General features: G+C 35.3%; 15 protein-coding genes, 2 non-coding genes and 5 pseudogenes across 27 annotated transcripts; 11 read left to right on the top strand and 11 right to left on the bottom strand.

Moving 5' to 3' along the window:
• Window positions 1–4,086: 4,086 nt before the first annotated feature.
• Window positions 4,087–6,008, bottom strand: LOC104790936 (uncharacterized). Of its 2 annotated transcripts, XR_015561977.1 has the most exons (9): window positions 5,922–6,008; window positions 5,598–5,635; window positions 5,457–5,506; window positions 5,293–5,342; window positions 5,170–5,199; window positions 5,034–5,075; window positions 4,878–4,940; window positions 4,231–4,781; window positions 4,087–4,161 (listed from the first exon to the last, which is right to left on the bottom strand). XR_015561977.1 is itself a non-coding variant. In XM_087458423.1 (8 exons), exons 2-8 carry the CDS (start codon window positions 5,615–5,617, stop codon window positions 4,677–4,679), a joined length of 360 nt encoding a protein of 119 aa, XP_087314549.1. In that variant the 5' UTR covers window positions 5,618–5,635; window positions 5,922–6,008; the 3' UTR covers window positions 4,087–4,676. The 2 variants fall into 2 exon arrangements, 1 of the variants encoding a protein (XP_087314549.1); XM_087458423.1 differs by having other exon boundaries at window positions 4,087–4,781.
• A 274-nt stretch (window positions 6,009–6,282) lies between these two features.
• LOC147949889 (U1 spliceosomal RNA) lies at window positions 6,283–6,445 on the top strand. The gene has a single exon (XR_015565732.1). It is a non-coding gene; the product is annotated as a U1 spliceosomal RNA (small nuclear RNA).
• Window positions 6,446–6,625: 180 nt separating this feature from the next.
• On the top strand, window positions 6,626–6,777 carry LOC147949888 (U4 spliceosomal RNA). Its single transcript, XR_015565693.1, has one exon. It is a non-coding gene; the product is annotated as a U4 spliceosomal RNA (small nuclear RNA).
• Window positions 6,778–12,812: 6,035 nt separating this feature from the next.
• LOC104790908 (putative E3 ubiquitin-protein ligase ATL44) lies at window positions 12,813–13,683 on the bottom strand. The gene has a single exon (XM_010516709.3). The coding sequence runs from the start codon at window positions 13,549–13,551 to the stop codon at window positions 12,967–12,969; it is 585 nt and encodes a 194-aa protein (XP_010515011.1). The 5' UTR covers window positions 13,552–13,683; the 3' UTR covers window positions 12,813–12,966.
• Window positions 13,684–17,289: 3,606 nt separating this feature from the next.
• On the bottom strand, window positions 17,290–20,451 carry LOC104790892 (aluminum-activated malate transporter 6-like). The gene is made up of 6 exons (XM_010516694.3): window positions 20,033–20,451; window positions 19,461–19,598; window positions 19,098–19,367; window positions 18,594–18,730; window positions 18,369–18,515; window positions 17,290–18,252 (listed from the first exon to the last, which is right to left on the bottom strand). The coding sequence occupies exons 1-6, from the start codon at window positions 20,289–20,291 to the stop codon at window positions 17,584–17,586; spliced, it is 1,620 nt and encodes a 539-aa protein (XP_010514996.2). The 5' UTR covers window positions 20,292–20,451; the 3' UTR covers window positions 17,290–17,583.
• Window positions 20,452–21,558: 1,107 nt separating this feature from the next.
• LOC104790883 (MLO-like protein 8) lies at window positions 21,559–25,515 on the bottom strand. Its single transcript, XM_010516686.3, has 15 exons — window positions 24,805–25,515; window positions 24,558–24,615; window positions 24,154–24,383; window positions 23,946–24,062; window positions 23,803–23,863; window positions 23,596–23,684; window positions 23,387–23,461; window positions 23,213–23,301; window positions 23,087–23,136; window positions 22,971–23,011; window positions 22,706–22,879; window positions 22,584–22,619; window positions 22,427–22,494; window positions 22,267–22,327; window positions 21,559–22,194 (listed from the first exon to the last, which is right to left on the bottom strand). The coding sequence occupies exons 1-15, from the start codon at window positions 25,021–25,023 to the stop codon at window positions 21,766–21,768; spliced, it is 1,797 nt and encodes a 598-aa protein (XP_010514988.1). The 5' UTR covers window positions 25,024–25,515; the 3' UTR covers window positions 21,559–21,765.
• Window positions 25,516–32,237: 6,722 nt separating this feature from the next.
• On the top strand, window positions 32,238–37,381 carry LOC104790854 (protein PIN-LIKES 5). 5 transcript variants are annotated; one of them, XM_010516657.3, is made up of 10 exons: window positions 32,238–32,508; window positions 35,070–35,352; window positions 35,440–35,519; window positions 35,606–35,730; window positions 35,852–35,973; window positions 36,075–36,332; window positions 36,415–36,515; window positions 36,594–36,646; window positions 36,720–36,905; window positions 36,995–37,381. In XM_010516657.3, the coding sequence occupies exons 2-10, from the start codon at window positions 35,218–35,220 to the stop codon at window positions 37,117–37,119; spliced, it is 1,185 nt and encodes a 394-aa protein (XP_010514959.2). In that variant the 5' UTR covers window positions 32,238–32,508; window positions 35,070–35,217; the 3' UTR covers window positions 37,120–37,381. The 5 variants fall into 5 exon arrangements, with proteins under 5 accessions (XP_010514959.2, XP_087314537.1, XP_010514952.2 ...); XM_087458411.1 differs by having other exon boundaries at window positions 32,389–32,508; window positions 35,797–35,973; XM_010516650.3 differs by lacking the exon at window positions 32,238–32,508 and adding an exon at window positions 34,433–34,941.
• On the bottom strand, window positions 37,382–44,600 carry LOC109124529 (exosome complex exonuclease RRP44 homolog A). Its single transcript, XM_087458402.1, has 24 exons — window positions 43,865–44,600; window positions 43,626–43,757; window positions 43,367–43,524; window positions 43,146–43,201; window positions 42,925–43,047; window positions 42,679–42,809; window positions 42,336–42,576; window positions 42,079–42,238; window positions 41,547–41,787; window positions 41,229–41,385; window positions 41,046–41,114; window positions 40,670–40,795; window positions 40,542–40,594; window positions 40,349–40,455; window positions 40,022–40,076; window positions 39,829–39,928; window positions 39,558–39,669; window positions 39,059–39,179; window positions 38,817–38,876; window positions 38,619–38,724; window positions 38,448–38,543; window positions 38,132–38,213; window positions 37,970–38,035; window positions 37,382–37,737 (listed from the first exon to the last, which is right to left on the bottom strand). The coding sequence occupies exons 1-24, from the start codon at window positions 43,916–43,918 to the stop codon at window positions 37,539–37,541; spliced, it is 2,805 nt and encodes a 934-aa protein (XP_087314528.1). The 5' UTR covers window positions 43,919–44,600; the 3' UTR covers window positions 37,382–37,538.
• On the top strand, window positions 44,465–48,463 carry LOC104790826 (serine/threonine-protein kinase/endoribonuclease IRE1a). Its single transcript, XM_087458406.1, has 8 exons — window positions 44,465–44,608; window positions 44,726–44,934; window positions 45,127–45,406; window positions 45,492–46,756; window positions 46,981–47,147; window positions 47,388–47,634; window positions 47,718–48,021; window positions 48,114–48,463. The coding sequence occupies exons 2-8, from the start codon at window positions 44,783–44,785 to the stop codon at window positions 48,258–48,260; spliced, it is 2,562 nt and encodes an 853-aa protein (XP_087314532.1). The 5' UTR covers window positions 44,465–44,608; window positions 44,726–44,782; the 3' UTR covers window positions 48,261–48,463.
• Window positions 48,464–48,721: 258 nt separating this feature from the next.
• LOC104708154 (eukaryotic initiation factor 4A-6-like) lies at window positions 48,722–49,309 on the bottom strand. The gene has a single exon (XM_010424661.3). The coding sequence runs from the start codon at window positions 49,298–49,300 to the stop codon at window positions 48,722–48,724; it is 579 nt and encodes a 192-aa protein (XP_010422963.2). The 5' UTR covers window positions 49,301–49,309.
• A 237-nt stretch (window positions 49,310–49,546) lies between these two features.
• On the top strand, window positions 49,547–51,211 carry LOC104708145 (uncharacterized; the record flags this gene model as incomplete). Its single annotated transcript, XM_010424650.2, has 1 exon — window positions 49,547–51,211. A coding segment is annotated over one exon (1,665 nt), but the record flags the coding sequence as incomplete, so codon positions are not given.
• Window positions 51,212–59,510: 8,299 nt separating this feature from the next.
• LOC104790817 (eukaryotic initiation factor 4A-2-like) lies at window positions 59,511–61,280 on the bottom strand. Its single transcript, XM_010516604.3, has 2 exons — window positions 60,496–61,280; window positions 59,511–60,353 (listed from the first exon to the last, which is right to left on the bottom strand). The coding sequence occupies exons 1-2, from the start codon at window positions 61,057–61,059 to the stop codon at window positions 59,706–59,708; spliced, it is 1,212 nt and encodes a 403-aa protein (XP_010514906.1). The 5' UTR covers window positions 61,060–61,280; the 3' UTR covers window positions 59,511–59,705.
• A 3,540-nt stretch (window positions 61,281–64,820) lies between these two features.
• On the top strand, window positions 64,821–66,777 carry LOC104790794 (uncharacterized). Its single transcript, XM_010516582.2, has one exon. It carries the CDS (start codon window positions 64,940–64,942, stop codon window positions 66,647–66,649), a length of 1,710 nt encoding a protein of 569 aa, XP_010514884.1. The 5' UTR covers window positions 64,821–64,939; the 3' UTR covers window positions 66,650–66,777.
• Window positions 66,778–69,951: 3,174 nt separating this feature from the next.
• On the top strand, window positions 69,952–74,521 carry LOC104790773 (uncharacterized). The gene is made up of 4 exons (XM_010516562.3): window positions 69,952–72,356; window positions 72,974–73,765; window positions 73,862–73,909; window positions 73,989–74,521. The coding sequence occupies exons 1-4, from the start codon at window positions 72,174–72,176 to the stop codon at window positions 74,277–74,279; spliced, it is 1,314 nt and encodes a 437-aa protein (XP_010514864.1). The 5' UTR covers window positions 69,952–72,173; the 3' UTR covers window positions 74,280–74,521.
• On the top strand, window positions 69,958–71,831 carry LOC104790783 (pentatricopeptide repeat-containing protein At2g17525, mitochondrial pseudogene; annotated as a pseudogene).
• Window positions 74,522–80,364: 5,843 nt separating the features above from the next.
• Window positions 80,365–81,564, bottom strand: LOC104790764 (uncharacterized; the record flags this gene model as incomplete). Its single annotated transcript, XM_019242831.2, has 1 exon — window positions 80,365–81,564. A coding segment is annotated over one exon (891 nt), but the record flags the coding sequence as incomplete, so codon positions are not given.
• A 2,925-nt stretch (window positions 81,565–84,489) lies between these two features.
• On the bottom strand, window positions 84,490–85,365 carry LOC104708134 (uncharacterized; annotated as a pseudogene).
• A 1,154-nt stretch (window positions 85,366–86,519) lies between these two features.
• On the top strand, window positions 86,520–89,365 carry LOC147949887 (uncharacterized; annotated as a pseudogene).
• Window positions 89,366–91,248: 1,883 nt separating this feature from the next.
• LOC147949886 (uncharacterized) lies at window positions 91,249–92,637 on the bottom strand. Its single transcript, XM_087511086.1, has 3 exons — window positions 92,286–92,637; window positions 91,531–92,025; window positions 91,249–91,439 (listed from the first exon to the last, which is right to left on the bottom strand). The coding sequence occupies exons 1-3, from the start codon at window positions 92,635–92,637 to the stop codon at window positions 91,249–91,251; spliced, it is 1,038 nt and encodes a 345-aa protein (XP_087367212.1).
• Window positions 92,638–94,152: 1,515 nt separating this feature from the next.
• LOC147949885 (ammonium transporter 1 member 2 pseudogene) lies at window positions 94,153–95,718 on the top strand (annotated as a pseudogene). Its single transcript, XR_015561972.1, has one exon. The product of XR_015561972.1 is annotated as an ammonium transporter 1 member 2 pseudogene (transcript).
• On the top strand, window positions 95,268–98,714 carry LOC147949884 (uncharacterized; annotated as a pseudogene).
• Window positions 98,715–103,687: 4,973 nt separating this feature from the next.
• On the bottom strand, window positions 103,688–107,347 carry LOC104790730 (uncharacterized). Of its 5 annotated transcripts, none has more exons than XM_087458366.1 (6): window positions 106,553–107,313; window positions 106,391–106,467; window positions 104,890–106,269; window positions 104,638–104,806; window positions 104,385–104,543; window positions 103,688–104,249 (listed from the first exon to the last, which is right to left on the bottom strand). In XM_087458366.1, the coding sequence occupies exons 1-6, from the start codon at window positions 106,635–106,637 to the stop codon at window positions 103,930–103,932; spliced, it is 2,190 nt and encodes a 729-aa protein (XP_087314492.1). In that variant the 5' UTR covers window positions 106,638–107,313; the 3' UTR covers window positions 103,688–103,929. The 5 variants fall into 5 exon arrangements, with proteins under 5 accessions (XP_087314492.1, XP_087314495.1, XP_087314487.1 ...); XM_087458369.1 differs by having other exon boundaries at window positions 104,330–104,543; window positions 104,890–106,272; window positions 106,553–107,229; XM_087458361.1 differs by having other exon boundaries at window positions 104,890–106,272; window positions 106,553–107,229.
• Window positions 107,348–112,037: the final 4,690 nt, after the last annotated feature.

The raw sequence follows: 112,037 nt of genomic DNA, 5'->3' as shown, positions 1-112,037 counted from the left end.
GAAGTGTTTGGTCTTCTTATGCAGAGTTGGATTAGCAGAGAGGTAAACAGCGGATAGGTTATCGCAGTATAGCTCTGGTGCATGAGTGATAGGAGTGCCTATGTTCTCGAGTAGGTCCTTTAACCAATTGACCTCAGCAGCAGTATCAGAGAGACAACGGTATTCAGCTTCAGTAGAGCTCCAAGAGACTGAGGGTTGTCGTTTTGCAGACCATGAGATGAGATTATTACCAAGGAAGGTACAAAATCCTCCAGTTGAACGACTAGTGGTCTGACAGCCAGCATAGTCACTGTCACTGTAAGCTCTCAATGTGAAGTCTGCATCCTTTGACAGAGAAACTCCATAGTCAATAGTTCCTTTAATGTATCGAATTATCCTTTTGAGTAAACTGAAGTCAGCAACAGTGGGTGAGTGCATCCGTTAACAAACCAAGTTAACTGCAAACTGTATGTCAGGGCGTGTGAGCGTAAGATATTGCAGGTTACCAGCCAAACTGCGAAACAGAGCAGGTTGATCAAAGACGTCCTCTTGGCCTTTTACTTTTTGTAACTCCAAAGGCAATGGGGTTGTTGCTGGAGCACAATCAGCCATCCCTGCAGCTAAAAGAAGTTCCTCTGCGTATTTGTGCTGGTTAAGGAACAATCCTGTAGAATGATGGTGAGCTTGAATGCCAAGGAAGTAGGTAATCTGCCCAGATCCTTCATGCGAAACTCTTGACTCAAGGAGTGAAGCAGCTCCTTAATCAGTTTGGGATTGTTGCCTGTCAAAGCCATATCATCCACATAAAGCAAAAGGATGATGATGGTATTGTTCTTGAGGTATACGAAGAGAGAAGGATCTTTAAAACTGCACTCAAAGCCAAATTTCAGAAGAAAAGTGCTGAACTTATCAAACCAGGCACGAGGTGCCTGTTTCAACCCATAGACTGCCTTGTGAAGTTTCCAAACATGGGACGGATGATCTTTGTCTATGAATCCAGGAGGCTGTTTCATGTAAACCGTTTCAGTCAAATCTCCATGGAGAAACGCATTTTTAACGTCAAGCTGTTTAATTTCCCAACCGTAGACTGTAGCAGCATGTAGAACAAGACGAACTGTTGTTGTCCTAACAACAGGACTGTAGGTCTCAAGAAAGTCAACACCCTCTTCTTGGTCATAGCCTTTGGCGACAAGACGTGCTTTGAGCCTATCTAAACTGCCATCAGCCTTTAGTTTTGCTCGGAAGACCCACCTGCAACCGAGGACATTCATATCTGGTGAGGGTGGAGTCAAAGAGAAGGTGTTTGTTTCTACAAAAGACTCTACTTCATCTCCCATAGCAGCTGTCCAGCCAGGATGGTTTAGAGCAGATGCTATAGTTTTAGGTTCCTTGACAGAGGTGTGAGTCGCGTGAAGGGCATATTTAGGATTTGGCTTGCGAATTCCTTGTTTTCCTCTTGTGATCATACTATGATCATTAACTGTAGAAGCTGCTTGAAGTGGTGGAAAGTCATCGTCTGTAAACAAAGGATTATCATGATCCTCACTTGATTCAGCCGTATCATTACTAGCAGTCTCAGAATCTGGGCTTGAAGGATCTGTTGGTGTAGAGTCAGAGCTTGAGGATTCTGTGACAGCAGGAATCAACATAGGTTCAGGAGTAGAAGTAATCACAGGATCCTCAGATGGAACAGAGAGGTCCCCATTTGACTGAAAACTCTGTTGCCAAGCAGATAGTAGAGATGTTGTGGCTGGTGGAAGGAGATGAGCATAATCAGCTTCAAAGGGGTAGACATGTTCATCAAAAAGAACATGTCTACTGATATAAACACGACCTGTCGGTGGATAAACACAACAATAACCTTTGTATTTGTCATTATAACCCAAAAATACACACTTCGGAGATTTAGGATCAAACTTGTTAACTCCATAGGCCCGCAGTGTAGGATAACAGGTACTGCCAAACACCCGAAGAACTGAATAGTCAGGTTTCTCTGCAAATAGAACCTCATACGGACTTTTAAAGGACTGATGAGCGGAGGTTGGTAGAAGATTACTGAGATGATTAGCTGTAAAGAAGGCTTCAACCCAGAAATTTTGTGGCACTCGACTTTGAAACATCATACTTAGACCTAGTTCAGATAGATGTCGATGCTTTCTCTCGGCCAAATCGTTTTGTTGCGGTGTGTGTGGACACGAGATAAGTTGTTTAATCCCACAGTTTGCAAGATGTTTGACAAATTGATTGCTAACAAACTCTCCACCACCATCACATTGAAACATCTTGATTTTCAGATTAAACTGGTTCTCAACAAGACTTTGGAAAAGCAAGAAAACTGAGTGAAAGTCTGATTTATTCTTCAAGGGATAAAACCAACAATAACGAGAGAAGTTGTCAACAAAGATAACATAGTATCTAAAGCCTTGAGTAGATGTGACTGGAGCAGGACCCCACAGATCACAGTGTAACCTCTCAAGAGGCTTAGTAACTACAAAAGTGGAAGAAGAAAAAGGGAGCTGAGCACTCTTGCCAAGTCTGCACGACTCACAGATCTTGTTAGTGCGTTTATTGATTGAAATTGATGCAGTGGATGAGAGGTGTTGGAGAATCTCTGCACTTAAATGCCCCAACCGTTTGTGCCAGACATCATCGCTAGTAGCCAGTTGTCTCATAGAGTAGAAGGCTGTAGAAGCAGGATTTTCCAACACATAATGATCTCTATTCCTGTTTCCGGTTGTGAGGAGCTGCTTGGTATGCTTGTCCTTTACATATACACCATCAGAGTCAAATTTGATAGAGCAAGGATAGTCCTCACACAGCTTAGATACTGATAGCAATGACTTTGTGACATTGGGACAGACAAGAACATCATTAAGAGGTAGAAATTTACCTCACAAAGTTTGCAATGGAACTGAACCGATGTGAATAATAGGCAGGAACTCACCATTACCAACCATCACTGCATCATTACCTTGATAGGTTTGAGCGTGTTGCAGATTAGCAGTTGAGTTGGTGATGTGAGCAGTGGATCCACTATCTGGCAACCACTCAGTACCCGAGTGTTGATCACCATCAGAGATTCGCATTGCAGCCAAGGCAGTCGGTAGCTCAGGCTTAGTTAACGCTTCATTGTATCGATTGTAGCAGTCAAAAGCGTTGTGTCCATATTTCCCACAGATTTGACAGGTAGGTCTTGAAGCTCCATTGCCTTTGTTCTGACTGCTTTGTCCATTACCATGTTGCTGAAAGCCATGACCTCTGGTGGAGTAGTTTCCTCTGCCTCTGTAGCCTCCACCAGAACGACCTCCACGATTGTTTGAACATCCTTGATCATAGTAGGTCTTTTCAGTTTGGAAGGCGAGATGTGGTGTAACAGCAGGGACAGCAGAGTACGTTTTTAGCTTGTCATCAAAAGCAATCACCTTAAAAACAACATCTTCATAGCACGGAGGAGGAAGTGAATCCATGGAGTGCTCAATCACTGTGGCAACAATCTCATATTCTTTGCCTAGACCAAACAATAAGCCATGTATCTTTTCCAAATCGGTCATGGGGAACCCGATTGAGTCTAGTTGGTCAAAAACTTGCTTAAGCTCATTGAGATAATCTTCCATAGGTCTACCAGACTTGAGGCAAGCACGTAACTTAATTTGCAGTTCGAACTTCCTAGTGGTAGAGACCCTATTGAACTTTTTAGCAAGAGCAGACCATACCTCTTGAGAAGATTGGAGTCCATAGACAACGCGGATAGCTGTTTCAGAGAGTGAACCCAAGATCCAAGCCATAACGAGTTGGTCATGGCGAATCCACTTTAGAAACTCCGGATTAGGCTCTTCCGTAGTTCCTTCAGCACCAGTTACAGAACGAGTGGATGCTGGTCGGGGGAGAGAGCCATTAACATAACCAAGAAGCATTTGAGGCGAGAGAAAAGACTCGAATTGAGTTTTCCATTGAAGATAGTTGGACTCTGTAAGTTTAAGAGTCACAACTTGAGAAATAGAAAGAGGAGCGGAAGAAAAAGAATCATCAGGAGCCATAGATGCGTATTACTGGTGCTCTGATACCATGAAAGCAAGAGCAGAACCTTAGATAATACAGAGAAGGGGAGGCTCAAAGTGTATCTTCATTCTTGTTGATAACGATTGCATTACATTGTCTTTTTATAGTGAAAACGATGTAAACCTAATGGGTTACAAGAGTAGGTAGATCTCTGCCAAAATGTCACCATCAGTTGCACAGGACGATGTAAACCTAATGGATTACAAGAGTAGGTAGATCTCTGCCAAAATGTCACCATCAGTTGCACAGGATCGGTGATGTAAGGGCAGAGAAGCGGTTCACAGTTTGTATTGTAGTGTGAGCTGTCTTTGGAGCTTTAGTCGTACGGAACTGAGCACATGGCGACAAGGACTGTTCAATGTTACCGTTAGCAGCTAAAGCAAGATGCATATTGCAGACTGCAGTGGGCTTATTGTTGTCAAAGCCCAACTTGCTTTGTTGCTGGACTAGGTTTGAGGTGTTGAAGCTTACATTACTAACAACAAAACAAACTAGATAATGTTACTCATATTCAGGATTACCATTTCCTATTACTAACAGAACTCAAAAGTTAAGAATTAACCAAGGTCAGATCATCAAAAGCTTGAGCTACTTAGCTTTTGAAGAGTTCATATTCTGCCTTCACTCTCTGCACCAAATCAGAAAGCTTCTTCAGATCCATTTCCTCGTATGTAACTTCGCTCAGTTTCTTCTTGCAAATGTCCTTCGGCCTGTTTTATTTCTATCAACTCCTCCAACCTAGCCTAATAAACATGACAAGACATTAAAGATTCATCAACATAGCTATAGTTGTATTTCAAAATAAAACAATCAGATGCATTATAGCTTGTTTTTATTACATTAAATGGATCGAGCATAATCTTTCTCATTTTTTTCACCTCAGCGAGCTCAGACTTAGCCCTCTGAAACATAAAAAGACATTACATATGTCAACCATGAGAATGTCTTATACAAAATCAACCAACTTGAGAAGCATAACACCATTTCTTGCTTACCTTTACTATGGACTCGGCTTCAGCCACCTCAGCCTCACGCATCTGAAACATGAGAAGACATTACATATGCCAACCATGACTTATGTCTTCACAAAATCAAACAACTTGAGATGCATAACACCAAGTCTTGCTTTACCTTTACTAAGGACTTGCCTTGAGCCAAGCACTGTAAACATGGGAAAAAATCAGCTGGAGACATAAGAATTCAACAATTTCTGTATACTAACAAACAAACAAAAATTCCCATTTCTTGCTTTACCTGTTCGGCTTCTTTGATTAGTTTCTTTGCATTAGGGGTTAAAGCATCATCTGCAGGAAAGACATTGGATCAAGCTTGTTTCCGGAAAGAAAAAAAAAAAGAAAAAAGCAAAATCATAAACTTATCAACGACCAAAAACAAATATCCTTTTAAAGCCACATTACTTGTGTAGTATCCAAGAGCAAATACTGGTGCATTCTTAAACAAAAAACCCCTGCAAAAAAATTTCGCCTTTGCATCTCTCAGTTCATGGGTTTATCAAAAGAGATCAAATACAAGAAAAAAACAAACAATAAGAGTGTTACTTTGAAGAGAAGAGACCCATGATCTTCGTGACCCTCCTCTGAAACAGAAATTTTAGGGATTCTCTTAGTCGACAATACAGATGGAAATAATAATAATAATAATAATAAAGTATCAAAGAACAAAATTCACCACCACAAGTGTCATTTACAGGTAAACTTATAAACTGATTTCAAAAAGTCAGGAGCTTTCAAGCATTAGCTATATCATATGGGCCAAAAGGGCTCTGTAAAAAAACCCTAACACCAACAAAATCGAACTGAAAGAAGATAAAACAAACAGAGAAACGGCATTGACTGTAACAGATAGACAATAATGAGCAAGACCTACGCGAGATTGACGATAATGGCGACTTTTAGAAGAGCACGCAGAGCTAAAATGTTCTTCAGTACGCTCCAGGCTCCACTCACCTAAACAACGAAAGAAAAACCAAACCGGGATTTTGTGGAGACATTTTTTACTTTCGGTTTGGGTTCTCTCTTATTGGACCGTGTTTGTTAGGAAAGGCCCATTAAGCCCAAGAAGTGTTTGATAAACCCAGCAATTGTGAGAAACCAGCATGTTGTTGGAAACCAAGAGCTTCAAACGGCACGATGTGTTAATGTTAAAATGTCCCACATCGCTCAGACACTAAGTAATAACTGAGGAAGCAGGGTTATAAATAGAGAAGTGGACTGTTCGAGCAAATTACTTACCTGGACGGGGTCAACTCGTGATCAACAAGACGAGTGGCCTAGGCTAGTGACCTCCATTGCACAATAAGGAGGGGCGCTTAGCGTAAGGTCTTCCCAAGAGGAAGAGCCTACGTCATTATTTGTGGCAGGGGGGTTTGCGTTCGCGCAGCTCCCACCATCTTTAGTCATAATATTCATCTTTTCAGCGTTAAATTAATTATTTTGATGGCACACTTTGAAGTCTGGAGGACTTTATTCTTTTTTGTTAAGGTACAGAGTCCCACATCGGAAAGAAATATAGAGTTGATGGGTATTGTGTGACTATAAAAGAAAGAGGGTTTCGTTGAAAGAAAAGCATCTTTGCGCTTGGGGCAATGACGCAGCTAGTGAGGTCTTAACCGAGGCGCGTCTATTGCTGGTTGAAAACTATTTCCAAACCCCCTCCTAGGCCTAAGCTTGTCTTTGGGCCTTTGAGAATTTCTGGAAGAGCTCCCTTCGGGGTAAAGCTCTACAATTCTTAGTTTAATATTTAGTCCCATTATGTCCATATGTCAAAAGATGTTTATGATCTGTTCTACAAAACTAAACCTAAAAGTTAAACCCTGCGCAATTTTTCTAGTCCCAAATTTCATCTAACAACATACAAACTTAAAATACACGGTGCAAAGATATGATCAAATACATACACTTTAATTGGTTTCTTACTAAGACCTACAGTCTACAGACAATTTGAGTGTTCATTAAAGCAATATGTGCTCATAAGTTAAAAAAATAACTCTTTTAACATTATTCTGCTTATTCCAATACCCTTCCCCAAATCACTTGTTGCTATAACACAACAAAGCTGTTACATTTTCCAATCGCTGAATGATCTTAACCGTAGAGAAGTTACCGGTATTATTTCTCCTTTATAAGCCGTCTTTAAGAATCATAGGGCTTATAAGCTGAAGAAGAGCTGGTTCAACACTCAACAGTATTTGCTTTTTCGGCAAGTCCACCAACTAGAGAAAACAGAGCAAGATGATCATGTTCTAAACCATTCTTGACAAAATCTGACCTTTTTATAGTCATGTAGATTTATTTCTTACAACTCCACACAACACGAAAGGTCCAAGCAAAGAAGCCAATTTCATTTTCACTCTGACCTTTATTTCTCTTGATGTAATGCTTTTTTGGTGGCTGCGCCAAAAAAACTCTTGCATATTGATGCAATTAGAGACTTAAGTCCCAGAATTAAATATGTCTAATTTGAAAATCACAAGAACAACAACAAAATCGTGCAAGGACAATGATTCTAGTGTATATGTTTCCCTTGTGTTGGTATATTTGTGTTATAGTGCTAAAACATACATAAGGTTAAATATGATTTACTAACACCAGAAACCAAGTAATGCTTTACTGAAAAAGGTGATAAGATTCAAGGATTAACATAGACTAAGTTATGTATATTAAATTATTGATTAATGAATAGGAAAAATCCAAAGTTAAAAAGAGTTAACTAAAGTCAGATCATCAAAACCCTGAGCTACTTGGTTTTTAAATACTTCAATCTCTCCTACAAATCATGCATATTGTTTCTTCTGATCCATTTCCTTTTATGAAACTCTGCTCAGTTTCTTCCTGTTTTCCGCATTAGATCGTCCAACATCATTCTCATTTCTTTCAACTCAACATGAAAAAGTCATTACAGATTCATCAACCATATATAACAATTTGTCCAATTTCAAAAATCAGCAAACATTAGATGCGTTAATATATAATTAACACTATGCATTACTTGTTCTTTTTTTTACCTGCAAAAGATTTTCAAACTTCGTTTCCATTTCTCTTGTCTTAGCCATTTGAGCCTTAGCAGACTGAAACATTACAGTTACAGATACATATCAACCATCTATATATAATATATGTCCTTTGAAAATCAAATAACACTATTTATTGTTTTTTACCTCTTGCAAGGAGTTAATCTCAGCGTTACACCTCTTAAACATGAGAAAATTCGAATGGACACATTAAAAATCAACCATTAGTCTTCTATAAATGCTAATTAAGGAGCGATCAATGTGCTTACCTCTTCGTGTATGGACAAAGTCCAAGTACCAACTGTAGGAAAGACGATAAACACAAATGATAAGCTTCTTTCGAATGCAAAAAAAAAAAAAAGCACAGCTACAACCATAATCTAAATTTCCAACAACCCCAAGTTATTTAGTTTACAGCCACTTACGTATTTCGCAGAATGCTAATCCTAATATTAGACCATAACCAGTCCCTCTCATAATGATCTTTTTCTTATCCTCCTGAAAGAGAAATTTTTAGAGGTTCTTAATACAGATGGCAATGGAGTATCATAAAATAAAAACACACAGTTAACAAAGATAGAACAAATATTTTAAGATTCTAACACAAACGTACACCTGTTGATTTGCGAACTGACCTAAAAAAAAAACAAATTCGAACAACAAAATCGAAGAAAGAAACAGACATTAACCTGTAGAAAGAAAACTGAGCAGACCTACAAAATTCTCTGCGCGAGATTGATTGTCAACTTGAAACGATGGGAAATAAGAGAGGATATATAATAAGGCAACAAAAACAGTGAGAATTGAGAAATTTTGAGGGATCTTAATGGGCCGATTTAAGTATTCTACTAGGGTTTTTTTTTGCTTCCGGAGCAAGTAAGTATTCTACAACAACAAATATATATATGTAAAACTATGCGTATCTTCCGTAATATCCTCTCATACTGGAGTTGAGTCATGAATGATCTTGTGGAAGCAAGGAAAACCAAGCCCACGAAGAGTAAATTCAACAGTAATGATTGTCTGCAACTGCAAGTCTCCACCCCAACTAGAGAAAACAGAGCAATTTGGAGATCCACTAAACCACTCCTGACGAAATCTGACCTTTCAACACCAAAAGTCCAACACAAGTGATTAGGAGGACTAGGATTATATTCTTGTGTACTCTTTCTTCTTTGGCACTTGTACCATTTTGATAACCAGTTTTGCTGGATCCAATATCCGAGAATCTTTCTATATAGTATTCTCATAGCTTGGTCCAAGAATGTATCACAATTGTGTTCATCCACGTGTCAGTTATTTTTCAAGGATCGTCTTGGTTTGTTAGGAAATGTTATTCAGTTCTCGTTTCTTTTGAAATCTTAAAGAAATTACTGATCAAGTCCAGAATAACTGTTAACTTTGGAAATAACTACATAATTCCATACAAGGGTTGAATTGATAATGTTACTCAATGGTTGATACATATTTCAAGGTTTAACACTTAAAATAGTTACTATTTAGTAATTTACGAAAAAAACTTAGAAGTTAAAGAGTTAAACAAGGTGAGACTCAGATTCATCAATCTTGAGCTACTTATTTCCATATTCTGCCTTCATTATCTGCACCATATCACATTAATTTCTCTTAGCTTTTTTCAACGTGTTGCTGCTGCCTTAGATTCAGATCTCCACTTTTTTCAAATCCTATCTGTGACTGAAACAAGATGAAAAAAAAAAATCAGGTGGATACATTACATATGGAGCATAATTGTGTCTATTAACCATTTCTTTTTTACCTCTAGGATGGACTTCACTTTAGCCATAGTGGACTGAAACAAGAGAAACATCAGGTGGCCGCAGATGTTCAGATCAACCATATAAAGGTTATCTTTCTAACTTTCTAAAATAAAACAACTGCATATATAACATCATTTCTCTTGCTTACCTCATCGAACGGCTTTCTTATGTTGCCTGAACGACTTCTTATGATTGAGAGAATCTCAGCCAACTGAAACAATTGGAAAAATCAGGTTTAGGACATTTAGAAATCAGCCCATAAAGTGTGTCTTTTCAAAATAAAACAACTTGAGATGCAATAACACCGTTTCTTGTTTACCTCTAGACGGGACTTCAGTTCATACATAGACTGAAACATGAGAAAAATCAGAGGAAGAAGCATTAGAAGATATCAAACCATAACTCTGTATCCTTTCCAAATCAGAAAATTGCAGTTTTTTTTCCTTACCTCGGTGGCAGAGTCCACCCGAGCCATAAGCGTCTCCGATGACTCGCTGCAAGAGTCCACCCGAGCCATAAGCTTCTTAGTCTTGAGAAATCCGAGAGTGTACACGTTTAAAATCAACCATAACCGTCTATTTATAAAAAAAGAATAGCTAACGAACATGTTGGGATAAATGTGCTTATACCTCTTCCGCTTCATCTGAATTAGAGTATAAAGCAGCATCTGAGGGAAGAAGACAATAAAGAAGATTGATAAATCTTCACAAGCAAAACAAAAACTACAGCCATAAACTAATCAATACCCGAAAAGATCCTTTTACAGAGTCACATACGCGTGAAGAATCCAAGACCAAATATTGCATTTGTCTTAGAAGCTTGAACAAAAGCTCTCCAGAACACTCCCTTCCTCCCCTGAGAAGATAAATCTCTCCTGCCATAATACTGCAGTTTATTTCCCATTCAATTTCAGTTCATGGTTTACCAAAAGATCAAACAAAACAAAGAACAAAATAACAAAAGAGGCAAGAAAATGTTACCTTCAAGAGAATGGAGCCCAAGAATCCCATGATGCTCTTGATCCTGTGATATATATATATTTAGGTATTCTCTTAGTCTTCAACATCATATATAAAGATGGGAGCTTTAAACGAAAACCGACAGTTTAAACAAAACATAAACAAACAGAGGTCTAATGGTCTTATGGGTTCATCTCTAATGGAGAAAAAGGTGGAGCCTTTCGAGCATTGGTGGTCTTGTGGGTTCATCTCTAATGGAGAAAAGGTGGAGCCTTTGGAGAATTTATGGGTTTAATGGTCTTTGTGAAAACGATACTAAACTAAACATAAACACAAAATCTATGTGAGAACTCACCTAGAAACAAACAGAGGTCTAATGGTCTTTTATGGGTCTAAAGGGACAAAAAAAGGTGGAGCCTTTAGAGCATTGGCGATCTTATGGGTCTAAAGGTCTCTAGAAAAACCGATACTAAGACAAGCATTAACAGTTGTTGATTGATGTGCAAAAAACTTCACCTAGAATTAGAAATAAGAGTTGTACGGAAAACCCTAACAACAAAATCAGAAACAGAGAAAAGAAACAAACAGAGGAACGGCATTGAGTAGAGAAAGAAGAAGATTGATTTAACCTAGAAACCTTTACGCGAGATTGTTGATTTCTTTTTTTTGTTTCAGACGATGTTGAGAGAGAGAGAACACTGAACGCCAACAATGTCTTCTAGTAGTACCGTTAACTTGCAAAAACGCTGGAAACAAGAGCGAACGAGGCAAAACAAAACAGTGAAATGTCATTCAATAAACCGGGTTTGGTTCGGTTCGTTTTCTGGATTTTGACTTTGATGTCAGAGCGGTGAGAGTGAGAGACAGACCACGTTTTGTTGTGTTACAAAGACCCAGAACGCTCTAAAGGCTTCCCATAAGAAATGAAACTGATCCATCAAAATTCAATCAGTTTGGGCCTAAAAAGCCCTCTAAAATCAAATTTCTAATGGAATCTGATTTCAAACATATTTGCGCTAATTTAGCTCAGAGTTCAGTTGTATACAAAAAGTCAAAACTACAAACTTTGGCCAATTCATGTACAAATTTTACCTATTTTAGCTTAAAACATACACTAAATTAGTAACTACTAACACTACGACTTGTTCAATTAATGGTTGCTTTTTAGTTTGACACTTAGTAATCCTACCAATTGCCACGCCAAAATCAGTTGTCACGTTATAAAACATTTTTAAAAGCTGTTTCTTTTTTTTATTTCTTATATTTGATTTATTTATTTATTTATAGTTATATACCAGTTCACTTATTTAGTCAAAAAACGATTGGTAGATTTTTAATTTCTTAATCAACACTCTTACTAAAGAGGGAGGAGGAGAGAGGATACGATCTATTCCCTTTGTTCCATTTTACTAAATACTTTAAAAAAAATTTATTTGTTTTATTTTATTTGCATTTCTCAATTTTTATGCATTATTTATACAGTATTTAGTTACCGGTTTTGTGACTTTTTTTTTTTTTTTTGGGTGTAACGACCGGTTTTGTGACTATTTTGACTTATGTAGTATATTTTCTATTGGATTAATTTTCTAGATGAGAATTTTTTATTTTATTTTTAATGTAAGTTTTTGTGTTTCTAGTGAAGAAAAAAAAAGTTTATAAAATGGATGAGATGGAGTACAATAATGATATCCCCAATAGTAATTGTTAAAATTATGGAAGATGTCAGCATTAAAGAAACACAACTTTGTTCTTATACAATTGATTGCAAAACCCATAACAATTTTATCCAAAAGTAAGAAAAGTAGAAAACAATCAATTATTTCCCCTGAAAAGGAACTTGGTTAATTTCGGAGGGACCGAGGAGTAGTGCTTATTAGGTTTTGTTTGCCTCTCAGATAAGCTCACATGGCCGACTCCATTAGCTGTCTGATCAAATAATCTAATCTATATTAGAGTATTTCACTCTTCTTGTAAATTAGATTTTTGGAAAAAAAAAACAAACAAACATCTCGAAACTTGAACTCCATCTGAGATTTGATTAAGTACAGTGGATTAACAACAACAAGAAAAAGAGATCTCTAATCCTAATTTTAACTCACTTTACACATAATTATGCAACTAGTTATTGTTGCCATGATAAAAAAAAAAACAAAAATTAGTGTTAAGGAAGAAACGTAGGGATGGTAGTAGAAGAAGAGTGTTGGTGATGATGTTGATGTTGATGTTGATGTTGATGACGATGAGCTTGATCTTTCACCCCCGCCGTGGAAGCGTGACCACACCGGTCACATCTCAACGGCGTAAGAATCCGGCGACAAGAAGGACAAGACGACCTAGAAACCAGCCATTTGTCTATACAAGCCACGTGGAAAGAATGGCCACATAGAGGAAGCACTCTTATCTCTTCACCGTCGGCGAACTCAGTGAGACAAATAGCACATTCCGTCGTGTCTCCGTCGTCACCGCCGCCGGAGGTAGATTCCGCGGCGGTGAAAGTGGATCTTGGTAGTGACTGAAGAGCTTTCTTTTTCAAGCCTTTGTTCGGAGACGGGGAAGAATCTCCTCCACCGCCGGTGAACCTCCGTAGCCAAGCGCAACGCACGACGGCGGCGAGGCCAGCTACGCATATAAGAGCGCAAAGAAGAGCTGACAAAATCACCACCATGTCTGATTCCGCTGCGATCATCTCTTGAGACGGTTGTGGTGGCGGCGCCGCCGTCTCGAGTAATCTTGACGGCCGAGTCATCTTTTTTGAGCTTTGGAGTTTTTTTCTTTTTTTTTTTTTTCCTTTTTCTTTGTGTGAGTTTGAAGACAAGAAAATGTGTGGAGTGATGAAGATAAGAAAGAATCTTGATCCACGTTATAATAGAGACACATAAAGGATACGTACATACATATATAATAAATATGTGTATATAAAAAAAATAAAGATATTATTAATATTTAAATCAAAAACTATATTATAATATAATACATGCATGGTTTGGATGAAGAAAAACAAAATTAGTAAGTACTAATTATTTACTTGTTTTTTTTCCTTGGAATTTATTGGCTGAATTAGTGTTTGCATGCAATTTGTGTCTCCTAATTAATGAGAGTATTGTAGTTTCGTGTGGAAACAAATTCAGTTTAGAAACAAACATTTTGCTCTTAAAGGAGATACATACATCTATCTCCAACTTCTTAGATCACAAACCCTTTTTTTCTTTTTCTTCCTACACTTCCAAATTGTGTGTGTGTATGTGTGCATGTTCATTTCTCTTGCGACTAAGTCAATTGATGTTGAGAGATCATCAAGACTCTTGATTATTTTCATTATATGTATAAAAATTATTGTTTTTATATGGTTATGGTATTAAAAATCGGATAGAGAGAGAGAGGTGAAGGTGACTAATAATTATATTTATTGAAATTCGAAGGAGAATTTGGAGTAGATAGTATTCTTTCCGTTTCAAAATATAAGATATTTTAATTAAAATACGCAAATTAAGAAGTTTTTATTTTTAACAAATTCAACCAATCAGAAACAATACTGCGTAATATAAAATACTAAATTAATTTAAAAGTTGCATAGAAACTTGAAAACATTCTATATTATGAAATGGAGGGAGTAGTATATAAAAAGAAAAGATGAGTAGGTGGGTTGGCTTTATAGGTTCAGTTTTGACGAACACATTATCAAAAGGTATAAGTAAGCTCCTTTCTCACCTAAACGGCTAAACCTACCTTCGATTAGACATGTTTTATTTTATTTTTAATTTCTCTTACATGTAAATTTTTTTTCATAATATGTTCTTGTTTCTGTCATAACCCTAATTAATAAAATAGGAGGACAAAGCCAAATGAGAGATCAATGTGTGGAATAGAACATGGCATTTGTAAATAACACCGGCCACTACTGGTTGGTACTTGGTTATTTATTAACTTATTGCATTATACTTTTATTTTTGTAATAAGAATTTTAGCATCACAAACTTTTAGTAATGTTTTTGCCAACCAATTAACCGACCATTTGTTTTTGGTACACGAGATAATTTTTGAAGTTGTTGTCAAAAAAAAAAAAAAAATTTGAAGCTCGAAATTCGCATTTTGTTTCTAACATATTCCTTCTTTCTCTAAAACATTAATGTTTAGAAGTTTTTACACATTTTAAGAAAACAATAATTACTGAGTTTAAATATATTTTTTTCTTTGATTAAAGAAATATTATTTAATTTTAAACCAATAACAATTCAAAATTTTAAATATTTTCAATGATTATTTTTTTGAAGTTTATAAAATATCAATTTTTATGGGACAAAAAAAATATCTTACAACATTAATTTTTAGGAGACAGAGAGGTACTAATTTGTGTGTGTAAATTGTCTTCTACTAATAGATTTTGGATCTTGTAAGTTTTGTATAAGCCTTGGTGGGATCTGGATTTAAATCAATTATTATCGAAAACAGAATCTTTAAAAGTGGATCATCGTGTCAATAAATTTGGTAGGGATATACGTATATATAAATCGAAACAGGATACAATTTGACACGTAATGTATTGGTGAAATCTTTACACTATGAATTAATAAATAAATAACCCGCAGGTACACGTCTATATACATTTGAGGTTCGTCATTTTATATTTGAAGTTCACACCTTGACCAATGACCACAATAGATAGAGAGTCTATTGTATCCAAGTAATTTATAACTTTGTTTTTTTTCACGTCTAACAAACCTCAAACCACTTGGACTCTTTTATAGATGAATCAAGTTCCAGTTAAACCGTGTCTAAATGCTAAACCAGATATCAAATCCAGTCTCAATTAAACCTTTTATTTATCAGAAAAAAATTGATTAGTTGGGAAGCTCTCCATATCGACGCATGTTCCTTTCTAATCAAAGTGATAATGTCTTAAACTGATAATGTTTTTCTCTTCTTTTAGCATTAAGTGTAGCTCATAACACCCAATAGCGCAAAAGTAATACAACTTTAAGTCTTTAACCAACTTAAGTTTGTGACTCTAGCTTTCGATATAAAAACAGTAGAACTTGAAGTATAAAGACATCCGAAATGGAATCTCTTTAGCTAACTTGCTTTTTATTTTATTTTTTAACGTCTCTTTACATGAATGCAAGACATGTGAATCTTACTAAAATACAAAGCAAAAGACAAATATAAAATAAAAGAAAATCAATAATGTATATAGATAAAAAAAAATCTGTTTAACCAAAGTTGTTGGTTTTGGTTTTTTTTTTTTTTTTTTTTTTTTTTAAATTCCAAAGAGGATTGGATCTCTTTTACAACAGGGTTTCTCCGTACTAGATACACCTACAATACAATACAAAATAAGTAATATTACATATCGTTACTGGAATTAAAAACTTTGGTCTTGGGTTAGTAGAGTTTAGGTAATGTTGTTCCCTTTTCTTATACTTTACAATTAACCTATAATTTTATCAGATTTAATCACGAGAAACACTATATCATAATCGTTTTTTTTTTTGGGCGTAGTTTTCACCTTAAAATTAATCAAAAAAAAATCGTAAAAGTGGGACTTTCCATTTAGGTGTTGTTTCGAATTCAGAACTTCATCAGTTAAACGCCTATTTTGGGATGGATTTTGAAGTCTAATCTGATACAGTTATAAATTATATCTCAACAAAAACCCAACTGCAGTATTTGTCTGATGATCACTATAACTCCAAAAGTTATAGAAAACCTACTTATGAAAAATGGGGTGCACATGTGCTTGTCTGTCTCTTCGACTTTATCTTCTTTTATTTTTTTGTTTATCAATCTTTTGTTGTTGTTCTGTTTAAAGTGAATATGCCTTTTAAGTTTTAAGTTATCTGTGAAGTACCAATCACAGGGATTTTGTAAGGAACCCTTTTATCATATTTTAGATATGAAATGATATTTTATATCCCATGTGCTCCCCTCTGCGCATAGCTTATCCATCAACTCTCTCTATTATTTAGCATCATTATAATTGCCAGTCCAAAAACATATACAGATGATCATAAAGCAAACACAAATTTTTGTAGTCTTTTCCTATCATACCACTGGAATTTGAAGTTTCTATATATTCGATAAAGAGTTATTCTGTTTCAATATATCTTATCTTCATGTTCCATTTTCCATTTTCCTAATCAGTGAAAGAAAACAAAAAGAAAACAAAAAAAACTAACACAGTAAGAAAGAAAAAAACATACAAGGCCTGGTCGCACTTGAACTCTAATTTTGATTCTAGCGACTACTCAATCATTTGGCCCATCAACTAAACATGTGATTTTTGTCAAACTTATAAAGCTTTGTTCTTTGGTTACAACTCCTTTTCAACTCGACTTGGGTTTAGCCGGTTTGGTGGAAAACCATTGCTATAAAACAATGTGGCAAATAATGAGAGGGATTTTGAGTTTTAAACGAAGTTAGGTCTTACTATATGTGCAACATGTTCTAATTAAGCCACTTTTCTAATGAAGTATCTGGAACAAAACAATTGAACTGGCAAACACAAAACCCTATAATTAACGTACTAAATACAAGGTATTCGATAATTATTAACTTCTTCACCACGGCATCGATCTATAAAAGCATTACAGAAATAAACCCTAAGCTGAGTCTACAACTCTTTTTGTTTTGTATAGAATGGTAATGTTACTATGCACTTATCTATGAAAAAAGCTAAAGATAATCATTACCAGTCAGATGATCAAATAGAAGATGAAAACAGCAAATGAAATTATGAGAAAATTAGACAACATTTACCACATGATCCTCTCAGGATTTAGTCTTAGCTTCTGCTAAAGTATCTCCTAAGTCTCCTGAGTCTGGTCCATAATCTCTCATGATCAACCACGTTAAAAGGAACGGGGTCTTCGAAATCTGCTTTTGTGCTTAACTCCTCAAAGGCGCTTACAAGGTTCTCTAGCCTTGCAACAAACTCTATGAGAAGGGAAGCAAACGTAGCCAAAGACAAAGAACTCGCGCTTTCGTATACTTTATATACTGTATCATTCACCACAGAACCACCAATGAAGGACACGCTTGGCCATGTCTCTCGGTTCCTTAACATCATACTCTCTGTTGACATCCATGTTGGAGATCCATCATTACCACTGGCTGGATTCTGATTGTTGCTGCTGATGTTGTTAGTGTCCCAAATCTGACTTAAGGATTTGATCACTTTGGTATCGTGAGCTTCTTCTTCTTCTTCTTCTTCTCCTGCTTCAGCTTGCTCTTTAGTAGCCGCCCAGCTTTCTGAGTTGACAAGAAGGTAGGATTTACTGTCTATCTTCATCTGTAACTCCTCTGCTGCACGTTGAACGTCATTTAGAATCTCTCTCGGGCTTAGCTTCTCCATTTTCTCCACTTTGTCTCCAATCAAACGCAGAACTTTTTCTCCCTCATTGCCAACTCTTTGAAGCTCATGACGAAAAGCTTGTCGTTTCTCTGGAGCTGCCTGCCAAATCACAGAGGTAAAAAATGTTCTCATATATCATCGACTTTGTAGCAACTTGTAAGTTTTTAAACATCTTATATGGGTTTCATGAAATAGTTTAATAAGGATTAAGGAACCTGTATCTCTGAAAGTACGCAACCATGTATTGCCATGATTGTGAAAGCACAATGCCTTAATGCACCACTTAGTTTGACATAGTTTTTCCATGGATGGTTAAACGTTTTGTAAGGTCCATGTGGAGGCTCCCATATGGCAAACTCGAGCTGCATAAAAATGCAATTCTTAATGCTAAGAACATGCAATTTCTTTTTAGTTACTGTCTCAACTTCAAACATGCATACCAGTGATTCTTCTTGGCTTGTAGATTGAATAGCGGACCTGTAGCCACTATATAATGGATCATCAGATGTTTGGTACGTGAGAATCTTGGAGGGTACTCTCTCGTATTCCACACATTGCAAGTAGCCATTAACACATCCTATATATATTTAAAAATAAAACAAAATCTGAAATATCAGTTCAAAACCTGAAACTTTACAAGGAGACACTACCATAAATGATAAAATGACCAAACCCAAAAAGGCTAATTGAAAGTAAACGGTAAACTGGATTTGTCCCACCATCTACTTTTCTTAGTAGACTTCATAATTTCATATTAGTAAATAATTATCTCGTTAAATTTCAAAATCAAACTAATCATAATATTATTTTTCAATCATATCTATTTAGAATCTTCATCTCAAAAATATATGATTTACATTTTAGGAATTTGATTGGTCCATATCATCTGAAAACTTTCATATTCTTTGTTTGAAGGAAGGACCATTGAGTTTATGTTTATTTACCTTCTAGGGAATTAGCCACACTTTTGAAATTATTGGCCACCAGTTTATGGAGATCTTCTCCGGCCCATATTGGAAATATGAATATATTCACAACCAAAGAAGTGGTCGCACCGACAACAATAAACAAAAACCTGTAGTAGGCAGTGCTGAAGAAATCTCCTGAATTGTTCCCCGAAACAAGAACAATACAATATGTCAACAAGAACACCCTGAATGCATATTCATACGGCTTCATGGCCGGGTAGAGTTTCGTATAACTAGCAATGAAACCTGATAGATCAAAGGTCAAAATTAAAGAGAATGTTACTATATCAATCTTCAAAACCCTCATGTAGGAGGAGTACAAGGGAAATGCGGCAAAACCTGCAAGGAAAATGCAGATTATGATGATGGCTTCCTCGAACTCTCCTGATAAAACAGAGAGCCTTGCGATGCCAAGCGCAAGTCCTCCAGCTGATAATGTGCCTATCCCTCTGTTAAATCCTTTGACCAAAGTTGCTCCTACAAATAAATATTTGAATTATATTAGGCGTTAAGCGGATGACAACTCATCGGTTATAGCCTAGACTCCATAATCAATGTTTAGGGGCTGTTATTGGAGAGATGATTTCTAAATCCATATAGAATTGTAAATTTTAAAAATCAAAACACATGGATTTTGAAATAACATGTTTTATCCTTGGATTTGAATCTTCTTTTTTACACTTTCAAGTCTATACAAATCCATTTAAAACATACTGTGGATTTCCAAATCCATTAAAATCATAGAGCAAAAAATATTTTAATTTTATTATTTACGAATCATGATAATAACGGCTTAATCTTCCAACGACCGGCGAACATGTGCAAAAAAACTCAAAACCTAGAAGAAACACATATAAACAACAAAGCAAGCTTTCCCAAATCTAATCAAATCAAGAATGAAATTCAAATACCTACGGAGTACTCGAAAACCACGACGACAGTGAGGATGCCCCATACAGAGTATTTACTAGCACTATGCAGCGGCTCCTTGAGGAATATGACGACAGAGCAGAGACAGAGAGCCATTCCCATCTTGACGGCGAAGAAGAGCTTCCGAGGATCAGAGTGTCCCATCTCGTACAACTTGGAGACCCCGCGGAAACACCAGTTGGATTCATTATTCTGCTGCGAGAGAAGCCTCTCTCTGCTTTGCTCATGAAATGGACTCATTTTGTTTCCCTAAATTATTCCTTAAAATGAACCTTGTTGTGTAGTATATATATTGAATAGAAAGAGATTTTTGTCATTACTTTGTATGTACGTTGCAAATACTTCACCACATCATCACTAACAAAATATAAGTTTTTAAATTATGCCTTGTTTTTGTTCCATATGTGGACCTGTGAATGGACCCTATCATAAAGCGGTTATTAATTACGCGCGTATCTTATACCTAAACATAGAGATAGTTTAGGAAAATGTCAAAAACAAAAGTTTCGATCTTTTATAGAAAAAAAGAAAAGAAAAGTTTTAATGGTTTTGTGTCTCGTGAGTAATGTGACTTTGATATTGTGAAAGCGTCGCAATTTATTACATCTACCGGTCCCTCGCTCACCATTCTTCCTTCCAAGGTCAAAGTCTAGCTACCCACCCTTCTCTACTACACTTGAGATGTTTTCTACTAGTATTTTTTTTTTGTGTAATAAAAAATATATAATCATTTGGATTAATTTATTTTTCTCTTTTCTTAAATTATGTTTAGGTTTGATAGACGAGGGAATAAGTTGATGTGCTCGTTTTTGCTTGATTAGTGAAATACTTCTCTGCAAGCCTAGCTTGTTTAATAGTGATCGGTATACAAACTAGTTGCTGCCTTGTTTAATCTTTCGTCTTATTTCTCTATTCGTTCATGCTTTGGTTGCTTCCACATTAAATAAAAAATCGTCTCTAAGCAATTGAAAAAGGTTGAAATTTATAGACACTATTGAGAGAAACGAATACATCAAAGCCTTGGAAACTCACTCTTTAAGGAGATGTGAAAAAAACTCGAGCCAATGTAGTGATGTTCATTAGACCAGTAGGACGATGAAGAGGCACCTTGTAAGATAAATCATTTATGGGTTACAAAACAAAAAACAAACCGTCCTCAATCATGTGTTACCACTCATATAACTAAATTGTGGCTCAAGTGTTACCACTCATCTCAACTCGACTTTGGTTTAATCAATTAATTAGAAAACTGAAAACCAAACCAACGTTATAGTTCAATTTGGTTATTTTGTAAGAGAACATCATAACGAAGATTGACAAATCATTAGATAAATAAACCAAAACTTTCTTCTTTGTGTTGTATAGTTTTTATTTCGAATTAGCTTTGACAAAATTTGAGTAGGCTTTAATGAATTTTACTAAATTGGTTCTTAATATTTGTCCCTCATTTTCTTACGCCGAATCTCTAATGGCAGAATCTGGACTGTTATAATTGGCAATGGAAGAAGGGCAAATCCTAATTTAATTACTATTGTCAGCAGTACATTACTTTTTCACCACGGCATTTGATTTACAAAGGTATTAGATAAATAAACCAAAAACAATGCTTTGCAGTGACAGATTCTGATTCTTTTACTGCGATGGTTCTTTACTCGGGGAAGGCTTAACTTTAAAAGAACTCTTTAGAATCAGCTTTACCATCACGGCTAGTCTCTCACCGGTCTTGTGATGGTTCTTTACTCGGTGCAGGCTTGACAAAAGAGAACTCTTTAGAATCAGTTTCAGTGTCACGGCTAGTCTCACCAGTCTTTGTCTCTTTAGAATCTGGTTCAACCTTCACAACAAGCTCGAAGCTTTGAGGAGATCTAGGAGGAGTCAAAGCTTCGTTGTCTGTGTCGAGATCCGATGTTTCACGGTCAAGTCCTTCGTATCTCATCGAATGTGGTGTGGTCTTGAAACGTTGCAATGATCGTCCAGACGAAGTAGACCTAACTGTTGATGATGTAGGGCTCGTGCTTCCATCTCCACCAAGTCTCTTAGTGGTGGCTTTCACACCTTTCTTCTTCTTCACTGCCATTCTCCATTTCTTGAGTGCCTTTGATGTTTGTTCATCGAATACTGATTTTTTCATCCGCGAACCCATCTAAATCACAGAGATCTCTTAGTTTACAGACATGTCCAGTTTAAGTAACATATATGAAAAACTGAAAGTTACCTGAGTTACGAGTGCGTAGAGAGGAAGTGTGATGTAGCTGCAAAGACACAATACTGCTACACTGCAAGAGAAAGTAAAAAGGAAACAAGATTAGTGGTTTGATCATGCTGTGTAGACATGATCAATATCTTTTCACACGTCTCTGAGATTAGATACTTACGCGATGGCTACTTTTACAAGTGCAATCTTGAAATTAGGATGGTAGCATGAATTATTTCCAAATTCATACTGCATTTACATCGAGGGAACAGAGAATTACGTACTCTTGTCAAGAAAGAAATGCAGATGAAAAGCAACGAAAAAAACTAAGTTGTTACCCATATCCAGAAGAAATACGTGATCTGAAACGCGTTCTGCAAAATGTAAAAGAAACGATTCAAGAAAATAATGAAAAGGATCTGTGTTTTGTGTTTAGGGATTTGTCTGTTTCTTTAAGTACCTGAAACAAGGCAAAATGCATGAGATGAAGGATTAAATGGGGACGGCCGAACCAGAAATACTCATCGTTGCCTTGTACAAGCGGCATTCCTTGAACTACCGCATGTCTGTCAGTGATTCCGAGAGCCATCCTTGTCATTATCGCTTGAAGCTTTGTCCCTACAGCTAAAATTATCTTGAAACCAAAAAAAAAAAACAAAACTGTGAGTCCTTTGAAATATTATTATTTGGAAGATTTCACCGAATTAAAGTGAAAGATATCTTACGATAACCGGCACTGCAGTGCCAATGAACATCATCTTGAAGCCTGAGATACCGAGGAAGAAGATTATAACAAGTCCGTTGAACAAAATTTTATACACTTAGTGACTTAGATACTCACCTTCAATGTTTAGGAGGAGGAATAACACAAAAGATACCCACAAGACAGGGCTGCAATAAGACACAAGCATTAGATATAAGCTATAGGGATAAACACCAATGTTTGTAGAAAGTGTTATAAGTTTACCTGACTCCAACGACCACCTTGAAATCATCCTCCAACGATCTTTTAATGTATTTTTGGAAGTTGAATTGACTTCCCGGAGCTAGATGAACCTTCATAAACCACAATAGAGCGACTCAGCAAGATCAATATTCTCTATACTAAATCGAAATTTGGACTGTAAGTCAAAAAACTCACAGCGATGAATCCATTTCTCAATGTCAAATAGTCAGTTTTTCCAACGGATCTGAAAAACTGTCTGAAAAAACATCCCTGAAAAATGCATTGTATTCGTCTAAAGTGAGAGCCATATCAAGAATAGTACCGAATAGTAAATTTGGTATGTGTGCTACATTATCTTGAGCTGACTAAGAATAGAATAGAAGCAAGAAGACGATGGTTCTTACAATATAGAAAAAGATTGGAATCCGAGTCCAGAAACTGGTGTGCGCTCTTACAAAAGACGTTTCATGAGTTAGCCTGAATCTGGAAGTATCTATACAAAGCAAGAACAACAAACACACAGTAACTAATCAGAGCTCAGGACACCTCAAGGATTAGGACTAGAATTGAGAGAGAGTAGCCTCAAGGTCAGAGAAAGTGCATTAGCGTACCCGTTGAAAACTCGTAATTATGGGATGATGTCTCTTTCTCCCAATGCTTCCATCCGCGAATCTGAAAAGACCAACAAAAATCTTTAATACAACCCAAAAACTTTCTGTCAACGAAACTGAGATGTTGAACTCTTATTAAGTACCTTCAACCTTCCAAGCATCATAGTTAAAAAGCTGTACATAACATGGAAAATGGCTAGGAAGAATATAAGGATGTGCAACTGATGAAGTGCCTGAGCAGAGATAAGCTCTTCATGACCCTGCAACATCATTTAACATTGACACGCATTAACAATCTTCAGATTAACAAGGCAAACATGTAAATGAATGAGAAATGTAAGTAACTCTCACCTCCTTCTTGCATTTTGTGACAGATGCTTCACCTCCTGATAGGACTCTGTGCGCAACCCACAAGAGTCTCCTGTGACTTTCACCATTGTCGTCATCTTCCTCTTTTTTCAAGTGTTTAGGAGCAGGACACGGGAGCATCGTACGAGCAACATGTGAAGGGATACAAATCCTCAAAATGTAGCTTTGTCCAAACGTCAGAAGCAAAGAGATAAATCCAAGAACCATCAGCTCTGCAACAATTCATATCAACAAGTTTAACATGGATCGAATTTAGATAAAAATAACCAAGAATGTATCTAAAAATCGAAAAAAATCTTCCTTGGGATAAGACTCACATACTTGCAAATTCCAAACAGAACAGAAATTGACAAAAAGTAGTAAAAACAACATTTGCAATTTTAGACCTGATTTGATCTTCTCCAAGGCATCGAGAAGAGCTGTCTTGTGCCGATCCCATAGAACCTAAATCAAAGAACAAAGTTCACTTCAAGACAAATTTGCCAATTTTCAAACATAAACCCAAAATCTCAGACAAAGACAGTTCCTATTCACAAATCAAAGAGAACCCATCTACATTAAACCTTCAAATCCAACACAAACAAACCAAAAGTACAAAGATTTAGCATAAAACCAAAAAAAACAAGAACAGACCTTTCCAACTTTGTGAAGTACTTTTTCAAGAAGAACAGAAACAACGATGAAGAAAGTACAAACAGCAGCAACAGCCCAAGTAGGAGTCTGATTAAGCTCTCTATGTATCACTTTCTTCTCATCCTCCGCCGCAACCACCGTGACTCCTCCACCAATAAGACACCAGAGACTAAGAAGACAAATCAGCCGCCGAAGCAAAGAACCGTCGATAACTCTCATAACTCCGCGTTTTTTCTTGTTTTTTTTCAGACAAAGTATTTGGTAGTAACTGCTTCGTTAACTTTATATAACTAGTGTTAGAAGTTGAGAGAGTGATGAGCTGTCACATTTGCGGAAACGCTCGCTCGCTAGTAGGTTCACGCGGTTGCAAAGAAAGAAAAAGACTCGAGCTTTGTACCTATTTCGAGTAAACCCAAATCAATGAAAGATACAAAAGTTAAAATTATAGATTCCCCCTAGATCGAGGAAGTTTTTAGATTGACGACGGTGATGATGATTCAATCTTTTTTCTTTTTTTTTGTTTCTCTATTACTTTGTCAGAGTACGAAAAAAAAATGATAAGATATGTTTATTTATGTCATTAATGGTTTTTTCAGACAGAGAGAGAGGTAAGAGAAGAGGAATGAATAAAGCGCGTGAGATGGTTTCTTTTTAAAAAAACAAATAGGTAAGTTTGAAAGCAGTGAAAGGTGGCTTTGATTGAGAAACTGTGATTGCTCTTCTTGTCTTTGACTTAGGCAAGCAAAGATCAATTTTAGGAAATTGTAAGAAAAAAAAAGGAGAATTTTTTTGCGTTCGAATCAATATTTAAACTAAATAAGGTAACATTGGATTCTCAATAATTCGAGTAATTAATATTCTGAAAGGAAATTTAATTCACATATTTTATTTTTAAATCAAATGTAAAATTTATTTTATATACATTAATAATAGTATTAGTATTTTTTTGATTGATTTATTTAATATTTAATATATTTTTAAAAATATTGTTATTGTTTGGTCACCAGTTATTATTTTGTTACTTCTTTCCATGTTTTTCTTTCATTACTAAAAATTTATTTATTTGGTTCCACATTGTTCTTTTTATTTATTTTCCTTTTCTTCTATTAAAAAAAATTATTGTACATAGTAAATATTGAGAATAGTTAACGGCTATCATAGAAGAGGAATCATCCTCTCAGACACGGTTATCAAGACACCTTTTGCAACCAAGCTTCCTGGCGCTAGTGAGGCCTTTGTCCGCCGGCGTCGGGATCAAATCGACCAATCTCTTGCTCAGCTCTTCTCTGCCTTCTTTAATGTAGCTTTTTCTAAGTTTTTTTTTCCTCAATTTGTTCTCTTTGTTATCCAAACCCTAATAAAACCTACCTTGAATCACACCAACGAAAACCATATGTGTCCGCCGATTTGCCACTCACCGGAGAGAACCTCTTCACAAAGTTCGGGCACCAAACATACTCCCTCATCACCGTGGCTCTTTCAAGCGGAACTAGGATTTTCCCCAGTGGACCTAGGTTCCATCACCGATCCAAACCGAGGTCACCGGCTGTCCCCGCCACTCTTTCAATCACCAGAGTTGCGCTTTACAACACAAACCCCTCCGTTACTCTCGGGAAGCCGCCACATCTTTGATTCAACTTGGCAATCGGTTGCAAAGCTAGGATTTTTCCTAGTGGACCTAACTACCAATGGTGTTTCTTACCACGGTTACCGCTGCTCTCTCACTCAACAAAGAAGTCTCCTGCACCGCAAATCTCTCTGCAGTTCTCGGACGACAACCTTCCTCGACAACCTGTGCGGCTCCTCCTGCTGAAACTAGAGTTTTCCCTAGTGGACCTAGTTTTAAGCTTAGGTCCATTAAATCAAAAAAAACTCTGAGGCCATCAAATCTTATCAAATAGGCATCAATAGCATCTCAAATCCCAATTCCTCAACGCCTGTGAATAGCCATTGTCATGATCTGACCTGTTTCCCGATAACTGATGGTCGAAGACTCCATCGACGAAAGGTAACACTAGCTCTGCTTTGGCTACTCATACATCTTGTACATAACCTAGCTTTAGATGTCTTTAGGGGCTTGCGGTTTGAGTATAAATCAATATGGTTCCTTAGTTTATGCTTCTCGATCTGTTCTAGCATTAGGGATAAGCTTGGCTTTGAATTCTTTATGTTCATTGACGAGTATCACTTAAGCTGGTCACCTGATGATTCCAAGCATCCTTTTCGTCCCATTCCTACCACTCGGATCCTAGACCAACTAACTTTTAGTGTGAATCATCGATATGTTCCAATCCTTATGCTTTGGATGGTAAAGCATCATTGCCCCGACTACAAAACCATAGTCTCCCAGATCTTCGCTGCACTGTTACTGTGGATACTCTTCCTGGTGGACTCCAAAGCAGCGATTGTAATCTCAGCGTCTCAGCGTCTTTTGACCATGACCAACCAACCGTCCATCGAACTTTTTGAGGGTGGCCTATCGACTTGCCATGATCTCACATGTGCTAAGGAGCTTTCACGCCCTTTGTTCAAAGCTCTCTTGGATTTACAGTTGATGTACTATCTTTTTATTCTTTTGGTATTGGGGAATACCTTTGGCTGTATTGCTTTAAACCTTGGAACCTTTGCTGTTTGTTTTTCTTGTATATGTGGTTACATTGAATGAATGAAAGCAACTGTTTGAAAAAAAAAAAAAAAAAAAAAAAAGAAGAGGAATCATCAAGATATGTGGACACTTCGTCAATTAGAGGATGCTTGGGAAATCGACAACACGTTTTTTAAAAAAGTTCTTGAATCCTCAAACTCTTATTCTAGGAATGCAATTTCGTCCCATGCTGGATTGCTGGTCCGGCTTGACCCTGACGACTGACGAGCAAATAATTTTACCACAGAGGACAAAGAAATTGTCTCCCTTTTGAGCATGCCCAATAACTGTATTTTTTTTGCTACTCAAAAAAAAAACTATTTGGCTACGTGCAGCATTACTGGCTTACTGCATAAAGGCCGTAGAGAGACTGAGAGAGAGACTAGTGGTGTTTTCTTTTTAAAACCTTACTTTTGTTTTGCTTTCTGTGCTTTGGTAGTTTATTTTATGATCACTTTCTAATTTGATTTCACATTCTGTCCACAACATACAAACCTTTAGCATATTTTGGCTTTTCTTTATCTTAAAAAAAACGTAAAGCCTCTTTAATCAATATAATCCTTTTTAGTGAAAAAAAAAAATAAAGACAGTAGCGGTTTCCTACTCCGTTTGAACCATATATTACAGAATATATAAAAGCAGTTACGTGCGCATATATGATTTTTTTTGCAACTAGAAAAAATTATTGATTTCACTACACTTTTTGTTTGTCTGTGGCGTTGGAATTGTGGATGTCTTGTCTTTCTTCACCTAACCAAATAAAATAAAATAAAGCATTGCATGATGATAATTACGTCCTCATCATTAAATCAATAATAGCTCCTCATTTCTACCTGCATGCCTACTGGCTACTGATATATATGAGAAATATTTATATAGCGTGAGAGAATCTGATTATTGTGTAAAGAAAACAAGCGAACGTTGAAAGAAGAATAGATAAATGACCAGACAAAAATTATTCTTTTCAAAATGGATCTCTGTTTGAAACCTAACAAAAATTATTGGTCATCTGAAACTTAGAGAAGTTATTTGGAGATGAATTTGTGTAGAGTTGATTGGTTTTTTAAAAAAGTGGAGAAAATTTAAAAGTTATTATAAATTTGCAAATTTGTTATGGATTTTTTATAATTATTTTATGGATTATTATTGATTGTCATGGATTTACATTAACTTCTTTTCCTTCAAAAATTTATTTTTAAGGATAAAATAATTTTAGAAAAATGTCAAATGGAATGATTTTTTCGAAAAAGTAATGATGTAGAATTTTTTAAAAAATAAACTCATTTTGAAGAAAATGAGATGTAAGCATTCTTGAATCTCAACAAAGTGGAAAAAACTAAAAACTGGAGAAACATGATAGTCATACCGAGTATGTGGACATATGAAATGAGAACTGGAAGTCAACGAAGATTTAAACATTTTAAGAAAACAATATTTTATGGTATCTTGCTCTTTCGTTTTCATAATTATCGCTTCCAAACTTTGTTGAGAATTATGAATGTTATGAAAAAAATAATGTTAAAACTATGAGTTAAGTTAGAAAACCTAACAAACACACGCAATAACCTTTGACTTTAGAAAAAAAAAAAACGAAATGGACTTTAACATTAGTCCAATGTTAAAGACATAATTTGTATAATTGATGTGACAATACCCAAGTACTTATAACAATACCCAATATTGATCAATTTATGTGACATTGTAAAAAACTAGGTGATATAATTTGTAGTATAAATTAAAAAAAATTGTTTATAAGATTAAAGGTACGAAGAATAAAGTAAAATATTGTATGGGCTATATTTATTTTATTTTTTATTTTTGGGCAAACTGAGAATAATATTAAGAAAACGGAACAGAGTTTACACCCGGTAAGGAAAAGTATTGTATGGGCTTGTTGCTTATGACATTTTCCTTCAATTTCAATATCGATTTAGTTTGAGGGAGATAGTTTTGGGCTTCCACCTAAGTTTTTTTTTTAGTTTGGTCCAATAACTAAAAACAAAGGATGCATAGTTACAATTTTGAGTTGAGGCAATTTTTCTTAATCTAAAATTACATTGAAAAATTAAAAACAAAACATTGGTTGCCTACATTATTCTTAATATTATGAATGATGTGGTGAATATATATATCAACGTAGTTACTAACAAGATGGCTCTTGAAAAACATTATATATTGGGGAGTCTTTATAAATCTCCGCCCCCTTCCCCCCAATAGTTGGGAGGAGCGGAGATGTCGATCGTCTCCCAAATGGCCAAATCCGTATAACTTCGTCCACAAACTAAATTTTTTTCGAGAATATTGAAGAAGCTGAAAATTCGGGTCCCCATGTTTTTTAGTTACACTACAAAATATGACGTCGAAACACGTTTTGTAGCTATCGTACTAGTACATAATTCACTTTTGGTCACCTCGTGTCACCTCATGCACAGCCTTGGTTCATAAATTAAACTGGAGTTTGAAAAGTCAAAATGTACATGAGAATTAATCTTCTTCCTTTTTGTTTTTTTTTTTTTTTTGGTTTTTTTTTCAAGTCAGTTATTATATTATTTGTCCACTGCATCGCGAAAAAGCAAGAAAGATTTGTAGGAAGTGAATAATTTAGACGCATACATGTGTTCTTTAATTTTTAGGATCACATGAATTGTGATGAAATCAACGTTCGGTGCTCGCGGTGGATATTATAACATAAGAAAAACACTTCTTGTCAAGCCTTTAATGAAAAAAAAACAAAAAGAAAGTCAGATATTGCTTTAAAAAATTTCAGATATACGGAGTTTTCGATAACCAAAAATCGACAACACGTTTAAAAAAAATAGCTGTTTACATTCCTTTATCCTCTCTCCTTTTCATAATAGAAGATGTTTAAAAAAATATATTTGTTTTATAATATATGATTAGGTTTTATCCCACGATACACTACGAGTTTATTATTTTGCTGATATGATATTGTAATAATTTAGTGGTACTTGTAGTAGATGGTGAATTGCACATATATATATATATATATTCTTAACAGTTGTAGATATGTTTTGTATAAACTCTTGATTCGCAAGTTGAATATACATTTTATGATTTGGTTAGTTTTGGTTTATGAATGAATGATATGACATATTTTTATTTTGATTCTCAATTAATATTATTGGATTGATAGTGTACATTTAAAGCTAATAAGAACTTAGCAAATATGTAATCGTTTATTAAACGCAAATTAGATATTTCCTAAGATATGTTCATTTTAAGTTAGTTGATATATTATAGGGATGTGATTATAGAATTTGTGTTATCAATTCTTTTTGTCAAACTCAGCCCTAAAAATTTGGCATGTAAATTAGATCTTTCCTAAGATACAATGGGCACTAAATGACATTAATTGGATGTAAACAAGTACGTTATGGATTAAAAACCGACCCAAAATATTCGGTAATCTTAAGGAAGATCCAGATAATTGAATCGGTTATAACTTTAGTTAAAAATCTGACCCAAAGTTGGCAAAAAGCCAAAAAGTGATGGTACCCTATTGTACTTTAAAAATGTATTTCTAACTCTATATGTGGATATAGTTGTTTGGTTATAAATATCCTAAGAAATTTTTTAAAATATATATCCGTTTATAAAAATTCAAATCACATCATATGCTGAAAAAATCTAAAATTTTATTAACTTTATTTATTAAATAGTAATTAAAATAATTAAATATAAGATTAAATAAAAGTGCAAAGAGAATTATATTTTAGTCTAACATATAGATTTAAATTAGGTAAATAGTTTTTAGGAAATTAATATTATCAAATAAGGAAATGATTGTGTTTGGATGTAAGGATTGTAGAGAATTTAGTTGAGAATTTGAGACTTGTTTGGATACAAAGATAAGTGAAGTTGACACAAAAATGTATTTCAAAAATGTTAAGATATATGTTTTTAATATTTTATGTAATTTTTAGATTAATTTTTTATTTTATATTATGCAGTTTTGTTTATGATTGATTAAACTTTTAAAAGTAATTATTTTTTAATATGTGTATAACTAAAACATCTTATATTTAAAAAAAGAGAGAGTATAAAACAGTCATGAACTTAAGCTATTAGTATTATTGTTTTAACGTACTACTTGCTGGTTCTTTTCTGGGACTGGCTATTGTTTTTTTTTTTTGTTTTTTGTTGTTTAAGTTACCTTTACTAGCTATTACGGATACGAGAAGTAAGAAAAACACAATTTTAGTTGTGATATATGTAAAGCTGATTCTAAACGATATGATCTCAGTCCAAATGATTGGTCAATTTTAAATTCTTTTGTTGTTCAATTTACGTGACGTTACGTTGTCCACTTCTATCCTCCAAGACTCCAGCTCTGAACAAAGACATACATACGCATATGCATGTGTCATGTATTTTTTTTGTGTGTATATATAAACTTATGTATACGCACTAAAAAATCAAAAATATACAGTATATATATGAGGTGTCACAACTTTTTTTTTGTCACGTATTTTTGTGTGTGTATATATAAATATATGTATACGCACTAAAAAATCAAAAATATACAGTATATATATGAGGTGTCATCAAAACTTTTTTTTTAGTTTCGAGATAGATAGGGTAATTTCGTGAAATTTATAATACATGTTTTTAATAATACATCGAATGATTTAAGAAAATAATGATATGTTCTCATACTTTACATAAAGATCGATCCTTTTTATTTTTATGCTAATATAAAGATCGTTCTATCCATTTAAAAAAATATATAATGACAAATATAAATATAGTAAATCGATAGCAGATAATCACAAGGAGAGACGTCTTTCTTGCCAACTATAGATAGATCACAAAAAATGCAACTGTCACCATATCGTAGAACCAGCTTATATCTCTATCTCCATTGGTCTTTGTTACTTTGTTTGGTAAATATAAAAGACGCTTAAAACGCGGAAACACAGAATAATTGTTCTATTTTTTTTTTCTAATAATTTCCAAATTTGAATCTCCTATCTCTGCGTAATTTTTCTTCTCCTAATGCATCGGAGAGATAGATCCTTCTGAGTTCTTGCATGGTTCAGGTACTTTCTAACTATTTATTTATTAATCCGACAAAACAAATGTTACATGTTTTGGCATCAGTTTTCATGAGACTTTTTAATTACAAATGAATTTGAATCATCACATTATTACTATGATTGCAAAAAATCAAATTTTAAATTTATTTTTTATGTTTGCGTATATGTGCTCAAGTTCCAATAGCAATTATAATTAAAGCTCAAGAATCTGATCTTGAATTCTTGATGATGGTGACGATCTTTTTTTGCTTTCGTAATATGAGTTGTAGGAAAACTATCTTCACAATTTTAGATCCATTAATTACGCATCTATACATGTGTCATGTCTAATATGTGTACACATATATATATGTGTAGAAGAAGTTCAATTCTGACGAATAGATAATTGATTAATGTTTGTTTACTATTTGCGTGCGTGTGTGTGTGTCATATATATACATCATATACGGGGAAAATGAAAAAGAAACGTCCAAATACCAAATAAATAGAATATGAACTTTAATCTAATTAAAATAGTTTCATTATGAATCTAATCCTTTGACGGTGACACCATTGGTTTGCTTTTTCCTACTAGCTAGATCCAAAACATTTCGTCTCAGTGTTGTTTACCAATATTTATAAATGGGACACACAAAATTGAATACACAATATTCAGAGAAAAAAAAATCCGCAGTAACCAATTTTGACGACATAGAGTAGTTGTCAATTTTGAAGAATTAGATGTTTGGAACTAGCTAGAGAAGAAGATTAATATGTTTTTGCTTCTGGTAGTCTATAATTTCGTTTGTAGGTTAGAGTTTTTGAGTTCGATTTGATCTTTGGTATATGTCGATTGTGAATTGTAGACTTATAGTTAATGGTATTGTTTTGTGGGGAGGTGTATTATTTAGTTCTAAACGATTTTGAGTTTGAAGCCTATCGCATTTTTCGGATTTATCTATGTATTTTAATTTAAACCTAATACTTCATAAAAAAATGGTCTCAAAATCCTATGATCAAATTCTTAAACGCGGGCTTCTAATTTGTATGCCATTTTTTAATTGTAAAATGGCAAATATGGCTTAAACAATAGTGGTCGAATGTCAATATTTGAATAGATTGTCATTTAACTTTAACTAAAACGACAATATTTTATTTTTCAAAAAGTTAACAATGTTATTGTGATTTAACAAAGAAATTTTTGAAAATGCTATTGTCCGAAATTAGATTAACGATTTTGGATTGAACTGAAAAGTTGTCTGCAACTTTTTTAAATGTAGCTACATTGTTACGTTTTTCTACACATTTTTTTTTGTATGCTTCTTAAAATTAATGTGTTATATATTAATCTTACTTTATTTTAAAACATGTTGACCTTAAATAAATACGTGTTGCGTATGAAGAAGGATCCAATCATCGACTCTATCTCCCATTCCCATACCTTGAATCTTTGATATTTAGGGTACACCATTGATATCATGATATGCTTTATCTGTTAATTACGATCTAATTGTAAATTACTTTTCAGCCATACTTAAAAAATATATGCATATTTATTCAAAAAAAAAAAACAAAACATATATGCATATCATTTTCAGTAGTCAACATGTTCAATAATTTACAAAATGTACTATCCAGATAGTACCGGTCCTGATAAACTTTTTTTTTTCCCTTCCGGGTGATGTTTTTTTAAATTGTCCAAATATATTAGAAATTTCATTAAAACCGTGAAGTTGAGAAAAGAAAACAAATATCATGAAAATCAGAGTATTTTTTTTTTTTAAATGGAATAATAGCAAATATTGCAATTGTATAAAATTAAAAAAATTAGAAAACATAATTTGATATATATTGCCTCCTTGTTACTCCTTCAATATTTGCTTTCCCATCTACTGTAGCTATATATCAAATAGTTATTTTTAAGTAGAGCCACTTAATAATAATATTAGGGGTCCATACATGTGCATTATAATAAACACGTGTAGAAACATAGCAATCAGTTAAATCTGCTTCCAATTATTTTCACAACCACCTTTGTAAACTGTGTTTTGAGATGTCTAGAAAATTAAATTTTATCAAATTGATTCAAATCTCTTAAAGTTCAGAATGTTTATAACACATAATTAAATGAGTCTTGTGGGAGCTTTCTTGGCCAGTGTTAGCTCTGTAGTAATTTTAATTTTATGTCAAATTGATTTTTATGTTTTATGTAGTAACTGTTTGTTTTTTTTTTTTTGTTCAAAATGTAGTAATTGTTTGTATTTTGATTGTTTCCGTTAATTTCTATGTAAAGCATTTCTAGAATAAAAAATAAAAATAGATGTTGAATAATAAAATAGTAGTATATTTTATTTTATGTGAGGTCAAACAACATTTAGTAATATATATGGAAAGAAAAGAAAGTATTATTGCAGTTGCAACGTGAAAAAACACAGCTTCTGTTCTCCAATGATACAGGTCTCAAAAGGCTCAAAACTCTGTCATGTCTCAATTCCATGAATTATTTATTTAATCATTCTTCTTTCTGTAAGTTTATATATAACCTAAACCTGTGCTTACCTCGTATTACCTTGCTCTCTTCTCAGGCTTAATAATTCTCTGCAGATAGCTGTAGAAGAATAAGAAGCCGACGAAGAAGAAGAAAAAGAGGAGATTGATAGAAACAAGATCCGAGGTTGAGCCATACTAGTCCCTTCCTTCATCATCAGTCTATAGAATCTCATAAAAAAAAAGATGGGATTCTGGTCATTGTTGGAGGTGGCTTCTATGCCGGTTATTCAAGTTCTCATCATGAGTCTTGTGGGAGCTTTCTTGGCGAGTGATCGTTGCAAGCTCTTCCCTATTGAAGCCCGCAACACCATGAACAAGGTAAAACAAATTGAATGATTCTTTGGATCTCTGAAATAACTATCACACAGTCGAAGATTTGTTCTAATGACTTCGAAATATTGTTAGGTGGTGTTTGTATTATTTGCACCGGCTCTCATGTTTGCCAATCTAGCTCGGACGGTCACACTTGAAGACATCATCTCATGGTAATCATTTTTGTTTCTTACCTTTGTGGTAACTCAGTAAAAAAAAACGGTGAAAGATAAATATTTTCTTGTGAGTGAATTTAAAGGTGGTTTATGCCGGTGAACATGGGACTTACATTCCTAATCGGAGGACTTCTTGGGTGGATAGTTGTAAAGATTCTGAAACCACCTCCTTATCTTGAAGGTCTTATTATTGCAACTTGTTCTTCAGGTAACACCACAAAATTATTTTGACAAAGTAAACGTCATCATCATCATCATTGTCAGTATGTGTCAGGGATATTTCTTTGCAATGTTCCCGTGGAGAAACAAAATTCTATTTTGGTTAATAGGAAACATGGGGAACCTACCAATCATACTAGTCCCAGCAATCTGCGATGAGGACAAAAGTCCATTTGGTAACAGGAGTGTATGCAGAACCGTTGGTCTCTCTTACGCATCTTTCTCCATGGCGGTATGTATATTGACATTCCTCTTGTGTCTTGACGAAAGTATTGGTATAAAGATGAGGAGAAAAGAGATGCAAAATTGAATTATACACTGGTTATTGTGCAGCTAGGGGGTTTCTACATATGGACATACACATTCCGGCTGATAAAAGGGTCAGCAATGAAAATTCAAGCCATGGAAGAATCTGAGAAAGCCGCAATCAAATCATCCAATAATAATGACTTAGAGGCTGATCATAAGACCCATCTCCTTAATGCACCCGAAGACAAATTGGTAAAGAAAGGGACAGGGTTTTGGAGAAAAGGAGTACACTTCCTCCATGAGATATTGGAGGAACTTCTCGCACCACCTACGCTCGGTGCAGTAAGTTCATTTTACTGAATTGCACTGAGGAATATACCAAGAGTGAATGAATTAACCAATGTGACATGTTTGATGCTTTCAGATTATCGGTTTCATCTTCGGTGCAGTTAGCTGGCTCAGAAACCTTATAATAGGTGATGATGCTCCTTTACGAATAATTCAAACCACGGCAAAACTTCTTGGGTAGTTACCACAATCTTTGTCATTAATTATCTCCTCACCATTTGCATCTTAAGTTACTAACCTAACCGATTGGTGCAGAGATGGTACCATTCCTTGTATGACTATTATTCTAGGGGGAAACCTCATTCAAGGTACATCCCTCAATACACAGCTCCTATTTCACTATCAATTTAAACAAAAAACTAAACTTACATAATTGAACAGGTTTACGTTCTTCGGCAGTCAAACCGGCGGTTGTAATTGGAATAGTCTGTGTTCGGTACATAATTCTTCCAATTATCGGTATAGGCATTGTACTAACAGCTGCGAGTCTAGGATTACTTCCAGAGGACCCCTTGTTTCAGTATGTTTTGATGCTTCAGTTCACTCTCCCACCTGCCATGAATATCGGTTAGTCATAAATCATCAACTGAACTGAGTTCATGCAAATCTAGAAAAACTAGAAAAACAATATTAACAAGACAAATTGAAACCTACAGGTACCATGACTCAGTTGTACAATGTTGCGCAAGACGAGTGCTCAGTTCTCATGCTGTGGACATACTTGGTCGCTATACTGGCCCTCACCGTATGGTCCACCATCTTCCTTCACTTGTTAGTCTAGAGAACCTGCAACTCTGCGTGAGCACAAGAAGTTTCTATCTCTCGACGACTAGAAAGACCATGGGGGAAAACAGATGCCAAAGCTCTGTCAAGGGATCTTACCGTTCTGTTTGATCATAGCTTGATAGATTTTTTTGGTTGCATTTGTACCTTTCTGCAAGTCTACATTTTTCCCCATCACCCCATTTGTAACGCAAATATTGTATCACGTATTACATCAATATAATGTAAAAGCATATGGTCAAGAAATTAGATGACCAAAATTGATGCACAGCCACTCACATCCATCTATAGATAACATAAATGATGATACAATGTCTTTGACTTCGATAATGAACACAAAGAGGTAACAAACGTAAAACCACCTAAACTCTTGACATTGGTTCACAAGTGAAAGTAAAACTACAAGGTTGGAGAGTTTTACAAGAGGGTGAGTTGGAGTTTTGGTCGATTAGGCTGAGGCTCTACTACCTCCATGTGAATCCTCACTGTTTGCAAGACACTGTAAGATAAACTTCCATCCATCTTAACAATCTTCTGCTTCTCCTCATCTACGTACCAGTCACCAGCTCCTTTCTCACCCTTTGCTGTTAAATAAACAGGTCCTTCGATTCCATACCTGCATAATTTCATAACAAGTGTAAGAAAACAGAATGTGCAATAGCCAATCCTTTGGTTGGTACACTTTGCACGTAAAATGCCAATTGCAAAGTTTTTCGGGTCTCGAGTTATAATCTTTAAAGGCAAGACATAGTGGCTATGGAAGTAAGAGGAACAGCTGGAGGACATGGTAGATAGTATTTGAAGCTACACTTGATACAAATGCAAATAGGCAAGAAAGGAGAACATACTTTGGGACGAATACTATAAAACCATTGGATCTTATCTTCACTACTCTTGCCTCTGCATCTGTGGGTCTGCAACATAAACAACACAGTTTCTCTTATCCTTTAGTCTACCGGTCCATGCCTTTAGACGCAAGTACGATTCATGAAAAAAAAGACTATCCATACCGAGTTCTGAAGTAAATAAGAGTGTGCAGCTCTACTGAAGCTCGACTTGCCATTTGGGCATTCCTATGCCGATAGTTCAAATCTGAAACAAGTCAATGGATTAGAATACTTAACTCCGATGCATTAGTAAATGACAATCATCATCCAAGATCTTTAAGAAAACAAAAATGGACAGTTGAGTTTTAGCATGTTCTCCTTATCTTCAAATCAGGAAGGGACAAAAGACTCTTTTAAGTTTACACATTTTGTCAGAGCACTCAAGATGCTGAAAAATAATAAACCCTGAATAATCCACAGAGGGTAAGTAGAGTCTTACTATCAGCAACGCTAGTAAGTTGAGGTCTGTCTTGGAACACCGTTGGAAGCTTGTAAATTCCTAATGATGCCGCAAGTAACCTATGCACAAAGACATCTAGAACCAGGGAAAGAAACAAGTTTATAACATTTCGCAGGTGAAAACAAAGAAAAGACAGCAATTTTCACTTACCGGCATATCTCCGAATAGGGGATGTAAAATGAGTATACAGGGGTGCTGCAAGCCCATAATGATGATATTCTGGAGGAGTGAGATCCCCACTACAGAAGTACACAGCCTGAGTAGTGATACATTTAAAATATTCAATATGCCGACATCTGTGAAAATCACCAGCAATATAACTGCACTCATTCATGACGGAAGCATTACCTGTGTCATGCACCTAGTTGCCACTATCCTGATGAGCTTATTGAAATATGGATCCTCACCCTGTAGAATTACGATTTTGTTAAGATTGAGCAAAGAGAAAGAAAGCAATTTGAAACAAGGAAGCAAGTTACTTAGCCAAAACTGACAATTGCATTTATTTATGAGTAGAATAGAACCCAGGAGGTACTCAGAATAGCAAGAAGTGGCTGCAATAAAGACGGTGCAGAAAAAAATAAACTCACCACAGCTCGGTCCAATGAATCAGCTAGAGCTTTAGATGAAGAGACATCTAAAGTAAGCCCAATAGCTGCAGCAGTACGCAACAGTGGTTCAAGCATTTCTCTTGTTGGAGTAGGATGACGCCTGCATGAATAACCAAACCAGAGATACGACGAATTACTACTATTTATAACAGAAAATGCAACAAATGCCTGAAAGAACGAAACATATCCTCAACAGCTACTTGGGATCCCACAATTTTCATTTGCTAAATATGCACAACAGTACCCAATTCAACCAAAAATTTCACACAAACACAATGGTAAACAATTCATGTAACCAGTATAGCAGTATAGGCATCTTTAGCAATTGAAAGCTAAGTTGGTCACATCTACGGAAAATTGAAATCAGTTTTATTCCGAGAAACCCTTCAACACAAACGGAATGCTTGCTATCTTCGAGAAACAGACCACCAATGTAAGAGAAAGCCATTAAACCTTCGAGAATTATAGCAAACTTTACCTTAATAGTGAACAAGAAGGGAATAATTTAAGGATTTGTCCAGCGACTGAAACATTTGCAGCAAGCATGAATTCCTCAACCATTTGGTTTGCTTCCCGAATCTGATACATGCCTGTGCAAAATACAGAGTCATGGTGACGAACAACAAAACAGATGAATAAATGGAATACGTTAGAGGTGGTTGTACTTCATGGGTTTTTGGGTAACAAAGACTAAAAACATGTCGTTCATATTCATTAAAAAGAAGTAAATTTTAGCACAGAAAACATACCAATATCAAGAGGATCATGAGTCTCGGTATCAATCTGAAATTTGACTTCAGCAGACGCAAGAGTTAAGGCGCCCCTATCAATACGCCTTTGCCTCATTATCTACAGGTTTCAAAAAGCAAAAACAGGTCACAATATTGTGTTCTTTCTATGATTTCTGTAACATATAACAACATGTGCGAGGAGGTGTTAAACCTTTGCCAAAGTATTCATGTTCCTCAAATCTGTAGTTAGGGAGTCTGTCAATCGGCTGCCAGAAAATGAATACATTTGTCAATCTTTGAGCATAACGTAAAGATGGAATCTCAATCAACTTTACAGTTAACAATAATATACAATAAAATTCATGAATACATTATTAGATAGCTTATTTTTCTAAATAAGAAGAGCAATTATTTTTTAACAATTGTTGTTACCATTTTTCCCACTGTCAAACTAGAGGGCATGAAATGTAAGAATTTTATTGGGTAAAGGTAAGCTTCTAAGCAAACAAGGCAAATCTATGGTAAAAAAAAAGTGTACCTGTCATCCATCCGAGCCTGAGCTTCAACATAGGACAATGCTGCAGAAGACTTGATTATACTCTTCGTGAATCTCGTTGAGATAATCTCGGCGTCAGGGCTCATTTCCTAAATATATGAATTACGCTTAAGCAAACCGTTTACCAACTGGCCAATATACCTCACAGTGACAATTGAAAATAGATAACGCATACCCAAATAACCGAGAATGCAAGCCTTTCCACATCAGCTCTAAGCGAGCAAATATCTGCAAGCAAAACCGTGTTTCATGAGTGCATTGAAATTCAACACAAAGGGAATGTATTCTGTAAGCATATATTACCTTCAGTTAAAGGCTTGGGAAGCATGTCAATACGACGCTCAACAAGGTAGACAGATGTGCCTCTTTTTGATGCCTCATCATCCAAAGGAGTACCAGGGTGAACAAAATTTGTTACATCAGCAATATCTAAAATCATGGTCAAGGATATGCTTTATAGATTCACTCCCACAATACGAAGAGAATACAACGGAACTAGCTAAGACATAAAACAGATCACCTGAAATGCACTTTTGGCACTAGATAATTATGATAAATCAAACTATGACGCAAAACGGTAACAGGAGCCATTTCATTGCTTTGGTTAAATATACACTACAAACTGATTTGTAACTAATTGACTCAGGATATGTCCTATATTCTGTGGACTCTAGGATACGGACTCCAAGTTCAAAGTTCCCGTTTGGAAGTGATGTACAGTGTAGTGCATCATCAATATCCTTGCAACCTGTTAGCACCACAAAAAGGTTAATCTGCTTATACACAACTACCGGCAAACTCTGGAAGAAATTTAACTGGCAATCATATACTATCAAATGAGTAGAGAGCTTTGGATACATACCTGGAGGGTCCACACTAAAGACAAGCAAATGTCGTAAGTCTTGCCTAACAGGATTAGATATGTCTTCAGAAGATACAGACCAGGGTAAGGGTGGCAAGCATGCCAGAACTTGAGAAGAGAATGGCGAGTAGTCAACATCATTCTCTATCAACACAACCTGCAGCATCCAGAGGAAAAAGTATTGATGTTATTTCCAGTTATCAATATCAGTTACTTCCCTAATTAAAAAGAAAATGATATAATTGTCCTCCTACTCTTACCCTCCTATCCTAACCCCAACTAGAACAGAACCCCAGTACTTTAATATAATGTTGTTACCTCTGTTTCAGTTTCCCTGTCACCTATCTTGCCGATTAGTCGTACATAATGACCAGAAGGATATCGAGATTGACGGTCCCAGGAATCAACTGCCACTACTATCCTCATATCCAAAAGGTTCTGCAGCTGTCGAGTATTAATGCGAATCTTGGGAATTCTGCGATCTTTAGACACAAATAAAGCATGGACCGTTCCACCACTACCAGCAGGTAGAGACATCGGTTCAAGAGATCCACAATAGCTGCATGATATCATGCAAATTAGGAACCGTCATTCAGAAACCACGGCTTGAATTAGACTCAAAGAGTACGAATAAACTAAGGAAAAGTAATGCATAATTGCACAGACAAAAGACACTGAATCAAGAGTATTAAAGATAATCGTTCAGTCATATATGTAGTAACCAGAAACAGGTACCTCTAAGAAGAACATATCAACACGTCTGTTAACATGATCTCATATGATATACTTTTTCGAGTCGTTAAGAAAAAATAAGCAAGTAAACCGGGTTATTATTAAGTACTGAACTTACGAGTGCCAATTTCTACGGATAACACCGACTACACGGCCTGATGGACGAGCAGGGGTAGCATTTTTATCCCCCAAAGTTTCCTGGGATAAATTTGAGCTTCTAGGAGCATCATCAGCACTGTTTGGAGCCAAATGAACAGTATCGTCCTCTTCTTCATCATCTGCATTTGAATTTGATATGTGAAAGAAAGATAGGTTTAACACAACTTCATGCAAGCAGATTACTAGTCTTAAGTTCATGTAGATATTAAAACAAACCTTCTTCAGCTATAGATAATGCCTTTTCCGCTTGCCATTGATCGCGAGGCAAGAGTTCGACCGCAACAATATCACCATCGAAAGCCCTGTTCATGTTGCTGCGCCCATAGATAGTTATCTCTTCGCCAATGCTCTCGCTTCCAACATAAGCTTCGAAAGGATTAAAACGATTGACTCGGAGTTTTCCTTGGTGATATATTCCACGATGTAAACCAGCGGTAATCTCAGACATGGGCTTATGCTGCAGGCAGGTAAAAAGAACAAAATTGGAGACAAAAAGTTTGATGGCAGAATCTAGTTACCAAAATCTGCGACTGAGAAAAAAGTATGTTATCTCCATTACCTCTTGGTATATAAGTTTCCTCTTCGAAGGTCTAGAATCATCTGCATCTTCCATAGTAACGTCTTCGTTGGTTGGTTGGGCAAGCAGATCCAGCAATTCAGGTTGTTCAAGTGATTTAACAAAAGCCTCAACTGATACAGACACATTCATTGATAAACTTCAAAGTCAAATAGCAAACACACACAAACGGTCATGCAAAACCGAGCTTTGATATCTAGATTGAAAAAATAAAAGTGATTTACAAACTTGTCTCTGCAGATATGCCTTCTTCAGTGGCCTTGCGTTTATTTTCCCTGTCGTTTGTTACAAGCAACACCTGAGATGTGCCCCCTAGATGCTTCTGATACCATAGCGTAGCAACGCGAATAGCTGAGTTCCAGATAAATTCCAAAGTTGTAAAACATCTTCTATGAATTAATACATCATCATTAACAAACAAAGAAGGTGATTAAGTAGTAAATAAAAACCTCTATCGTTGTGGTCATTGGCACTCTCTTTCTCCATGGCCTGCACATAAGTATCCCTGTAGAGAGTTCAATAAAGGTGAGCAAACAACAATAAGAACACGGATTAAAAAAAAGTGTTTACAGCTTAGTACGTTCCAGTGGTCATCATGAGACCATCTAAACAATATAACAAACAACATTTCCCTAATCTGATGAATCTAAAAGCTCGAATACAGTCTTACTTGTGGACATGATTGGAGAAAACATAGAATTGCCTCGTTGGATTGCTGCAGAGAGCTCTGATTCTGTTGTAAACAGATCTGTTCCTGTTCTTAACCTCATCCAGCACCACAGACAGAACAACAACATTGTCTATAGCCTGATTCTCCAATAAATCAATCTACCCAAACAAAACACGATAAATTAATTGATACCACAAGACAAACAATAAAAAATATGAAAGCTCAGAGATAATCAAAAACAAAGGTAAAAAAAAATTACTTGGTGAAGAACGACGTTGGTATCAACAACGAGTAACTTAGGGGAAGACAAACGAGCAGCTGAAGTATCACAAGACTTGCAAGAGAAAGCTCCACAGTATATGTCATCTCTTAGATAAACCTCTCTCACTTGCTGTCGCAGAAACACCACCAAAGAGCCAACAAAAAAAAAGAAGTTAAAATAACGAAACAAAAAACTAAAAAATCGAAAGGAAGAAGAAGAAGCATAGAGAGAGAGACCTTTTGTATTTTGCCTCCTCTTGTTTTCTTATTGAAAACTTTGCTCTGCAACATCTTCAATTTCGATTTCGCCGGTAAAAAATTTCAGTCGTCAGAACGAACACGGAGAAGCTTTTCAAATAGCCGCCTTTAAACCTAAATTTTTTTCAATTTCAAGCTCCCCTTCAAGAAACGAAACGACGACGGCTTAAACCGGTTTAGTAATCTTTTTCCAACCGGATCAGTTTTATTAAACCGAAGTAAAAACACCGGTTATTCTAAAAATTATAATTGTGTTAGAAGAAGAGGGACTAAAATCTGTTTGACCCTTATCCTCCATTAACATTCTATTTAGCCTCTAATGGTAAAAAGACGATATTACCATTAATAAAGGTTATTAAAAAATAAATATAATTAAATCAGTAAATTTCAACGAAAAATACAGTAGGTTAGGGCATTATAAACGCATTGGCTCGGCTCGGCCGTGCAGGTTAGGGCATGAAGATCCTTAATTAAACCGCAGCCTCAGACAACTAGTGATTCTAGTAGGATCACTGTGCTCTAGATTTTTTTCTCGAAAATAATAATAATTAATAAAAATTTGTTAGAAGAAGATTCAAAAGCAAAAACGCGTTATTGGAGACAATAGGGTGTAGTGTGACTTGTGAGGGCAAGGGGGAGGAGGAGGAACTCGCCGGACACGGGAGATCCCTAAACCGCAGCCTCAGACAAAAGCTTCGTATCCATCGTTGACTTCATCCTCAGGTTAATATTCTAAAACCTTTTATCCTCTCTTATCTCTTGATTCCTTATATTCGATGATTGATTTGATTGATTCGTCCTTCCTCCTCCTCCTCTGTTTTTTTTTTTAATTATTCACAGCTTGATCATCATCATCATCTCTGTCTCTGTTCGGATTCTCGTTAATTGATCCGGACCATGCCGCCGAGATGCCGTTTCCTCCGCCATCTATTCTTCTTACTACTGATTCTCTCACCATGGACGCCTTCTTGCGGCGGCGCTGCCGACGAGTCGACTTATCCGCTCGCTGTAACTCGTGTCGGCTTCAGAACTTTACAAGAATTCATTAAGTGAGTTCCTTCCTTCCGTCCTCTACATCTTTAGAAAAGGCATATATAGTATTTGATTCTGGTCACAGTTTTAGGTATTTGAAAACGTGATGGAACTAGTGACTTAGGGGTTTGGTTACCTTTTTTGATGTTTTGATATCTTCTCTATGTGGGTTACTACTGGTTGTGATGTTATCTAATTTTCTTTATCAGTGAACCTACAAAGCCAACAACGACCAGGGGACATGCAAAGCCGACAGAGCCAAATACCAACTTTGTTGTTGATCGTGATGGGAAAGTGTCTCTAAAGCAAGAAGCATCAAAGCAAACAATATGGTCGTTTTCAACAGGATCCCCATTGTATTCGTTATATCAGGCTCCTCTAGGTGCTAATAACAAGACAGAAAATGCTACTGAGATAAGTCGTCCTTTGATAATAGTAGATTATGTGGACAGCTCAGCGGCGGCTACGGTTGATGGCTATCATAATTGGGTATGAGAGAGAAAAATATTTTATGCATCTCTCTTTTATACATTGCTGGCATGATGTTAGTGACATTTTCTCTGTTGAATTGCAGACAGTTGGAGACTTTTTTAGGCAGAAGCCACTTGTAACGGATGGTGGTGTGACTCTTGGGTCAGAAACAACTACTGCCTATTTGGTTGATGGTGAATCAGGGAGGCTAATCCATGTTTACAAATCAACCCATTCTTCTGAAGATACTAAACTTAATAATGCTCTGGTGAAGCCCACTAGCAATGTAGATTTTCTGAAGCTACCTCTTCTTATCAGGCGAACAGATTCCAAACTTGAGCATTTTGGTAATGCCACTGGAAAGCTTGCGTGGAATTTTACGGTTTCTCACTTCAAAGCTGCTTTTCTATGTGATCCAGTTTTCAATTCAGGCTATGACCTCGGTCCTAGAATTCAAACTGGAATCTATATGCCATTGCCATGTGGATCACAAATTGACGTTCCTGGCCCCGAACTTGTTATTAGGGTCCCCTATGATGAGCCAATGAATGTGAAAATGCTACCCTCCCCCTCCCAAATTCACCTTGAGAGCGAAAACAGCATCATGCTTTCTGAAAAATCCATTGAAGCAAGGAAGTTACAAGAGCAACATGGGCAAAAATATGGATATGTGTTTGGAAAAGTTTTTGAATGGTCATTCGTTAAGTTATTGGTCCCTTTAGTTCTTCTCGGTGTTGTTGTCTCTGTTTTCATTAAAAGGTTTTCGTCGAGGGGCAGTGACTTTAGTTTGAAATCTGGACCTTCCAAAAAGAAAAAGAACCGTAAATCAGGGAATAAGCAGTCAGTTCCCCATGGACAGGACCAGTTCGAGCTCATTGAAGGAGGTCAAATGTTACTAGGCTTAAATAACTTTCAAAGTGGTGCAACTGCTGGGAGAAAGATCGGTAAGTTGTTTGTGTCAAGTAAAGAAATCGCAAAGGGAAGTAACGGAACTGTGGTGTTTGAGGGTATTTACGCAGGCCGGCCTGTAGCTGTAAAACGCCTTGTTCGATCTCATCATGAGGTTGCTTTCAAAGAGATTCAAAACCTCATTGCATCCGACCAACACTCTAACATCATTCGGTGGTATGGTGTGGAGTATGATCAAGATTTTGTATACCTTTCTCTAGAGCGTTGCACGTGCAGTTTAGATGATCTTATCAAATCCTATTTAGAGTTTTCTATGACAAATATATTGGGAAACAACGAATCTACTGAAGCAGTAGCTTCATATAAGATACAAATGGATTCGTTGGAGGGAGTTATCAGAGGAAACAATTTTTGGAAAGCCGGGGGCCGCCCGTCACCTTTCATGCTTAAACTATTGAGGTTAATTTTGAATTCATGCTTTTCAATATATGTCATTATAATATTCTTGGATTAAGATTCTTGGATTAAGAGATGTTTCATTTGAACATCAAAGTTAGCAACTATTTGGTTTTTCATAAGTCTAGGCTATGTGATATATAATAAAATGCTAGATTAGTTTAAACCTTGTTTGCTGATTTACTGTTTAAACTTACATTCTTCAGATTGTTGGTGTTTTGATGCAGGGATATGGTGTATGGGGTTGTCCACTTACACAAATTGGGAATAGTTCATCGGGACCTAAAGCCACAAAATGTCTTAATTAGTAAAGAGATGACTGCTAAACTTTCTGATATGGGCATTAGCAAACGTATGTCTAGAGATATGTCATCATTGGGTCAACTTGCCACCGGTAAGTTTTCTTGATTATCTTTCTTTGATCCTCATGTTGGATATGTAACACTTTTAAAAATATGACTGATTGATCTCGTAAAACAAAATTAACACTAGATAAAAACTACATGATGGTATAAGTTGGTAAGGAGAACGCATGTTAGTGTCTGAGCGTGTTGTATGATCCTTGGTTGAATATGTGATTGTGCTTATGAATAGAGTTTCAAACCAGTATAAATATATTCTTTGAAAAATACAGGTTCTGGTAGTTCGGGTTGGCAAGCACCAGAGCAGCTTCTACAAGGTCGTCAAACTCGTGCAGTGGACATGTTCAGTTTAGGTTGTGTCATCTTTTACACGATTACCGGTTGTAAGCATCCATTTGGAGATGACCTTGAACGAGATGTCAATATTGTGAAGAACAAAGTCGACCTATTTCTAGTAGAACACGTTCCAGAAGCTTCAGACCTCATATCTCGTTTGTTGGACCCAAACCCTGATTTACGGTATTGTGATTCTCCTCTCTGATTGTTTAAATATTCACTCGACAAAACCTAATCTCTTATTATGTGTTGCTTGCTATTTGCAGTCCTAGTGCAGCAGAAGTGGTGGTCCATCCTATGTTTTGGGACTCGGAGACGAGACTGTCTTTTCTTCGGGATGCCAGTGACCGAGTTGAGCTTGAAAATAGAGAAGCTGATTCTGAAATCTTTAAAGCAATGGAGAGTACAGCTCCAGTTGCTATAGGAGGGAAATGGGATGAAAAGCTAGAACCTGTTTTCATCACAAACTTCGGGTCCTACAGACGTTACAAATACGACAGCATTCGCGATTTGTTACGAGTCATTAGGAACAAACTGAATCATTATCGTGAACTTCCACCAGAAATTCAGGTTTCATCTTATAATAATTGAATCCCTCAAACACCGTTCGTTACACACACGAGCTTAGACTGATGATATTTTGAAATTCTTTCATGTCTTAGGAACTTGTCGGAACAGTTCCAGAAGGATACGATGAGTACTTTGCCGTACGGTTTCCGAAATTGTTGATTGAAGTCTACAAAGTCATCTCTCTGCACTGCAAGGAAGAGGAAGTATTCAGAAAGTACTTCAAATGTAACATCATCTAAAAGACTGTTTGGCTTCCAGCACTCTATTTGTTTGTTAATTATTGTATTGTTTGTCCTTGTAGTGTCACATAAATTAACTACTACTATCTAAATGTTTAGCGTATAGCTTAAAAATGCAACATGTAGTAGTACTTATATATGTATATAGAGAGTATGTTTCTAGTGACGTATTCAGCAACCAAATAAGATTTGTACAATCGAAATGTTTCTCTTTGTTCTTCTTCTAAGAATCTAGTTAGAGAGAGTATTTACAAAATGGTTAAAGATTAAATTAGTAACAACTTCATTTTCCATTGTACTCGAGTTGGGTAATAAAAAACATTGCACTGAATATTAACTTGGAGTGTTTTCTTTTGATCACTTTTGTCTTACAAAGCGTCAACTTAAAACCATACCATCTAAAGGGGAACAAATCTGACAAAACATAGCTAGTGATACAAACAAGTAGCCCTTCTTCTTCTTCACAGCAAATCGGCCACGTTTTCAGGCAGCGCCTCAATGTCCACATTGTAGAACTTCTGAATATCAGACAGCACTGTTTCATCGTCATCAGTCACAAAGTTAATTGCAACACCCTTTGTCCCGAAAGTTCCACTTCTTCCGATACGGTGAAGGTAATTCTCTGGCTGAGTTGGGAGGTCATAATTTATGACCAGAGAGACTTTCTGCCGCACATCAATATCACGATCCAAGAGATCAGTTGTGATGAGAATACCAGAGGAAGACCTGAATTCTCTCATGATGATGTCTCTTGTGTTTTGGTCCATGTCTCCATGAGTTGCTGAGACTGTGTGGTCACGGCTTCTCATTTTGTCTGTGAGCCAGTCAACCTTACGACGAGTGTTGACGAAGGTGACACTCTGAGTGACAGCTATAATCTCATGAAGTTCGCAGAGAGTCGAGAGCTTCCACTCTTCTTTCTCCACGTTCACGTAGAATTGCTTGATACCTTCAAGTTTGAGCTCATCACGTTTCGCCAAGATTCTCATCACTGGTTTGCTCATGAATTTCCTTGTGATATTAAGAGCTTCTGGTGGCATCGTTGCTGAGAATACTCCAACCTGGTACTTGTGGTTGCTGGGTCGTTTTCTTAAGAATATAAACTGGTACTTGTGTTTGCCCGCACCCATATAAATATACATTCATATTTGTGTCAATAACAATCAAAAGAAGAAAAGAAAAAAAAAGTTCTCTGACAGAAAAAAAAAAAAGCAATCAAAAAGAAACTAGAGTTATAATCGTCTATTCTATTATTGTCTCATCCAGCTCATCCTCACACCCTCTCCCCCCGATTCGGTGATGCTGTTTGTTTTGCATGTAAAATGAAAGAGTATAATCGTCTTTTCTATTATTGTACCACATGTAAAGTAGAGATCCACAGTCGTTGTTATCAGTTGCTACGGAATATGAGACACCCTTATCACCCACAACATCCTCTCATGGGTGGCTACCGCTTTCATAGCGATGACGACAGCGATGACGACAGCGATGAAGATAATTCCTTCGCCCGCTCCGGTGTCATACCACCTTGCACTTGGTGTGGAGAAGAATTGTTTGAAGAAACTTCTCACTACGGATCTTATTACTACCAGTGTTCTCTCTGTAACTTTGGTTTGTGTACCACTTGTGTCAAAAACTTTCCACTTCCTACTATATCCAATCCAAAAAGCCATCACCACTCACTAACTTTCCTTCCTCGACCACTTTTGGTTCCATGTGATGCCTGTGGGTTGGTAGAAAGATCGGACCCAAGTTATGTTTGTTTCCAATGTAACTATGTGGTCCATAAGAGTTGTATAAACTTACCACGCGTCATAAAACTCACCCGTCACTCTCATCGTCTTTCTTACACTCCTTTTCTCCCACCCAAAATTATATATTCGTGTCGTCTTTGCTACAAAACAATTGACAACAAGTATGGGCAATATTCTTGCAACGATGATTTTTGCTCTTATGTAGTCCATTCCAAATGTGCAACTCATCAGACAATATGGGATGGGAGAGAACTCGAATGGGAGCCCGAAGAACTTGACGAAACTGAAGATGTTGCGCCATTCAAGATTGTTGGTGATGATTTGATCAAGTATTTTTGTCATGAACATAATCTAAAGCTTGAGAAGTACAATGGTGTTCGAGACAAGGACAAACAATGTCAAGCGTGCATCCTTCATATCGACTCACGCAATTTCTACAACTGCACGCAATGCGATTTTTTTCTACATGAGGTATGCGCAAATCTTCCGCGAAAGTTAGATCATGCATTGCATCAACACCCTCTTTTCCTTGACCCGGTTCCTCCAAAGAAGTCCAATTTCTTGACATGTGTGGTTTGTTCTCGAGCGTTCGCTGGTTTCAGTTACAAGTGCGCTTGTAAGGGTAGCTGCAGAAGGTTTCAGGTAGATGTTAGATGCATCTTAGTTGCTGCTGATCACCCTTTTACCCACAAAAGTCATGAACGTCCCTTATTTATCCCTATTTCTACCGTGGACAAAAAGGCTTTATGTGGGGCTTGCAAGACCACAGGTGCTGATTTCTATCTACAGTGTACTCTATGTGATTTTTCTTTATGTTATAAGTGTGCCACCGTTCCAGATAAGCTACACTACAAATACGATGCACTTCCACTCTCCCTTTGCTATGGAGAAGCCTCAAATGAAACATATTGGTGCGAAGTATGTGAGGGAAAACTAGATCCAAGCAAATGGTTTTATACATGCAACAAATCTTACATCAATATCCACCTTAATTGTGTATTTGGATCCGCTGCTTATATGAAGTCAGGCTACACATTTTATAACTACCATGTGACGGTGAAAGTTCTATACAATAACTGTAACACTCGACCGATTTGCCGTCGATGTGATGGCCGCTGCTCGAGTTATGTATTTTTAAAGTTGTCTGATGGGACGAATTTTTGTTCTAATGATTGTTTAGGACTTTTTATTCGGTAACCTTTTTAACTTCTTTTGTGCAGTATTGGACATGTGTATGTGTGTGTCTGTATCATTGTGCGTTTTCCTGTGAAACTTGTATTCCCACCACTCTCGTAAAGAAAAAAAAAACATTTTCAAGTTGACAATTATCACTGTATTATCGTTGATATCTTATATAAAAAGGTCTAGGAGCACCGTAAAATTTTGGGATTTCGGCCAATAATGCCATTTTTGCTTAAAAACTTGTCAAAAATGTCAGTTTCGACTGAGTTCGTGAAAATGTCATTTTTTTTAGTTTGGGAGAGGTGATTAAAGACGAATTTGCCCTTGGCTTAATAGAAGGAAAACGTTGGAATTATTGATTGAGTTCGTGAGAATTTCCACCGCATGGGACAGAGATACGCGGGAAGGTAGACAAAAATAACAGAAAGACATATCCATCATCATTAGAATGTCTATTGCCAGTAGATTGTGTATGGACAAGTTTCATTAAATTGGCTATGGTCATATTGTAATAGAGAGATGACAATAAGGTAGGCAAAAAAACACTGCATTAGTTGTACAACCATATTAAAGATAGACACAAACAACATGAATACATGTCCATCGCTAGGATAGTGGTAGAAGAAACGGTAGACAAAAACAGCAGATATACAATTTCCACCGCATAGGACAAACATTAAGTGTTGTTTGTACAAAAATGGACTAATAATTATTGTGTGACTTGCGAATGGTCCATCACCGAGTGGACATCTACCTTGTCTGTCTGATTTGGTCCACCATGGCCACATCATTGTCAGTGAGTACCCCAACAACATTACTACAGTAACGAGAAATGAATATGTTAGTTAATCGATAGACAAACGGGTTTTGAATAACAATTTTCACAATCAACAATGGATTACCAAACATATATGAATATGTAAATGGGGACATGGTTGTGATGGACATTAATCATGCCTGTTTAGGTTTTTTATGTCCACTCCCAATTTTGTTCGCACAACAGGTTTTTAGATACAGTGGATCAGATCCAACATCAAAATTCTTTGTGTACCCCAATTTTGTCCGTCGGTGTTTTTTGTCCATTGCAAGTCTTTTGACCACACATGCATTGAAAATGATGTGCTTCTGGTGGACCAGATTCGACAACCAAAGTATTGATATCAGCTTTAGAAGATCTCAAAGATGAACAAGATTCGTTAGTAAAATGGAAAAGTTTGGTTTACCAGTTCTCTAGTCCACCGGATCTGGTCCATCGAGAGACAAAAGAAGTCTTGTCCACCGGACCGTGGATCTGTTCCACCGGAAATGCATCAAATGTGTTTTTTGAATCGCAAATTCTGGGCAGGTGAATCATATAGAGGTTTGAAAGAGATATAAAAATTTGAAGAAAGAGAGAATTGGATATGTGGAGAGATGGGGGTTTAGAGAAAGAGGATGAAGTTTTAGAGGTTTTGAGAAAAACAAAAATGGTGAATTAGAGAGAGATAGAGAGAGATTAAGAGAAATGGGAGAAGTGAGAGAAGAAGAGAGAAACAAATGAAATTGATGGGAGAAGGGCATAAGAGTATTCTTACATTTCCTTTGTGCCAGACGGGAAAAGCCAAACACAGAAATGGCGGTGAAAAAGATCGACACTGTTCATGGCATAATTGACTAATTTCTCTAAAAATTTTTCTCACGAAATGCCACATAAGCAATTGAGAGTGTCATCTATCAAGTTTATGTTATCTTTTTTTTTGCATTGAAGTATTCAAAAAAAAAGTTTTAAACAGTAACTAAATAAATAAAAAAATATAAATAAAAATTTACAATTATTAAAAACAATACTAGAAATATTTTTAGTAATAATAATATGATTCAACTATTAACAGAAAAATGATCATATTTCAAAAAATTTAATGTATTATTTAGTTTTAAAATAAATGTAAAACTATGATTTAGTTGTTATGCAATATCATTACAAGATCTTGTGTTGATTAGAAGAACTAGGGATTGGTCCAAATTATTCTAAGATATAGGACTAATATATAAGAAACAATAACAAAGATGAGTACATAAGAAAGTGTTTCGAATCGTTCCATAATATGATTGATTCGTGTCGAGGACTTTTCTCACCATTAGAGGAGTTAGATTCGTATAGAGAAACAAACTATTGTCAAGTTAGAAGCATGAGCGATAGATACCATTGAGTTATATAGGCTTTATTCATAGATATTGAGCAAAACAAAAAAAAACTTGAAAAGGATTTAATTAATGACTAAATTCTAAATACCATTTTTAAAATACCATTTTTAAAATACAAAATGACTAAATTCTAAATCTTAAACCTCAAATACTAAACCTATTGTAAAATAGAGAACCCAAACCTAAAACAAAATTCTAAAACTTATTTATATTCCTGAAACACGTCCAAGGACTAATGATGCAAATATGGAAAACTTTGAAACAGATTTGTAAATCTTCAAAACTTGTGGGAAAACTTCCAATTCTTCTGCTGGATGATGCATCGACACCATCACTAGCATCGATCGATGATGACTTCTGAATTCTCCTCTCAACTTCGTAACTCAGCCTCAATGCTTGATTAAGCTCCAAATATTCCTATTTAACTCCATTATGCTCTCATTCATGCTAAATCATATAAAGACTCAAAAAACTCTAAAAATACAAAAAAAAACTCTATTAATAAGACTTATATCATGGCTAAAAACACCTAAAAACCATGATATATCACATATCCCTCCTGTTTAGGCTCAATTCCAGTTTCACCCTGAAAGACTTCAATGCCAAGGTCATAGGTGAGCTTACCAAGATCTGTCCTCTCGAACTTTGATGACATGGAGGCTTTGAAATCTTGTATAACTGTTAGTGTGTTCCCATTGATGAACAGATCATCGACATACACAGCAACAATAAGAATCTTTGATCCTTCAGACTTACGATACACTGCACTTTCCTTTGAACACTTCTTAAACTTCAGAATTTTCAGTATCTAATCCAGCTTGGTGTTCCATGCCCGTGGAGCCTGTCGCAAACCGTATAAAGCTTTAGAGAGTTTACCTTCGGGTTGAGACACATAAACTTCCTCGTTTAGCTCTCCATGTAAGAACGTTGTCTTGATGTTGAGGTGATGAATCTCCCAGCCGTGAGAATCAACCAAACCAACAAGTAACCTAATTGTTTCAAGTCGAGCTACCAGAGCGAAAACCTCATCAAAATCGATCCCTTCTCGTTGAGCATATCCTTTTGCAACCAAACGAGCTTTAAACTTGCTGATTGATCTTCGTTGAGAAAACCTCATCTTCGTTTGTCTTGATCTTAAAACCCTATTTAAGACCAATAACTTTAACTTCTCTTGGTCTTTCCACTAACTTCCAGGTCTTGTTCTTGTTGATCAAACTGATTTCTTCTTCACACGCCTTTGTCCATTCAATTAATCCTTTTGCATCTTCATAGTTCAATGGTTCATCATTGATAGATAGTAGAAGCCTCTCGCATTCAATATCTGCTAGAAGTGCATAGTCATCAAGATAACTAGGACGCTTGACTTGTCTCTCTGATCGTCGAAGCTGCTGTTGTTGCGTAAATTCTGTAGGTCCGTTGTCAGCTTCATTATCATCTCCATCAGATTCTTCATGATCAATTTCTTCCTCTTGCTCCTCTTGAGCTTCGTTTTCATGACTGTTCTCTGTCTGATTGTTCATATATGGTCCCTATCCTTCATCTATTAATCCTCCCCAAGTCATACTGAACATACCATGTGCTTTTTCAACAACCACATCAGCTCCCTTCCAATTCCAACCATCCTTTTCATTGAAAACAACATCTCGACTTACAACAACTCTCTTTGTTGTTGGATTATAGAGCCTATAAGCTTTTGTTCCTGGCTCTATCCCGAGATGAACAATTGTCTGAGACCGGTCATCAAGCTTCTTTAAGTTTACTGGTTCAACTTTCGTATGAGCAAGACATCCCAAAACACGAAGATACTTTATACTCGGTTTCTTGTTTCTCAAACACTCATAGGTTGTTTGATTTTTTAGCGTTCTTGTGGGAACTCTGTTAGTCACATATGTAGAATGCCGAACTGCGTCGCCCCAAAGATAATTTAGAACTCCCATAGCTTTTAAAATGCTCTTTGGCATCTCCATTAACGTACGGTTCCTCCTTTCAACAACTCCATTTTGTTGTGGTGTGTAGGGAGCTGTCAAGTGCCTTCTAATTCCATTTTTTACAAGAATTTTGAAATTCTCCTGAGGTAAACTCCCCACCTCTATCAGAACGTAGAGTCATGATCAGCTTATCACACTCCTTTTCGACAAGATTTTTAAAACTTTTAAACTTCTCAAACTCCTCACTCTTCTCCTTTAGCAGTATAGTCCACATATATCGAGTGTAGTCATCAATTATCACACACACAAACACTCGGATCATGCAGTGTCAGATAATTCTTCCTCATTCTGACATCGTAACCATGCTATGTTGCTTGTCCTAAGCTAAGAATGTTATTTTTAAGCTATAGAATGTAGTATATATCGCTTACTAGTTATTGTTCTCAAGTCTTTCCTTCAAACAAGATCGATCCTTTTCCGCTGATGTCAACACATGATCCATCTCCGAATTTTACCTTACCTTTGATCCTTTCATTCAACTTCGAGAAGAATGAATTGACTTCAGCCATGTGATTTCTTGCACCATTATCTAAATACCAAGTTCCTTCTTCGATTTTTTCTTGCTCGAACTTCTTTGGTAGTATATTCTTTTCATTAAGAAACATGATTTCATGCATATATAGGTTTGCATCTGCTTCTACTGTTTCTGTCTTGTTTACATCTTGATGATTTTGTTTTCTTTCAGGACAAGCGGAGACATAATGTCTCGGTTTATCACATCGAAAACAGATCAACACTTTTTCTTTCTTCTCCTTGATCTGATTATGTTCGGTGTGATTTAAAGTGTGATCCTGCTTATTTACTCTTCCTCTGCCTCAACCTCTGTTTCCTCTTCCTCCTCGTCCACGGCCTCGTCCTCTTGAGTTCCCAAAACTCGATTGATCTGTTCTTGCATACAACAGTTTATCTTGACTTTCGTCCTGCTTACCAATATTGAGTATCCTTTCTTAATAAATTTTAAGCCTCTGATGATGTCTTCGTATCCTGTTGTATTAAGGTCAAGAAGATGTTCCAAAGATGCTACAAACTGTATGTATTTATTTCTTGGTAGACTGCTAAGGAACTTCTTCTCCTAGCTAGTGATGTCGCTTTTGACGAGATCTGGGATAACTCGCTGGCAAAGTGGTCGATTGTATCTGAATCCATCATCTTTAGCTTCTCGAAATCAGACATCAGGGTTTTGTAGTCGTGCCTCCTTGACAAGATATGCTCCTAGATTCTGGTTTTTGATCAAGTTCAAAATATCTCTTGGAGTATTTTGATCACCAACCTAGATTATAAGAGATATGGGTATTGACTGAAAGATCCATGCTGTCACAATATCGTTCTTGTCAGCATCGGTTGAACCTGGTTCTATCGTCTTCCAAACCTTGTGTACGTGCAGCACAATCCTCATTCGCATAGCCCATACTGGTCTAATTCGTGGCAGTTAGCATAGGGCATTTTAGCGATGAAGGAGCACTCTCCTTGCGTGTGATGTTTGCTGCAACAATTTCTTCACCGTCTGCCATGCCTTGGCCGATGATATGTTTAAGGATCGATTGTCCTTAAAGCTCTGCTACCAAATAAAGTTTCTCAAGCACACAAGTGATTTAACGAAATAACTCTTCTTTATTGATGTTAAGAAATATGACTCAAAAACTAAACACCTCACAAGCTCTTTGTGCTTTCTTAAGGATTGTCACAACTCAACATACTTATTTATAGAACTAGATAAGGGCCCGCACGACAGCGGGTTTTAAAATTGTTGAAGAAAATAAATCTTAAACCCTATATAATTTTTTAAACACATATATATATATATATAATTATTTCCTAAAGTAAATATATAAATAATTTTAGTTAGAGATAAAAATCATATTTGTATTTACCTTCATACATTGATTTATATTTTTATATTTTAAATATATTATAACAGTTATTACAATAATATAAAGCAAAATTATACCCCACTAAAACTTTTGCCAAATACTCATCATTACAAATATTATTATTGTCAAATTTCAAGAACATTTCTTAAATTTTATTTTGCTTTACTTTCATTTTGGCATAATTGTAGTTCTTATAATTATTAAAATTGTTTTGTGACATACTTTTTTAACCATCAATTCTTTTACTCCAAAGATATTTTGGATGAACGACTAGTTAAAATTATCTACTCGAGTACAATGATTTTATGACCAACCCAATAAAAGTTTTTAATTAAGAAATTGAAAGAAAGTTAATATAACATAAGAAAAGTAAAAATTTGAAAATTATAATCATGAAAGTATATATAAGTCTTAGATCATTCAAATATACAAAATAGAAACTTTATAAACAATCCATAACATGACATATGTCATAATCACGTTAAAGGATCGATGACCTATTTACTCCTCAGAAGTATCGCATTGTACCAAAACTACTTAGAACTATGACCTCGACTCAAATATTTTCGAATCGTAAGTTCTCAACTTATTTCTACCGGAATCAAAAGTTCTCATATATTTCTCTATATACATGGGTTTAAATGGTTTACGAACCAAATCAGATAAAAAACCACATAAATCCGGTTTGAAACCAATTTTAAAACGGTTTACCGTTCTAACTTCCCAAATTTCAAAATCGTTTCTCAATTACTCTTTCAAGTAGCTTTTGTTTCAATAATGGAATCATTGACATTATCTAGAAGAGAAAACTCTAAATTTTGACCAGAAACACCAACCATCAAATTATCTTCGAAATTTATAATGTTACTAACTGTAGAATCACTTTTGGAACCTCCATTAGTGTCTCCATCCTCGATTAATTTAGCGGGCTTTATATACTTTGATTCCCTTTCATTGCATATTGATCAAAGGGTCAATTAAAACCTAATGTGCACTCAACCACGATCTAGTGGTATCGTCGTAACACTTCAGGATCAAACAATATACTATGAAACTAAATTATGACCCGCGGTACACCGCGGTGCAAATTATTTATAACTAAAACATTTAAATTATAAATTTTATTTGTTGGTTAAATATGTTATAATTATATAATAGTTTTTAATTTTATGATTTAAAGTTTAAATCATATAATACCGCAATATAATTTGTTTTTTACATAATAATTATTTAATCAATTTTAATTAGATATGTCTATTCTCTGATACTGATAATGTTAACAAAATAATGAAATGTTAGTTTACCCATGTAACACCAAATTAATGATATTTTAAATTTATATAAATATCGACAAACCCATCCCGCTATATAACTCCGTCTCGAGATATTTTAACTCGCACTATATAATCTTAATTTTTTATATTTATTGTTTTGTATTATAAATATTAGCTTGAGATGCTATGTTATTTATTAAGATTTCTATTATGTTTCAAAAATAATAATTCTTTTGACATAACTTATATTATTCTTTTTAGATTTTTTATTTCTTATTTATTGATTAATAATAATATACATGTTTAATGAATATTTTTTTTTGGTTTATACATGTCAAAATCTAATTGAGAAAACATGTATAATATAATTACCGTACAATGAAAAATATATTAGTTTTGTTATTTTTTTTTTTAGGAAATTTCTTTTTAGATATAAACATGTAAATTTTATGTAAGTTTAATGTTATTATATTAATTAGCTGTTTTGAAAAATAATAATTTTTGACACATGTCAACATCTCATGAGTATACTTGACACGTGTCATGATCTTGTTAATGGCTAACTTTGAAAACCCAACTTTATATAATAAGATAGAATCTTTTACTAATCATATTCCTATTAGAACTAGATACCTTCTAACTCTGAATAGGATTATGATGAGCCTATCTTTATCCAATTTGATAAGGATACTTAGGCTCGAAGCAATGTTGACGCTTATCTAACAGGACAGACGATGGTTTAAAGATATTAGAACTGATGCAGGACAGCGTTGATTTGGGATCACATTTTAACAAAAAGATTAGATATTGACGAAACTATGAATATTTTTCAACTCCTCTTCGACCAGTCTTGTTCTTCAAGGATATATCAAAGGTAGATCCTGATGTGTTGTAATCAGTTAGTTAATTGACTCACCTCAAAACCAATACACACAAAGATATATACATTGACGTCCCTGCCCTACATTAAATCAACGTCTCAAGGGAGAGAGAGAGATTCACATAATCTTGTTAAATTCGAAAATCCAGCATGGTAGTCCTCTCATGAATTGTATATAAAGCGTCAAATTAAAACCATATTATCTACCCGTAAGTCGGTAACTCATACCTGGCAAAAAAAGAAAAGAAAAAGGGGAACAAATCTGACAAAACATAGCTAGAGCTAGATACAAACAAGTAGCCTTTTCTTCTTTCACAGGAAATCATTCACGTTTTCTGGCAGCTCCTCAATGTCCACATTGTAGAATTTCTGAATATCAGACAGCATTTTTTCATCGTCACGAGTCACAAAGCTAATTGCAACAGTACCCTTTCTCCCGAACTTTTCACTTCTTCCGATACGGTTAAGGTAATCCTTCGGCTCAGTTGGGAGGTCATAATTAATGACCAGAGAGACTTTCTGGAGCACATCAATATCACGATCCAAGATATTGGATGTGATGAGCTTACCACCTGATGAAGACCAGAATTCTCTCATGATGATGTCCCTTGTGTTTTGGTCCATGTCTCCACGAGTTGCTGAGACTTTTTGGTCACGGCTTCTCATTTTCTCTGTGAGCCAGTCAACTTTACGACGAGTGTTGACGAAGATGACACTCTGATCAGTGATAGCTAGAAACTCATAAAGATCGCAGAGAGTGTCGAGCTTCCAGTCTTCTTTCTCCACGTTCACGTAGAATTGCTTGATACCTTCAAGTTTGATCATCTCATCACGTTTCACCAAGATTGTCACTGCTTTGCTCATGAATTTTCTTGTGATATTAAGAACTTCTGGTGGCATCGTTTCTGAGAATACCCCAACCTGAGTCTTAGGTGGGAGATACTGGAATATGGCATAGATCTGCAAATTCCACCCGGAAGTACAACATATATAACCAAGTCATATTGATCACATCATGAGTGTATAATAATAACAACGTAATAACCATATATACCAGTAGGGATACATATAATCAAACTTGGTAAAGGTAAAGATCACAAACCTGATCCCTGAAACCAAGGGAGAGCATTTCATCAGTTTCATCAAGGACAAACATCGTGACGCAGTCAGTATTAAGATATTGTCTTCGAAACATGTCCATAACATGACCAGGAGTTCCAACCAAAACATGAGTACCAGCCTTGAGAACGGGAAGATCCTGACGGCCTCTATGTCCACCAATACAGGCGTGAACCCTGACGCCAAGGTATTCACCGAGGGCAACCAGGCGCCTCTCAATCTGCTGAGCAAGGTCATTGGTGGGGGTCAAAACGAGAGCCTGGCACTGAGCAAGGGTATAATCAAGCTGCTGCAAGACGCCAGAGCAGAAACTAGCGATTTTTTTAGTACCAGGCCGTGCCTGGTGGATCACATCAAGACCCTTGCAAAAGGGTACAATTCCTCTTTGCTGAACAGCATTAGGCTTTTCGAAACCGCAAGCATAGATACCCCTTAGAAGATTCTCTTGCAAACCCATGGCATCAAAGCTCTCATGGACCTCATCATATGAGGTGAAGAACTCATCATCATCCTCTCCCTCATCAAATTGTGTACCTTCAGGAGCCATACTGGAGCTTAAGTCTGAATAATCTGGAGGCCGCCGGAGAGAAAGAAACCCACGATGAATTTGTTCAATCTCCTCTTTGTTTTTTTGTTTTTTTTGTTTTTATCTTTTTTGCGTTTTTGTGTGGAGAAAGTCGTTTGATTAATCTAAGAATATATATATCATTTTTACATTTATTTTAATGAGACCAAGCATCATAGCATATATGTGCATCAGCCATCAGTGCATCGCATAGGGAACTGAATTTATGTATATAAAAACTAAAAATGTATAGACTGACTTTACATGATCGGTAAAATCCAAAAGAGAACGGAAAAATCGAGACTAGTGATAAGATTGCATGTACAATGGAAATGGATTAATTATTGGTCAGAAAACTTCATAATCTTCAAACGTGGATCCGTCTTTGTTAGTTGATTCCATTTATTTTATACCCATGTTACAGCACGTAATATTATACTGATCGAGTTATATCTTATATGATATCACAAAGTTTTATCTAATTTTGCGAAACAATGCAACATTTGACGACGCTTTATTTCTGTAATATATGTGTCCTCTTCATTTATTTTAAACGTTTCTAAATATTTTTCCTTTCTTTCAATTTTATTTATATCTTAAATGGTATATTGTGTATAGTTTGTTTTCCGATAAAAACTTACATTGCTACAAGAATATATTCTTTCATCTTTTGTTTTTTTTAAATATCTAATGAGACACTACAAAAAAACAAGCTTTTTACGACGACACATTACGACGAAGTACAGCTCTCACAAATTTGCGGTAGATTTGCGAAGGATTTACTAGAAAACAAAAAACTATAGCACATCCCTCGCAAATTTGCGAGGAACTCAGTCGTCGCAAATCCGCTGTTCAATTGCAACGGATTACGACAAATTCGCTGGGAAGGTCCCTTTCCTCACAAATCCATCGCAATATTGCGACGATTTTGCAAGAACATACTCCATAGCAAATTTGCTATGGAATTGCGACTGATTTTCGAAAGCCATAGCAAATCCATTGCAAAGTTAGGATAATAATTTTTTATAAATATTACAAAACTTAATAGAATTATTCTGAAATACATTTGAATGTGTTCATAAGGTGAATTTACTAACTTTTAACATTATTTTGATGGTTTTTGCAAATTAGATATTCTACGTTTGCGACAAATTTGCGACGGATTTGCTAAAGTCATAGCAAATCCATCGCAAACTACTCAATACATAGCAATTCCCTCGCAAATTACAACCCTTAACCCTAAACCCTAAACCCTAAACCCTAAAGACTTATTACATTACTATTAATGATTAAAAAAGATGAATCCAAAATTTATAATCAAAAATAGCATTGCAACACAAAATTGTTAGAGAATTGGACAATTTGGCAAATATTTGTCTCAATGTAATGAACATATATGTGATATAGTGTAGAACATCATCATGTTTAGAGTAAGATGCAAAATTGGACAATTTTGGAAAGTTTGATGATAGAAAAGAGTATAATGAAACCATTGGACCTTATAATATACTTGAAAGTTAATTTGACTAATTTGCTACAATCATTTTGATGGTTTTTTAAAATTAGATATTCAAGATTTGCGACAAATTTGCGACTGATTTGCTACACCCATAGCAAATTAATCGCAATACTATCGCAAACAACACAAAACATAGCAATTCCCTCCCAAATAAAAACTTTAAACTACTAAGACTAATTACATTACTTACTATTAATGATTTAAAAATGATATAATTCAAGAATTATAATCAACGATAGGGCACTAATGACAATTGCAATTACAGCTTTAATTTGCATAAGTTTTCAAGGTTTAATTTTAATTACAAGTTTAATTTTAATTACAGGGTTTAATATTAATTAAGCTTACCAAAATCAAAATTTTAATTTTTTATACCGTTATTAGAATTTGCGACGGAAATATTAATTGCAAATGTATCGCAAATTTGCGAGGATTTACTAGATACATAATTTGCGAGGATATTGCTAGACAAATAGTTCCTCGCAATATACGTGAGATTTGCGAGGGAAAATTATTCCTCGCAAAAATTGCGAGGGATTTGCAACATTGACCAATTTGCGAGAAGCGATTTGCGAGGAACGGACGTACCTCGCAAATCTCTCGATTTTGCCGATTTGCGAGGGATTCGCGATATATATGTCCATCGCAAAAGACATGTTTTCTTGTTGTGAGATTATATATCATATAACCTAAGATTAAAAACACAAATCAAACTAATTTAATGATATATAAAATGTTCTCATAAAATTTTACATTGTTACAAGAAGATATTCTTAGTTTTTTAGTTTTAACATCTAATATATATATATATATATATTTTAATGAAATCATATACCATCTAACCTAAAAATAAAAACAACAGAAGTTTAGAGATATATAAAATGTTCTCATACTTTTTAAAGTAAAATTTAAAATCAAATTAATTTATGGTAGACTAATTTAAAAATATATAATATGTTCTAATATATGAAAATCACATATTATTCAATAATCATATATATAATGTATTAAATACATATATAACTTCAATAATTTTTAATATTGTATTTCATATTACATAAGTTATAGTTTGATTGTCTTTAAAAAAATGTTTGTAATAAAATAAAATAAAAAAAGATAATTGACCATAACATAATGGAATCATATTTTTGCCATCATTCTATCTCCATTGATTTATCACCCCATCTAATAACCCACAAAATAGTTTCAAAAAAGAATTTATTGTTAATTATACTATCTATTTTCAAATGATTAGAAATATAGATAAAATATAAGAAATAAATTTATAACTTAGCTAAACTTATAATATTAAATATATGATAAATTCTATGATATGAGGCATATTTTTGTATGCTTTATTCCTATCTTTCTCCTTACTTAGCTTTAAAATAATTGTTATACATAAAACTGTTAACAAATTTTTTTTTTTGGTGATATCGTTTTAATAAATATATATATATATGACAACACAAAATCATAAGGCCTGATTCTTTGCTTATTGGTCCATTTGATATTATTATGTGAGCTGACAATAAAAAAAACGAATAAATTCAAAAATATGTATTTACTATTAATTATATCTAACTAAGTTATATATTTCGATATTTTATAATTTAAATAAAAAAGTGTATTATTTACATTTAGAACATTTATTTTTTATATATTTTTATGATTATTAAAATTAGTTAACATAACTAATTATATAATAATCTGTGCCTATGCAACGGCTAATACCTAGTATAATAGATAGGAGATCACTCTAAATACAACATCGCTGGCATTCGATTCTTTGAGTTAGTAACGTAATTGTAGCTTCCTACCATCTACTGCCAAGACAAATATAAAACACTTTTTCTATAAGTAGATCGAAACAGCCTGGAGACAAAATATATTTCAACTTATTAACAGCCTGTTTAGTTGTTGTCATAGTATTAGTATCACACAATTATTTCATATACGGACAACCTAGAGATATGTTTAGGGAGAAGTCAGCCATAGTTTTTAATCACAAGTTGCGGATAAAAATTGATTTTCTGGGTCATTCTAGAATATATAAATTGAACATCGTGGTTTGTTCACATATGGACAGTCTAGGAGACATGTTTGGAGGAACAAATAAGTCATTATAACTTTTTATTATTATTATTTGTAACCAGTTGCATATAAAATTATATTTGGGTCATTCTTAAGAATATAAACTGTTACCTGTGTTTGCCCGCACCTACATAAATATACACTCATATTGTATCAATAACAATCAAAATAAGAAAGAAAAAAAAAAAGTTCTTAGACAAATAAAAAGAAAGAAAAAACAAACAAAAGAAGCTAGAGAGAAAAAGAATCATGTCTTATGGTCAAGAGGAAGAGGTGGTATGCCGTATGTCTCATCCAGCTCATCCTCACACCCTCTCTCCCCGATTCGGTCATCCGGCTTGTTTTGTATGTGAAGGCAATAGAGGAGAAGTGTATAATTTTCCTTTCTATTATTGTACCACATGTAAAGTGGAGATCCACATTGTATGTAATCAGCCGCAATGGAAGATGAGGCACCCCTATCATTCACAGCATCCTCTCATCCGCCATACACATCATAGCCGCCAAGATGATTCCTTCGTCCGCTCCCATGTCATACCACCCTGCACTTGGTGTGGAGAAGAATTGTATGAAGAAACTACTTATTACGCCGGATCTACGTACTACCGATGTTCTCTCTGTAACTTTGGTTTGTGTATCACTTGTGCCGAAAAATATCCACTTCCTACTATCTCTAATCCAAAAAGCCATCACCACTCACTAACTTTCCTTCCTCGACCACTTTTGCTTCCATGTGATGCTTGTGGGTTGGTAGAAAGATCGGACCCAAGTTATGTTTGTTTTCAATGTAACTATGTGGTCCATAAAAGTTGTATAAACTTACCACGCGTCATAAAACTCACCCGTCACCCTCATCGTCTTTTTTTCACTCCTTTTCTCTCACCCCAAACTATATATTCGTGTCGTCTTTGCTACAAAACAATTGACAACAACTATGGGCATTATTCTTGCAATGATGATTGTTGCTCTTATGTGGTCCATTCCAAATGTGCAACTCATGAGACAATATGGGACCGGAGAGAACTCGAATGGGAGCCCGAAGAACTTGACGAAAGTGAAGATGTTGCGCCATTCAAGATTGTTGGTGATGATTTGATCAAGTATTTTTGTCATGAACATAATCTAAAGCTTGAGAAGTACAATGGTGTTCGAGACAAGGACAAACAATGTCAAGCGTGCATCCTTCATATCGACTCCCACAATTTCTACAACTGCACGCAATGCGATTTTTTTCTACATGAGGTATGCGCAAATCTTCCTCGAAAGTTAGATCATGCATTGCATCAACACCCTCTTTTCCTTGACCCGGTTCCTCCAAAGAAGTCCAATTTCTTGAAATGTGTCGTTTGTTCTCGAGCGTTCGCTGGTTTCAGTTACAAGTGCGCTACGGGTAGCTGCAGAAGGTTTCAGGTAGATGTTAGATGCATCTTAGTTGCTGACAGTTTCACCCACAAAAGTCATGAACATCCCTTATTTATCCCCATTTCTACTGTGGACAAAATGGTTTTATGTGGGGGTTGCAAGACCAAAGGTGCTGATTTCTATCTACAGTGTACTCTATGTGATTTTTCTTTATGTTATAAGTGCGCCACCATTCCAGATAAGCTACACTACAAATATGATGCACTACCTCTCTCCCTTTGCTATGGAGAAGCCTCAAATGAAACATATTGGTGTGAAGTATGTGAGGGAAAACTAGATCCAAGCAAATGGTTCTATATATGCAACAAATCTTACATCAATATCCACCTTAGTTGTGTATTTGGATCCGCTGCTTATATGAAGTCAGGGTACAAGTTTTATCACTACTATGTGACGGTGAAAGTTCTATACAACAACTGTAACACTCGACCGATTTGTTGTCGATGTGACGGTCGTTGCTCGAGTTATGTATTCTTAAAGTTGTCTGATGGGACGAATTTTTGTTCTAGTGAGTGTTTAGAAATTTTTATTCCGTAACCTTATTAACTTCTTTTGTGCAGGATTGGACATGTGTATGTGTACTGTGAAACTTGTATTCCCACTACTCAATAATAAGAACCTTTTCATGTTGACAATCTTATATAATAACAGAAAGGTTTTGTAAATTTGGCACTCTACGTTTGTGACACATGTCATTCTCATTAATTTTAAATTTAACATTCTATTTTCTTACTTGACTTTATTTTATTTGTATCTTATGTCGTTTATAATTTGTTAAAAAAAAAGATAATTGTTGTATAGTTTGCTTTTAGATTTTTTCAACATTGTTACAAAATTATATTCCTTCCATTTTTTAGGTTTAGCATCTAATATATTTCATAATGAAATCATACACCATACAACCTAAAAAAAAATTCTGATCAACCCAACTAAAAAATATAAACAAATTGAAACTAAATAAAAATAGAAATGGTTTCAAACTTTTAAAGTAAAAACTGAAACCAAATTAATTTATGATAGACTAATTTTAAAAATATATAAGATTTTCTAATATATATATATATCACATTATATTCAACAATCATATATTATGTATTAAAGACACAAATCAAATTTGTATTTAATAGTATTCTATAAGTTACAGTTTGACTGTCTTTAAAATATATGTACTAAAAAAAATGGTATCATAACATAATTGTTTTATCTCCCCCATGAAATAACAGAAACAATAGTTTCAAAATTAATTTATTGTTAATTATACTATTTATTTTAAAATGATTAGAAATAGAGACAATTTATAGAAGAAAAACATATTTTTATTAATTTGACAAACTTTTATTTTCATGAATTTTATATAAAAAATTAGTGACACTTAGAGTATAAGATATTTGTTTTGTGATATCGTTTCAATAAATTATTTTAAAATTGATTTATCATATTATAAAATTATTTGTTGTTAACTATTACTTTTATATATGAAAATAAACATAATTTATATCTCAAAGTAAGGTCTAACACTATTTTTTTTAGAATACCTATCAGTTTTTTTTTTCCCAAAAAAACCAAACCATAAATAAATTAATTTATCTTAATTATTTAGCACACATAGAAAATTTAATTAACTTTGCTGTAACTAATTGTCCTATTACTATAAAATGCTTTCATACATTTCAAAGTAAAAACTGAAACTAAATTAATTTATGATAGACTAATTTAAAAATATAAAAGATTTTCTCATATATAAAAAACTCACATTATATTCAATAATCATATATATTGTATTAAAGACACAACTTAAATTTATATTTAATAGTAATTTATAAGTTACAGTTTGATTATGTTTAAAACATATATACTAAAAAACATAATGGTATCATAACATAATTGTTTTATCACCCTATGATATAACAGAAAAAAATAATTTCAAAAAATAATTTATTGTTAATTATACTATTTATATTAAAATGATTAGAAATAGAGACAATATATAGAAAATTAAAAAAAATCTATTAAATTTCACACACTTTTCTTTTCATGATTTTTTATAAAAACTGGTTAAACTTATAATATAAGATATTTGTTTTGTGATATCGTTTCAATAAATTATTTTAAAATTAACTTATCATAGATAAAACTATTTTTTGTTAACTTTTACTTTTAGATGATGACAATAAAATTTATATATAGGAAAACATAAAATTATCTATCAAAATAATTAAGTAAGATCTTACGTTTTTCTTTTTAGACTACTTATCTGTTTTTTATTTTCCAAAAAAGAAAAAAATATAAAAATATATAATTTATCTTAAATATTTAGCGAAAATACCATATATAGTTGAATTTGCTATAAGTAATGGTCTTATTACTATAGTAACATACTGTAACAATATATTGTAATGAAAAATATTTAGTAATATGTACTTTAACTTTCCTCTCTTTCATGACCCTTCTATGAAAGAATATATAACATATATAAATTATAAATTGTAGTTGAACCGTAGTATTATGAATATTATTTTTAAGACATATATGAATAATTAAATCTATACATTTCATATATAATTGAATTAAAACTTCATTTTATATTTCCAATTAATAATGCATACATAAACCACGCATGCGTGGGCTACTTTCTAGTTATTATGATATATCATAGTTGATACTGATTATCATATGATTCAGTTGCTTAGAGCTATGCAATATCATTACAAGATCTTGTGTTAATTATAAAACTGAATATGGATTGGTCCAAATAGTTCTAAGATAATAGGTTAATAATAAATAAACAATAACAATGATTGGTACATTAGAATGTGTTTCGAATCTGGTACATTAGAATGTGTTTCGAATCGGTTCATATATAATATGATTGATTTGTGTCGAGGACTCTTCACCTTTAGAGGAGTTATAGATTCGTATAGAGAAACAAACTATTGTCAAGTTGGAAGCATGCGTTACCATTGAATTAAATTTTGAGTTATAGGCTTTAATATTATATAGGGGATAACCTAGGGTAAAATTTTTGTTTCAGATATTACATTTATAAATATATTTATTTACTATAAATTTTGTAATACAAACTTATATTAGTTTGAATTCATGTTTATAAAAGTTTAAAAGAGTAATTGTTTCACAATAAATTTTAGATTGACATGATGGCGGATCTGGATCGAATGTGAACCGCATTAGTGATCGATTAGATTTCTATCAAAATCTTGAACTATCAAATCAGATAAAAACCGCAAAAAAAAAAAAAAAAAAATCGTGAATCAGATGATTGAAAGAAAGTTGTTAACTGGATCAAACCCGTCTGCTAAGCCATCCCGCAACAGATTTAAATATTTTAAGCCGTAAAATATCTTTTTATCCGTCCCGCTTGGATTCGTGAGATCCGTAGGTAATCCGTATGCATTTCAATAAATCATTATTTTAATATCTAAAATATATTTAAAGCTTAAACTTAATTATTACTATTAATTAAGTTATGTGATAAAGTTTTTAAGAATAACACATTTGTTGTTTTTTTTTTTTTTGTCAAAAACACAATAAGGGTAAATAGCTAAATCTGTCTAGAATTTTTCAAAACTGTCACCTTTTTCAAAAATATTACCAATCATCCTACTGTAGACACCATAAAAGTACGATAAAGAAAGGCACTTTCACACCCTAAAGAATTTGCCACATTGTCATGTAATTATTTCGTTCCACGTCCAAACTCTTAGGAACAGGGCAGCTTGCTAAGAAAGTACCTAACGAGTAACGACACCACAAAAGTAAATTTGAAGTACTAATGTAAATGTAAAGGTGGCTCCTTTTCACCAATCAAAGAGACCGATCAAGTTGCGATGCTGAAAATCTCGAAGCTTTTAACATCTTCACGAGATGTGTGGCCAGTGAAAAGATTATGGCTTTTTCAGCTGCGCTGTCTCTGCTCATCTTCGCCATCGTCTTCTTCTTTGCTTTCTTCTGTGCCTAGCGATGATCACACTGTCCGTCTCATTCTAGACCAGAAAACAGCTTCAGGAGCTATGGAAACTTTTCGATGGGCTTCGACTTTTCCTGGGTTTATCCATTCTCGTTCCAGTTACCGTGCTCTGTTTCATAAGCTTTGTGTTTTCCGACGTTTTGATACCGTCTACCAACTGCTCGACGAAATGCCTGAGTCGATTGGTTTGCCTCCGGATGATGCTATCTTCGTAACTATCATTAGAGGGTTTGGGCGTGCTCGGTTGACCAAACGTGTGATTAGTGTCGTTGATTTGGTTTCGAAATTTGGGATCAAACCATCTCTGAAAGTTTTCAACTCGGTTCTGGATGTTTTGGTCAAGGAAGACATTGACATAGCTAGAGAGTTTTTCAGAAGGAAGATGATGGCTAGTGGGATTCAAGGTGATGAGTACACTTATGGGATTTTGATGAAAGGGCTTTGTTTAACGAATAGGATTGCTGATGCTTTCAAGCTCCTTCAGATCATGAAGACAAGCGGTGTGGCTCCAAACGCTGTGGTTTATAACACTTTGCTTCATGCTCTTTGTAAGAACGGGAAAGTTGGGAGAGCCAGGAGTTTAATGAGTGAGATGAAGGAACCAAATGATGTAACTTTCAACATCTTGATATCTTCTTACTGCAACGAGCACAAGTTGGTTCAGTCAATGGTGTTGCTGGAGAAGTGTTTTAGTTTGGGTCTTGTTCCTGATGTTGTGACGGTAACTAAGGTGATGGAAGTTCTCTGCAATGAAGGCCGTGTGTCTGAGGCACTCGAGGTTTTGGAGAGAGTGGAAAGCAAAGGAGGTAAAGTCGATGTTGTAACTTGTAACACCTTGGTTAAAGGGTATTGCGCGCTTGGGAAAATGAGAGTTGCTCAACGGTTCTTTAAAGAGATGGTTACTTGCCCAATGTGGAAACTTACAACTTGTTTATTGCTGGGTTTTGTGATGTTGGAATGTTGGATTCAGCTCTGGACACTTTCAATGACATGAAAACAGATGCGATTAGATGGAACTTTGCTACGTTTAACACGTTAATCAGAGGGCTTTCAGTAGGAGGGAGGACAGACGATGGTTTAAAGATATTAGAACTGATGCAGGACAGCGAAAACGTTCATGGGGCCAGAATTGATCCGTACAACAGTGTCATCTATGGCTTTTACAAGGAAAACCGTTTGGAGGAAGCTTTGGAACTCCTGTTAAAGATGGAGAAACTGTTTCCAAGGGCTGTTGACAAGAGCTTCAAGGTGATAAGTTTATGTGAGAAAGGTGGTGTGGATGATGTAAAGACGGAGTATGATCAAATGATTGGAGAAGGAGGAGTTCCAAATGTTATCGTATCCCATTGTTTGATTCATAGATACAGCCAAGAAGGTAACATGGAAGACACACTTGAGCTTATAAACGACATGGTGACCAGAGGCTATTTGCCTCAATCATCAACATTCAATGCTGTGATTATTGGGTTCTGTAAGCACGATAAAGTCATGAATGGTATTAAATTTGTGGAGGACATGGCTGAGAGAGGTTGCGTCCCTGATAGAGAAAGCTACAATCCGTTGCTCGAAGAATTGTGCGTGGAGGGTGATATTCAGAAGGCTTGGTTGACTTTCTCACGAATGGTGGAGAAGAGTATTGTCCCTGATTCTTCTATGTGGAGTTCACTGATGTTTTGTCTCAGCCAGAAAACAGAGTTAAACACCTTCTTGTTGCAGGACATAATCGAATATTAAAGTTCGATCAAGATGGTTTCTTTTGCTTCTTTTGAAAATCTGTTTAAAAGCTTTCGGAGAAGATTTTAAAGAGACCATGAGAAGACAAGAAGGGCAAAATGGAGAATTGGACAACGTCAAAATGGGAAAATGTTTGAAGCACCCATCAATAAAAAAAGGACAAGAGGAGCAAAAAGTGGAGAGAGTCTTACGTTTCGTGCTATTCCTCTCTCTCTCTCTCCTTGTTCGAGAGAAAATTAAAAGAAAAGGTAGCTCTTTTATTCAAAGATCCAAACTTTGACAATTAAAATCCACACAGAACACGGATCAAGCGGTGGAATTCAGACAAGGGAAAGAAGAGATATGTCGTGTTCATCCTCATCTGGATCAGATGAAGAAGATGAGGGCTTCGATGCTTACCGTAAAGGTGGATATCACGCCGTTAGAATCGGAGACCAGTTTTCCGGTGGCCGCTACATTGCTCAGAGAAAGCTTGGTTGGGGACAATTCTCCACAGTTTGGCTTGCCTATGATACTCGCACTTCTGTACGCATCTCTCTCTCTCCTTATATATCTCGTGTTGCTCTCGCTTTACTATGCCAGCAAGATCTTAAATGCAGAATTTGACTTCGTAAATTTGTTTTAAGCATGTACCCATTAGTCTTCTCGAATTCCTTTCACATGGGTTCTGATCTGTTTTGGTGCATGATCTTGGCTTATTCCTAAACCATCTTGTGAATTAACCTTTCACAAAAGCAGAGTTCTGAATATGGTTCTAGATTTGGCACTGCACTATGTTAGTTGACCAACCATAGCAGTTTATTTAAATAGCTGAGAATAGGAGATCATTGCGTATTAAATGGCGCTGTTTCTTAAATGCCATTGTTACTGTATGGGTATTTCAGTAACTCTAGACTTAATTTAATGTTTTGTTTTCTTATGAGCTTTTTCTTTGGAGTCTTGTACCTTGTCTGAAATAGTGAGACACCTGTTCTGATGTTTTGCTTTTAGAATGTAAGTCTTTAGATTAAGGAATGCGTCTGAAAATTTTCTAAAAGTTTGAATTGAAATTGAATTATACAAGCTCGGTGTCACATGTATCCTTCATTTTGGCTTTATTCCCATTAGTTATAATAAACTATGTGTTTATGTCTATTTTGTAGAATTATGTTGCTTTGAAGATTCAGAAGAGCTCCTTACAGTTTGCTCAAGCTGCACTTCACGAAATCGAACTACTTCAAGCTGCTGCTGATGGTGATCCAGAAAATACCAAATGTGTTGTTCGTCTTATTGATGACTTCAAGCACGCAGGTCCCAACGGGCAGCATTTATGCATGGTGCTTGAGTTTCTTGGCGATAGCTTGCTCCGTTTGATCAAATACAACCGTTATAAAGGGATGGAGTTGAGTAAAGTACGGGAGATATGCAAATATATACTGACTGGTCTAGATTATTTGCACCGTGAACTCGGTATGATTCACTCCGACTTAAAACCTGAAAACATTCTTCTTTGTTCCACCATTGATCCTGCCAAAGATCCCATCAGATCCGGACTAACACCAATACTAGAAAAGCCCGAGGGGAACCAAAACGGTACATCAACAATGAATCTGATTGAGAAGAAGTTGAAGAGGAGAGCAAAAAAAGCAGCTGCTAAAATATCTGGAAGAAGAGTTTCCATAGTAGGTTTAAGTGAAGCACCGACAAAGACCAAGAGAAATTTGGATGGGATTGATATGAGATGCAAAGTTGTGGACTTTGGTAACGGATGTTGGGCTGATAAGAAATTTGCAGAAGAAATACAAACGAGACAGTACAGAGCTCCTGAAGTAATACTTCAGTCAGGCTACTCTTACTCTGTTGATATGTGGTCTTTCGCTTGTACTGCTTTCGAGCTTGCCACAGGCGATATGCTTTTCGCTCCAAAAGAGGGAAATGGTTATGGAGAAGACGAGGTAAAGATGATTTACAAGAAACACCAAATCGATTTTTAACCAAAAAGTTCTTCTTCTTGTTTGTTTATATGCTTTTTCTCTGGTATGGCTCTCCAGGACCACCTTGCTCTTATGATGGAACTCCTAGGAAAAATGCCTCGAAAGGTACCCGGAAAAACACTTGGTTTTCTTCTGTCTCTTTATTGCTCGGTTATAGTCTCTTTGATACTTCTGCTTTGAATAGATTGCCATTGGAGGTGCAAGATCAAAGGATTACTTTGACAGACACGGCGACTTGAAGAGGATCCGGAGATTGAAATATTGGCCACTCGAGCGTTTACTGATCGATAAATACAAGCTACCAGAAGCAGAAGCACGGGAATTTGCGGATTTTCTCTGCCCGATTATGGATTTTGCGCCTGAGAAACGACCAACTGCTCAACAGTGTCTGCAACATCCATGGTTGAATCTCAGTACACAGAACAATGAAGATCAGATAGAAGGTAAGATGAGTAACATGCAGATCAAAGGTTGAAGAACCTCTCTTGTTCTTGATTTTCTTTTGCTTACAAATGATATAGAAACTGCTCTCACTCTCTCTCTTGGGTTCATTCTTTGGTTCGTTTAAAATTTTGAATATTTTTTAAAGAAAATTTGTTTGTTTGTTTTTTTTGTCTTTGTGTTGGGAGATATGATTAGTGACTACTGTATAACAATCAGTTTCATATAAACATATAATATCATCACATTGGGATGCATCAAGTGATTTGATGTTCACATTGGAATGTTCTCTTCTTATCCCCCAGTCGAGGCAATCCGGATATAATGTTAAGTCTAGTAGTGGTAGTGGTGAGTACTGAGTAGTGAGTGATAATTAAACCAAATTTTTATTCCGAGTGTTCTTTATTGATTGTTCTATTCTTAAGAACATAAACATAATATATGTTAAATTATAAGAACATCAAGAATAACGTAAGTGTCTACAATTTAAAATAGTACCAGTCTTTGTAGTAAAGAAAACTGTAAAACATCATCTAAAATGAAATAATTTTTCTTTTACTAAAACAACGCTCATTATAGTACAGAGGGAATATTAATTTTTTTCTGAAGAAAAAACTTATACTAGTTTTAAAAGTCATTGTTTTGATGAAAAATATAGTAAATAATTTTGACTCCTTTTTAGGTAAATACTTTTGTGGTTAAATTTTAATTTTATTGTAAAATTACTAAAAATTTCACACATAATTTAAATACAGTAAAACCTCTGTAAATTAATAAATTTTGCTAGTCCCAAGTCGGGACAGTGTAAAAAATAACAAAATTTGATAAGATAATAAGATAATAATTTTTTTTAAATCCCTATGTAAAATATGGTCCCAATAATATCATAAATTAATAATCATGTAAATTTACATATATATATATATATATATATATATATATATATATATATATATATATATATATACGTTGATATAGTAAAGTATGTTTCTCTTAACCTCGTATCTATAAAACAATTATTATGTTGTATCTTCAAACTATATATAATGATAGAAAATATTCTATAACATTTCATAAAACAGCTAAAACTTTTTAAAGTTTTCAATTTCTAAATATGCATCATTTACATTTTGATAGTTTGATATACTATTAAAATATGATAACTGATATTCTTATTCATAAATTTGAATATTTATGTCATGTGTATAAGTGAATTTGTCTATAATATTTGTAATTCATTGTCAATAATATTTTTTAATTATTTTAAATTCAATTCCAATACCATAAAATTTACAACATCCAAAGTTCTAATCTTATTTTGCAAAAATTGTCTCAATTCTTAATTTTTTAAAAATTAAAAATTTAAAAATATACCTATAAATTAATAATTATTAATTCACACTATAAAATGATAATTATTAATTTATAGATAAATTAATATCACTATAAATTAATAAAATGCCTTGGTCCCAACATTATTAATTTATAGAGGTTTTACTGTAAACAACATATTCCTTATGTTCCTAATTAATCTATTTTTTGGTTTTTTGCACATTTCAAGAAAACATATTGAAAATGATTATAAATGCATTTTTTTTTTTTTGTGGTTTATAATTTTCTATAACTCTAAACCAATAGTTTCAAGGACAATTCTTGGGTACACCCCTAGGGGTGAATCCTTTTTATTCACCCCCTCTTAGTTAAGGAAACAAATTATTGGTTAAGGAAACAAATATTGTATATCAATTAATTTTAAAATTATTAATTCTAAACATTATATTATAGTTTTAAATTATAACATCAAAACCCAAATCATTCTTTTTATAAATCCAAATTAAAATATAATTTTTTTAATTATAAAATCTAAACCCTACCCACTATTTTATAAACCCAAACCGACATATAATTTTGCTATTTTAAAATCTAAACCCTAACCACTCTTTTATAAACCCAAACCGACATATAATTTCATTTAATTTAAAATCTAAACCCTAAACGCTAACCACTCTTTTGTGAACCCAAACCGACATATAATGTTTAATTGTAAAAACTAAACCCTAACCACATTTTTGTAAATCCAAACCGACATATGATTTAGTTTAATTGTAAAATATAAACTCTAAATATTTTTCTTATTTTATAAACCTAAACCAACATAATTTCTTTAATAAAAAATCTACAGAATTGGTTTCTTTAACTTGTTTTGTCTTTTATTTTAATTTTGATTTATTTTATAAATATAATATGACATGGCAATTTGTTGTATTTTGATTGGTTAATTAAGAGGGGGTGAACCCAATAATTTTTTTAGTTTCAATTACAAGGAATAATTGTGAGTTTTGTGGAATCTCCACGGAAATTGAACCATATATATAAAGAAATCTTCATTTTGCCTATGATGGAACAAAATCCTCATTATCCCGTTGTGATTTTAAATGTAGGTATTAGGTAATATTGTTTACACTTTCGAATACACGGGAGGATTATGATCTGCAGTTTACCGCGGGAAAGTTTTTATTTTTTTTTGTTAACGTAAAATTAAAATACTAATTTTGTTAATTTTAGTGATTTAGTATATAACCCGTGGTATACCGTACAAAATTTTTTGTTTAATACAATCTTAATTAAATCAGTTTGATTCGATATATTTTATATTGGTGTTGTTAAAATAGTTTTAATAAGGATTTCATTTGTATTGAAGTATCATATTAATTATATTTTATTTTTTAGTATTATCAATTCAATCTTGTCATTTCAATATAACACGCCATGTAACATAATTCGTTTGTGCTATTTTGATAATTTCATATGTTAGAATATATTTTATTTAAACTTTTTATTAAGTTTAGATATATCAGTTATAAGTTATTGATAGTAGAATTTTCACTCAGGGTATCAATTCCCTATGCAGTTGTAGTACAAAGAGTTATCAATCCAAATGGTTGTTATGCTAGCAGATAAGATATGATCAGAACTTTGCAAGTCAAGCCAAGAAATAGTTGGGTTTGATTTAACAATCTAAAATAAACAAAAGAAAGCAAAAGAACAAGAACCACACAACCTAAGCACTCGATGCAAGCATTCGAGTACAGGATCGGGTGGGGTGATCGAGTAAACAAGATAAACAAGAACAACTCGAAGGTATACTTGAAGCAGGTGATCGTGTACCTGTTCGGGTAAGGGATCGTGTGATGAATAAAAATGCAAACAATCTAAATACGAAAGCTCCTAAGGATGGGGTAATCGACTCCTAAGTGTTCCTGACCAATACAGATGTCCTACATGCCTCAAGCAAATATTCCCTAGACAATGAATCTCTAAAATCTTGTTAAAACACTCTCGTGATAGAAATAATCAACCTTAATCACTTCCCTACCCAACTCTCGTTGGAGAAACATGACCAAGCAGGCAATACAAATCGATTCATTATTGTCAATAAACCCCTTACTCATCTAATCTCTTAGGCTAAGTGAGTAAATCTCTAGCATTGATTGTTTCAAGCATTTCATCTACACCTCTCGGTGGTAAAACGCCTTAGATCTAATCTCAACCTCTCGGTCTGTTGATAGCATTAAGAACACCAATCTAGAAGGGAATTTATAAAACATAAACAACCAAACTAAGACATCCTAACCGATCAAGAACACAAAATCGTCTATCCCATCCCTAAACTTTGTTTCACTACTCAGATCTCATTGCAGAAAACACAAAAGTATAGATGAACGAAAATTGCATTGTATTAAAATATAAAGTAGAAGAGAAGAGTACAAAGTAGAAATCTAAAAGAAAAGCAAAAAGAAGTAAAATAAATCCTAACAAAGATAGAAAAATGTTTGAGTCGCTCAAGATCTCTCTCAGAAGCTCTCGCTCTCTGGTTTGAGGGTCTGCGGCGTGCTAGGGCGAGTGGAAGAAGAGAGGGGTTTATATATGGAAACCCATTAACCCTAGCTTCCTAGTCCTGCCCGAGGGTCTGCTCGATGGGGTGCACGAGGATGTACTCGGGTTGCTCTTCGGGTAGGCTCCCGGATTGTTCTTTCTGTTCTTAGCTCCCCCTCGATCGGGTTGGTGTTCGGGTTGTTCTTCCTGTTCCATAGCTCATTCGGGTACATGTTCGGGTTCGACCTTGTTTCTCCCCATTTTCGGCTCTTAAGCACCTGTTTTCATCCAAAATATGCAAATGCAAGAATGCAACATCCTAAATGGCCTAAATGTAGATTCCTATAGTAATTGACCTAAAAATGCTAAGGTTAAGGTAAAAACAATGCAAAATATGGACAAAAAGGGATGCTTAAAACATGTAAATTAGAGAGTTATCAGTTATAAACTTCTTAAAAGTTTATAATTTACTATATATGGTAAATGTATTGTATATGTATGTTAAACACACACTATTTATATTAACTAGGTTTTGAACCCACGCTACGCGTGGGTTTATTTGATATATTTTGGTGAAAATTATATATGATTGATGATAGTTATGAAATATTATCTTATAGAAAACTTTAAGCTATTGTTAAGACCAAAAATTTATTTCAGATACAAATTTTTTTTAAAAAGATTTAAAAATCAGTTGTGCTAAAAAATCTAATCTGATCAAAAGAATTATGGATTTAACTGGACGTCCATGTGAGGTGGATCAGATATCCGAACTGGTGACCTTGCATATACTAAATCATTTCTTTGACCACCAGATAAACAAAACATTTTTAGAATCATGAATTAATCTCGTTTTCTCACATATATATATATATATATATATATATATATATATATATATTTGTGAACGTTTTCTCATATTTAATTGATTGCCACCATCAATGTTTTCGTGTTTTTTTCCACTGTTTTCTTACTCTTCATATTTTGTCTGGTTCTTCGTTATACTCTTCTTCTTCCTCTTCATCGTCAGCTTTGTCACATTCTTCCACTGAATAATCATTTTAATTTTTTTTAGACTACCATACAACTTTTTAACCATCAAACTCTAAGACCAAAATCATTGCCTCTTGTCTCGTAAATTTAGTGTGGATTCAATTATTGATATTTTCACCTATATACTTACTCGGTTTTAGATCCACACGTATCGAAACTTTTCAAACCAAAATCTTTAATACTACAAAATTACAAATTACTTTTAGAGAAAGTAATATGAACACATGTATAGCGAATAAAACATGTGTACATGTCATAAATCCTTCTTCTTTAAACCTCAAAAATTAACTCAAACAACATCAAATCAAGATCTTGCGACGTCAATCCTTCTTCCTTTGACCCAAAAATAATTTTACAAAACAGTATCAAATCATCTATAAAGTCATATATCAAAAATGTTTTGAATTTTTGAGGGTTAAATATTAATAATACTTAAACTTCTTATAGAGTTTAAATATTTATAATATTATAAACTTTCTATAGAGGTATTTATAATATTATTAAACATCCTATAAAATTAAAAATTTTATAATATTTGAACTTTTTAAGTTTTAATAATTATAATATTTTAAGCTTTTAAATTTTTTAAATTTGGACGCCTGGCAAATCAAGCTTCCAACTCATTCGTAGTTAGAAGCATATTAGTCTTATTTATAATGGTTTCGAGCCATTGTCTAAAATTTTCTAGCGGATGTGAGACGTTGTAAATACACTTATTTATAAGTATTTTAATATTGGCGTTTAACATAAATTTCAAAAATGTTAAATATTGAGTTGTTTGATCGCGATGGGTCGTTTAAAAAAAAATTTAATATAGAAAATTCTGGAAAATTAAAAAATGTTAATTAGTGACATGTCGAATTCTGATTGGATGTTTTAAATCATAGGTGGGACAGCCTTAGGAGCTTATAGCTTCTACTTTTATTTAGTATAGATTGAGTAATATATGTTTGTTTAAAAAAATTCAGCTCACAATATATGCAAAAAAAGATATATTTTTATTAACTTTAGGTTCGTTATGTAGTGATGTATATAGTTTTTTTGAAAAAAAAAAATAACTCAAAAACAAAAGAAAAATGACAACCAAACAACAAAACTCATCACTTTAATAAATTCGATTCTCATCTATAAATCCCAATAACTAGACCTTCTTGTTCAACAAAACCAACATACATATATATATATATATATATATAAATCTATGTATCTCTACATATTTATTCCCAAAAATATACAAGTAACATAAAAATTTCAAACACATTACCCAAAAAAGCAAAACAAGATAACAAACAAACAACATTTAGGATTCTACTGAAAATGGGAAATGCTGTTGAATCTGCACCTTCTTACCTCTTTTGGGTAAAAAAGGTCACATAATAAGAACACTATTATGAACGTACAACTTTGCTCTCCTTCACACTTTCTGGTGACTTTAAGTCCTTCTGACACTTCCATGATGGTCCTGCTACGACCTGAGCAGCCACACCACCATTAGAACCTTATTCCGGCTTACTTACGCTTACATTTTTTTCAGCTAATGTGATACCGTTTTCTTGATCTGAAGAGGCACACATGCTCAAAGGTAGCTTCTTTAGCTTCACTCTTCCTCTTCTTTTCCCCAACGAGCTACTTTCTTCCCATGTTTTCTCCTTCAGCGTATTATCGCATAAGAGCAGCTTCCCGTTTACTCTGGTTCTGTCTACTTCCTCGTCAATCGAACTGTCTGAATCCACAACACCAGCAACGTCGTCATTCCCATCGTACATTGTACTAGTCACGGTACTATTTACATAGCTCGTAACTAAACTCTTTTGTTTCTTGTTTCTGTGACCAGAAGAACAATCCGTCAAGACTCTAGGAGAATTGTATACAGCACGATTCAACCTACTCGCTAAATCCTCATCCGCAAGTCCTCCTTTCGAATACAAAACCTGAACCGGGACATGTTTCTTCTTCCTTGGAGACTTCTCTTTACAGCCAACTGGTAAAGAAGCGAACAATTCTAAAGCACTCTTGGCTGCAGCCACTGCCTTTGAAGCAATGATGGCTTTCTCATTAGCTGCAGCTCTCGCCGCCTTTGCAGCCTTAACCGCTAAAACCGCGTTGGCCTTGGACGTCTGAGCTAGCTCTTCGGGAGACCGAGACTGGTCATCATTGAGTTGAGTCTGCACATCTGTTAATGAAGCAGAGGAGGAGCCATTTGAAAAAGTAGTAGTAGACGTAGAAGAAGAAGAAGAAGAAGAAGAAGGGTTTGGTGATTCATTGCTGCCGCTGGTTTTAGAGTTCTGTTTCTTGAATCCGGCGAGTAAACGCTTCCGTGGTGGTAAATGCGAATTTGATTCGAGCTGCTGATTCACATCGCAAGCATTTGTCGCCAAATCTTTTACCGATCAGCTAATTCAATTAAATACCAAATTCAATCACAAAATCAGGATCTGGCTTCAAAAATCATCAGCTTGATCAAATCAATCGGTAAATTCACATTATAACAATTCAAGACTTCAAAATCAAATCACCATAGATAAAAAAAATATTCATCCTTAAAAACCAAATTATCAAACACTTTGATCAAACAAATTCTTTAAAGAAGACACAATTTATTATATTGATCAAAATTCATGAGAGTGGCAGATGAAGAAGAAGCTGTTAATATTATATTGAGAGTACCTGAAACCTCCTTCTTTTGTTTTTTTTTTTTTTTTTTGTAATGACAAGGTGAATTCACGAAGGCTGTTTTGAAGTTTACTTTGCCATATCTTCTCTGTTCATGGAAGAAACAGAGATGAATGATGAGAACACAATATGAATAAAATTAGGGTTTTCAGAAAATGAGGGAAGAAGATGGATAGATAGATAGGAGAGGAGATTTTTTTTTTTTTTTTTTGCTTGTTCTGTTGCAAATCTCTCTCTGATCCATTTTTGCGTTTTTATATGTAAACCCTACGAAATCAATTTTAATTATCTCTTAATTTCATTTCTTTCTAACTTACGTTTCTTTTTTTTTTTGTTTACATTTACAATTCCGTTTTTGTGAAGTAAAACCAGGATATTAACCAAAAAAAAAAAAAAAAAAATTGGAGTTTTAGTACATTTTTAAAATTTAATCAGAGAATTAGTACATTCGTTATTTAAAATTGGCAAAACACACATTTTCACTATTTACTACTATTTGGATTACTTTTTAATCCTTTACTAATCATTTTATTTACAAATGTGCCATTGAAATTATATATATATATATATATATATATATATATATTAAATCACCCTTTGAATCTAATAACTAAAATACTATTCAATATATATATATATATATATTTTTTTTTATTTTTTTTACAGATACAAAAAAATCTATGTTTTTTTTTTATAATTTGATATGCATTTTGTGTAATGATTATATTTGATAATGTTAAATATTTTTTATAAATTTTGTATCTGTACACTTTATTAAGTGTACAAGTGACTGTACAGGTGTCCGTACACATTATAATGTATACAGTTATCAAGTTTACAAATAAATAATAATACACAAGTTTAACCCGTACAGTTCATTTAGTGTACTTATATATATGTTAATATACATGTTTTTATCCGTACAGCTGATATATAATATATTCAATATGAATAAAATAAAAATATTTAATATGTGTGTAATAAATGTGTACACTAAATATGTTGTACGGATATCTTTTATGCAGCTACCATTTTGTAAATTTACCCTACTACACTATACCTCACTTTCTTATCAATCTCATATATCTTCTATTACACAAATAGTAAAATCCATCTATTTCTCCAATTATAAATAGTAAATGTACTACAATTCCAATTAAGTTTTGAAAATGTACTATTTTGCCAATAAACCCAAAAAAGATCTGGTTTATAACATTCTGTTATTTTATTTGTTTTGGACAAATGTTTTATTACATTCCGTTAAACTGTAATAATAACGGTCGTCAGCAATTGTTTATTTATTTCTTAGTTGAGCTACTTAATAATAGTACAGTAGTATCTGAGAACTTTTTAATACTACTAGTTTTCCTAGTATTTGTTATTTGTTAAAGTTATAAAACATTTTGTGAAAATTATAAATATTTAAATCGCGTTCTAAATAATAATTTTGTAGATGAAGCAAACGTCTTTCCATTAGTAGTTAATCAAATACTTAACTGTTTCTACATTAGGACTCGATTTTGACTATTTGAATTTATTGTGAATGTCGATAACTTTTTTATTAATTTTTTTTTATGCGATATTCAGGTTAGCAGTATAGGAAAGAAAACACTAAAACCATCGATAAATAGAGCTGTAAAAATAGGTTATAGACATTTATATAAATTTGTCCAATATTGACCATCTTGATTATAGACAAACAGTAACCATATTATGACCATATCCATTAACGATCATATCCAAATAATTTTTTTTTTCTTTTTTCCCCAAAAAATTCCTTTTATATCTGATATCAAAGTACAGCATCATCCATCAATGGAGAAACCATTTTGGAGAGCCAAAGTTATTACAGCACAGTTGAGAACAAACTTCTTTTAACTTACAACGTAACCACTATAATTAGTTGGAGGATAGTGAAGTAAGCCCATCACCATCACTTCTCAGTAACATCTCCCATACAATGAAGATCATTGTACCTAGTCTTAAAGCATACATCATAACCAAGAGTAATGATAGATTCTTACACACCACCTCCGCATCTGCAAAAAGATTTCATCCAAAGGTCTTCATGAATTTCTTCCATTACCTTTATCCTTGAACAAAAGAACCATAACCAAGGCACACCAATAGATGTAACAAGCATCCACAGTCTTAATCTAAAGAGAGGTGATTATTATTTAAGCAAACTAAAAACCTTAAACCAAAAAGTAAAATCTCAGAGATAGGTGTCTGCTAATTCTTTGAGATTATTGACTTGCTTTTAAAATATCATGGAGGTTCATGATCAATCGGATACAGGCTCGGCTCTATGCATGTGCTGGGGGTGCAAATGTACATGGTCCATTTAATATTTGGACTTTTTTCTTTTGATTTTAGGAATCAAATTTTTTTTTTTGTTTTAACATGAGAAATAGGGTCCAAAGTTTTTTTTAGTTCAGGGTCCAGAAAATATTTGAGCCGGGCCTGACCGGATAGAACCTCACTCCTGGATCCTTCCTGCATTGGCGAGTGTTTCTTGCAAGCTCCATTTGTATTTGCTTCCCTTTCTTGCGTTTAGAACTCTCACCAATTTCATATTTTCCTTTTGCTCTCCTTCCTTTAGCTATTTTAGAATCAGATAAGACTTTTAAAGAGGCTGTGCTTTAGGAAGGACACCTTTGAAGATGGTTAACAGCTAGAAATTCCTCCAGATTAGGCCCAGGATTAGTAGGTATCAGTGGTTGTGAGATGGGAGAGTAAGAGGATAACTCAGAACTTTGATCAGAATGATTTTCTTCAGGAGCGTTGGGATGGTTGGAACCCTCTCTCTCTTCAGGAGCTGCTGGAACCTCTAAACATTCCTCATGAAAGATCAGGGGAGCATGATACGGGTAATGATTAGAGTCATTATTGATGCGGCAACAATTGGTACAGATCCTTATGAGTTTCTTATACTCAAAACCAATCATGGCCCCATCTCCTAATTCAAATCTGACTCTTCTGAAAAACCGAAGTCGGTCTGTGATTCCAATTATCATCTTAATTCTGATAAAAGCAATTTGTGTAGACGTTTCTTCATTGAAATCCAGTTCAACAACCTCACCAAGTGTATTCATTAGCAATGAACCTAACATTTGTTTCAGAAACATAAGGTAAGGGTATACCTCTGACTTGGACCCAACAATCAATAAAGGTGAGGAAATCATCTGCAGGAAAGTCTTCCCACCTTTACAGAGCAAGAAACCAGTTATTAAACAACCAAGGTCCCCTTCTGAGTACTGCTGATAATTCAAACTCCGAACGGAACAGAAACTGGACAAATACACACGCCCATGAACCCTAGCAGATACACTCCAAGAGTTAGGCAAAGCAAGAATCACACGCCTAAGCTCTTGATCGTTGGTATTAAGAGGACGCCCAATCAAACTAACCCAATTTCTAGCTAGAACTCCATCATATGCTACATGGGGAATAAACATTTCCGGATCGTCTCGGCCCAAAACCATATATTGCAAATTATTCCACAGTTTGTCAGCCATAAGAAAAGGTAGAAAAGGGCAGGAAAATTACACTAAAAGAAAAACAAAGAAGGGTAATATATAAGAGTAAATAAGTAAAAGGAATATTTTAGTGTAATACTAGAAATTATCTGATAAGATTAAAAAAGTCAATGAAGATAAAAAGGAGAGCAAACCAAAGAAAGAAATGATTATATAAATATAATCACCGCTTAAAACCCAAAAAGTCTTCTCTTTTTGTTTTTTTTTCCGGGAAGTTTCAAGAACACACATTCTAACTATGAACGACAAAACCAAATTAAGCAAAAAAATTTCTCTCTCTTGGCGATTTCTTGACTCTTCGCGAATCTTCTTCACCGCCTCACGTTAATCAGTGATCTAGCCTTCCACCGCCGGTGGATATCTCAGTTTAGCTAAGGCTAACCTTCTCCTATCATGGCAGATCAAGATATTTGGATTAAGCTTCAAAACTTAAATATGGGTTCGGATCGCACTCCACTTCAATTATCGGGTGAAGCTCGTAGGAAACGGGAAGGGGAGCATGCTCTCAGTCTCGTGGTTAAAGGTATCCATCCTTCACAAAACCCAGCTGGAATAAAATTCATGATGCCGAAGATCTGGAGATTGAATGGCAGAGTAAACAATAGAATTAATGAAGATGGAACAGTCCAGTTTTTCTTCAAGCAAGCCCACCACCTTAATATTGTTTATGAAAGAGGCCCCTGGACCTACAAGGATTGGCTGGTAATAGTTGATAAGTGGTCTAGAGACATTACCCCGATTACCTTCGTGTTCTCCCATCTAGCTGCAACATGCTTGGTTCATGATCAACATATTGAAAATAGCCCCATCCCAGAACCTGCTGATGATACAATGGGAGAAGCAGCTAGTTCCAATCCAAATAATGAAAACTTAGAACAACATCTTCAGATGGATCAAGAAAGAGATCTTATGGATCTTATAATCCCGGAAGCTGCTCAACTACATCCACGCCAACCTCTGACGATCAACGACACAATCTCAACCTCTGTTGATGTACTCTAGCGAGGGACGAAGCGTAAATTTCATCAGACAAGTGAGGATGAGGAAGCATCGACTTCTAAAAGGAAACCAATCGAACAAACTGTGAACAAAGCTTTAGGGGAGGTGGAAACCCCGAAGCCACCATCCCCAAGATGAAGATACTGCACTGGAATTGTCAAGGGCTGAGGAACCCCTTGACAATTCCTTATCTCAAGGATATCAACCGTAAATATAGATTTGATATCCTCTTCCTCATAGAAACTAAGAATAATGATGCGTTTGTACAAAAGCTTGGTGAAGAAATCTTTTTCTCTCAGCACTTTTTGATCCCTCCCAATGGGCTTAGTGGAGGGTTAGCAATATTTTGGCGGAATACGGTAAAGTGTGATTTTCTCTCAACCCCAACACTTTACCACACTGATATGTCTATTACCGAAGGGCCATCGACTTTTTGTTTAACCTACGTTTATGGTAATCCGGAGAGAAAAACACGGCAGTCGCTTTGGCAAACTCTAGAGAATCTGGCAGTGGAAGGGTTTTACCAGAATAGATCAAGAGTAGTTTTGGGAGATTTCAATGAGCTTGAAAACAATTCAGAAAAGCTTGGGGGTCCTCCTAAACCAGAATGGCAATTTATCAACTTTAGGAGGTTGTTGATTGCTTCAGGTCTTCATGAGGTTAAAACATATGGTGGGCCATATACTTGGATAGGCAACCGAAGCACCGGTACCATTAAGTGCAAATTGGATAGAGTACTGGCAACTGCAGATTGGAGAGAGCAATTCCCAAAAGCCATTGCACAACTGCTTGACTGGGTGGGCTCTGATCACAAGCCACTACTGCTCCAAACAGACGACAATCAATGGAGGGGAATCAAGCTATTTTGGTATGATAACCGGTGGCGATCAAATGAAGAAGTTCAAAGGCTTATTCAGCACACATGGAATCAAGAATGTCAGCAGTTACCACCGTATCAGTTCAGAGAAGCGCTGTTGAGATGCAGGAATAGTCTGTCTCGCTGGAAGTCGAACCAAAACCTTAACTCAAGGAAAAACATCCAGAAATTGCGTCTGGATCTCCAAACAGCTTATGCTTCCCACCATGTTGATTTTCACTATGTTACTGATTTAAAGCTTAAACTGCAACAAGAATACAAGAAGGAAGAGGAGTACTGGTGTTCCAAAAGCAGAATACAATGGATGAATGCGGGAGACAAAAACACGAAATTTTTCCATGCAAAAACCAAGCAGAGAAGAAGTTACAATCGAATTACCTCTATTCAAGATGCAAATGGGAATGTACATCAAACAGATGAACATGTTCAGGAGGTAATAAACTCATATTTCTCTGACCTCTATTCATCTTCAGGCAGTGAACACCTTGATGCCATCCTCCAGCATTTGCAACCAAGAGTCACACAAGAGATGAACCAAGCACTTACTGCCTCAGTAACTGAGAAAGAAATCTATGATGCTCTTTTTAGCATGAATGTTGACAATACACCAGGTCATGATGGTCTAAGCGCGGGCTTTTACAAATATCACTGGAGTGATATTAAACCAGGTGTGATTAAGTTTGTTAATCATTTTTTTGATACTGGTTATCTAGACCCGCAACTAAACCATACATACATCTGCCTTATTCCCAAAATTGCTTCACCCACCCAAGTAAAAGATTTTAGACCGATTAGCTTATGCAATATAGCATATAAACTAATCTCTAAAATTTTGGCAGAAAGACTTAAACCCTGTTTGCACTCTCTGATATCTGAATTTCAATCTGCATTTATCCCTGGCAGATTAATTACAGATAATATTATTGTTACTCATGAGCTTCTCCATTCACTGCGTACAAAAAAAATCAAGACTCCCTTCATGGTTTTAAAGTTAGATATAGCCAAAGCATTTGATAAGGTTGAATGGAATTATATTGAGGTTATTCTAAAAAGGTTAGGTTTTGCAGACAAGTGGTGCCAATGGATCATGAAATGCATCACAACAGTCTCCTATTCAGTGCTACTTAATGGTTCCCCCTCTAAACAGCTCATACCACAAAGAGGTCTTCGACAAGGTGACCCTCTCTCACCTTATCTCTACTTGCTTTGTACAGAAGGACTATCAGCTTTAATTACACAAGCAGTCAAAGTGAATCACATTCATGTTTTCAAAGCAAGTAGGAATGGCCCTGTTATATCCCATATGTTCTTTGCTGATGATTCCCTTCTTTTCTGTAAAGCTGATGAAGAAGAATGTCAAAGAGTTATCAATCTACTAAAGATTTACGCAGCAGCAGCAGGCCAACATGTCAACTTCCAAAAGTCAGCTATTCAATTTGGTAAGACTGTTCACCCAGACATCCAACAGAGTATTATGAATTCTCTAGGGATCAATAAAAATGGTGGGTTTGGGAAATATTTGGGTTTACCAGAAGCGATAGGGCGAAATAAAGCAAATGTTTTTGCTTATATATCACAGAAAGAGCAAAATAAGTTGAATAGCTGGTATTCTAATCTCTTATCTCCCGGAGGGAAGGAAGTTTTGATTAAAGCGGTTGCTGCTGCTCTTCCTACTTATGCAATGTCCTGTTTTTTGCTACCTCATAAAATCATAAATCATCTTACAGGACATATCAGGAAGTTTTGGTGATCTGGAGCTAAAGAAAAAACAAGATACCTTGGATTTCTTGGGCCAAGATGACCAAAATGAAGCAATATGGAGGAATGGGATTCAAAGATCTTCATCAATTCAACATTGCCTTATTAGCAAAACATGCATGGAGAATTCTCAAAGAGCCTCAATCCCTTCTTGCAAGAGTCCTCCAATCTAAATACTTCTCATAATCGGTGTTGACGGATGCAAAGTTGGGACATCGACCTAGTCATGCCTGGAGGAGCATATACCAAAGTATACAACTAGTTAAACAAGGCCTCAAATGGAGAATAGGAGATGGTAATACTGTAAGAATATGGCAAGATCCATGGATTGATAACCTTCCTTGACCAGTTAGGAGAGCGAATTCGAATCAGACAAATCCCAACTCGCTTAAGGTGGTGGATCTTCTTACACCAAGTACAAACCAGTGGAGTGAGGAGAAACTTCACGAATTAGTGCATCCACAAGATATTAGTCACATCCGGAGAATCAGACCACGTTTCGTCAAGGTACCTGACATGCCTATATGGACATTTACAAAAAATGATCAGTATTCAGTAAAATCAGGCTACCATCAACTCACCAAAGTGGATGAAGAGTCTATCCTAACCGCAAGTACACTTTGGAAATCATTGTGGTCTTTGTTTGTCCCACCAAAAATCAAGCACTTCTGGTGGAGAGTCCTTCATAATGCTCTTCTGGTTGCTGAGACATTGGTATTAAGGAATATCAATATTCCACGAGAATGTCACTTTTGTGGAGAAGCACAATAGAGCATCATTCACCTCCTTTTCCACTGCAGAATATCAAGAGAAGTTTGAGAGCTTTCTCATGTGCCTATTAATGCAGGTCAGTTAGACTCTCACAATTCTCTTGCTAAAATATTTCAGCTTCTCATTTCAAGGAAAAACGTAGCCTCTCCAAAGGAGTACATTTTCCCGTTCATTGGTTGGCGGATTTGGAAAGCCCGTAATGACCTTATTTACTATAGCAAAAGATGGTCCATTCCTGATATCATACGCAAAGCTCTCACGGATTTTAGTTTATGGAAGGAGGCGAACAATGGATCGTTGACTCACGGCAATAAGCATGAACAGCAGGAGAAGACTAATATGGTCACCAATAGAGCTGCTTTGAACCAAACTAACATATTCTATTGTTATACAGATGGATCATGGTTAAATAATCAAATCAGAGCTGGGATAGGATGGGAACTACATAATGCCCAGGGCAAATGTATTCTCAAAGGATCCTCATCAATTGAGCCCACCAATACAGCTCTTGAAGCAGAAGCCATTGCGATCAAAGAAGCGTTCATCCATGTCAAACGTTTGCACTACAAACCAATAGTATTCTGTGGAGATTCGAAGACCATTTATACATACCTTCAGAAAGCTAAAGAGCAAGGCAAGCCACCGGATGAGTTTGCAGAAATTCAAGGCCATCTGGATGACATACTAGAATTGTCCACCAGTCTTCATCATTTCACTTTTATCAGTAGGACATCAAATGTATCTGCTGATGCATTAGCAATAAAAGCTAGAATTGTAAACTCTCCTATGATTATCTCTTGGTTTAGTTAATCTTGTAAAACTATGTACCTCTTTATTTAAATGGTAAGAAACGTTGGCCGGAAAAAAAAAAAAAAAAAAAAAAAACCAAAACTATAGATATAATAAAGATGCATAGATATATAAACGAAAACCCAAAAAAGACTGGTCAATGAAACAGTAAGAGATGGCTAGTTTAAAGAACTATAAAGCATCCTCTGTTCGTTCACAAATAGACCTTTCAGCCATATAGGGAATCCACGAGCAACATATGAAGACAGTCTCAGATCCACAGTAACACTTTTTACAATCAAAAAGGCACCAGTTTTACAATTGGTTGGTTCAAAAAGAAGAAACCAGTTTGGTTTATCTTTACCATAAAGAATAAGAGGAGCAATGTATTACAATTTTTTTTTTTTGAATTTAATGTTAAATTATATTCAAAGAAAAAATAACATTTTTACAACTAGTGCATCATATGGCTAAAATCAGTTTGATAGAAAATTACGGAAATAGAGAGTAAAACACGTCAATGTCTTGATTGGAACCAAGCCTGAAGTCTATTAGCAAAGAACTTGTCCCCTTTTCGTTGGATAGCTAGGAGTTTATCCCACACTTGGCGATCAATCCATTTAATTAACTGCTGCGGCATGTTAGGATGTTGACCATGCCTCCGTATATTACGCTCTCGCCAGATGGTGTACATTGTAAGTTGAAAGGTATAGTGAGTGAAAAAACTTTGCAGACGGTCCAAGCGTGTATCCACTAGAAAAGGGGTACGAAACACCCCCTTTGCCGTTGCAGCCAATCAGTAGAGTAATGGGTACGAAACACCCCCTTTGCCGTTGCAGCCCATACTTCAGAAGCAAAACTGCAAGCAAAGAAAAGGTGTGATCTAGTTTCAACACTTTGTTGACACAACACACAGGTCCCTGTCGCCCCCACATTCCAACGCAACATACGGTACCCTGTGGCCAACTTATCATGAGCTGCTAACCAGGTGCAGAAAGTGTACTTCGGAGTGGCGTGAGGAAACCACACTGCGTTATGCCATGAAACCTCTGCCGATGTAGACCGAATATAATTCCATGTGTCTGTTGTGGAGAACTTTGCTCTGAATATGTTCTTCTTCCCTTTCCACAGCACAAGATCAGATTGCTCTGATCGTTGCTGGTACTGCAAGCTTAACACCTCTAGTATCGACAGGAGATGTGGCAAACGGGATCGCCTTCGTCGCCTAGCCGACCATGCCTCTGCGACAGACATTTTTTCACCAATACCCAAATCAATAACACCTCGAGGCCCTGTCACATCCACAAGTCGACCCAAGGAGGACCAATTGTCAAACCAGAAAGACGTCTGCACACCATTCCCCACCTCCACCTTACAGAAACCGGCAGCCACATCTCTATATTTCAGTATTTTTTTCCAGATCCAAGAGCCCACTCCTGTATTATCTGGAACCGCCCATAACGATCATCCCCGCAACAAATAATGGTCAACCCACTGAACCCATAGAGAGCGTCCATGAGAGAGTATCCGCCAGACCAACTTAAGACAACACACATCATTTGCTTCTTTCAAGCTGCGAAGACCAAGTCCCCCCCTCCCGACGTGGCTTACACACAACATCCCACTGCAGCTTTGCTTTTTTCGGGTTAAGATCAGCTCCTGACCACAAAAAAAACAGAGCACAGTTTCTCCACTTCTCTAATACAGGCACGAGGTAGCCGAAAGGCACCTAACCAGAAGTGACATATACTCCACAGAACCGAGCTAACGAGTTCATAGCGGCCTGCAAAGGTGAGGTAGCGTGATGTCCAAGTACCAATACGCTTGCGTATTTGTTCAATTAAAGGAACATAATCAGCTAAAGAAAGGCATTTAGTCACCAAAGGGAGGCCTAGATAACGTACTGGGAGTTCCCCCACCGTAAAATTGAAGCGAGTTGCTATCTGCTGATGGTCAATATCCGCTACTCCAGCAAGGTAGACAGTAGACTTCTCCATACTGATCTGAAGACCCGAAAGCTTAGCAAACTTATCAAAGATTGCTACAATACCCTCCATGGAGCGGGATTTACAATTGCTGGCCAATGACGTTTGTTTGGTATGTTCTTGGATTTCTGGTTTGTTTCAATTGCTAACGGATCTGGATGACGAGGCAGAGGAAGAAGATGTTTCCACGGAAGCGGCGGATGAGAAGACGAGTTTGAAGATTGTGCATAGCCTGGATAATTTCCAAGGTAGATGCCCCAAAAGTCAAATCCAAATGCAAACTTACCATACTTTCCAAAGCCCATTCTCAACTCTTTATTTTAGCTTCAATGCCTCTAGGGATGTTAAAAGTAGTTTAAAACCCGATGGGTACCCGAAACCCATAAATAATGTAGAGTTTTCGGACCTGTTTTTCAATCAGAAAAAAGTAGGTAAGAAACAGGCGGGTACCCAAAACATTATAGTCTTACACGGTTTATCCTATAAGACTATGGATACCCATCAGATTTTTTTTCTTTCTAAATCCTTTTTATTAAAACGACACCGTTTTATTCATAATAACCCTAGTCTAATTGCTTTCACTTGATTCCAACATCAAATCAGTTGTGTTCTTCGTTGTCTTCAATCTTTGAAGGGAGCTTCTATGGGTGATTTGCGGTGGATGGTTCTCTTAATTGATGAATGGGGTGGTTTGTTCGTGGATTTCTCGTGAGTCGTGATCCTCTCTTTGTTAACACCTCTCATGTACTACTCTATGATTTTTCGTTTTTTAGGTTGGTTTTAAATTACAGCCTTTGATTTTGGGTGGAATCAAGTTTCAATTTTGATTTAGGGTTTTGAATTGTGAATTTTGATTTGTTATGTGTTTTTTTCCTTCTTATTTCTCTATTTGACAGCCATAGTATAATGAGATATAGATATTAGACTTTAGTTCAAATTAAGATTGTTTATGTGTGTTCAATATTGAGCGCTTTTTTGAAGAACTTGCTTTTAGTTTTTGCTTAATCTAATTAGAGATTAGAAATTTTTGAAAATTTTTATATAATAAAATACACAAAATACATAATATAAATCACATTTGTTTTTGGTACAAAAAAACTATAGACACAAAAATACATAATGTAAAATGCAAAATACATCAGATAAGAAAAAAAAATCGGATACCCACAGATTTACCCATAAAATTTAAAAGTTGAAATTCGTTCGAATTTACCCACAAAACCTAAAACCTGTTCGGATTTTTTGAATTTGGATTTTCTTTGGCGGGTATTTTCGGACTGGGCCGGGTTTTTTCACCCACCACAACATCCTTAAATGCCCCAAATCATATTCCATCATAATTTTTGAATTTGATTCTGTGCTTTCTTTAATCAAAATCATTTCATTATTTATTACAAATTATAACGGAATATGAGTCACTGAAAAAATTGTACGAAAGTGGAATTTTTAATTGAAGAATTCTTTCACAGAATCATATTCCATTATAATTACTAGGCAACTTGTTTATTTATGGATACCAAATAAATTTGGAACTCCATGCGACTCGCTCCTTTTTTTTATAAATGATTTGCCGGACAAGAATGAAGAGTAAGAAAATAGCAATCATGTAAAATATTGTTATCAAATGGGGGAAAAAGCCGAAAAATACCCGATCTATTTTTTATTTGGATGTTTAATACCTCATTTTTTTTTTGTTGGAAGAAAAATACTTGATTTAATTATAGTTGGTCTAAAAATACATGATATTTTAATCTGTTAGTGAATTCGAATCCTCAACTCATGGGACGGACGTTACAGAGCCGTTAATGGATTAAATTTCAATCTTACTTATATATACGTTCACTATGAAGAACATTCTGGCTTAATTTTCGTGGTCTGGTGGTTAGACGCCATATCTCTTAACCCGGGATTACAGGTTTTTTTTTTTTTTTTTTTTTTTCATTTTGAAGGTGGCTCTGGAATGGTGTTTTGAATTTTTATTTTCCTATTTTGTTCCTAACACATAGACCTTTTAATCTGAATACTTCGGAAGCTGCCATGGCTGTCGCATCCCTCCTCTGTTCTCACATCACTACTATATCCAGAAAATTTTCTGACACAACCTTTGCTGTTGACACCTCCTATCTTATTTTTTCTGCCTACATCGTCTTTACCATGCTGCTAGGTTTTGCTTTGTTTAAGCACTGGTTCAGTTCAAGCAAAAAATGCCATGAACACCTAGTTTACAAGTATCATTGATGCTCCTCAGGTGCCATCTCATACTATCTGTTTTTGTTTGCTCTTGCCTTTGGTACACCTTCTAACGGTTTCATTGGTGTAAGTCAAAACTTCTTTGGCTTAAGCTCTTTTCCGGAAAACTCACGCTGTGACTATGGATTTTTGTTTTCCAATGGACCTTCGCCTTCACAGTCTCTGGTATAACAAATGGATCTATGGCAGAGCGCACAAAGTATGCTGGTTACCTTCTATACTCCCCTTTTCTTATTGGTCTTGTCTATCCAACAATCTCCCATTGGTTCTGGTCGAATGATGGATGGGCTAGTCCAACACGGTCTGATAAGAAACCATTGTTGCTATAACATCGTAGAACCTTGGGCCGCAATCCTTTGTGGTTTTGTGGCGTCTTGAACTCTGATCGGACTCGAGGTGCTGGCTAAAAAACATAGATACGTACGATGATCCACTGCTGGCTGCACAGCTACATGGCGGCTGCGATGGCACCTGAGGCAGCAATAGCATCAATGATACTTGTTAACAAGGTGTTCATGGCGTTTTTTGCTGGTACAGAACCAGTGCTTAGCATAGCCTAGCTGCATGGTAAAGACGATGTGGGCGAGAAAATAAGATAGGAGGTGTCAACATTCAACATCAAAAGTTGTGAAAGAAAAATTTCTGGAGATAGTAGAGATGTGAGAACAGAGGAGGGATGCGGCAGCCATGGCAGGTGCCGAAGTATTCAGGTTAGAGGTCTATGTGTCAGTGGTAAAAGACAGGGCGTTGGCTAGATCAGATCACCAATCGAGCAGGCGGTGGTCATAGCACACAATAGATAAGAAATATTAATGTGTTTGTGAAATGAGTCTAAATTAGGTAATATATATATAGTGATACTTGACGGAATCGAAATATTTATAAAGTGGCTTTTGCCCAACATATGCTGAGCATATAATGTGGCTTTATAACAAAAACAAATACAAAATACTCTTGAGATAAAATAATTCGTGATTATCAACAAAAAATTATAATTATTTCTATTTTCTTAAAATGATCCACACAATCATACGTTGTCAGTTAAACACGTCAGTAAGGTTCTGTTTTAGCGGTTTACGAGCCATGAGTACTATTAGTCCTAGTCCTATCCGAGGAGATGCTTTATCTTTTACTAGTATTAGGCTATTAGCATGTGCTTTGCACAGGAAAAAACAACATCAATAATATGTTTGTTTATGTATAATCCATGCACCTACTACACCCTACCAATATCACAAAATACTGTTTATTTAGTTTTATTTTATCGAAATATATTGGTTGAATGTATTCAAAATTGTTCTGTACTCTAAAAGAAACAATCCCTAATTTAACCAAAATTGTGATATATTATTGTCAAAATTGAGGAAACTTTCATTGCACTTTATACACAGCCAAAGATTTTCCATAAATACAGAGAAAGAAAGAAAAAGAATAGATGAGAAAGAATGAAGCCACTTTTTGAACAAAAGAAAGAGAAAGAATGAAGCCACTATATTCGCCAGCTTTAAAACAATAATAATGGTAGAAAAATGTTTTGTATCAAAACTCTTAAAAAATTTGAGCATAGTAGATGGTTTCACATTTGATTTTTTTCGCACGCTAGGCCGTGGAAGAAATGCCACCCATTTCTCAGATTGCTTTTTATTCTTCTTCTTTTGAATTGGAAGCCCCAAAACATTTGTTGTTGCGTTGCTTCACTATATAATATTCTCGCAAACTCTTGTGGTCAATTTGTCGAGCAGCTGGTTGTAAGAAAATAATTATTCATCACATGTACGTACGTGGTCTAATAGTTAGTAGGTTATTTAATTGGGTTTGTTATATTTTGTTTTAATAATTATTTGGTAATCAAAAATGATAAGTGTTAAGTTGTATGACATGCTTATGCTTATAAAAACAAGTGTTAAGCGACATGTCATTTTATGTTTATAAAAGGATAAGTATAAAGTTGCATGTTGTGTTTGAACCAATGCTAGACACTTGTCCTCATCCTTATCACCAATATCTTTATTTCCACTATGATGAATGGTTGAGATTAAATTAGAATACAAAACCTTTATGAGAAGGTCCTCTTCCCTCCTATAAATAGTTTGGTTTGCTTCATCACAAGAACAAAACAACACCTAAAGAAAGAGTTTATAGGAAAGGGGAGAAAAACCTTATTTTCCACCTAAAGATCATCTACTAGTTCTTTTCAAGTCTTCAAGCCATTAAAAAAGAAAGCTTCAAGAAACTATTCATAGGAGCATCATTTCTACAATCAGTGGAGATATTATTTTAATCCTCTTTATGATTCTATTAAGTGATTAATATAGATATTTAAGATCTTGGGGTTCATGTTAAAGTATGTTTAACATGTGGTATCAAAGCTTATGGTTATGAACATCTAATATATCTATTAAAAATAATAGATTTATAGTTTAAGTTATGATGTTTGTACACTTGAATTTTTATTTGATTTAAGCTTCAGGTTACAATCTTTGTTCAAATTAAAAAAAAAAATAATAAGTGATAAAATATTTGTTTCTCTTAATGTGCATAATTAAGAAATTGATATCATCATAATGGTTTTATCTTATAATGATGTACACATAGAAAACCAGAATATTTAAATTTTGATATGTTTATGTATTAATTAGCTACCCACAGGTAGGCTATTGACATAAAACATGATCAATAATTTATTAAAATGTTTGTATGTGAGTTAATTAAGTATATTCACAAATAACTTAATTAATCTGATACATCATTCGAGAAAAGTCTCTGAAAGGCAAAAGCTATGACCTTAGGATATATTATAATGACTACCCACATGAGCAGTATAATTTGAAGTCATACGCATTCAATAATTTTGTTAATGTGTTGTTTAAATTTTGAACCTCACTTAAAGCATCATTTCCTGAAGTCATACGCATTCAATAATTTTGTTAATGTGTTGTTTAAATTTTGAACCTCACTTAAAGCATCATTTCCTGCTAGTTTGCCATCTATGATCTCTATTGTTCCGATCCTCACTGGAACCAACTTCTCAGAATGGAAAGAGATAGTTAAGTTGACATTAGGAGTACTAGATATGGATTTGGCACTTCGTGAAGAAGAGCCAGATCCCTTAACTATAACTAGTATTGAGGAAGAAAATGCTCTCCATAAAGCTTGAGAGAAAGCGAACAGATTAAGCATGATGTTTTTAAAAATGACCATAGCTAGCAATATTAAAACTTCCCTTCCAGATGCAGATAACGCTAAAACTTATCTAGCAGCTATACAAGAACGATTTAAGACTGTAGACAAATCCCTTACAGGGAAACTTATGGCAGATCTTACAACCATTAAGTATGGTGGGACAAGGTCTATGCATGAACATTGCATTGAAATGACCAACATTGCGGCTAAACTAAAGAATTTAGGAATGAGTGTGGACGATTCATTTCTTGTCCAATTTATCCTAAATTCACTACCTCCTCAGTATGGACTATGGACTATTTCAGATCAAATATAATGCAATTCATGAAAGGTGGACATCTAATGAATTGGCTAATAAACTAGTCCAAGAAGAGGCTAGACTTGGTCGTGAAGGCATTAAAGTTTCCCATTATGTTCAAGGAGCTGGACCTAAAGTTGGGAAAAGGCGTAAAAAGATCCATCAAAGAGCACTACCTAAAATGAATGAATCCGATCAAGTTAATCCGAAGAAAAAGGCAAAGAAAGATTACAGGGGCAAATTTTGTGAAAATGTTGGACACTTTTAGAAAGATTGCGCTAAAAGAAGAGAATGGTTCGAAAAGAAAGTTAATCCTATGGGTTCTGTAAGCTTTTTCGAATCTAATCTTACTCATGTTTCTTCCAAAACTTGGTGGATTGATAGCGGTGCTAATGTACATGTAATGAATTTCGTATAGGGATTCCTTACGATCTAGACCATAAAGTCAAGTGAAAGCTACTTACTAATGGGAAATGGAGACAAGGCGCCAGTCAAAGCTATTGGCACCTATCGTCTCATTTTAGATGGTGGATTTTGGGTAGATTTATATCAAACTCTTTATGTTCAATCTATTTTCCGTAATTTAGTATTTGTAAGCAAACTTGATTTGGCTGGTTTTAAATCTACTCAAGGAGATGGTTGTTTTAATATATTTCTGAACTCTAAACCAATTGGTTTTGGAATATTAGTTGATGTCTTTATATGTTAAAACTGGCTGATCAACCTTATGAGACACATCTCTCCTTGTATTCTGAAAGTAGACTTAAAAATAAAACATATACTAATGACTCATACTTCTTGTGGCATAAAAGAATAGGACATATTTCTTATGAATGAATTAAAAGATTGGTAAAAGATGGAGTCATTCCGAATCTTGATTTTACCAATAAGAAAATGTGTATAGATTGCATTAAAGGTAAGCAAACTAAACACAATAAGAAAAGAGTCACAAGAAGTACATAGCTTCTTAAAATCATACATACAAATATTTGTGGACCATTTGATGTTCCAACTTTTGGAGGTGAGTAATACTTCATCACTTTTATCGATGATTATTCACGTTATTGTTATCTTTATCTATTGTATGAAAAATCTCAATTTATGGATGTTGTACAAGCATCCATTAATGAAGTTGAGAGGCAATTAGATAGACATGTGAAAATCATAAGGTCAGCCGCCACCACCACCAAGGTTCTTCTGTGCCTGCGTTAGAGCATTCGGCTTCTTACAGCTTATTTGTTTCTTCAACCCTAGCTTCCCTTGTATAGTGAAACCCTAGAGCTTATGTCGTTTTACTCCTGCAGGCCATACAACTCGGATCATGTATGGGCTACACATCAATATAGGCCCAGTTCATGGTTCGGACCAAATAAGTCCATATGAAGCAAACATTTACAACAAACTCCACCTTTTGCTTCATTTGGTCCAATTCACAAAATCCCCTTTGTGTTGATTCTTTCATGAGAAGAAAAACAAATCTTGTCTTCTTCTATAGAACCTGCAACTTTCAATGATCCCTATCTTCGTCCACCTTAGGAATTTTCAACTCCATCTTTAGAAAATTCAAGAGATTCGCGACTCTCCCTCAAGCTTCCTTCTCCTGATGACTGTAATCCCACTTGTAGACGAACTCTGACCACATAATCCAACATCTGAAGAAACCCTTACAAACTTGATTCATTGATAATCAATACAGAACACAACCAACATTGACTGTTCTTTTGTGTTCTTCAATGTCATCCTCTGACATTGCTCTGAAATTCCCAGAACCTATCGAATCCTTAGATTGTCTCATGATTGTCCCTATGTTTGAACTTTCTGAAATTTCAGTCTGCAAAGCCATACAGCTTCTCCCTTGTTCTTGACAGCTTCTCTAAATAGCTTACGATGCTCTTCAGCTGTACAAACAAGTTCGTGTAATTCCTTACACAAATCATCTTCTTCAACCTTGTTTCTCCTGATCTTAGAAACACTTATGAAGACCTTTACTTGATTCTCATTGTTTCTCACAACAGCTCCACCTAGAACCAGAACTTCTGATTCACCCATAGGTAACACCTGAATTTCTTGTGAAATTTTGGTCTTGAAACCTTTAGAATAGTAAAGCCTGAGATATCAACCTCTTTGAACACGATTACAACAATCACACAACCTCTTCCATGGTTTCTGAGGAACGCCATAAACCTGTTATTATGATTGTATATCATATGTATCCGTCTGCAACCTGATTCACTTGGCCGACCTTTGATTCCTCTCATGTGCACCGAGCTTGAACCAAAATTCCTTGAATCCCATGAAGAACACATGAATCATACATGCTTCAATCCTGAAACAATCCCTGATTCATCATGTAAACAATCTCAACTCAATGCATTAGTCCTGAGATTGAGTTTACATCCTATCTTTTTAATCAACTGACTCTTGAACCCAGCTTGTACGATCTGACAGTACAAACTCATGTTCAACCTCATGTTAAAACGGATGTCCAACCAGCAGCTTCTGAACCTCTGCTAGTTTTCCTGTAACAGCCTTTAGTGCTTCAATCTAGAATCCCTGAAGCCACATCTGCTGTAACATAACCCTGCAATAGTTCTTTAAAATTGTAGATCTTACCAAGAAGAAACTTGGTACCAACATCATACCTTTTCTCACCATCCATCAATACCACCTTGACGTGTCTTCACCATTGATGAACCCTCACTTAACCTCCATGTAAATGGCCTTCCTGAGAAACTTAATGATGTTGCTAGACCACTAGTTTTCTACTAATCTTGTCTATTATAACATGCATCTTTAACCAACAGAGATCTACTTGAATCCTCCCCTTATACTCACATGCTTCCTTATTAAGTGTCAATAAAAACACTTAAACTTCCTGCAAGTGAAAATCTTCAGAAGATTCATCCACCTGATCATCTCTGCAAACAGGCAAACCAAAACTTTACAGATTCTGATTCCCTTCTCAATGGAAAACCTAACCCCAGTCACCTTGTGCTAGCCTTGTAGATTCTTGCACTTACTTGCAAACTCTTCTACAACGTCAACAAAAGTCTTCTAGAGATTTTAAGTCACCTTGTAGAGCAAACTCCACCTTGACGAAGAAAATCTCACTGACTGCAACTTCGACTCTGGGTACTCTTCTCCACTCCCATTCACTGTAAACCTACCCAGATTGTAGTCTTTTCAAATCTCTGACAACCTGATCCATTCATGAGACTTAACTATTCACCCAACACCTCTCAAATCTGACCATTTCAACACAAATTGCCTGGTACATCTTCATACTCATCTGGATTTTGGACATAACATGTTGACCTAACAACCCTCTTACACACATATTCACCTTAAGGCGTCAATTAATAAATATATGACTCATGTAGTTGTACCTTCAACCAATTCCTGAACACCACCACACAAACGTTCAACAACCAGACCAATCAAGATACCATCTTGACTTTCCAATAGTTGAAGACGTCTACATCCTTGTGTTCTCCCAATGTCTAGATTCCTTATACTAAAGCAGCTTTGAGTATTCAGAAGCTTCAAAACAGAACATCACATGTACCTTGTGACCGCAGCAGAAATTGAGCTCATGTTTTGATAAGTTTGAGCCTTTTGGATGATCCTTTGATTCACCTTTAACAGCCATGAACCAGAATCAAACACTGCATATAACTCTACCTTAAATTAACCCCATAATTGATTTAACCTTCGATCAAGAACACCTTCAAGATCATGAGTCTTCTGCAATAGTCTCTAGATCTTTCTTGTATGTGTACAGCGTCATACCTGATCTATGAAATCTTGAGCCTGAGCTCTGAATCGCAGACCGCAATTCACCTCTGTAGTGAACCGCATACTGCGACTCTGCCCCTACTCCTCGTCTACTTCACAGATCAGTTTGCATAACATAAACATAACACAGAAATTTAACGAGTTCCCCTCATGTAGAGGGTACATCTCGTGTGGGAACCTTCTCCCACAAACATCCACTATCAATCAACTAAGGTTTACACACAGTGTTTCATATACAAGCTTAGAGAACTACTAACTACAAAGAAACTTGAAGAAGAAAACACATAATAGCTCTAGTTTTTCTTCTTCCCCTTTCTTTGTCTCTAATTCAGCTATCCCCTCCATATATAACCCTAAAACACCTCCAGAACCCCAAAGAAGCAGCTCAACCTTCGTCTCTCATCAGAGTGTCCTGAAGACACCTTAAACCTAGACAAGGTTATGTCCGGCTCTCAGCCCTTTGACCCCAGCCGAGCTTCTACTCCTTTATCACGGTTCTATGCACAGCTTCAAGCTCCATGTACGACGCTCTGCGCATGCTCTCTGCACTGCACCCTGCATCTTTGCATCTGCCCTGCAGAGCGGTGTGCCCTACAACCGTCACCAAGGTACCACCAGCTTCTTCTGTGCCTGCGTTATCGCATTCGGCTTCTTACAGCTTATCTGTTTCTTCAACCCTAACTTCCCTTATATAGTAAAACTCTATAGCTTATGTCGGTTTATTCCTGCAAGCCACACAAATCGAATCCTGTATAGGCTACACATCAATATAGACCTAGTTTATGGTTTAGACCAAATAAGCCCATATGAAGCAAACATTTACAACACCTACGTACATACGTGTATGTATACTTCTGTAACCTTGCAACCTTAATATATGAAGAGCTTACCTTGACATAACGCTGTATTATATATATTAAGAATGTTGGGTGAATTGTTGGTAATCGAAGTGGCTCCCACCAAGGGTCAGAACCCTTAATTAATCTCTAGCTAGAGTATTGCTTAAGCATATTGGTTTAGTACCAGTCCTTCTCAACTTTTGTTGCAGAAATTGTGAAGTTGCATTTTTATATAAGGGTTACTCTTTTTTCTCTAGATAGAGTAAGCCTAACACACGATTCAAAGACCATGTCATGGTCTTTTATTTTCTTCTTCTTTTAATTTCAAGTTTTACAAATACTGTAAGTATGGTGATGCTCTGTCCCTAGTTTTGTAGTAGCAGAAATTTAAATTAAGAATGATTTTTTTTTTTTTTTTTTAAAAAGAGAGGTAATTAGGACTACCTCAATTCGGCTATCACCAAGAAGCATGATTTTCTCTGTGATAGACTTCCCCTACAAGAAATAAATTACTTCACTTCAGGGAGCGTCCGGTAAAGCTCGAAACATTCATATTTTCCACCCCCGTCGCATCCGATGGAGGTGGAGAGAAGGTCTGGCTTTTTTTGCCTACTCCATTCGGGGGTACCAATAGTGAGACTCCAATATCATGCTGAGTCACCACCACTTTGCTGGTCGAGCATTGGTGACCTAGTGTCTATTTAATTACTACTTAATGTTATAAACACACGAATGTTTAAATATGTTGCAATCTCTATTAAAATTTAGAAACTCTTTTTAGTATTAGTAAAATAGTAATTTATGTAGCAATCAGAAGAACTTAGCTTCCTTGTACTGCAGGAAAACATTTACAGTTATCATGGAAACTCACTTCTTCAAGAAAAAAAAAACACTCCATAAAAAAAATCCCTATTTACAAAAAGAACACACCAAAATTAAACCATTCATATTCACCAAACCAAACCAATCAGATATGTTTAACTCTTATCTTATAAGTTCTTAGCTTCTTTGCCTTTTTAGATCTTTAACAAGTTCCTCAACAAGATCAGCCATGATCATACCTTCAACTTCTCTCCCCAATACATTAACTTCTTCACCAATCAAACCACTCCATGGAAACCTATCCATGTCCCAACCAATGATCCCATCCAATGAACAAAAAGGTTTCTCTGGCTGAGAATATAAATACTCGGACATGATCCTCCATGTTGATTCCAACAGGTATTTACCTCGTATAGTCGTCGATTCAGACACAGACGAACTCATAAGTTTTCTCTTGAACCCTGACTTTGTCAATGGTCCGAGCACCACCGTGAGCACTTCATTCAGAAGATCAAACAATATGTTATGATTTTCTTCACTTTTCTTAAGATTCTCTTTAGTTTCTTCAAGAACAGACCTTTTTATAAGCTTTGCTAATGGATCCCATCTAGACAATGATATATCTGATGTACCTTCATATAAACCAGAAGCCACAAGAAGATCTCTCACAAATGCTTTGTCTGGATTTCCTAAATCAACTATGGTCTCATCAATCTCTTGAATCGGTTCTTCATCCACTGGTGTACGCACTTGTACATCGGATTCAAGCTCATTTATCTGTCTTCTTAGTTCTGAATCAGCATAAACAGAGAATGAGAAACAATTCAAGATCGTGTGTGAACCATTTCAAGAAAATGGTAAAAACTTTGTTTATAGTTTTCTTACCAGTTAGATTGGAACTGATGTCTCTGAAGACTTGAGGCATACCGTTCTCATCCGATACAGTCACGTCAGGTGTTGAAACTTGGCTGAGATAATCTACATTTCTCCAGAACTCGTCTGGTGTACTGCTGCAGACTGATGCAGGACTTGGAGGCACTTCTGTTGAATTCTCCTGAGAGAGACACAACTTGTCTTAATTTAGATTATAAAGGACCAAGAAAATTGAACAGAGGAGAGAGTTAAGAAAGTTCTTACATTTCGATCGTAAAAGTTGTTAAACTTGGATCCTGTCACGAAATCTTTGATCGATTCATCCTCAAAACTGTTTGATTCGATCATTGAACGTATCTTCTTACCAAAGATTCTTCCTCTAAGAGTTGATCTAAAGCTTGAAACTTTTTTCCTGAGATTGAATCTTTCTTTCCTCCTGATTGGATCCACAACAACTTGTTCTGTTTCTGTTTCTGTTTCTGTCTCTTCTCGCTCTGTTATTGTAGCCTCGTGCTTTCTCATGATCTGAGCGCCTGTCAAAACATGCCGGTCCTCTAACAGAAGCTTACCAAACGACATCCCTGAGACTGGAGCAGATAGTGATCTTTTGAGATTTCTTGGTGATGAAGACTCTTTCTTAGGAACATCTCTGTTAACTCTCAAGTCTTCCATATTGATTTCCTCAATTTGTTTCGCTGCGTCCGACACGGTAGGTCGCAAACGGCTACTACATTTGATCATAGAATCATCAGAAGGACTCATCTCTTTTCTCAAAACATTCTTCAATCTCTCTGCCAAGAGTTTTCTAGTATCTCTACTTATAAACTCAGTAGGAGAGTCTGGTGCATTGCACTGAACCTCACTAGTACCGTATGGTCTCATCGGTTCAGACCTCGGAGAAGGTCTTTCGCTAAAAGGAGTCTCGATCCCGCTTCCTCTCACCGATGAACTTCTCTTGAGAGCTGCTTTGCCTTGAAGCTCACCTTTTAACCTCTCTTTAACTTCCTCAAGAAACTCTTCTATGCTGCTTCCTCTGCTTCCTTCCATGGTCGTCCCTGAAGAAGTAGTCAACGAATCTTCGTAATCATACGCTCTCTGAAGACCAGGTCTCAGAACCACAATCCTAGTTGGAGCAGTTCTATCCGATATCAAGTTAAAGTCCCGACCGAAGCTCCTAGTTCTAGTGAAAAGCCTCTCTTTATCATCCCGAGCCACCACGCATCCGGAATCAACGATTCTTGAACAATCTTGAAACCTTTTATCAGCTTGCCAAGCTTCAAACTCTCTTCTGAATCTTTGAAGCTCCTCTTCTTGAGGATGTTCACGACGCATTGGTGTCTCCATCACATCTAACGCAGTCACCGTCGAGGAAGACAACCTCCCTTTTCTACTTTTTCTTCCTCCTTTGTCGTTATCAAACCGATGATCCGGTTTACTCTGACGAGGATAGATCCAAGGGGATGCCTTAGCAGCAGAATCCAAAGGAAGTGCATCCATTCCCATCAGTTTAGCTACAAGACTAGGCGTGTTGTGTTTATCGTTAGAATGTTTTTTCGAAAGCTCATCGATGATCTTCTTCTTCATTGATTCCTCAATCGGGTAACAACTTCTCTCGTACCATTCCTCTTTCTCAAATTTATCATTCTGCTTTTGTTACCAAAAGAAATAAAAGTCAAAAACATTAAATCATTTTACCAAAAAAAAAAAAAAATGTTTTCAATTTCAGATATATAAAAAAAAAAGTTGAGTTCGTTATTTAATTTACCGGTTTATCTTTCTCGTTATGGTAAGTCTGAAAGTTATCGACTTGTAGCTCGAAACTATTCCTCGGAGCTTCCAGATCTGCAGAACACAACAATAACGATTGATTCAATACTAATGATCAAAGATTTGTTTTTTTTTATTCAATTAAGTGAAATTGTTTAACCTTCGTCGCGGCTTTTGTGATGAGAGAAAACTTTCCGGGAGAAACTGTTGTTGTGGAAATCGAAGAGATGCAGTAATCCTCCCATTTTCTCCGGCGATTTTGGATCTTTCAAACAGAGATCTGATGAATCATGAGACGAAAAATCCCGACAAGAGAGAGTGAAGCTCGGGAAACTAAAACGTCTTTAAAGAGAGAAACTTTATTAAAGACAGAACAGAACAGAAACAGAAACAGAGTATAAGAGAGACAGAGTCTGAAACAAGGAACAGAACAGAATCAGGTTTTAGTTTTACGCAACGTATCGATCGAGAGAGAGAGAGAGAGATGGGGAAAATATTTTTAAATATATATATATATATATATATATATATCAGAAAAACTGAATTGTGTCTTCTCGTGAATCAATGAAGCCTCGAAAAATGGAGATTGTGAAAGGATGATAGAAGAAGAAGAAGAAATATGGGGAGGGGAACAGAGGAGAGAGGAGAGTCGTTTTCAGACAGAGAGAGAGAGAGAAGACTAATGGTAAGTAGAAGAAGAAGAAGAAGGAGGAAACTGACGAAACAGCGAGACGAAACACATCTCATCCAAAGTACGGAACTCTGGTCGCTTTCTCACTTTTGAAGAGAGAGAGAGAGAGAGAGAGAGAGAGAGAGAGAATATAAAAACGGAATTTCGGAGAGAAGAAACGTGGAGATTGGGAAGATAAAACAGAGTATTCTCTCTTCTCCGGTACGTACGTGGTTCCTCTGAGCCGCACCAAAAATTTCACTAATTATTAATTCTTATTATTATGATGTTCCAGATTCATTATTGTTGATTTTCATTATTATTAGTTGAGTTTTTTTTTTCATTCCTGTTAACCGTTATCATTATTCTCATTTTTTATTTTATTTTAAAGGAACAACTTATCATTATTGTCATTATTATTGTAAGAAATAAATCATCAGAAATTATTGAAATTAATTTTTCTGTTTTCTTTTTTTTTTTAGTTGTGTTGGTTGTATAAAGAGGTTTTGAAGATTGATTAGTTTGGCAGAACCTTTTTGTGATGTATATATATCATGTATAAAAAGTGTACATGGATGGAAGGTTGTTTTACAACATACAATATATCTAATTTGAGTAAACTTAGAATATCGAAAATTCGTCAGAGAGAAGTTGAAAGATTCCTTTATACTATTTTTTTTATTGAGGGAAATAGTAATAAAGTGAGAAATAGGAAATGAAATAAATGAAGAATGAATAAGACTTCTTTCATTCTCTTTTGTAAGTTGGAACGTGAACAGAAGGGTAGTTGGATTGTGAAATCAGTCTCTTCGGGTACTAACTTTTAATTAATAATTTAACAAACTAAGTGCGATAAAGAGATTAAGGGAAAAAGACAAAAAGATTGACCCAATTAAAAAGAGATTATGGAAAATGATGCTTCTATTAAACTTGAACAACATAAAGAAACCATGTAACGAACAGCTCATGGAGAAGACATTTGGACCGTCATTTTTTCGTAATTATTGTTAATATTTAAGCAAACTTTGTATCAACCATAGTTTTCTATTGGTCTACCACTAGTTACTAATAATATCTAATGCTTGAGAGGTTGAGACTAAAAAGTTTAAAGTGATTTAAAAATTTAAAGTTATATAGTTACAAACGCTTGCGAGTTGCAAATGGTTGGAGAGAAGAACCATCTAACATTATTTATTGCATCCTAGACCGGGGCTGCGATAGAATTAAACATCGAGAAAAGGACATGTTGTGGTGCTTAGTTACATGTCATACATATGTAACGGGTGATTTGTTTCTTCCAAATAATATGAACAGGCAAAAAAGATCTAACATGTTTTGTAACACAAAAATTTCTAAATCTTTTTAAGTCCAAAATCTATACACATTAGGGACCATTACACTTAACAATTATTTCTCCATATAGAAATTCGAACCCCAAAATATTTTTCGTATTAAATATGCATGGTTTTATTAGTTGTGAGAACATCCTAAAATCTCAGTAAGAATCTCTTTTACGAACGAAATTACCAAATTGTTCATGGAGTAAAAAATAAGCATCTATATAAACTATAAACGTTGCTGCATACATGCAAAACACTATTGACCCATTACTAGATTTAGTTATGTATATTTCCAAATTAATATATATGCATGTATCGTTCGTCAAAGCAGACCCACCCCTATTTGCAAAAGAATCTAGTTTTAAAAAAATCATTGTAATAATCTAGTAGGAATTACGATTAGTTAATATTAAACCATCTACGTACCTGGTCAATAACCATCAAATTAGTGTCTTAATAGAACATGTTATAAGATTAAAAATAATTTTGGTATCACTCAAGTACATAAATTTTTTTCTTCTTCTTTTTTTTTTTTTCTATAATTCATGATAGCATATAACGTAAGTAAAAATCAGTAGGCTACAATCATAAACCAGAAATCAAAACACAAATATCATTTGTTTTTAGTGTGTTTTTCTCTTAAAGAAAACTTAAAAGAGCACCAACTCAAGTTCCGCACAAAAAAATCTAATTCACAATGTAAACCACCTAACAGAAACATTATTATATCTCATGAAAGCCTAAATACTAAATAATTTATTCACATACTACAAAGAAATGAAAAGCTTGGGAATCGATAAGAATACAATATACATACAACTCATGGTGATGGTGATGGCATTGTGGGGGCTTTTAGTTGTAAAGTTATGACTCAAAACACGCTTTGTTTATTTTTCTGTTTATATTTAATTTATTAGTATATAATGTATTAATGATGGATCGTCATGTGCTTCGTATCCCTCCTTCGACTCTCCTCCATTATTACACACCTTTTATTTCATCTCATCTTTTTCATTATTAAAATTTCATACAACCTTCACATCTGTATTATGTATCTACGAATCCTAACTGTGCATAGGTTTTAGACATTTTAAAGCTATAGGGCCATTAACAACACTATGCCACGTGGATAGATGGAAATAGGCAAATGGTTGATAATAGTGTTCTGCCTATTTGTTGGATGATAGATGGAATGTAGCGAAAAGATGGTGAATAGACAAATGGTTGAAAACATTGTTCTGTCTATTATGTAGCAGTGGAAGATGAAGAGATATATGGGTGGATTGAAGGACACCACACAAATCTGTGAAAGGATCTATGATAAATCAAATCTCAGTCTTCAAGGAATCACACACAAGAAGAAGGAGAAAAGAGAGGTTGCTTCTATCTCAGAAGAAAACCTAAGAAAACTCTCATTTTATTTCATAAAAACTTAAAAGGTTACAATGCTGTGAAGGAACCTTATATAATGATCCAGCAGCGGGGACCTTCTAGGGTCGAAATTTATTACAAATAAAATGACTAAACTTGCAAAAACAAAAGACTCGATTTTAGGACCTAATAAATAAAAGACTCAAATGACCCAATGGTCGATTCCTGCAAAACAATAAAAGAACCATTATTATTTGAATTCAAATACTTACCTTGGTAATAGCTCTCATGCATGCTCCAGCCCTTCATTGATTGCTTCGGAAATGATGAAAAAAACGGGTTCTTTAATTCCTTGTAGAATTGGCAAAAATGATCCTTGTGGAGTCTTCTCTTTGGAATCTTCTAGTTTAATGAGAGTAATCAGACTTGCAATGGACTTGTTGAATTGTTCCCTTAAGACCTTTTCATAGGTTTGTGTACCATTGTTGGCAGAACGGGTTCTTCAGGAACTGGAAGAACGGGTTCTTCGGGAAATGGCAGAATGGGTTCTTCCGAAAGTTGACTACTGATGTCCTCATCATTCCCTCCCTCTTGAGAGAGTTCTGTCTGCAGAACTATTTCAACTGCATGGCAAGGAGATAAGTCAGCAACATTAAAGGTTGGAGAAATGTTCAACTCACCTGGTAGCTCAATCTTGTAGGCATTATCATTGATTTTCTCTAAGACCCGAAATGGTCCATCTCCTCTTGGTGATAGTTTGGACTTTCTCTCCTTTGGAAATCTCTCTTTTCTCATGTGTAACCAGACCCAATCTCCAGGTTCAAACGTCAGCTCCTTGCGGTGCTTATCCGCATGCTCTTTGTTCTTTGCGCTTTTCTTCTCAAGATTCTCTTTAACCTTTTGGTGGAGTTTCTTCACAAAATCAGCTTGGGTGACTCCTTCGCCACTAGAATAAACAGCTTGGGGCAGTGGTGTGATGTCTAATGGGGTTACAGGATTAAAACCATAGACAACTTCAAATGGAGAGAATTTGGTACCAGAATGCTTAGCATGATTATAAACAAATTCAATATAGGGTAAACAAGATAACCAGTTTCGGAGATTCTTACCCACCGTAGCTCTCAAAAGAGTGGAGAGAGTACGATTAACTACCTCAGTTTGGCCATCAGTTTGAGGATGACAAGTGGTGGAGAAGAGTAGTTTAGTTCCTAGCTTTTTCCACAAAGTTTTCCAAAAGTGGCTGAGAAATTTGGTGTCTCGATCTGAAACAATGGTTCTTGGGATTCCATGTAAACGCACAACTTCTTTGAAAAAGAGTTCAGCAGTTTGAGTAGCATCATTTGTCTTGTTACATGGAATGAAATGCGCCATTTTAGAGAACCGGTCCACCACAACAAAGATAAAATCTCGGTTGTTGATCTTAGGCAGCCCTAAAACAAAATCCATAGAAATATCTACCCATGGTAGGTTAGGAATAGGCAAAGGCATATATAAACCATAAGGATGTGACCTGGATTTTGCTTTCAAGCAAATGATGCACTTTGCACAGAACCTTTCCACATCTCTTTTCAAATGCGGCCAAAAGAAATGCTCCATCCAAACACTTAGAGTTTTGTCTCGCCCAAAATGTCCCATAAGTCCTCCTCTATGTGCTTCTCCTATTAGCAGCTCTCTCATGGATCCTTGTGGAATGCACAGCCTTTTGTCTTTAAAGAGAAATCCATCATGTTGGTAGTATGACCCATAAGCGGCTTTGCTTGTTTCCTTAAAGGCTTCTTTGAAATTTGGATCCTCCGCATATAGACCTTTGATATGATCAAATCCAATGACTTTAGCCTCCATTGTAGTGATCAAAGCATGTCTCCTTGATAAAGCATCAACTAAAATTTTCTCTTTGCCCTTCTTGTACTTAATCACATACGGAAATGTCTCCACAAATTCAAGCCACCTTGCATGCCTCTTCTTAAGTGTTGTTTGTCCTCTTAGGTGCTTGAGTGTCTCATGATCTGTAAGAATAACAAACTCTTTGTATAGCAAATAATGTTGCCAAGTTTCTAGAGATCTTACCAAAGCATAGAGCTCTTTGTCATAGGTTGGATAATTAAGTGCAGCTCCGCTGAGTTTCTCACTGAAGTATGCTACTGGTTTTCCTCCTTGAGTTAGAACAGCACCTATTCATGTACCAGAAGCATCACATTCAATCTCAAACATTTTATCAAAGTTAGGAAGTACCAAAACATGTGCATGTGTGAGGTTGTTTTTGA

Source organism: Camelina sativa, chromosome 1 (assembly GCF_030686135.1).
Source record: "Camelina sativa cultivar CO46 ecotype springtype chromosome 1, ASM3068613v1".
Lineage (NCBI taxonomy): Eukaryota > Viridiplantae > Streptophyta > Magnoliopsida > Brassicales > Brassicaceae > Camelina > Camelina sativa.
The sequence above is the reverse complement of the archived record's forward strand: the minus strand, read 5'-3'. Positions and strand labels throughout refer to the sequence as shown.

Excerpts from the sequence above, each read along its gene's own strand:
- LOC104790936 (XM_087458423.1), bottom strand. The coding sequence starts at position 5,617 with ATGGGTCTCTTCTCTTCAAA. Across the intron at positions 5,343-5,456 it reads TGCTCTTGGATACTACACAA|ATGATGCTTTAACCCCTAAT; the intron begins GTAATGTGGCTT and ends TCTTTCCTGCAG. Across the intron at positions 5,076-5,169 it reads AAGGCAAGTCCTTAGTAAAG|ATGCGTGAGGCTGAGGTGGC; the intron begins GTAAAGCAAGAC and ends CTCATGTTTCAG.
- LOC104790908 (XM_010516709.3), bottom strand. The coding sequence starts at position 13,551 with ATGACTCGGCCGTCAAGATTACTCGAGACGGCGGCGCCGCCACCACAA.
- LOC104790892 (XM_010516694.3), bottom strand. The coding sequence starts at position 20,291 with ATGAGTCCATTTCATGAGCAAAGCAGAGAGAGGCTTCTCTCGCAGCAG. Across the intron at positions 19,368-19,460 it reads AATCTGCATTTTCCTTGCAG|GTTTCATTGCTAGTTATACG; the intron begins GTTTTGCCGCAT and ends TTGATCTATCAG. Across the intron at positions 18,516-18,593 it reads CAAGCCAAGAAGAATCACTG|CTCGAGTTTGCCATATGGGA; the intron begins GTATGCATGTTT and ends ATTTTTATGCAG.
- LOC104790883 (XM_010516686.3), bottom strand. The coding sequence starts at position 25,023 with ATGAGAGTTATCGACGGTTCTTTGCTTCGGCGGCTGATTTGTCTTCTT. Across the intron at positions 24,063-24,153 it reads TCACAAAATGCAAGAAGGAG|GGTCATGAAGAGCTTATCTC; the intron begins GTGAGAGTTACT and ends ATGATGTTGCAG. Across the intron at positions 22,495-22,583 it reads CGTATTTCTTCTGGATATGG|TATGAATTTGGAAATAATTC; the intron begins GTAACAACTTAG and ends ATGTAAATGCAG.
- LOC104790854 (XM_010516657.3), top strand. The coding sequence starts at position 35,218 with ATGGGATTCTGGTCATTGTTGGAGGTGGCTTCTATGCCGGTTATTCAA. Across the intron at positions 35,520-35,605 it reads CTTGAAGACATCATCTCATG|GTGGTTTATGCCGGTGAACA; the intron begins GTAATCATTTTT and ends GTGAATTTAAAG. Across the intron at positions 36,516-36,593 it reads ACCACGGCAAAACTTCTTGG|AGATGGTACCATTCCTTGTA; the intron begins GTAGTTACCACA and ends CGATTGGTGCAG.
- LOC109124529 (XM_087458402.1), bottom strand. The coding sequence starts at position 43,918 with ATGTTGCAGAGCAAAGTTTTCAATAAGAAAACAAGAGGAGGCAAAATA. Across the intron at positions 42,810-42,924 it reads AGGCATATCTGCAGAGACAA|TTGAGGCTTTTGTTAAATCA; the intron begins GTTTGTAAATCA and ends TGTCTGTATCAG. Across the intron at positions 42,577-42,678 it reads GGAAACTTATATACCAAGAG|CATAAGCCCATGTCTGAGAT; the intron begins GTAATGGAGATA and ends ACCTGCCTGCAG.
- LOC104790826 (XM_087458406.1), top strand. The coding sequence starts at position 44,783 with ATGCCGCCGAGATGCCGTTTCCTCCGCCATCTATTCTTCTTACTACTG. Across the intron at positions 46,757-46,980 it reads TTCATGCTTAAACTATTGAG|GGATATGGTGTATGGGGTTG; the intron begins GTTAATTTTGAA and ends GTTTTGATGCAG. Across the intron at positions 47,635-47,717 it reads GACCCAAACCCTGATTTACG|TCCTAGTGCAGCAGAAGTGG; the intron begins GTATTGTGATTC and ends TGCTATTTGCAG.
- LOC104708154 (XM_010424661.3), bottom strand. The coding sequence starts at position 49,300 with ATGCCACCAGAAGCTCTTAATATCACAAGGAAATTCATGAGCAAACCA.
- LOC104790817 (XM_010516604.3), bottom strand. The coding sequence starts at position 61,059 with ATGGCTCCTGAAGGTACACAATTTGATGAGGGAGAGGATGATGATGAG. Across the intron at positions 60,354-60,495 it reads CCCTTGGTTTCAGGGATCAG|ATCTATGCCATATTCCAGTA; the intron begins GTTTGTGATCTT and ends TGGAATTTGCAG.
- LOC104790794 (XM_010516582.2), top strand. The coding sequence starts at position 64,940 with ATGTCTTATGGTCAAGAGGAAGAGGTGGTATGCCGTATGTCTCATCCA.
- LOC104790773 (XM_010516562.3), top strand. The coding sequence starts at position 72,174 with ATGTCGTGTTCATCCTCATCTGGATCAGATGAAGAAGATGAGGGCTTC. Across the intron at positions 73,766-73,861 it reads ATGGTTATGGAGAAGACGAG|GACCACCTTGCTCTTATGAT; the intron begins GTAAAGATGATT and ends ATGGCTCTCCAG. Across the intron at positions 73,910-73,988 it reads TAGGAAAAATGCCTCGAAAG|ATTGCCATTGGAGGTGCAAG; the intron begins GTACCCGGAAAA and ends TGCTTTGAATAG.
- LOC147949886 (XM_087511086.1), bottom strand. The coding sequence starts at position 92,637 with ATGGAGGGTATTGTAGCAATCTTTGATAAGTTTGCTAAGCTTTCGGGT. Across the intron at positions 92,026-92,285 it reads CTTTCGGCTACCTCGTGCCT|ATAATACAGGAGTGGGCTCT; the intron begins GTATTAGAGAAG and ends GGGCGGTTCCAG. Across the intron at positions 91,440-91,530 it reads TAAGTTGGCCACAGGGTACC|TTTTGCTTCTGAAGTATGGG; the intron begins GTATGTTGCGTT and ends CTTTGCTTGCAG.
- LOC104790730 (XM_087458353.1), bottom strand. The coding sequence starts at position 106,637 with ATGGGAGGATTACTGCATCTCTTCGATTTCCACAACAACAGTTTCTCC. Across the intron at positions 106,468-106,552 it reads TCACAAAAGCCGCGACGAAG|ATCTGGAAGCTCCGAGGAAT; the intron begins GTTAAACAATTT and ends TGTGTTCTGCAG. Across the intron at positions 106,273-106,390 it reads ATAACGAGAAAGATAAACCG|CAGAATGATAAATTTGAGAA; the intron begins GTAAATTAAATA and ends TGGTAACAAAAG.